The sequence below is a fragment of the Trachypithecus francoisi genome, unplaced genomic scaffold (genome assembly GCF_009764315.1).
Source record: "Trachypithecus francoisi isolate TF-2019V2 unplaced genomic scaffold, Tfra_2.0 Lachesis_group20, whole genome shotgun sequence".
Classification (NCBI taxonomy): Eukaryota; Metazoa; Chordata; class Mammalia; order Primates; family Cercopithecidae; genus Trachypithecus; species Trachypithecus francoisi.
Window position 1 is genome coordinate 51,766,149 of NW_022681466.1, and position 130,125 is coordinate 51,896,273.

General features: G+C 50.8%; 3 protein-coding genes, 1 long non-coding RNA gene, 3 other non-coding genes and 2 pseudogenes across 16 annotated transcripts; 2 read left to right on the forward strand and 7 right to left on the reverse strand.

Moving 5' to 3' along the window:
- Positions 1–1,684: 1,684 nt before the first annotated feature.
- LOC117066409 lies at positions 1,685–4,726 on the reverse strand (annotated as a pseudogene). The gene has a single exon (XR_004430326.1). The product of XR_004430326.1 is annotated as a coatomer subunit gamma-1-like (transcript).
- Positions 4,727–44,809: 40,083 nt separating this feature from the next.
- LRRC75A (leucine rich repeat containing 75A) lies at positions 44,810–94,415 on the forward strand. 2 transcript variants are annotated; one of them, XM_033181753.1, is made up of 4 exons: positions 44,811–45,282; positions 75,337–75,465; positions 89,297–89,412; positions 93,498–94,415. In XM_033181753.1, the coding sequence occupies exons 1-4, from the start codon at positions 45,037–45,039 to the stop codon at positions 94,039–94,041; spliced, it is 1,035 nt and encodes a 344-aa protein (XP_033037644.1). In that variant the 5' UTR covers positions 44,811–45,036; the 3' UTR covers positions 94,042–94,415. The 2 variants fall into 2 exon arrangements, with proteins under 2 accessions (XP_033037645.1, XP_033037644.1); XM_033181754.1 differs by lacking the exon at positions 75,337–75,465 and having other exon boundaries at positions 44,810–45,282.
- Positions 74,925–98,819, reverse strand: LOC117066412 (putative uncharacterized protein LRRC75A-AS1, mitochondrial). Its single transcript, XM_033181755.1, is given in 5 exon segments — positions 74,925–76,805; positions 97,648–97,716; positions 98,183–98,226; positions 98,472–98,498; positions 98,500–98,819. Coding segments are annotated over 5 exon segments (549 nt in total). The 5' UTR covers positions 98,746–98,819; the 3' UTR covers positions 74,925–76,642.
- On the reverse strand, positions 96,639–96,711 carry LOC117068105. The gene has a single exon (XR_004430968.1). It is a non-coding gene; the product is annotated as a small nucleolar RNA SNORD65 (small nucleolar RNA).
- LOC117068088 lies at positions 97,795–97,865 on the reverse strand. Its single transcript, XR_004430955.1, has one exon. It is a non-coding gene; the product is annotated as a small nucleolar RNA SNORD49 (small nucleolar RNA).
- LOC117068090 lies at positions 98,310–98,381 on the reverse strand. The gene has a single exon (XR_004430957.1). It is a non-coding gene; the product is annotated as a small nucleolar RNA SNORD49 (small nucleolar RNA).
- A 2,240-nt stretch (positions 98,820–101,059) lies between the features above and the next one.
- TRPV2 (transient receptor potential cation channel subfamily V member 2) lies at positions 101,060–121,558 on the reverse strand. Of its 8 annotated transcripts, XM_033181751.1 has the most exons (16): positions 121,244–121,530; positions 119,225–119,531; positions 116,856–116,989; positions 114,120–114,131; positions 113,841–114,018; positions 112,969–113,267; positions 110,500–110,670; positions 109,892–110,047; positions 108,910–109,008; positions 108,073–108,143; positions 107,478–107,643; positions 105,897–105,963; positions 105,447–105,781; positions 104,066–104,193; positions 103,098–103,177; positions 101,060–101,272 (listed from the first exon to the last, which is right to left on the reverse strand). In XM_033181751.1, the coding sequence occupies exons 2-16, from the start codon at positions 119,244–119,246 to the stop codon at positions 101,175–101,177; spliced, it is 2,016 nt and encodes a 671-aa protein (XP_033037642.1). In that variant the 5' UTR covers positions 119,247–119,531; positions 121,244–121,530; the 3' UTR covers positions 101,060–101,174. The 8 variants fall into 8 exon arrangements, 7 of the variants coding, with proteins under 7 accessions (XP_033037642.1, XP_033037641.1, XP_033037639.1 ...); XM_033181750.1 differs by lacking the exon at positions 114,120–114,131 and having other exon boundaries at positions 113,841–114,045; XM_033181748.1 differs by having other exon boundaries at positions 113,841–114,131.
- On the forward strand, positions 107,641–112,970 carry LOC117066413. Its single transcript, XR_004430330.1, has 4 exons — positions 107,641–108,784; positions 109,060–109,170; positions 111,269–111,340; positions 112,843–112,970. It is a non-coding gene; the product is annotated as an uncharacterized LOC117066413 (long non-coding RNA).
- Positions 121,559–125,824: 4,266 nt separating the features above from the next.
- Positions 125,825–125,943, reverse strand: LOC117068138 (annotated as a pseudogene).
- Positions 125,944–130,125: the final 4,182 nt, after the last annotated feature.

A 130,125-nucleotide genomic window follows, 5' to 3' on the forward strand; every position in this document is an offset into this window, starting at 1 on the left:
AGTGAGCCGAGATAGCACCACTGCACTCCAGCCTGGGCAACAGAGCAAGACTCCATCTCAAAAAAAAAAAAAAAATACAATTTTCATATTTTTCAATGGCTTCATGCTGGAGAATTGAAATAAAATGGAGTAGTACACTGTTTTTCCCATCTCATTTCATCTAAGAGAAAAGCACATCTGTAAGTCAGTACAAATCTTTTGATCAAGTATAAGGCGTTCTGAGAAAATGTCTTGTTATGACCAGAAAAAGTAAAAGCAAATAAAAATCAGCAATGTTCAAAAAGAGCAGCTTTGTTGGTCTTTTCCATCAAGTGGGTAAAGATTTGACAGCTCTAATGCTTGCTGCTGATAAATTGTAAAAGAGAATAGGGAGTACAATTAACTTGATTTGGATGGGGAAATTTGATTCAGTCTCATTTCCAGTGTTTGTGAATATTAACTCCAGTAGAAAAGTCCAGCCCCAGGAACAAAGCACCTTCTAGTTTCTCTCACATCCCTGGTGGCAATTCCAGCCTGCCCTCAGAGCTGCGGAAATTGCAATGAGACCGTAATGCAGTCACATTTGGCCTATGTGAGCAGGAATGTTGTAGCTTTGGCCAGGCTGTCAGCCAGATGTAACAAGACAAATTTAAACATAGTGTGCCTCTGCACAGCCCCACACCTGCCCAGACGCATCTAAACCTGGACCTGTCACATTTGGTTAATTCCAGAAGTCAGCTCTTCTCTCTTCTGTTACAGCTGAAGGTGCCCAAGAACAGAAAAAATGCAATTTCCCCTTTTTTTTTTTTTTTTGAGATAGGATCTCGCTCTTTTGCCCAGGCTGGAGTTCAGTGGCACAATCACAATCACAGCTCACTGCAGCCTCAAACTCCCCAGGCTCAAGTGATCCTCCCACCTCAGCCTCCCAAGCAGCCGAGATTACAAACACACACGACCATGCCTGGCTAATTTTGGTATTTTTTGTAGATACTGGGTCTTGCCATGTTGCCCAAGCTGGTCTCGAACTCCTGGGCTCAAGCGATTCTCCTGCCTTGGTCTCCCAAAGTGCTAGGATTACAGGTGCGAGTCACTGCGCCTGGCCTAATTTTCACTTTTAAACTCAAAATCATGGCTTTATTAACAAAATGAAAACTTTTTTGTTAATTTCAATGTATATGGCAGGGGGCAGGGTGGTGAAGCACATGTGATGACCTTGGACTGACTCTAAGAAACACCAAGAAATGGGATTGCAAGTATTTGGATTTCCTGGCAGGGCTGAGAGGTAGCCTCTCACCAGCCCTGCTTTAACAGTTTTATGCCTGTAAGAACGGGAATTTTTTTTCTTTTTCTTTTTTCTTGAGACAGAGTCACGCTCTGTCGCCCAGGCTGTAGTGCAGTGGCGTGATCTCGGCTCACTGTAGATATTTGCAGCTTTTCATGTTTCAGATATTTAAACTTGTAAGAACTGCACCCCCCGCGCCCCACCCCCCCACCCGGGTTCACACCATTCTCCTGCCTCAGCCTCCCGAGTAGCTGGGACCACAGGCGCCCGCCACCACACCTGGCTAATTTTTTGTGTTTTTAGTAGAGACGGGGTTTCAACGTGTTAGCCAGGATGGTCTTGATCTCCTGACCTTGTGATCCGCCTGCCTCAGCCTCCCAAAGTGCTGGGATTACAGGCGTGAGCCACCGCACCCGGCCAGGATTTTTTTTTTTTTCAATAAATACATGTTGATTTATTACAGGGATAAGATGGCTTCTTGGGGGATAAATTCAAGAGGAGTTGAGAATGTTTTATTCATTTACGATGTCCCTTTCCTGGAAGGGAGGATAGCAAGATGTAGGACAAGCTAAAATCACCCCCTATTTAAAAAAGAAAAAAATTCACCCCCAAGTAGTCCCGGGTAGGGGACAGAATAAAATATATATATATATCTGCAATGATTCCTAACTATTTTTGAATACAGAAACTTGGGAAGGGGTTTCTGTCGGTTTCATGAGAAAGGCACAACTTTCAGATAGTGTTGGGGAAGGGTATAAGGTCCTATGCAGGCTGGCCCCTTAGCCCACAGATGCCAAGATGATGTCTACTGGCAGCTCCTCCAAACTTCTGGATGTCAACTGCATTGTCACTGTGTCCAAAAGCAGCAGCCGAGAGTGCACTGGGATGTCATGACCACCCCAGAACACACCAGCCAGGAGCAACATGTGGATGTTCTTGTTATCCGGCACTTTGACCTCTCACAAGGGTTCATCCCCAAGAACTTCACAATATTACCCACAGCCTCTTCAAGTGTCTTGATGGCAGACAAGCTGAACGTTTCCTCCTTCTTAAATTCATCCCCTACCCCATCCCAGGCTGCTTCGAAGTTCAGTTTCTTGACTTCTGAATGTGATCAGCTACAGTAACTTCCAGATCTTCCAGCACATACTCATCCTCATAGCCTTCGTCATCCATCTCCCCAGTGGTGGGATCACAGTCCTTGACAGTGAGCTTCATCATGCAACTGAATGTGCAGGTTGTGGCATCTTCTTTGGGCAGTGCCACCAGTGTGTAGCAGGTCCCAGGCTGGTTGTAGGGCAGGCTCTGGGTAGGCACGTAACAGAGCACCTCATAGGCCTCAGTGGGCTCCATCTGCACTGTGACATTCTCCAAGGTCTGGTCATTGACTGTGTTTGTGCAGTCAAACTGAAACACCATGTGGTTGGTGAAGGTGTGTTTGGTGCAGCAGATGACATACCCCCGTCTCTGACTCGGTGAGGGCCATGGGCTCAGGCGAGGACTTGAAGAAGGGCCCAAGTCCCCGGAACTCTGGCATCACCGCCAACTGCTCCTGAAAGATCTCCTGCCTGGTAGCTGCCACTTTCTCGGGCTGTTTGACAGTTGTGATGGGAGTACTTTCTGTTCTCTGCTCTGCTGTGGGTGCCATGAGGCAGAGGTCATGACTTGAGGTCAAAAGGTTTTTCTGATGGTTCTAGAGTGTACTGCTGCAGAGCCCTCTCCAGACCAGGATGGACACAGTTAGACCATTTAGGATATAGCCTGCATTGAGGGCCTTCTGCTTCTGCTCCAGGACATTTAGGTAGAAGGTGGCTCGGTCCCTTACTTCATTGCCATCATCCATCACACAGCTCTTCAGCAACACCAAGATCCTGGGTAACATCTCTTCATTCTGGGCTCCAATCTTGGCCAGAGCACTCACAACACCTGCCCGGACCTCCTCATGCTCCAAGACCACTCAGTTATAGATGAAGTGGATGTACTTTGAGGGATTGGTGGTCTTGGACGCCTCCTGGCCCAGGAGATGTAGAATACGGGTGGCCAGCACTGTGAACTCACAGTCCTCGATGAACTCGCACAAATGTGACAGCCCTGTCTCCTTGCTCTCTCAGTTCTCCTCAATGATGCTGATGATGCAGTCCACGGTGGTGCACTCGTACTCAAAACCACCCTCTTCCCACAGCATGTTGAACAGGAAGTTCATGAGGATGGCATGTTTGTGAGGATACTTCTGACACAGGTCACTGATAGCCTGGACAACCACCACCTTGAATTCATCTAAGATCTCTGACATGAAGGAGAACTGCTTCATGAGGTGGTCAATGCTGCTTTCACTGCCCCTCTTAAGGAGGGTGATCATGGCCAGCATGGCACTGCTGCGGTTTGAGTCTGTGACCAGGTTCTCCAGATCCAGATTACAAGCTGTCACAGCTGACAGATGCTTCATGGCAACCTTACTGAGGGTGAGAACAGCAGCATAGTGGAGAGCAGCCTTGGGTGAGCTGCAGAAAAACTGGAGCACTGACACAGCAAGGGGCAGCTCTTTGGCACTGCAGCCTGGCAGATTGACAATGACCAAGGCGGCTTTGTACACCACCATCTTGTGCTTGTTTCTCAAGCAGCTGCCAATGAAGTCAAACAGTGGGCTGTCATGGCTGCCATCCTCCTCTTCCAGCTGCTTGTTGGCCACCCAGATCATCATGCAGTAGGCAAAGGGAGACTTAAGGCCGTGCCAGGTGACCTTGCTGATCATCTTATTGATGGCCAGGTGGTCATTCTTACACACATGGTACAGTAGCCCTAGTGCATAGTACTGGACCATGATCTTATCACTGGATGCCGCCTCCTGAGCCTCATTCACCCAGTGCTTGACCACGTCAAAGCTGCACTTCAGCAGGTGCAAGGAAGACATGAGGGCAGAGTTGGAGACACTGGGCACCTTGTCCACAATGGCTTGTTTCATGTAGCACTCAATAGCCTACAGCATGGTGCTATCAGTTATCTGGCAGAGGGCTCGCACGGCCAGGCCCTGGTCGTTGTCCTCTTTCCCAGTCATGTATTTTGTTAGGCTGCTGGTGACAATGATGACATCCTCTGCGATGCAAGACATCTCCTTGATGGTCAAGTAGCACATCCGATGGAATGTGGGATCATTGGACTGAAAGAGCTTGGTCATGGCAAAGAAGGCCTTGGTTGCTTCCGTGGTCCCAGGTGCTCCCCCTGGTTTATAGGATAAAGAATCTTGGTGAGGATGTGGACACATTTCCAAGGGTTGATGGGAGTTTCATTAAATACACTGGCCACCTGGAGTACGGCACTCTTCTCAAGGTGCTGGAATGGGTTGGAGCCTCCACCTGACTCCTCGTCCTTCTTGTCGAATTTCTTCAACATAGTGGAGTCGGTGGGGTGCAATGCAGCAACACAATGCTCAAGGGGCACGGCACAGAGTTTTTTTATTTGTTTGTTTGTTTGTTGTTTGAGACAGAGTCTTGCTCTGCTGCCCAGGCTGAAGTGCAGGGGTGCAATCAGCTCACTGCAACCTCCGCCACCCAGGTTCAAATGATTCTTGTCCCTCAGCCTTCCAAGTAGCTGGGATTTACAGGCATGCACCACCATGCCCGGCTGCCTGGCTAATTTTTGCATTTTTAGTAGAGACAGGGTTTCATCATGTTGGCCAGGCTGGTCTCAAACTCCTGGCCTCAAGTGATCAGCACGCCGCCTCCCAAAGTGCTGGGATTATAGGCATGAGCCACCGTGCCTGACCAAGAAGGAGATTTTCATTAGATACCAACAATAGGAGGCTGGCTTATTTTATGATGTCTAATATCCTTAATAAAATGTCAAATGTTTTTGAAACATGGTAGATACAATTAAAATCCCCTGTGAACCTCTCCTGAATCTCATTCCCTTGTCTTTTTCTGTATGTGTAACCATTTTTTAAATGTATTTATTCTTTTACTACATCTGTATGTATATACAAATAATATGTGAAATTTCACCTGTTAAGTAAAAAATGAAAATTAAAACATTTGAAGTACCAGATTGTGCAGTTCTTTCTGCAATTTGTCCTATCTTGTCTTTTTCAGATTTATCCATGTGGATTCCTATAGCTCCTGTTTATTCACTGTAAATTCTGTAAAGAAGTCTATTGTAGGTGTTGTTTTATATACTTTGCCCATCTTTCTATTGAGTCGTCTTTTTCATATTGAATTTGTTAAGGAAAAATAATTCAATGACACTTGTTAACACACAGTAAGGAAGACTTTATTCAGGACCACCTGGATGGGCATAGGGACCACTCGATGGGGTCTTGGAGTGGGTGAGAGAGAGAGATTGGGCTCAACTCTGAATACTGCCTGGGCAAGCGAGAGTTTATAACCAAGGAGCAGGGTGGCAGTCAGTGGGTGGAAAATTACTAAAAGGAAATATTACAGGTAATGAGAATTCTGGTTAACCGCACCTAACGGGACTCTTGCTAAAGACAGGCCAAGGTGACCCAACATTACCTGGGAGATGGTGCAGAGTGAGGAATGTGATCAGACATCCAGGTGATCAGAGCATAGAGGCCAGCAGCACTGGCTAAACTGACTTGACCGGGTTCTTTGCTAAAACTAGATTTACAAGGAAGCGCACAGATGAGCCCGGGACAAGGTTCAGGAGCCTGACTAAAGTTTGGTCAAGCGGAGAGCCTTTATCAAATTATAGGAGTTCTTTCTACTTTTCAACACTAATTCCTTCAGTCCACCAAAGTACTCTCTTCTAATCAACACCAACTTCCCAGATGAACCCAGTGGCATTTTAGGGTCTTTGCCTCCTCACCTCCCCCTCTGACTTTGTTGACATCGTGTGTGTAGGATGTGATGTGGACCTCCCTTCCCCTGACACTCCTGCCTTCACTCACTTTGATCCCCACCCCCTTATGGCATCTTCACGTCAGTTCTTCCCTGTTCCCCTTTCCGAGGTTCTCCCGAGGATTTCGTGGTCCACCCTCTGCCCTTTTCACTCTGTGGTCGCTCCCTTGCAGAACTCAGCGTTTATGGCTGCTTCAGTCCTCAGTTCTCCGTGGGCAGCTCCCAGTGTTTGTCCTGTGGCCTCTTCTAGGATCTACTCCGGTCCTTCCCACCTGCCTAGGGGATGACGTCGCTTGATAGTCCACCCAATGTAGAGAGAACTGTCTCACCTTTAATATATTGTCCCCTCCCCTTTCTCATTTCCCATAGCTCCTCTCCTCCCAGTGTTTTAAGTACAAGAGACTTTCCAGCAAGGAAGGACTAGTTTGAGAAACTTTAAATGGCACATATCAGTTTAACAGAAAAAAAAAATTTGCGGGAAAATCTACCCTGTGATCATGGCATTCCTGGATAATCAAGGAGCTGGATTCAGGAAGAATGGTACCTACTGGAGCAGGATTTTAGTGTCCAGAATGTGCCTTGTTTTTTAAATTTTTTTAATTTTAAAATATTTAATTGTCAAATGAAGATTGCATATATTCAAGGTGTACAACGTGATGATCAATATACATTGTATCATGATTACCAGAATCCAATTAAGGAACACACCCCTCACTTCCTTTGCTGCACCTGAGATCCAGAGCTGGTTCCTTTTGACTCAGTTTGCACCCTGTGACCGACATCTCCCCATTGCATCTCCTCTCCGTTTTTATTTCTTCCTTTGAATTGGCTTTGCTTGCATTCTCTTTTCTCTCTATTTTGTAATGACTTTTTTACCATTTAATCCGCAGAAGTATCTTTATTGTTTCTGTTTGTACCTGATTGCTGTGGGTTGAATTGTGTCCTCCCAAAAAGATACATGATGTTGCAGTCCTGATCCCCGTACCTATGAATCAGATCTTACTTGGAAATCAGGTCTTTGAGATGTAATCTAGTTAAGATGAGGTCTTGCTGAATTAATGTGGGCTCTAATCCAATGGCTAGTGTCCTTGTAAGATGAGGGGAACTTGGACAGAGACGCACAGAGATGAGAACACCCTATGAAGACATGCAGAAAGAAGGCCAGGCAAGGATGGAAGCAGAGATCAAAGACCAGGGAGCAAGCCTGGGCACACCAAGGGTTGCTAGCAGCCCAAGAAGCTGGAAGGGAGGCATGGAGCAGCCTCTCCCTTGGAGCCTCCAGAAGAACCAATCCTGCCGATGCCTTGATTTCAGACTTCTGGCTTCCAAACGGTGGGAGAAGAAATTTCTATTGTTTTAAGTCACCCAGTTTATGGGACTTTGTTGCTGCAGCCCTAGAAAACCAACGCAAGTGGGAGTTTATAGTCAAGGATGATCATTGAAATTGTTAAAGCAAAACAGTGACAGGCCGCGTGTGGCGGCTCACGCCTATAATCCCAGGACTTTGGGAGGCCGAGGCAGGCAGATTACCAAAGGTCAGGAGTTCGAGACCAGCCTGGACAACATGGTGAAACCCCATCTCTACTAAAAATACAAAAAATTAGCCAGGAGTGGTGGCATGCACCTGTAATCCCAGCTACTCAGGAGGCTGAGGCAGGAGAATCGCTTGAAACCAAGAGGTAGAGGTTGCAGTGAGCCGAGATCACACCACTGCACTCCAGCCTGGGTGACAGAGTGAGACTCTGAACAAACAAACAAACAAACAAACAAACCAGAGATAAAAGTCCCTCGGTGATTTTACCATCACAGCTTCTTGTCACCCCCACTTAAGGAAACCTCTTTAATAACTTGGATCACAGATTCCCGTCTCCTACCAGTGGTTGCTTAGCTTAAACTGTTTAGTTTACTATGATAAATAATGCTGTTAGCATCTGTTATATGTGTGTGTATCTGTGTCAGGTTAAACTTGTATTTGTAATGCTCGATTTTTTTAACCAAAAACAAATCTGACAAAATGTTAACCTCTGCTACATCTATGTGACAGATGTGTGGGTGTCTTATTTTCTGTAGGTTTCAGTATGTTTGAAATGTTTTGTAATCAAAACTGTGCTCAGAAATCAATCAACCAGAATAGGAAACTGTCCCAGTTTCCATCATACTGTGATGTTAATTTCTTCTGATATCATCTATCAGGTGACAACTGCCCAAAAAAACCTGTTATGACTATTTCTTTGTGTGTGTGTGTGTGTGTGTGTGTGTTTATATACATCTACCATAAAATGCACCACTTTAACCATTTTAATGGCATACCATGAAGTGGTTTTTGGTGTTGTCACAATAGTGAGCAACCACTGCCACTACCTAGTTCCACAGCATTTTCATTACCCCATAAAGAAGCTTTATACACACTACAGAGTCACTCCCTAGTCTCCCCTCCCCCAGACCCTGGCAACCACTAATCTGCTTTCTGTCGCTATGGATTTACCTATTCTGGGAATCTCATATAAATGGAATCATATTATATGTGGCTTTTTGTGACCAACTTAATTCTCTTAGCACATTTTTTAGCTTCATCCATGTTGTGGCATATATCAGCACTTCGTTCCTTTTTACTGTTGAGTAATATTCCATTGTATGAACACACCTTGTTTTACTTATATCTATCCATCGGTTCATGAGCATTTGGGTTTTTCCACCTTTTGGCTATCATGAAAAATGTGGCTATGAAATTTCACATGGAAATTTTTGTTCAGGCTGGGCATGGTGGCTCATGTCTGTAATCTCAGTACTCTGGGAGGCTGAGGCAGGAGGATTGCTTGAGCCCAGGAGTTTGAGACCAGTCCTGGCAATATAGCAAGATTTGTATCTACAAAAAAAAAAAAATTAATTGGCCAAGCATAGTGGCATCTGTCTGTAGTCCCAAGTACTTGGGAGACTGAGATGGAAGGATAGCTTAAGACTAGGAGGTCCCACCTGTAATCCCTGCACTTTGGGAGGCCAAGGTGGGCAGATCACCTGAGGTCGGGAGTTGGAGACCAACCTGACCAACATGGAGAAACCCCATCTCTACTAAAAACACAAAATTAGCCAGGAGTGGTGGTGCATGCCTGTAAACCCAAGCTACTTGGGGGCTGAGGCAGGAGAATCGCTTGAACCCGGGAAACAGAGGTTGTATCAAGCTGAGATTGAGCCATTGCACTCCAGCCTGGGCAACAAGAGCAAAACCCCATCTCAAAAAAAAAAAAAGAGAACACTAGAAGGTCAACGCTGCAGTGAACAGTGATCATGCCACTGTACTCCAGCCTGGTGGACAGAGCGAGATCCTATCTAAAAAAAAAAAAAATTAGTTTGGATACCTGTTTTCAATTCTCTTGGGTACATACCTACAAGTAGAATTGCTGGGACGTGTAACTATGCTTAACTTACTGGGGAAATGCCAAATCGATTTCCACAGTGGCTGCACCATTTTACATTCTCACCAGCAATGCATGAGAGTTCCAATTTCTCAACAACCTTGCCAACACTTGTTATTTCGCACTGTTTCAAAAAAATTATTATAGCCATCCTCGTGGGTGTGAAATGGTTCCTCATTGTGGTTTTGATTTGCATTTTCTCTAATGACTAATGATGTTGGGCATCTTTTCATGTGTTTCTTGGCCATTTGTATGCCTTGGAGAGATGTCTATTCAAGTATTATGACTCTTTCTTTCTTTTTTCTTTTTTTTTTTTTTGATGGAGTCTCACTCTGTTGCCCAGGCTGGAATGCAGTGGTGCAATCTTGGCTCACTGCAAACCCCGCCTCTCGGGTTCAAGTGATTCTCCTGCCTCAGCCTCCTGAGTAGCTGGGACTACAGGAGTGTGCCACCATGCCTGGCTAATTTTTGTATTTTTTAGTAGAGACGAGGTTTCACCATGTTGGCCAGGATGGTCTCAAGCTCCTAACCTCAGGTGATCCACTTGCCTCGGCCTCCCAAAATGCTGGGATTACAGGCATGAGCCACTGCGCCCAGCCATGACTGTTTCTTTGTGCAACATATAGTACTCTTTATCCTAAAAATATTTAAGTTTTAACTAAAGACATGGAAACTTTTTTTTTCACTTTTTTTTTTTTTTTTAAGACAGAGTCTCACTATGTTACCAACACTGGTCTTTAACCCCTGGCCTCAAACGATCCTCCTGCCTCAGCCTCCCAAGTAGCTGGGATTACAGGCATGATCCCCTGTGCCTGGGAATGAAATTGGTACTCTAGAAAGAATAGTTATATAGCAGTGTGCAAGGCACAGATGAATCGGGAAAGCAACTGAAAGGCAAGATGTTCATTAAGGTTTCAAACAAAAACTGCAGAACTCCCAGCATATAATGGTTCCATCCTAACTTCTACACTAATAGACGACTGAACTCTAGCATGGTTTCTAGAAGCATAAGGCCCTGTCTCTAGGATGACCCTAACCCCACTAATCAAAGCTTAGAGTGATGAGAGTTTGTTCTCTGCTCTAATTCTGTACCTTTTCCTACTCTGTTATTCTACCTAGTCTATATTTCCTTATAACACTGTCCCTCTGCTCATTACCTTATTGGCCATTTTTATCATCTAATCTTCCTGTGTGGATTCCCTGCAGTCTTGAGATCGGTTCTCTACAACCAGTCACTTTGGTGAATCATCCCAACATGGTCAAATTTGAAACTGTCACATCTCCTTGCAGTGGCACAATCTCCGCCTTCCGGGTTCAAGCAATTCTCCTGCCTCAGCCTCCTGAGTAGCTGAGCCTACAGGCACCTGCCACCACATCTGGCTAATTTTTGTGTTTTTAATAGAGATGGGGTTTCACCATGTTGGCCAGGTTGGTCTCAAACTCCTGACCACAGGCAGTTCGCCCACCTCAGCCTCCCAAAGTGCTGGGATTACAGGCCTGAGCCCGGCCCATACAGTGGAATCTTAGCCTACTGAAGAAAGTGCTACAAGGATGAAACTTGAGGACATTATGCTGAGTTCAATAAACCAGTTGCAAAAGGATAAATATTGTATAATTCCACTTAGACAAGGTAGATAGAGGAATGAAATTCATAAAAACAGAAAATAAAATGTTGTTTACTCGGGGCTGGCAGGAGAGAGGAATGGGGAGTTATTATTTGAGAGGTAGTTTCAGTTGGAGAAGATGAAAACATTCTGAAGGTGGAGGATGGTGTTGGTTGCCCAACAATGTGAATGCACTTAATGCCACTGAACTGTGCATTTAAAAATGGTTAAAATGATAAATTTTATGACATGTATATTTTGTAACAATTTTAAAAAGTTTTCCCTGAAACAAACAAAAGCTGCGGAACTCCCAGCATATAATGGCTCCATCCTAACTTCTGCACTAATAGACGACTGAACTCTAGCATGACTTCTAGAAGCATAAGGCCCTGTCTCTAGGATGACCCTAATCCCAGCTAAAGGCCTGCCTATGGCCGGGCATGGTGGCTCACACCTCTAATTCCAACACTTTGTGAGGCCGAGATGGGAGGAGCCATTGAGCCCAGGAGTTCAAGACCAGCCTGGGCAACCTAGGGAGAGCCTATCTCTACAAAAATAAATGTAATTAGATGGATATGGTGATGCACACTTTTAGTCTCAGCTACTTGGGAGACTGAGGAGGGAGGATCACTTGAGCCCAGGAGATCGAGGCTTCAGTGAGCTATGATCATGCCACTGCACTTCAGGCTGGGTAACAGAGAAAAATTTTTTTTAATTAAAATAAAGGCCTTCCCAAGAAAGCTCAAGGCTACCAGGAGAATTGACTATTTGATCCAGCCAGTACCAAGAAATAGGCAAATAGAGCTCTGCACCACCATCCCTCAACTGCCTGTAGAGCCGTCACTCTAGAAAGCTTGCAATTATAAAGCCTTTCTCTGCTCTTTGGGATGTAAAACTACCACCCAAAACTGTTTCCTCCAGGACCTGAGAGTCTTCTCTTTAAAATGCAAGGCTTCAGGGAGACAATTCTGTCTCTCCTAGTCTCTAGGGGAGGCTGAGGTCCTAACTGTGGGCACCTCGCTCCAACCTGCACCACTGCCCCAGTCACAAAGACATGAGAAGTGTGTGTGTCCTTCAGATAGACAGCAGCCAACAAACCCAGGTGGCCTGACATGGCCTAACCCCATTCACACCTTTAGTGCCTTTCCCTGAGCACACTCCACCATTAAAAGTTTCCAGCCTTTTGTTTTGGAGAAGTTGAGTTCAATCCATACTGGTCTGTCTTCCTTGCTGAATAAAACCTGTCCTCACCACTTTGACTAGTGTCGGTCAGCATTGTTTATCTTGGATAGCGTCATAACAAAACGTAACCTCTCCTGACTGATAGTTAGCTGTCATTCTTACTGTTTTTATTATCATCGCTGAAGGTGATGATTTCTGGAGGAGCCTGAGCTCTTTCTCTTTCCTCCTCTCCCAGCTTCCCTTCTCCACTACATCTCCGTATTGCATCAGTTTCAGGAATACAGCTCCCAATAAATGGAAACAGTAGGACAATCTCAGTAATCATTTTCGGAATTTCTAGAGTCCTCACTGTAACTGTTTTTTAGTTTCAGAGCTACTTGTTTCTGCCAAATCAGAGAAAGCACATCTCTTGAATTAATTTTTTTATGTTTTTTTATTTATTTATTTTTTTATTATTATACTTTAAGTTCTAGGGTACATGTGCATAACGTGCAGGTTTGTTACATATGTATACTTTTTTTTTAAGACGGGGGTCTCTCACTGTCGCCCCAGCTGGAGTGCAGTGGTGCAATCACTGCTCACCGCAGCCTTGAACTCCTGGGCTCAAGCACCCAGGCTTCTGAGTAGCTGGGACTACAGGTGCATGCCACCACGTCAAGCTAATTTTATTTAATAGTACAGAGGAGGTCTCACTGTGTTGCTCAGGCTGGTCTCAAACTCCCGGGCTCACGTTATCCTCCCACTTTGGCCTCCCAGACTGCTAGGATTACAGATGTGAATTACCACGCCTGGCCTAGAGTGAATCATTAGAATCCACCTCTACTGTGATGCGTCAACATAAGTTAGCAAGAACCAGTGACTTATGAGTATATGAATTCCAAACTTCATCATTTCCAAAGTCCCGCTTCTTTTTTTTTTTTTTTTTTTTGAGACAGAGTCTCGCTCTGTCACCCAGGCTAGAGCGCAGTGGCCGGATCTCAGCTCACTGCAAGCTCTGCCTCCCGGGTTTACGCCATTCTCCTGCCTCAGCCTCCCGAGTAGCTGGGACTACAGGTGCCCGCCACTTCGCCCAGCTTGTTTTTTGTATTTTTTTAGTAGAGACGAGGTTTCACCGTGTTAGCCAGGATAGTCTCGATCTCCTGACCTCGTGATCCGCCCGTCTCGGCCTCCCAAAGTACTGGGATCACAGGCTTGAGCCACCGCGCCCGGCCCCAAAGTCCCGCTTCTGATGGCATTTGAAGGAGACCCCTTAGAGAAAACTTACAGCGTTCTCACAGGTGCCAACATTTATACTGCTTTTTGCCCAACAATTGGTTAAATATCTCAAGCAACTGACTGCGTACTGCCATGCATTCTGCCTTAAAAAAATGACGGTGCATTTACCAAACCAATCTTCCCTCTTTTATCCTCCAAAAACTTGCTGTTCGCTCCAGGGCAGCCACAGCTGAAGGGGACGCCAGCTAATCCTCTTATCCCACCACTAGATGGCAGGACAGTCAAGTCTGGCAAATCTCTCTGCCCTCCCTGAACTTCGATGTCCACATCTTCAGTGAAGTAAAGAGTCTTCCTAACTGAAATGTACTTCCTGGTTAAACATTAGTTTGGACTCAGAGTTTGGACTCAGAGAGCAGACAGGCTCAGATTCAGGTTGAGCCTCCTCCAAGGCAGACAGGTGTTCTCCTGAGATGCGATAAGGGTTGTACTCAGGTGGAGTGAGACGGGGCAAAGCGGAGAGGGATCCAGGGAAGGGAAAGAATTGGTGCTAATCAGATGTCCTGGAGCTTAACTTGCCTGCAGTCTCATGGGTTACCCTGGCAACGTGGGGCCTGGAAGCATCAACTCCCTATATCCACATAACCCCTCCACCCCATCCCTCTGCCTCCTGAAGACCCCTGAACAGTCCCAACAAGGAGGCCAGCAACGGGCTCCCCATCCTCTCTGCTCCACCCTGTGGGTGTTTGACACACCAGAAAACAAGACTTCGGCCAGCCAGGACCCTCTGTCAGCCCCTAGCCAGGAGACAGCCTCTGGGTTCTGAGATGGGGGAAGATGCAGGCATGATGTATGCACCAGCCTTGGGACTCCTAGCAGTACTTCCTTTCTGACACACTAATTTTTCAAAACATCTTCCCATCCCTTGACTCAATGCTGTCACTAAGGCCAAGCGCCACGAGGCGACTATGCCAGAAGCTCCCCAGCTAGTCGGAGCAGCACTGAGATCAGCAGATCCCAGGATCCTACCCTCCAACCTGTTGTCTTCCCAGCACACTGGATTGTAGAGAAGAGAATCTTGTGGCTTGCCACAGGGCCCTGCCCCAGCCTCCCTATCAACGTGCACAGTAGTGAGATAAGGTGACGGCTTCTACATTATGATCCAGGCTAGGATCAGATAGGTCTGATCTGATGACCCTCTTGGACACTTACTAGCTATGTGACCTTGGGCATGTAGTTTAACCTATCTGTGCTTTGATACCTCATCTGTAAAATGTGAATTCTTATTGTATCTATGTTTCAAGGCTGTTGTAAGGATAAAATGAGATTGTGTGTGTTAAGGGCTTCCCACAATACCTGAGGTACAGTGCTCTGTAAATGGCAGAATCGAAAGCCAGATAGAAAATTTAATAGCCACAAAAACAAACAACCCAACTTAAAAATGAAGAGAGACCTGGCCGGGTGCGGTGGCTCACGCCTAGAATCCCAGCACTTTGGGAGGCCGAGGCGGGCCGATCACGAGGTCAGGAGATCAAGACCATCCTGGCCAACATGGTGAAACCCAGTCTCCACTAAAATACAAAAAAATTAGCCAGGCGTGGTGGCACGTACCTGTAGTCCCAGCTACTCAGGAGACTGAGGCAGAGGAATTGCTTGAACCTGGGAGGTGGGGCTTGCAGTGAGCTGAGATCGCGCAACTGCACTCAGCCTGGGCAACAAGAGTGAAATTTCATCTCAAAAAAAAAAAAAAAGAGGAAAGACCTTTAACAGACATTTCTCCAAAGAAGATATACAAGTGGCCAAAAAGCACATGAAAAGGTACGCAACATCACTAATCACCAGGGAGATGCAAATCAAGACGACAATGAGAAATCACCTCATACCTGTTAGGATAGCCATTATCGAAAAACAAAACAAAAATCATAAAACGAGTGTTGATGAGGATGTGGAGAAATCGAAGCTATAAAAATAGTATGGGCTGGGCATGATGGCTTAGTCTATAATCCCAGCACTTTGGGAGGCTAAAGTGGGAGGATTGCTTGAGCCCAGGAGTTCAGGACCAGCTTGGACAACACAGTGAGACTCTATCTTTACAAAAAATAAAAAATTAGCCAGTTGTAGTGGCACACACCTGTAGTCCCAGCTACTTGGGGATCTGAGGTAGGAGGATGGCTTGAGCCTGGGAATTTAAGGCTACATTGAGCTATGATCGTATTAGGTGATCGTAGTAGGTGATCGTTCTGTGTGTCTTTTTGTTCTTTAAAAAGGGCTTTATGCTTTGTACTTTATCCCACAAAGCTTTGTGCTTTGTACCCATTGGGCAACAGAGTGAGACCTTGTCTCATAAATAAGCGGAGGTTCTTCAAAAAATTAAAAATAGAATTATCAAATGATCTAGCATTCCCACTTCTGAGTATATACCCAAAAAAATAGAAAGCAAAGTCTCATGAAACATTTGTATATCCACGTTCATAATAGGATCATTCACAGTAGACAAAAGCCTAGAAGCAACCGACGTGTCCATTAATAGATGAATGGGCAAAGAAAGTATGGTTCATGCCTTCAAAGGAATATAATTCAGCCTTAAAAAGGAAATAAATTCTGACACATACTATAGCATGGATGGACCTTGAAGACATTATGTTGTCAAATAAGCCAGTCACAAAGGACAAATACTGCGTGATTCCATTTATATGAGTATCTAAAGCAAAACAAACAAACAAACAAAAACTCATAGAAGCTGAAAGCTGAATAGTGGTTACCAGGGCTTGGGGAGGAGAGATGGGGAGCTGCTGCTCAATGCATGTGGAGTTTCAGTCACACAAGATAAGAAAGTTCTAAAGTTAACAAGCCTGTACTCTACACTTACAAGTTTGTTAAGAGGGTAGATTTTATCTTACATGTTTTTCACCACAATAAAAAAAAGACTCAGGCCAGGCACAGTGGCTCACACCTGTAATCCTAGCACTTTGGGAGGCCAAGGCGGGCAGATCACCTGAGGTCAGGAGTTCAAGACCAGCCTGACCAACATGAAGAAACCCCGTCTCTACTAAAAATACAAAATTAGCTGAGTGTGGTGGTTCATGCCTGTAATCCCAGCGACTCGGGAGGCTAAGGCAGGAGAATCGCTTGAACCCGGGAGGCGGAGGTTGTGGTGAGCCGAGATCATGCCATTGTACTCCAACCTGGGTGACAGAGCAAGACTCTGTCTCCAAAAAAAAAAAAAAACACCGAGAGAGAGCTGTCCCCTTGCAAGTCTTAAGGAAACTACACTCTTCCCATCTAAGCCCAACTTCCCTCCCCTGCCATCTGTGGCAACTGCAGCTTCCATTAGGCATCCCTGATAACCAAGAAACTGTTAATTTTTCTTCCCGCCCCCTTCCCCAAAGGACAGCCAGCCTAAACTGGCCGTTCTTACAGGATTCAAGAATGGAGGAAAGGGCTTTTTCCTTCTTTCAAGTTGCCTCTAGTTCATGGTTTATTTTTTCAGGAAGTGTTTGTTGAGTGTCTACTATATGCCAAGCACTGTGGTAGACTTTGGAAACACAATATTGGATAGGACCAGCAGGACCCTGCTCTCGGGGAATTTACTTTCTTTTTTTTTTTTTTTTTTTTTTTTTTTTTTTTTTTTTTTTGAGACGGAGTCTCGCTCTGCCGCCCAGGCTGGAGTGCAGTGGCCGGTCTCAGCTCACTGCAAGCTCCGCCTCCTGGGTTTACGCCATTCTCCTGCCTCAGCCTCCCAAGCAGCTGGGACTACAGGCGCCCGCCATGTCGCCCGGCTAGTTTTTTGTATTTTTTAGTAGAGACGGGGTTTCACCATGTTAGCCAGGATGGTCTCGATCTCCTGACCTCGTGATCCGCCCGTCTCGGCCTCCCAAAGTGCTGGGATTACAGGCTTGAGCCACCGCGCCCGGCCGGGGAATTTACTTTCTAATAAACAAACAAGGTGGCCGGGCGCGGTGGCTCACGCCTGTAATCCTAACACTTTGGGAGGCGAGCGGATTGCCTGAGCTCAGGAGTTTGAGACCAGCCTGGGCAACATGGTGAAACCTCGTCTCTACTAAAATACAAGAAAATAAAAATTAGCCAGGCATAGAGGCGTGTGCCTGTAGTCTCAGCTGCTAGGGAGGCTGAGGCAGGAGAACTGCTTGAACCTGGGAGGCAGAGGTTGCAGTGAGCCGAGATTGCGCCACTGCACTCCAGCCTGGGCAACAGAGTGAGACTGTCTCCAAAAATAGAGTAAAATAAAATAAACAAGTTAACTTTGGGAGGTGTCGAGTACTATGATGCGACTAAGGCATGTCCTAAAGTTCTCTCTGGAGAGGGGATGACTGCCTTGAGACTTAAAGTGAGAAGAATCAAGCCAGCAGGGATAAGGTCCTGACAGAAAAGGGCATGCCGTGTCTAAAGAACACAGAGAAGGCCAGTGTGGCCCCAGCACAGTGAGCGGGAGGGAAACTGGAGATGCAGCCAGCACCGGACCGTGCAGGGCTTCATAAACTGAAGTAGAAGCAAAAGCAAAACGTAAATTAATATTGCAATAGGTTGTGCTGAGAGATATTGTCAGCTACTAACATGCAAGTTAGTAGTAACTTGCTGAAGGATAGTACCCAAGGATGTCCTTGGGTTCTCACCCAGGATCTGTAACTTGCTGCCTGTGTGACTCTAAGCCGGGGGTTCTCAAACTCAGATATGCATTTGAATCACCTGGAGGTCTTGTACAAGGGGCTCCTGGGCCCCACCCGAGTTTCTAATCTGGAAAGGGCCCAGAGTTTGCGTGTCTACCAAGTTCACAGGTGGTGGTGACACTGCTGGTCCTTGGACCACATGTTGAGAACCATGCTCTAACGATCCTCTCCAGCAAGTCAGTGATTCTCTCCGAGGCTTTTTCTTCTGTGAAAGTGCCCTTCTGACCTGACTGATGTCATCGTCAGATGAGATAAAGTACAAAGCATAAAGCCCTTTTTAAAGAACAAAAAAGACACACAGAGCGATCACCTTAACGGTGCTCACTAAGCCCCCTTCCTGTGTATTTCCTTCACAGCTGGTACAGAATTTCACACATGACACGAGCCGCTGACTGCTTGGGAGCAATGCCTGTTTTATTCCATTCACTCTACGTTTGTCTAATTCTCTAAACACATAGGAGAACCTCCGGTGCTGGAGAATAGAGAGCTGCCCGCCCTGCCTGGGAGAAGCCTTCAGATGCGCCCCCGTTGTTCCCCCGCCGACAGAGGCTTGATGCCGCTTCAAGTGCCCGCAGTTATTTTTGTCAGCCATCCTCTCCTCCCACTCCTCCCAAAGAAAGCACTCGGTGAGTCATCGGGAGACCCGGAGACATCTGACGGTTGCTCAGCTGGTATCCGGCCATTGAGGGGAAGGAGGAGTGTGTTGGTGTCCCCTTGGACTCTCCTTGAAGAAACTGCATAGATTCACAGACTCCTGGAAAATCAGAATCCAGAATGTGTGCATGATACACATTTGGTGTGTGTGTTTATTTGTATTCACTCACCGATTCAACAAATATTTGTTGAATACCTGCCATCTACCAGACTTGTTTTAGACTCTGAGGACACAGCATGTACAAAACAACAAAGCCCCTGTCATGGGGTTTATGTGCGTAATAGTCACTCGTGGAGCGTGTACTGAAAGTCGTGAGGTGTGTAGTCTGGCAGGGAAGAGAGTCAGCCATCAAATGGATGCGGTGAGTGTTATGGCGCTGACATGGAGAGATATATTGGGTGGCGTACGTAGGAGCACAGGGGAGGAGGAGGCTCCCAAATGGGCAGCCTGATAAGTGGACATTAAATGGTGAGTGGCGTCTTCCAGGTTCACTCAAGGGAGACTATTCTCCATTGAGTTAACCCAAAAAATGCATACATTGAAGTATCCTAACATATGACCCCTTTCTCCTTTCCAATTTCTTTCTATGCTGGCCCTACCCCTAGGTCTTGGAGGTACGTAGCTTGTTGTCTGGTTTCAGTTTCACAGCTAGAGAGAAACTTTGCCTCAGGAAGTATACTTGGAGTCTCACCCATACTGGGTTGAGATGAGCTTTAGATGAGATTTTGAACTTAAAAGTTGGTGCTGCAAAGAGTTACGATTTGGATACTATTGGGATGGGGTGAGTGTATTTTGCATGTGAGGATGACATTCATTTTTAGCCAGAGGGAGAAGCGTTATGGGCTGACTTATGGTCCCCCCAATATTATTAATTGAAATCTAATACCCACAACCTCAGAATAGGACCGTATTTGGAGATAGGTCTTTAAAGAACTAATTAAGTCAAAATGAGGTCATTAGGGTGGGCCCTAGTCCAGTAGGACTGGTGTCCTTATAAGACGCGACTAGGACACAGACACCCACAGAGACACCCCCAAAGGGATGACCGTGCGAAGACGCAGGGAGAAGATGCCATCCACAAGCAAGGAGAGAGGCCTCTGAAGGAACCAACCCTGCCAACACCTTGATCTTGAACTTCTAGCCTCTGGAATTGGGAAGAAAAAACTTTCTATTGTTTAAACCACCCGGGCTGTGGTACTTTGTTATGACAGTTCTAGCAAATGAATACAGAGGTGTTTGTGAAAAGGAAGCAGCACAGTGTGGTAGGGTAGAGTAGTGCACACTGAGCACATTCAAACAGTTCTACAGACTTGGAGTATAGGGTGCAAGGGATAGAGGGGAGGCTGGAGAGACGGGCAGCAGCCCAGCATGAAGGGCCTCTGGTAACAAGGATTTTGGACTTAATCCAGCGTTCAAGGTATTGAGGTATTGAAAGAATGAAGTCAGGCTGGGCGCGTCGGCTCATACCTATAATCCCAGCACTTTGGGAAGCCGAGGCAGGCAGATCACGAGGTCAGGAGTTCGAGACCAGCCTGGCCAACATGGCGAAACCCCATCTCTACTAAAAATATGAAAATTAGGCCGGGCGCGGTGGCTCAAGCCTGTAATCCCAGCACTTTGGGAGGCCGAGGCAGGCGGATCACAAGGTCAGGAGATCGAGACCATCCTGGCTAACACAGTGAAACCCCGTCTCTACTAAAAAAAGTACAAAAAACTAGCCGGGCGAGGTGGCGGGCGCCTATAGTCCCAGCTACTCGGGAGGCTGAGGCAGGAGAATGGCGTGAATCCGGGAGGCGGAGATTGCAGTGAGCTGAGATCCGGCCACTGCACTCCAGTCCGGGCGACAGAGCGAGACTCTGTCTCAAAAAAAAAAAAAAAAAAAAAGCCTGGGGTGGTGGCAGGCACCTGTAATCCCAGCCATCGGGAGACTGAGGGAGGAGAATCACTTGAACTAGGGAGGCAGAGGTTGCAGTGAGCCGAGAGTATGCCATTGCACTCCAGCCTGGGCAACAAAAGCAAGACTCCATCTCAAAAAATAAATAAATAAATAAAGGATGAAGTCAGATACAATGCTGTATTGCAGATGTAATACAATGCTGTATTATAGGGAGATCATTTAAAGGAGGCAAGGAGGAGCTAAAACGAGAGAAGAACTGGAGGCAAGAAGATAGGGGTCACACTAACAGACATAAAACATGGGTCAGACACGGTGGCTCATGCCCGTAATCCCAACACTAATGGGAGGCCGAGGTGGGTGGATTACGAGGTCAGGAGTTCAAGACCAGCCTGGCCAACATGATGAAACCCTGTCTCTACTAAAAATACAAAAATTAGCCAGGCATGGTGGCACGTGCCTGTAATCCCAGCTACTCGGGAGGCTGGGGCAGGAGAATCGCCTGAACCCAGGAGGCGGAAGTTGTAGTGAGCCAAGATCGCGCCACTGCATTCCAGCCTGGGTGACAGAGCAGGACTTTGTCTTGGGAGAAAAAAAAAAAACATGATTCTGACTGGGACTAAGGCAACAGTAGCCGGGATGGAGAGGTAGGGTCCCACAGAGATGCTGAGAATGTGGAATCCACAAGAGTTGGCTGCAAGTTGGATAAGGAGCAGGGAAATGGTGAGGAAAAGAGAAGCGAGAGGAGCAAGGGTGTGGGGAGGAAGCAACCTCCACTCTGCACTGCACGTGTTGAGTTTGAGGTGTGATTGCTAAAGCATAGGGGTGTGCTCTGACTCCACACGCACAATTGAGAACCAGGCCCTGCAGAAGGGAACTGAACCAAAGGCCTTGGAGGAGACCACCTGGGACGAGAAGCTGGACAAGGGCAGATCAGTGGGCCAATGTGCCATGTGGTATACTGAAGGAAGGCGGGGAATCTCTGAGGAAGATGGAGAGGTGATGTCAAACAGGAAGAAGGCAAACCAGGAAGGGACAGGGTCTTGACCCCTACTGCATTGAGAAACAAGAGGGTGGAGAAAACCCCAGACAGGAAAGAGCAGTCGCAATGGCAAATGCGGCAGACAGGTCAACATGAGGACTTGGAACTTGCCCAAGAGAGTGGCTCAGGAGAGTGAACTGAGCCCCTGCCAATAAATAAATATTTGTAGAATGAATGAAACACCCCTGGAAGGTGAGACTATGAGCACCATCTCCAAAGAGCGATCACTGCTGTATCATTTTATGCCTTTCCAATATTGTACCAGGAATCCCCTCTTCCAAGTTGTCACTGAAATGACTAAAAGAGTATGAAAGTAGAGGACGATTACACTAGACATAAGAAGAAAACAGCTGCTCAGGCCTCAGAGACCTCAAGGAACTTCTGCAAGGCATGGCGGAAGTAAGAGTAGATTCCAAGAAGTGCCTGCAGACCTTTAAGTCACCATGCGCAGAGAAAAGTGAAAAACCTCAGCAAAACCCCAGCAACATCCCGAGCATTGGCAAAAGGCATATTCTGTTGCACACATCACAAGTAGGGGTACGCCAACCACTGTGCCAGGTGTGGAAACACTGCAAGAACCAAGACAGATGGAACCTGGCCCTCAGGGAGCTTAATTCTGGTAGGAGAGGTGGACAGTAAACAAGTAAACACACCAAGCAAGGAATCACAGAATATGATAAGTATGATGAATGAAATAAACTAGTATGGGCCGGGCACAGTGGCTCACGCCTGTAATCCCAACACTTTGGGAGGCTGAGGCAGGTGGATGACCTGAGGTCAGGAGTTCAAGACCAGCCTGGCCAACATGGTGAAACCCCGTCTCTACTAAAAATATACAAAAATTAGCTGGACATGGTGGCACACACCTGTAATCCCAGCTACTCGGGAGGCTGAGGGAGCAGGACCCCTTGAACCCATGAGGTGGGGGTTGCAATGAACTGAGATTGTGCCACTGCACTCCAGCCTGGGTGACAGAGTGAGACTCCGTCTCAAAAACATAAAAGAAATAAACTAGCAGTAGCCAATAGAAACTGGACAGGGACTAGTTAAGATGTATGGCAGTCAGTTTATCTTCTGAAATTTTCCAGCCTGAGTTAAATGACAGATCTCATGTATCATTGTGTTGTAGGATCTGTCACATCTTGCACAGTTAGAATTTTCTCCTGTCACGTTTTGTATAGCCACCACTGCCACCGTAGGAGTGGTGGGGGTGGGGTTGTTGGGAAAAAATTCTGCGATTTGCTCCCTGAGGCTACACTTTGAGTCCCTGGGTAAAAGTACCAGGGATGGGAGGCAAAGATGAGCCAGCAGAAGTGGAAGGGGACAGTGACCATATCCCAATGTCACAGAGTACACGCAAGAAACAATGTACAGCCGTTGTTTATGCCCATTCCTTATTTCTCCTGATAACACAGCCTGCTCCAGCCACAGCAGGGATGCTCAACCCAAGTCCCTCCCAGGATTTTCAGACGGGAGATAGGGAAGACGCTTCCTCTTTGACCCAGCAGCTGTGAGGATACGAGCTCAGAGATGATGATGCTTTTTCCCTGCTGTGTGAACAGGCTTAACTGCAGAAAGAGAGAATGAAGCCAACACACCCAAAGCAGTAGGGATCAGAGGTGGAGAAAATGCGCCCTGCTGGTCCGGCTGTCCCTGCGGCCAGCTGCACCCCATCACTTCCTACGCTTTGGTTCTCTGAGCCTCTTCCTTTTCTGCCTAAACTGCTTTCAGGTGAGTTTCTGCAATTTGCAACTATATTAGGGTTCTCCAGAGGAAAAGAACCAACAGGGTACGTGTGTGTGTGTGTGTGTGTGTGTGTGTGTGTGTGTAGAGAAAGAAAGAGCTAGAGACAGAGAGATTTATTATAAGGAATTTGCCTGTGCAATTATGGAGGCTGAAACTTCCCCACATCTGCAGTCAGCAAGTTGAAGACCCAGGAGTGTACATTCCAGTCTGAAAGCCACAGGCTCAAAACCCAAGAAGAGCCGATGTTTCTGTTTGAGACCAAAGACAGAAAAAGACCAATGTCCTGGTCCCCACAGTCAGGCAGGAAAGGGTTTCCTATTACTCAGCCTTTATGTGCTACCCAAGCCTTCAACTGATGGGATGCAGCCCACCCACATCAGAGAGAACAATTGGCCTCACTCAGTCTACAGATTCAAATTCTAACCTCATCCAGAAACACCTTCACAGACACAGCAAAATAATGTTTGACCAGATATCTGGGCCTCCCGTGGCCCAGCTGAGCTGACACATAAAATGGACCATCAGAGTAGCCTAAGTGTCTAATCGTGATGATGTAGCTGAAATCACACAGAGTGGGGATCACATCACCACCTACTCCTGCAGTCAAGGCTGTACTAAATAAAGCAAGATCCCCTTGATGGCAGGCTTGAGCTTACACTGCTCCTACCAGTTAGCAGAGGGGACCCAAGCTAACCTCAGGGGCAAAGATCCCTGCCATGTTTGCCTCATTCAGAGCTCTCTCTGCTTCCTAAGGCTCCTAGCATCAAAATAGGTTTTGGGGATTGGCTGTTTACTGGCTAGGGTGAGCTAAGCTGCTGTGACAAGTAGACCTAAAGATGTATATTGGCTCAAACACGGGAGTTTACTTCTCACTCACATAAGAGACTGCAGTATGTGTTTTCAGCTGGTGGGCAGCTCTCTCCATAAGGTGATGCAGGGATCCAGGCTCCCATCATGGCTCTCCCATAAAGCCTAGTTGTCATCTACATCTTGCCAGCAGAAGGAGAAAGGGAATTTTCAGAAGCCTTAGCCAGAGTGTCACACATCACTTTAGGTCTTGTTCCATTTGTGGAAACTACTGATATGGCCATACTAAACTGCAAAGAAGGCTGGAAAATGTAATCTGGTCTTGCATCTTGTTGTAACTTCCATCACTACAAAAGGAAAACATGATTGGGGTGGGCAGAAAAGTCTGCTTTCTGAGAGAACTAAATGGCCGGCACTGGGGCATTTGGATTCTAGTTCTAGACGAGGATTTCTTAATCTTCACACCACTGGCATTTTAGACTGGAAAATTCTCTGTTGCAGAAAGGAGGCTGTCCGGGCATTGTAGGATGTTTAGCAACATCCCTGGCCTCTACTCACCTGATGCCAGTAGCTCCCTCAACCCCAGTCATGACAATGGAAAATGTCTCCAAACATTGCCACAAAATCACCCTCCAGTGTTCTATACAACAAGAGGAATGGTCAGAATCTTCTGTCAACCGGAGACGAAATGTAATGAAGTGGCATGCTCACACTTCCTCTCTGTCACTTGGAAAGTGTGGCTACTAGTTTTTGCTCACAATATTGACAGAATAGCTGAGATGCTGACTTGAAGTTTCAGGGAGAACTGAGTGATAATGACTTCGAACCCTCAGGCTCTTTAGTGAGAGAGTAACGCCATGAGAATAATGCCCAGGGATTCTGCAAATGCTCATCACAGCCAGAGCAGCACGAAAGGAAATGCCCTGTTAAGCTTTTTCACTTCACGCCACACAAAAGTCAGAACAGGCCAGGTGCAGTGGCTTATACCTGTAATCACAACACTTTGGGAAGCCAAGACAGGGGGATGGCTTGAGTGCAGGAGTTCGAGACCAGCCTGGGCAACGTGGTGAGACCCTGTCTCTACAAAAAATTTTAAAAATTAGCTGGGTATTCACCAGGCGCGATGTCTCACACCTGTAATCCCAACATTTTGGGAGGCCGAGGCAGGTGAATCACCTGAGGTCAGGAGTTCGAGACTAGCCTGGCCAACATGGTGAAACCTCGTCTCTACTAAAAATACAAAGATTAGCTGGGCGTGGTGGCGTGTGCCTGTAGTCCCAGCTACTCGAGAGGCTGAGGCAGGAGAATTGCTTGAACCCAGGAGGCAAAGGTTGCAGTGGGCTGAGATCACACCACTGAACTCCAGCCTGGGCAACAGAGCGAGACTCTATCTCAAAAAAAAAATAAGAATAAAAATAAATTTTAAAAAATTATCTGGATGTGGTGGCATGTCCCTGTAGTCTCAGCTATTCAGGAGGCTGAGGAGGGAGAATCACTTGAGCCCAGGAATTTGAGGCTGCAGTGAGCCGTGATCACGCCATTGCACTCCAGCCCCAGCCTGGATGACAGAGCAAGACCTTGTCTCAAAAAAAAAAAAGGCAAACTCATACTGGCTTTTCTGCAATGAACAGACTTTCTGAGTTATTTGTGTGGATTCCTTGAAATGTCTGTGAGAGACAAGATTTTTTGATACTTGCCTAACACAAGACGATGTTTGTAAACACTTGTAAAGGTCTTGTTCTTTCTGAACGTGGTGAGCTAGAGAGTAGACAGACCCCTAGGAAAGATATTTCTTTGCAGGAAATGGACTTCTCTATTATAACAAGTGAAAATTCATTGCAGCCTGATGAAAACCAGAAATAATACCATCCAGCAAAGCTGTAGGATGCTTTACCTCCTGGAACCCAGTCATATTGTTCTAACTTCATAGGAAACTGATTTTCTGGTTGTAGCTGATGGGGATTATTTCGTGTTCCATGGGGATCTTTGGGACAAGCTGTGGTCTCAGACAATGAACTCTAGCTTTCTGCGTCACTGCCAGCATAAAATATTAGTCTCCTGATTCACAGAGAATATGCTAGACTCTTGAACATTAAGTAAAGACAGTTACATAAGTATTTTTTATTAGAAAGCTACTTGTGAGAGATAAACTACAAGGTCATAATCAATAAGGCTCAATTTGAAACACTGCTAAGAAAAGAGAATAGGCTGGGCACGATGGCTCATGCCTGTAATCTCAGCACTTTGGGAGGCCGAGGTGGGTGGATCACGAGGTCAGGAGTTCGAGACCAGCCTGACCAACATGGTGAAACCCCGTCTTTACTAAAAATACAAAAATTAACTGGGAGTGGTGGTGCATACCTGTAATCCCAGCTACTCAGGAGCCTGAGGCAGGAGAACTGCTTGAACCCAGGAGGTGGAGGTTGCAGTGAGCCAAAAGTACGCCACTGCACTCCACCCTGGGTGATAGAGCGAGACTCCGTCTCAAAAAAAAAAAAAAGAAAAGAAAAGAAAAGAGAATAGAGACCTTTTTTTTGCTGCTGGAGTTACAGACTTGTGTCAGACTTAGATTTGTGTGCAAATATCTAAGTACTCATACTCCTCTGACTGAGTGCAGTGGCTGGTGCCTATAATCCTAACACACTGGGAGGCCAAGGTGGGAGGATCCTTTGGGACAGGGAGTTCAAGACCAGCCTGGGTAATGTAGCGAGACTCTCTGTCTACTAAAAAATACAAAATTAGCCAAGTGTGGTGGCATGCAGTGTAGTCCCCGCTGCTCAGTAGGCTGAGTTGGGAGGATCCCTTGAATCCAGGAGTTCAAGGCTGCAGTGAGCTATGATCATGCCACTGCACTCCAGCCTGGGCAACAGAGTAAGACCCTATCGCAAAACAAAAAATAAATAAATAAAAAAGTACTCCTTCTGATTATGAGCAATTTGGGTCAGAACAAGCATTTGATATTTCACAAACCCATGTCCATCATTCTCTCCAAACAGGCCTGAAAACAGTAGACTTTTAGGCTTTTTGCTAGTTTCTACATAGTCTAGAAGCAAGAATGAATAAATCGGATAAGTAATCTTGCATTGCCGATTGATGGTTCTAACTTCAAGGCAATCCTGTCACCCTCCTGCTTAGAATCTGTCCTACAGGCCATTCCCATTGCCTACAGGGAGTGTCCAGCACCTCATCCAGCCAGAGACGCCTGTGGTCTGGCCTCTGCTTCCTTCTCTACCCTATCCGCTGCTGGCCCAGGCTTCCTCTGTCACCTCGAGCCCCAAAGAACCAAGTGCAGAGCCATGAACACACCACAACATGTCAGACCCCTGCATTGCTCAAATTTCTCCCTCCCCAACCCCCAAAGCTTGGTGACTACTTGTTCAGGCTTGAGAAATCACATGTTACACTTTCCAGAAAGGCTTCCTGACTTGCCCTATGGCCTGCTAGAAGAACCAGCCACTCCCTCCCTTATATTCCTTGGGTCACCTATAGGCTTTTATCACCCAGAATACTCTAGAGCACTCTGTTGCATACGTTGTTTAGCTGTGTGCCTCGTCCCTCTGAAACCATGACCTCTGAGGACAGAGACAGTGTCTTATTCTTCTTGGGAGCCCCAGTGCCTGACACAGGATCTGGAGAATGTTTATTCACTAATAAGAGTTTATTGAGGCCAGGCATGGTAGCTCACGCCTGTAATCTCAGCACTCTGGGAGGCTGAGGTGGGACGATTGCTTCAGCCCCAGAGTTTGTAGACCACCTTGGGCAACATAGTGAGTCTCTGTCTCTACTGAAAAATGAAAAATTTGCTGAGCATGGTGGCACACCTGTTGTAGTCCTAGCTACTTGAGAGGTTGAAGCAGGAGAATCACTTGAGTCCAGGAGTTTTAGACTAGCATGAACTATGATCATGCCACTGCACTGCAGCCTGGGCCGCAAAGCCAGACCCCAGCTCTTAAAAAATGATAGTAAATAAATAATTGTTTTTAAAAAAGAGTTTATTGAACAAAAAAAATGAACAATACTGCACATGCAAATGCTGACATGTCACTCTTCATTTTTTAATTGCGGTAAAAAATAAACATAACATAAAATTTACTATCTCAACCACTTTTGAGTGTACAGTTCAGGAGCATTAAGTACATTCACTTTTTTTTTTTTTTTGACACAGAGTCTCACTCTGTCGCCCAGGCTGGAGTGCAGTGATGTGATCTTGGCTCACTGCAACCTCCACCTCCTGGGTTCAAGCGATTCTCCTGCCTCAGCCTCGTGAATAGCTGGGATTACAGGCATGTGCCACCATGCCTGGCTAATTTTTGTATTTTTAGTAGACACGGGGTTTCTCCATGTTGGTCTCAAACCCTTGACCTCAGGTGATCCACCTGCCTCGGCCTCCCAAAGTGCTGGGATTACAGACATAAGCCACCACGCCTGACCACGTTCACATTACTATGCAACCATCACCACTATCTATCTACAGAACTCTCTCCATCTTAGGAAACCCAGACTCTCCATCTGTCTACAGAACTGCACCTCCATCTTAGGAAACAAAAACTGTACGCATTAAACAGTAACTCCCTGTTCTCCTCTTACCCTAGCCTCTGGCAACCACCATTCTACTTTTTTTTTTTAATTTAATTTATTTTTTGTAGAGAGAAGTTCTCACTATGTTGCCCAGGCTGGCCTCAAACTCTCAGCCTCAAGCAATCCTCCTCCCTTGGCCTCTCAAAGTGCTGAGATTATAGGCACAAGCCACTGCACTAGGCCCACCATTCTACTTTCTGTCTCTATGAAATTAACTGCTCTAAGAATCTCATATAAGTAGAATCTTACAATAGCTCTTCTTTTGTGTCTGCCTTATTTCATTCAGCATAATGTCCTCAAGGTTTAGCCATGTTGCAGCATTTGTCAGGATTTTCTTCTTTTCAAGCATTCCACTGTCTGTGTATTCCACATTTGTTTATCCATCATCTGCTGATAGACACTTGGGTTGATTCCTCCTTTCAGCTATGGTGAAGAATGCTGCTGTGAACATGGGGTTACAAGTAATCTGACTGAGTCCCTGCTTTCGTCTCATTTGGGTGTATACCCAGAGGTGGAATTGCTGGATCATATGGAAATCCTATCTTTAATTTTTTGAGGCACTACCGTATTGTTTTCCATAGCTGCCGTGCCATTCTACATTCCCACCAGCAGGGCACAAAGGTTCTAATTTCTCCACATCCTGGCTAACACTTTTTATTTTCTGTTAGGAGGCTCCTCTTATACTGACCCATGAAAAAAGGCAAGAGCACAACTATGGTAGGCAGAACAATGCCCCTCTCCCCAAGGAGACTGACAACCGTATCCCCCAAACCACTGAATATGTTACCCTACATGGCAAGAGGGACATTGCAGATATGATTGTATTAAGGATCTTGAGATGGGAACATTGTACAAGAATATCTGCATGGGCCTACTGGAATCACAAAGGTCCTTATAAGACGGGGACAGGAGGATCAGGGAGAGAAAGATAAGAACAAAAACAGGCTGGCCGGGCGCGGTGGCTCAAGCCTGTAATCCCAGCACTTTGGGAGGCCAAGACAGGCGGATCACGAGGTCAGGAGATCGAGACCATCCTGGCTAACATGGTGAAACCCCGTCTCTACTAAAAATACAAAAAACTAGCTGGACGAGGTGGCGGGCGCCTGTAGTCCCAGCTACTCGGCAGGCTGAGGCAGGAGAATGGCGTAAACCCGGGAGGCAGAGCTTGCAGTGAGCTGAGATCCAGCCACTGCACTCCAGCCTGGGTGACAGAGCGAGACTCCGTCTCAAAAAAAAAAAACAACAACAAAAACAGGCCAGAGTGATATGATTGCTGGAAGGGGCCATGAGCCATGGAATTCAGGCAACTCCTAGAAGCTGGGACAGGTGAGGAAACAAATTCTCTTGAGAGCCTCTGGAAGGCGGGCAGCTCTGCATACCTTAACTGTAGCCTTGCGAGACCCACTTCAGACTTCTGACTTCCAGATCTGTGAGATAATAGAACTGTGTTGTTTTAAGCTGCCAAGTTTGTGGTAACTGGTTACAGCAGCTCTCAGTATCTAACAGAACCACCTAATTGAAAAACAGACAAAAGATGTGATCAGGCATTTAACGGTAAAGGAAACAGATGGACCAGTAAACAGATGAAGAGATGGTCGACAGCACCAGCTGTCTTAGTCAGCTCTGGCTGCCATGACAAAATAGCATAGGCTGGGGGGCTTACACCGCAGCCATTTATTTTCTCACAGTCCTGGAGACTGGAAATTGCTGGGAACCAAGTCAGGTTCCTGCAAGGGCGCTGTTCTTGGCTTGTATGCAGCCATCTTCACGCTGTGTTCTTACATGGCCTTTTTGGTGGATTGGGTGGCACTCTCCATGATCTTCTTACAAGGGCATTAATCCTATACTCAGGACTTCAACTAAATCTAATTACTTCCCAAAGTCCCCATCTCCAAATATCTTCACCTTGGGGATTAAGATTTCAATATACAAATTTTGGGGGACATAATTCAGTCCATAGCATTTCACCCCAGTGCCTCCCCCAAAATTCGTATCCTTAAAGCATACAAAATACATTAATTCCATCCCAACATAACCAAAAGTCTTAACTCATTCCAGCATCAACCCTAAAGTCTGAAGTCCAAAGTCTGATCTAAATGTTATCTAAATCAGATATGGGTGAGACTCAAGGTATGATTTATCCCAGGAAAACATTCCTCTCCAGCTGTGAACTTGCGAAGCCAGAGAAGTAAGCACTGTATTATGTGCTTACAAAATGCAGTAGTGGGACAGGCATAGGATAAACATTCCCATTTCAAAAAGGAGAAATAAAAAGGAAGGAAGGAGTGACAAGTTCCAAGTAAGCAAAAACCCAGCCTACGGTATTTATGTAAATGAAGGCTCAAATTGGATTCCATTTTAGTTGGCCAGGTAATCAGAAAAAATTAATAAGCTTATCAATAAAAACATTGGAGAGAAGCAGAGGATATGGATGAGGGGAATCCAATGCTAGGGGCAGTAATTTGCTGTAACCACTTTGGAAAACAATCCAGCATTAATCTTAAAATTAAATAATTCCACCCCTAGGACTACACCAGGTGTAGGGGGAGAACGTATAAGAATATTTTGAGGCCAGGCGTGGTGGCTCACACCTGTAATCCCAGCACTTTGGGAGGCCAAGGCAAGCGGAGCACGAGGTCAAGAGATCGAGACCATCCTGGCCAACATGGTGAAACCCCGTCTCTACCAAAAATACAAAAATTAGCCAGGCATGGTGGTGTGTGCCTGTAGTCCCAGCTACTCGAGAGGCTGAGGCAAGAGAACCGCTTGAACCCAGGAGATGGAGGTTGCAGAGAGCCAAGATTGTGCCACTGCACTCCTGCCTGGGTGACAGAGTGAGACACCGTCTCAAAAAAAAAGAATATTTACAGCAGCGCCCTTCACAATAGCAAAAACCTACAACTTGAATAGCCATCTAGAGGAGGGTGGAGGAATAAATCAAGATACAAAGGACACAGAATGAATGAACTCCAGTGACAGGCAGCAATGAGGATGATTCTTACCAATACGATAGTACGTGGGGAAAAAAATCTCTTCAAAAAAAAAAATACTGCAGAATGTATTTTTATCAAGTTAGAAACAACCAAAATAGAAATAGACACCCTTTAGGAACACATATAGATAAAATACAACAGCCTAAAAAATGTGGAACCAGAGAAAATGTGGGGTGGGGGTAGGATGAAGCAAGGCTGGGTATGATTTGAAGTTAAAATGTGGACAACAGGTACATGTAGATTCAATAGACTAGTCTCTAGTTTTGTGTATTTTTGAAATTTTCCATTATAAAAAAGAAAGTTTAAAATAATATGAAGAGAAAAGGAAGGAATGATGAACATCAGATTCAGGATGCAGGTATTGACGTGGGGGGAGACAGCGCAATGGGATGGCAGCGAACTCTACGAGTCAGTGTCACTTCTTGTCAAGGATCTGGCTTGGTTCTGTTTTGTTTTGCATGGTGAGTTCATGGACACCTCTTATGTAACGGATTAAATAACCAAATTAAAGCAAGCCATGCACAGAGCAATGAAGAAATAATTAGAGAATAGAGGGGAAAAGCATGAAGGCAGCTCGCCCACAGTTCTCAGTGGCACTCAGTGGATGGGTCCCAGGATGCGTCCTTCTGGTGCTCTGTTTGCAAGGAGAGAGCTTACACCTCATGGAGACCTGGATGCCAGTTCTCCTGCCCTCCACTGGCTCTCTCTCCTGCAGAGGACATTTCTCTCGTCAGTGTTTCTGAACATCTGACAGTATGCTGTCTGCCAAAGGCCTGGGCCAAGTATCCTAGGGCTTCTAGGTTCCCGATTAAAGGCTGGGCTGGATGTTTGGGATGTCACACAGGCGTTTTCTTGTACTGTCCGGTTTTTTGGATGAAAATGTAGGGGTTTGCGTTCATCCCTGGCATATGTCATTATTTAGGGACTCAGAAACATTTTATCTGGTCACCAAAATAAGTCACCAGGGTTGGGGCCACGCACGGTGGCTCACACCTGTAATCCCAGCACTTGGAGAGACCAAGGCAGGCAGATCACCTGAAGTCATGAGTTCGAGACCAGGCATGGCCAACATGATGAAACCCCATCTCTACTAAAAATACAAAAATTAGCCAGGCTTGGTGGCAAACGCCTGTAATCCCAGCTACTCAGGAGGCTGAGGCATGAAAATCAGCTGAACCTGGGAAACGGAGGTTGCAGGGAGCTGAGATCATGCCACTGCACTCCAGCCTGGGTGACAGAGGGAGACTCTGTCTCAAAAAAAAAAAAAGAAAGAAAGAAGAAAAAAAGAAGTCACCAGGTTTGGAAGAGCTGCCAAAAGAGAAGTGGGCTCACCCGGGCACCCTAGAAAAGGGGTGGGGTGTGTCTTCTTTGAGAAGAAAATAAACTTATATAAAAAAAGTTATTCAATTATACATAGTGCTATAGTTTGGACGTTTGTTCCCAAAAACCTCATGTCAAAATGTATCCCCAGTTTGGGGCGTGGGGCCTAAGGGGAGGTGTTTGGGTCATGAGCACAGATCTCTCATGAATAGAGTAATTCCCTGGGGTAGTTGGGGGTGAATGAGCTCTCGCTCTATTAGTCGCTGCCAGAGCTGGTTGTTGAAAAGACCCCGCACCCGCTCCCTCTCTCTCACCTCCTCTCTTGCCATGTGATCTGCACACACCAGGTCCCTCTCACCCTCTGCCATGAGTGGAAGCACCCTGAGGCCCTCACCAGATGCCTAGTCTTGAACTTTTCCAGACATCAAAATCATGAGTCAAAAAAACCTTTTTTCTTTATAAGTTACCCAGTCTCAGCTGTTCCTTAAAGGAACACAAAACAGACTACAACACTTGGTAAATCATGGTAAGGAATACTTTATTTGGGACCATTGCAATAGGCGTAGGGACCATTGCAATAGACGTAGGGACCACTGCAACAGGGTCTTGCAGTAGGGGGAGAGACTGGGCTCAACTCTGAATACAGCTGGTGCAAGTGGGAGTTTATAGCCAAGAAGCAGGGTGAGGGTCAGTGGATGGAAAAGTACTAAGAGGAAACATCAGAGGTAAGGGGGATTCTGGCTAAATCCACCTAACAGGATTCTTGCTGAAGACAGGCCAGGGTAAACCAGATGTCACCTGTGGGATGGTGGAGGCTGAGGAACCTGATCAGATATTAAGGATGAAGGGATTCGTGCTAAACTAACTTAGCAGGGTTCTTTGTTGTACTGGATTTTACATGGAAGTGCACAGATGGGCCTAGGAAAAGGCTCAGGAGCCTGACTAAAGTTTGGTCAAGCAGAGAACCTTTGTCAACTAATGGACAAGGATCTCTTTGTTGTGTGAGTGTGTGTGTGAGAGTGTATGTGTGTGTGTGAGTGTGAATGTGTGAGAGAGTGTGACTGTGTGTGCGTGCGTGTGTGTGTGTATTTGGTGTCCCCTCACAGTCAGTACTTGCAGTGACACCCTAAATTCCTCTGAGTCTAAAATGGTTCTGTCCTCTTGGAGATCTTAATGAGACCTCAGCAGAGAAAAACCCTCACTTACCTCTTCCCCACACCCCAGCTCTTCCGGCTCTTCTCAAAGCTTGGTCCCCAACCTTAACAGCAGCATCTGCAGCCCTGGAAACTCCTTGGAAATGCACATGCCCTGCCCTGCTGAATCTGACACTCTGGGAGTGGTGCTCAGCAGTCTGTGCCTTAACAAGCCCTCCAGGGGATTCCGATGCACGCTGAAGTTTGAGCACCACCTAAACCAGTGCTGCATTGTATCCCATCCCTGGATTCCTTCTTGCTTCATCACCTTTCCAGACAATATTTCACAGGTCATTGTGTCTGGGACCTGCTACCACCCATCTTGCCCCTACCCTTCTATCACAAATGAATGCCTTAGGAAACCTCAGCAGGATATCAACCTCATCCCCCATTTCTTGAGATGTCAGGAACAGCCAGAGCAAACCTCATAGCCACAGGATGCCACTCTGAGCTCCTGTCTCCTGCCTCTGCAGAAGCTTCCCAGCTGTGGTCCATTGGCCAGCTCTCTCCACACGCCCATAGCCTGCTTTTCTCCGCTGCATTTTAGCAGGTAGCTTTTGATGTCACTGGAAAAAGAAAATAAGACCATAAGGCCAAAACTCCTCCAATTTCTCTTCCATCTACAAACTTGTTTGCATGTCTCCTTCTCCTTTTGTTTTTTTGTTTTTGTTTTTGTTTTTGTTTTTCTTTGAGACGGAGTCTCACTTTGTCACCCAGGCTGGAGTGCAGTGGCGCGATCTCAGCTCACTGCAAGCTCTGCCTCCTGGGTTCATGCCATTCTCCTGCCTCAGCCTCCCAAGTAGCTGCAACTACAGGCGTCCCCCACGAAACCTGGCTAATTTTTTGTATTTTTAATAGAGACGGGGTTTCACCATGTTAGCCAGGATGGTCTCGATCTCCTGACTTTGTGATCCGCCAGCCTCAGCCTTCCAAAGTGCTGGGATTAAAGGCGTGAGCCACCACGCCCGGCCGAGGCATTTTCTTCTGAATCAGTGTGAGTCTACCTGGCGCACATCAAAGGCTCATCCCTCCAGCTATACCAGGTCATCTCCCACCATGGGCCCAGGAGACTCAGGCCTCACCTGTGCTTCCTCCCTGCCCAGATTCTCTTCTAATGCTTAAAAACAAACAGCAACTATGTGACAACATTTTCAAACACATTATTTTTAGAGACAGGGTCTTGCTCTGTCACCCAGGCTGGAGCGCAATGGCGCGATCATAGCTCATCGCAGCCTTGAACTCCTAGGCTCATGAAATCCTCCAGCTTCAGCCTCCCAAGTAGGTGGGACTACAGGTGCATGCCACCACACCCGGGAAATTTGTCTTCTTATTTTTTGTAGAGGTGAGGTCTTGCTATGTTGCACAGGCTGGTCTTGAACCCCTGGGCTCAAGTGATCCTCCTGCCTTGGCCTCCCAAAGTGCTGGGAATACAGGTGTGAGCCACTATGCCTGGTCCAAAATTTTTAAAAATATAAACTGAGAATCTATATTCTCTAACATCGTGCAGGCATAGTTTTGAATTCCAGCTCTCCAATGACTATCAAGGAGGTATTGGTCAAATTATTTACTTTTTCTATATTCCAGCTTCTGCCGCTATAAAAAGAGGTATCATAACACCTTTTGCATGATTATTAAGAAAAGGGTGAAATATTACAAATGTAAACTTTTGTGTGTGTGTGTTTTGTTTGTTTGTTTATTTTTGAGACAGACTCTCACTCCGTCACTCAGGCTGGAGTGCAGTGGCACCATTTCGGCTCACGTCAACCTCTACCTCCCGGGTTCAAGCGATTCTCCTGCCTCAGTCTCCTGAGTAGCCGGGACTACAGGTGTGCGCTACCATGCCCAACTAATTTTTGTATTTTTAGTAGAGTTGGGGTTTCACTCTGTTAGCCAGGATGGTCTCGATCTCCTGACCTCATGATCCACCCACCTTGACCTCCCAAAGTGCTGGGATTACAGATGTGAGCCATCGTGCCTAGCCCAAATACACATTTTTGGGGGCATTAGAGGAACAGAGTTTCACTTTTGTTGCCCAGGCTAGAGTGCAGTGGCGCGATCTCAGCTCACTGCAACCTCAAGTCAACCTTCCGGTTTCAAGCAATTCTCCTGCCTCAGCCTCCTGAGTAGCTGGGATTATAGGCACCCACCACCATGCCTGGCTAATTTTTGTAATTTTAGAAGAGACAGGGTTTCACCACGTTGGCCACGCAGGTCTCAATCTCCTGACCTCATGATCCGCCTGCCTCAGACTCCCAAAGTGCTGGGATTACAGGTGTGAGCCACCGCGCCCAGCCCAAATACAAAATGTTTTATCAAAGTGATAAGAGCTTGACATGTCCAATAAAAATATTTACTGCTTGGTCCATATGTTAGATTTTTTTATTTAAACATTTATATAATATGAATGCCTAAATTTCATTAGGCATCTTACGGTTCAAATCCTCACAACATGATCAGAAACTGAAGTGAATGTTCCAAGTAAAGTCATGATGAGAATTTTTTAATTCCAGATTTGATGGTGAGAAAAGTCCAATGTTTCCATATTACAGAAATTACTTGCTTATAAGAGAATGATTATTGACAGGATAAATTCCATGATTATCTCTTGAATAAGGTGATCTCCCTTGTTAAAAAAATGAAAAACAGGCCGGGCGCGGTGGCTCAAGCCTGTAATCCCAGCACTTTGGGAGGCCGAGACGGGCGGATCACGAGGTCAGAAGATCGAGACCATCCTGGCTAACACGGTGAAACCCCGTCTCTACTAAAAAATACAAAAAACTAGCCGGGCGAGGTGGCGGGCGCCTGTAGTCCCAGCTACTCGGAAGGCTGAGGCAGGAGAATGGCGTAAACCCAGGAGGCGGAGCTTGCAGTGAGCTGAGATTGCGCCACTGCACTCCAGTCCAGGCGACAGAGCGAGACTCCATCTCAAAAAAAAAAAAAAAAAAAAAAAGAAAAACAGCAGCAACATCAGCATCCTTCTGTGCCCTGTGCCCCTCTGGTTATCATCCTATTCCCAATTGAGTTTCTTGACAGAACAAGCTACAATCGTGCTCTCAACTTCCTCTTTTTTTTTAAATTTTTTTTATTTTTTTAATTTTCTTGAGACGGAGTCTCGCTCTGTCACCCAGGCTGGAGTGCAGTGGTGCGATCTCGGCTCACTGCAAGCTCCACCTCCCGGGTTCACGCCATTCTCCTGCCTCAGCCTCCCGAGAAGCTGGGACTACAGGCGCCCGCCACCTTGCCCGGCTAATTTTTTGTATTTTTTAGTAGAGACGGGGTTTCACTGTGTTAGCCATGATGGTCTCGATCTCCTGACCTCGTGATCCGCCCACCTCGGCCTCCCAAAGTGCTGGGATTACAGGCGTGAGCCACCATGCCTGGCCTCAACTTCTTTACCTGCCTCCCGGTCACTCTCTCATTCCCTGGAAACTGATTTCCTGGAGTTCATCAATCAGTAGCTTCCATGTCAACCAATCCAATTGGCATTTCAGCGCTGTGTTTCATTCCATCCCTTTCACTGAGCACCTGCCCTATACTGAGTCCCTGGCATGAAGCCATTGGAGGTGGCCGTGGAGTTGCTTCATTCAGCAAGTATTTATGGGACCCTTCCAGTGTGCCTGGCTGTGCTGTGTCAGCACTGATGGACAACAGCTCCCACTAATAACAACCTGGCCTTGAGAAACTTATAGCCCTTACTGCAGAGTCTGGTGCAGGCAATGAGACTCAAAGAACACACCAGAGGGACTCCTGACTTTAGCCGGTGAGAGCCAAGGGAATCCTAGAAACCATCCCTGAGGAGGAAACACGGGTTTAGTCTAAAGGTCAAGGAGGGATTAACCAATGAGGGGAAGAAGAAGGATGCCCGGGGCAGAAGCGCAGCCCATGCAAACAAGCAGGAGAAGCACAGTACAGGATGTGCTTTCCTATTCACAGAGCCTTAGAGTCACATAAGGGGATGTGGGAGCATTGGGGGAGGCTTCCTGAGGGAGGTGACATCTACACTGAGCCTTAAGGGATGGCCAGGTATCTATTAAGGAGGTGAAGGACACCCTAGGAAGGTAATGCCACATGTGCAAAGGCACAAAATGTGGTGTCTTGGGAGAGTGGTAGGGAATGTGGAATGATGACTGATATGAAGGACATGAGGACATGGTAGCACCTTGGGACAGCAATGCCATGGTATGCAGCTTGGACTGAAAGTGACAGAAATCGCTGAAGTGGAGAGAGAGATTCCCTTCTATGATGATCACTACAACTATTTCGTGGAAAATGCATCAGAGGAGGCAAGGCTGGAGGTGGGGAGACAAGTTAAAAATAAGGCTGCGGTGAAAATGACAGATCCTCAACCAAGGCAGTGGCAGTAGGAAGGGGAAGTATTTTAAACATAGGACAGCAGGGCACGGTGGCTCACGCCTGTAATCTCAGCACTTTGGGAGGCCAAGTCGGGCGGATCATGAGGTCAAGAGATCGAGACCATCCTGGCCAACATGGTGAAACCCCGTCTCTACTTAAAAATACAAAAATTAGCTGGGCATGGTAGCATGTGCCTGTAGTTCCAGCTACTCGGGAGGCTGAGGCTGGAGAATCATTTGAACCCAGGAGGCAGAGGTTGCAGTGAGCCGAAATGGTGCCACTGCACTCCAGCCTGGGTGACAGAGCAAGACTCCATCTCAAAAAAAAAAAAGCAGGACCAAGGCTAGGGACAGTAGCTTATGCCTATAATTCCAACACTTTTGGAGGCTGAGGCTGGTGAACCTCGTGAGCTTAGGAGTTCGACACCAGCCTGGGCAACATAGTGGAACCCTGTGTATACACGTCATGGTAGTGCACGCCTATAGTCCCAGCAACTCCGGAGGCTGAGGTCGGAAGATCACCTGAGTCTGGGAGGTCAAGGCTGCAGTGAGCCATGATCACGTCACTGCATTCCAGCCCGAGAAACGGGAGTGAGACCTTGTCTGAAAAAAAAAAAAAAATGTAGGACCTTAACAATGCTAGCAGACCTAAGTGTGAATCTCAACACTGCCCTTTACTACCTGTGCGACCTCGGGCAAGTCATTTAACCTCTCTAGGATTCCATTTCCTCACCTGGGAAATCAGGACAATAACAAAACCTACCTTGCAGCTGCGGAAAGGATGAATTGCCTAATATATGCAAAGAACACAACCCAAGACCGAGCACACAGGAAATGCGCAGCAAATGAGAGCTCCCATCCTTGGCATCATTAACTATCCTCGGTTAACCAGACACAGGTTAAACAAAGAGTGCACAGTGACTCCCGGGTTTCTGGCCTGCTGTTACTAAAAGCAGAGACAGGAGTGGGTAGATTGGGAGGGAGGCCTGGAAGAGGATGAGCTCATTTGTTGAGCATGAAGTGCCCACTATTGGAAGAGATGATCCTCCATGGGTCCCTTGCACTCTCACACATCTTGCTGTGTATGCCAAGATTGCAAGACCCTGACCATTTTTAAGCTGGGCCACTTCTCAGTGCTGTGTTTATAGCGAGCTGCCTTGAGGGACGAGGTACCATCTCCCTGGAGGAGGAAGAGCAGGTTTGCTTACTCCTCCCTGCATAAGCAGCTCCAGGCTCAGTGTTCCTCAGCTATGATGCTAACCACCCGCCTGTGGAGCAACCATCTGGGGCCCCCCACATTGCCCCTGTGAGACTTGGAGGCAAATATGCTGATGCACACGCTTCTTGCTGTGCTCTGAGTAACAAAGCCCTATGTTTCTGACCCCGGAGTGTCATGTCTTCTGTCAGCATCCGTGAATCAATGACAGGTTAATTTATTAGCTTATAAGTTGGAAAGAGTCATCAGTGTGTACTGGCAAGTAAAGCCAGGATTACAAATAATATCGCCCAGCAGAGCATGTTGGTACGTGCCTATAGTGCCAGAAACACGGGTGGCTGAAACAGGAGTGTCCTTGAGCCCAGGAGTTCAAGGCTACAGTGAGCTATGATTGTACCACTGCACTCCAGCCTGGGTGACAGAGTGAGACCCTGTCTTAAATAGATAGATAGATAGATAGATAGATAGATTATTAGATAGATAGATAGATAGATAGATAGATAGATAGATAGATAGAATTGCCTAGGAAGAGATATGGGGTAGTACCCTGGGCAATGGCAACAAGTAAAGAATGAGGGTAAGAAAAGGAGCTCCCAGGAGAACTCAAGAAGGAAACCTAGAGGAGAGTAGTTCCTTGCAAGCCAAGGGAGTAGAGTTTCAATCAAAAGAGTAGGCAACAGCATCAGATGCTGCTTAACAGTCAAGTAAGACGAAGACTGAATGTGGCCACTGAGTTTAGCAACTAGGTCATTTATTTAGCCGTTGCTAAAGGCTAAAGGCAAGAGACATTTTAGTGACATGGTGTGGCCAGAAGCCAAACTGAAGTGGGTGAGGAATGAATGGAGGTAAAGAAAGAATGACAATAGGCTGGGCGTGGTGACTCACACCTGTAATCCCAACACTTTAGGGGGCCAAGGCCACAGGATTGCTTGAGGCCAGGAGTTCAAGACCAGCCTGGGCAACATGGTAAAACCGTCTCCATAAAAAAATTACGAAAGTTAGCCAGCCATGGTGGCATGCACCTGTGATCCTAGCTCTTGGGAGGCTGAAGTGGGAGGCTAGCTTGAGCCCAGGAGGTCAAGGTTGCAGTGAACCATGATGGTGCCACTGCACTCCAGCCTGGACATCAGGGCAAGACCCTGTCTCAAAAAAAAGAAAGAAGGGAGGGAGGAAGACAGAGAGAGATAAAAGCGAGGAAGGAAGGAAGGAAAGAAGGAAGAAAAATGGAAGGTAGGAAGGAAGGAAAGGAGGGAGGGAGGGAGGGAGGGAGGGAGGGAAGGAAGGACAGAGGGAGGGACGGAGGAAGGAATGATAATAATTAAAAACCTTAGCTGAAAAGGAAGGCTTTTTAAAGGTAGGGCACTGGTGACTGAAGCAGGCAGAGGCAAATGAAATGTTTCAAATAGATGGAAGAGACTTGAGCAGAGCATATCTTGAGGAGAACAAGCCAGAAAAGAGGAAAGGTCACAGTAAAACAATTAAGAGCAAGGGGAGGAGGATAGAATCAGGTCTCTGAAAAAGAGGAGAGGGCTAACATTCAGATCCCAAGTGAGGGGCTGGTCTGGGCCCTCTCCCACTGAAATGGCATTTGCCCCAACTACACACCCTCAAGCAGGCCAACAGGCTATCTAGCTTGTGTGGTCCGTCTCCAGGTGGGTAGAGCTCACTGTCTGCAGGGAGGGGCCTGGTCAGTAGGTTTCCTTGGTGGTCACTCTTTCTGGCGGTCCTGCAGACCAGAGATGAGAGACACCTAAGTATTTTTCAAGCTGGGTTATCTGAAGATGCCAGCAGGTGTGTTCTGTATACAAAGGGTTCAGGTAAATTTGGAAAGTGCTAAGCCCTGCAAAGCCAGCTTGTAGGAAGGCTGAGTGTTCTCTGCTGACAGAGATGGACATTTGGGAGTGGGGTGGCCAAAGGGAAGAGAAAGCTTGCAGGAGAGACGCCAGGATTCATACTCAAGGTACTCAGGGATAATGGAGAAGATACCTATGGAAAACCCGTGATCACAGAGCAGGAAGAGGAACTCTCATTTGCAGAACACCTCTACTCTGCTTGAAGTTTATATATTGACAAAGACTCTTTGCTTGGCCAAACTTTAGTCAGGCTCCCAAACCTTCTCCTAGACCCTCTGTGCACTCCCATGTAAAATCCAGTTTTAGCAAAGAACCCTGTTAAGCCACTTTAGCAAGAACCCTCCATCTTGTATATCTGATCATCTTCAATATCTGATTAGGTTTATCATCCCCCACCCTCTCCCAGGTGATGTCTGGTCACCTGGCCTGCCTAAAGCAAGAATTCTGCTAGGTTGGTGTTGTGAGTGCCACAAGGTCAGAAATAATCAGGTTCATGCACATGTATGTCTTTCTACAACGTCAGGCTTTTATTGATGCTATTTCAGTCATAAAAGCCACAAGCTACCCGGAGTTCTCAAGGAGGCAAATTCTCCTTAGTATTCCCCCATTCACTTGGTAATGAGAGCTGCAGGCACACAGGCTCAAGTCATTCCACAAGTCAGTCAATACTGCAAAGCATACATGGTAGTATACTTAATCAATATATCAATGTTATAGATTACACATTCCACATCAAAGTAACATTTCACACCAAAGAAAAGGGGATAGGGAAGAAGGAGTTAACCATACAGTCCAAGGAGAGTGACTTGGACAAGAAGAGTCTCCTGGCCTGATCCAAACAGTCCTCAATGTCTTGCAAAGAAGAGTCTTTGATGTCGACAGAGTGTGGGCAAGATGGGGTCTAGCCAGATGGTCATCTCCAGTTGCTGAAGTGCTGCTCTTTTTATGGCGAGAGTCCTCTGGTGAGAACTGATAGTAAAGAGTGTGCCTGTTTATGTCCTTATCTGGTGGGGTGTAGTCTTTATTGATTAGGCGAACATCTGGTTCCTGTTGGCATGGGGCTTTTTCAAATGTAAAACGAACCCTTTTTCTAAGATGAAGTTACTTATGTTAAGGGTGCTCTATACACCCTGTTTAGCCAGAATCCCCCTCAGTCCTGATGTTTCCCTTAGCAAATTTCTATCCACCAACCCTCATCCTGCTCCTTGTCAATGAATTCCCACTTGCCCATGCTATAATTGGAGTTGAGCTCAATCTCTCTTTCCCCGCAACTGCAAAATCTCATTGCAGAGGTCCCTACACCTATGGTAATGGTCCTGAATAAAGTCTTCCCTACAATACTTTAACTCATGTCATTAAAGAATTTTTTCCTCTAGCAGTGTCCACCGATTTTACTCTCCCAATTCTTGGCAGTGTTATTATCCCAGCCTGACAGAGAAAGAAGCAGGACTCAAGAAGCTGAAGCCGGCCAGGCGCGGTAGCTCACGCCTGTAATCCCAGCACTTTGGGAGGCCGAGGCCGGCGGATCACCGGAGGTCAGGAGTTCAAGACCAGCCTCAACATGGAGGAACACCGTCTCTATTAAAAATACAAAATTAGCCGGGCGTAGTGGTGCATGCCTGTAATTCCAGTTACTCGGGAGGCTGAGGCAGGAGAAGTGCTTGAACCTGGGAGACAGAGGTTGTGGTGAGCCGAGATCGTGCCACTGCACTCCAGCTTGGGCAACAAGAGCAAAACTCCGTCTCAAGAAAAAAAAAAAAAAGAATAAGCTGAAGACTCGCCTTATACTCAAGGCTAAGTAGTGGGGCTCAGCTTCCTGTGATTTGGGATCCAGCCTCCTGCCCCTACAGCCCACGTGCCCTTACACCCTCAAGCAACACCCAGGGCTGGGGTCAGAGGCGACCTTGCACAATTGCTCTGCCCTGCGCAGGGACCAGGGCGGCCTGTGGTCTCCAACAGAGAAGCTCTCCCACGTGCCTTCGCCTTCACTCTGGCATGCCCTGGCAACACCATGAGATCCCAGGGCTCTGGTCCCTTACAGGCTGGGCCTGGCAGAGGCACGGGGAGGAAGGTGGGCCAGCAGGGGTGTGCCGCTGGTCCAACTCGCAGACGTGCGTTTGCTTTGTTGTACCAGGACTACCCCAGGGCCCCTTCTCCAGGGCTGTGAGAGTGAGAACAAGAGAACACAAGAGTTCACACCTCTCCGGTCCAGATGCTTTGAGAGCATGATGGAAGCAACACGCCCTCTCCATGAAAGGGCACGCACACAACACATAAGTTCGCACACAGTTTCCAGGTTCGCGCACCAACCATCACCACTACAGCGCCCTGCAAGCAGGCCGGGTCTCAAAGGAGCGTGCATGGGAAATCACCCAAGATGCTGGCTAAAAAGGCGGATCCCAGGCCCCACCGAGGAGATTATCATTCAGTAGGTCTCGGGGGAGGCCTGGGAGCCTGTGTTTTTAAACAGCGCCTCCGACGATTTGGGCGTTAAGGCTCAGCGGAACCCACCTTGAGAACCCCGACTCGGCCTGAGAGAGCCCCCCAACACACACACCCCTATGCGCCAAACTTTCCCCATCTCGCCCGACGCACCGGACGCCTCCCGCGGGCCTCACTCGGGCTCGCGGTGGTGGAAGCGTCGGGGGAGCCCTGTGGGGACCAAAAGCGACGACCCATGGGGCCTGCCCGTTCCCCTCGCCCCCATGCCACGGCCCCGGGAAGCGCAGCGCTGCCGCCGGCAGGAGGCGCGACGGCCGGGAGGACGCAGGCAGGGAGCGCCTGGCGGTCCCCCGCCCGGAGCCGCGGGGCGGGAAGGAGCCGGAGCGCGGCGGGGAGGGAGGCGCGCGGCGCCGCGGAGCTCGGGCGCGGAGGCGGGGGGCGGGGGCCGGGGCGGGGCGGGCCGGGCCGGGGCCGGGCCGGGGCGGGCCGGGCCGGGGCGGGGCCGGCGGGCGGGCAGGCAGCTAGCGCCCGGGGAGCGCGCCCGGGGAGCCAAGAGGGAGGAGCGCGGGGAGCGCCGACAGCCGCCCGCCCGCCCCCGCGCCGCCCGCGCGCAACAGTTCCCCCAAAGTTGCAGCCCGGGAGGCGGGCGCGCACGGGCGGCCGAGGGGCGGGCGGTTGGCGGGGACGCGGCCTCGCGGCCCAGCGCGGAGAGTCCCGGCGGGCGGCGGCGGCGGCATGGGCACCCGGCAGACCAAGGGCAGCCTGGCGGAGAGAGCCAGCCCCGGCGCTGCGCCGGGCCCCCGCCGCGAACGGCCCGACTTCTGGGCGTCGCTGCTGCTGCGCGCCGGGGACAAGGCGGGGCGCGCGGGCGCGGGGCTGCCCCCCTACCACCGGCGCGTCGGCATGGTCCAGGAGCTGCTGCGGATGGTGCGCCAAGGCCGGCGGGAGGAGGCGGGGACACTGCTGCAGCACCTGCGCCAGGTGAGCACGGGGAGGGGGCGCGGGGGGCGCGCCGGGCAAGGGGGCGCGCTGGGCCGGGGGGCGCCCCACCCCTAACCGAGGAAGCCGGGGGCACCGAGGGGCACCGCCCAAGGCCCCCTTCCGCGGAGATGGAGCCCTGTCTGGCAGCAGGTGCCTCGGCGCTCCCCCTGAATTTGGGGCCTCAGGGCAGGGTGGAGGAAGGCTGGCCAGTGAGGCCCGCCAAAGGGGACCTGTTGGCATAATGTCCCCACTGCTCTCCTCCGCAGGAAGAGAAGAAGGCTGGTCTCCGGGGATAGTCGGTGGGCGGGGAAGCAGGGATGCCTGCCTGATCTGGGCCAGGGCTCTTTTCTTCCTGTCTGCCCACTGGCAGTCACTCCCTACCGAGGGTCCTCAAGGAATGCAGTTATCAGTTGGACCTGGCTTGGCTTCCCGAGAGCCAGTCCAGGTACACAGCCCTGGGGCCAATGAGATTCCAGTCCCTAGGTCCTTCAGTCTCCTGGGAGGCATCCTGGATTGTAGTTCAAGGAGACTGTTTCCTCTCCCCTGACTAACTTTGGCAGATCCTCAACCATGAGCCCCTGCGGAAAGCTGTAGAGACAGGAGAGCTGGATTTGGTGTCCTGCGTGACCACCTAGCCAGCAAGAACTTCAGGAGGCTGCCAGGACTCTGTCCTTAGCCTGTGCCTGCCCCACTGGCTAGGACAAATGTTGCGGAATTGGCCAGTGCTTTGGGGCTGCCCTGGGGCTAATGCTGTCACTCATTTCTCTGTGGCTTGTTTTCCGTTCTCACTTTCTTTGGTGGGGAGAGGAGCATGGCCCATGCCATGCATTTTGTTGAGTATAAGTCAGGCAGGGGAGTGCAAAGCTGCTCTCCTGCATCACCAAACAGGTTGTCTTGGCCTGGCTTTGAGGGGTAGACAATTCCGGCCCCATATTCTTGCTAGACTAACCCCATTAAAGGTGGAGTCTACCGTGGATGGCAGAGGGAAAATCTCAGGTGACCTTTCTGAGGTTTTCTAGTCACCGATGAAAGAGGCTGTAGGAGCACCTTCCTGGGAGGAGCTTCCAAAATCTAATCAGACCGACATCCTTCCTGGGTTCTGCAGCTCTCTCCCCCACCTTTGTATCTGGTGCGCTCTTACCCTAAAGTATGTGTCCCCAAGCTGCACACTGCACAGGGAGAGGCAAGCAGAGACGTGGAGACTTGGGAAGACGGGAGACTTCTGCTCCTGCCTCTGCTTTTCCCAACAACCTCCAGAATGATGCCCAAGATACTGCCAGATCCCCATGTGCCTTCTCTGAGTTCAGTCATCAAAGAAAGATGACATTATGCACCACTTAACTTTAGCAGTGTGTATTTCTTTGTCTTTTGCAAATTGGAAACTGACATAGGGCCTTTATAGTAACTCTTTCACTTTTAAACAGAAGAATGGGTTTTCCAGACCATGGTATCCCATTTACACACCATACAGTAAGATTTTCCTGATCACATGCTGTTTCCCCCATCCTGCAGTGGGTGCTTTGGGGGATACAGAAGAGCAGAGGGAGCTGGCAAGCACTTCTTGGAGGGTGAAAGACCAGAGTGAAGCTCGCATGATGGAGGGTCGCTTGGAGGCCCATGGGAGGAGACTGGACCCAAAGTGGTCAGATACTTTGGGCTCCCCAGTCCCTGTATGGCTGAGTATGATTCCACATCCTGGGAACATTGAGCTTCTGCCTGCCTTGCAGGGGAGTAGATAAGCCCCTGCAGCCCCACTGTGGGATCCTTGAAGCAAGAAGCATTTCCTCAGACATCTGCACATGGGTTTTATTGGTGTCCTGATACTCGCCTCAGCTGCAGGACTGGGAGGACTGGGAGGACTGATGGGTGGTGGGAGGGGGCTTATCAGACTTCCCCCTTTTCTGTGAAAGCAGCAGGTCCTCAGGCTCTGGGCTTGGGTTGGGCTCCTTTAACCGCTGGCTGGGGATGTGAGGGCCGTGGGCCTGAAGCTGCCCTGTGTGTCCTGGAATGGATGAAGCAGGACCCCTCCAGGAAGTGGTCATGGGCCTTGAGCAGTGTGGGAGTGGAGCACAGGAGTGTTCACATGCCTGTGACAAAGTGGTGGCTTTCTAGGACCCTGAGGCCATTTGGAGGAATGTCCAGCTGGATTTGTGCTGTGCACTGAAGTGGCTCTTTCTCCCAAATTGCATTTTCCTTTCCATTCCAGTTTTCTCCTCTAGTCTGGAGGTGGTGATGTTCGGAAAGGGGATGAGCAGCCAGTGAGAGCCATGAGAACACCCAGGCCTCACTGGGGTCAGACCAGCAAGACAGCCAGTAAAGACAGGGGTCTGCAAAGCGTGGGACACTGAGTTCTGCAGGAATGTCCCACAGGCCTCTGGGGTGAGTGTCAGTGAGCAGGCACAGAACCAGGGAGAGGCAGCAGCGAGGACAGTAGCCCTCACCTCCATTCACACAGCATGTTCTCCTGCGTTTGATAACGTGGATTTCGCTGCTGGATTTGTGTATGCCCAGAGCCATATGGCTGGTGGGGCCTCCGGAGCCTTTGTTCCTGTGCTGCTTAGCCTCTTCGAGTCCTTGATCTTTTTGAGGCTCTGAAAGAGCTACACACAATCTTCCCAGACAAATGCACTGACTCACGCGATCTCACAGGCAATTTCGGAGGGTTCACGAAGCCCCTGAAACCTAGCTACAGACTCCAAGTTCAGAATCTCTGCTCCAGTCCGATACCACTGTTCTGCCTGCTGTGACTTGCTCCAGGCTGGGGATCTGGAAAGAGGGACCCAACCCGGGTGCATGTGTGGCAGTTCACGGTGGGCTGAAGGATTGTGGCTGCTGGTGCCACTTCTTCTGAATGCCCCTCTTCAGCATCTAAGATTTGGAGGGTGTCCCTCCAGCTTGTCACTTGCTGGAGAGGTATCAGGAAGCCTCATTCAGCACAGACGACCCTGAGCTGTGGCCAGGGGTGCAGGCAGGATGCCAGGCATCTACCTTGAAGGAACAGAAAGTAATCCCCTTCCCTTTAAGATAAGTGTAATCTGAGAAGAGTCCAGAACCAAGGATCAAGTAGGCAGCTCTCCTTCCAGTCCTCAGTCAGCTGTGACCTTGAGCCCAGCAGATAACCTCTCTGAGTTGTGTTTCTTTGTTCCTCAAAGAGGGATCTGGGGTACGGAGCAGAGCAAATGCTACAAAGTGTGTGAAATGGTGTTGGTGCTGCCATTCAAGACACATTCTCTTGGTGACTATGATAAGAAACAGGAGAATCTGGCTTACTTTGGGTCTGGCCAGACTAGGTGCAGGGTTGTGGCATCCTTTCTCAGGCCTGGCCCAAGGATTTTTTGGATTCTATCTACCTGGCCAGGGTTCAGTCTGGATCATAAACTCACTGCACATTTAGAAGCATCTGGAGCGAGTGCTCGTGGCGATAAAAGAAGCCAGCTTTGGATGGGAGAGGCCGTTCCTCTGCCCTTTTCTGGCCGCCATCCTTCCAGGCCTTCCCCTTCCGCAGATGTCCTTCCCCAAGTCTTGGGCTCAGGCCTGATGTCTTTTTTTTTTTTTTTTTTTTGAGATGGAGTCTCGCTCTGTCACCCAGGCTGGAGTGCAGTGGCGTGATCTTGGCTCACTGCAAACTCCGCCTCCTGGGTCCAGGCCATTCTCCTGCCTCAGGCTCCTGAGTAACTGGGACTACAGGTGCCCACCACCACTCCTGGCTAATTTTTTTGTATTTTTAGTAGAGACGAGGTTTCACCACGTTAGCCAGGATGATCTCGATCTCCTGATCTCGTGATCCGCCCGCCTCAGCCTCCCAAAGTGCTGGGATTACAGGCATGAGCCACCGCTCCCAGCCAGGCCTGCTGTCTTTAAGGAGGCCTGGAGAAGAAGTAACCTTCCGTCACTGAGAGCGGGCAAGTGCTAGGCCACCTGGAAGGTGAACTGTCATCTCTTCAGCCCAGCAGTTTCCCTGAGTCCTCAAAATTTTGGACTGAGCTGTCAGCCTGTGTCATGGAGCAGCAGAAAAAGACATCTGTTTCCCTGGGACACACCCAGCTGAGGTAGCCCCTGTCTTCATGTTCACCAGCACCCCAGCTTTCCATGAGAAGAGGCTGATGGGGTTGGTTTACTCGAAATATGGCGCGTGCCCCTTAAGCAGGGCTGTTCCTATATTAACCTGTTTGGGCCCCCCATTGGTATGGTTAGGGCCTGGAATCCTGGTTCCCTCTGCTGTCTGGGGTGGTGGGGTTGGCTTCACTCTGCACCTGGGAATAGGAGCCACATCAGCTAATGCCAACAAGAACCACTGAGGCCAGGCGCAATGGCTCACACCTGTAATCCCAGCACTTTAGGAGGCTGAGGCAGGCGGATGACTTGAGCTCACGAGTTCAAGACCAACCTGAGCAACATGGCTGTCGCTACAAATGCAAATACAAAAATTAGCCAGGTGTGGTGGTGTGCACTTGTAGTCCCAGCTACTTGGGAGACTGACGTAGGAGGATGGCTTGAGCTTGGGAAGCAGAGGTTGCAGTGAGCCAAGATCAAGCCACTGCACTCCAGCCTGGGCCACAGAGCCAGGACCTAAGAGTTTAACTCAAGAGGAGCTGATTAATGGACAGGCACCTGGAGACTCCCTGGAGATGTGGAGACTGGACAGGTCATTACTACCTGGAAGCAGAAAGATGAGCATAATGACCTCTGAAGGTCACCTTTTTCCTCCCACCCCCACCTAAGAACACCTCTTTAGGTGAGCAGGTTGGCAGTCTACCAGACACCAAGCAGGGGGCCCCTACGCTGGGCCTGCTCTTCTTCCTCCACCTGGAATGCTTTTCTTGTTTCCACTGAATGCACCTTACCTTTCCAGGGCCACCTTCCTGGGCATGTCAGCCTAAGCTCAGAAATCCATGTGCCTCTGAGGGCCAACCACACTGGGAGGCATTCAGTCCATGCACAGTTTTTCCCTGATCTTCCTTTTGTTTGTCAGATAAGGTCTAGTGCTTCCTGAGGGTGGAGACCCACCACCACCACTATTATCCACTGTATGGTATTGAAAGCCTGCAAGCTTGTGGCATACCTTAGTGAGTCTGTGTGCCGTGAAGATGTGTGTACGTGTGTGTGTCTCTGCTGCTGTCGTCAGTGTGTCCTCAGAAAGCATTTGGATTCCCCAGCTACGGCTGTGCAACTGTGGGCTGATTTACCAAGCTTGTTAGTACTGTCATGAGACACAGCACGTTTGTTTTCCGTGTGGTTGGATTTCTGGGAGTGATGTCCACAGGGCTTGGCTGTTCCTGGCAGCCTGCCAGGTGGTGGTGTTCTTGGAGAGAAGAGTGGCATAGTGCCCAGGCTCCGTGGCACCACGGGATCCCATCCGGCAGGTGCAGTCTGGGGCCTCTGCCGAGGTGGCGGGAGGGGAGTGGAGCCTGATGGGAGAGCCTGGCCTCCACATTCCTGATCGGCTCTTGTGCTGAATCATGTTCATTTCCTCCACAAAGAGAAACCTCCCTTTTTAAAATCCACCGCTCTCTGCCTGGGCTGGATGGAGGCTTTTCCAGTGATAAAGATGCAGAGGGATTCCTGTCTCAGAGCCTGCTTCATTGGTTTCCAAGGCTGCCAGGGACAGTGACTGGGGAAATAGCAGCCTCTGTAGTGGCTAAGCATGACTGCAGGGGCTGTAGCTGGGCCGGTTATTCTGACTTTAGGGTCTGGTGAGGTGGTGGGATGGGGTTGCGGGGTCCTTTTTTCTGGAACAAATGCCACCTCCTCAGAGATGACCAGAAACTGCTTTGCTATCTTCAGAAGTCCTAAAGTACCCTGGCCTCTATCCATGGACCATCAGGGTGGGTGCACCCTCCCCTCCCCCAGTGTCATTTCATTGCCATGTGTGCTTTTCTGGGGCAGAAGCCATAAAAACTGGCACACAATCTGTTTTCAGGAAATTCTTACAGAATGGATTGAAACTTCCCATCAGGCACACACTTCCTCCAGCCTCTGTCCCTGGCGTTCTCTCGCAGGAGACAGTGGGGTTTGGCTCAGACTTCTAAAGTGTTTCTACTGTGAGCATGGGCCGGGATATTCCCCCATCCCCCTGTAACCTGTGGGGTGGAAGCCATGATTCCTCCCTGCATCCCCACACCCTGTCTGCAGGGGAGAGGCTCCTTGAAGAAGGGTTATCCAGTGACCAGGGTCTTCTCCAACTCCCCCATCAGGATGCAGAGGGGGTGGGGTCAGCATTGGAGATTCTCCCCACAGCGTGGGGATCCTCAGCCAGCCATCTGGCTCCCCTTCCTCACCAAGAGAAGGGCCGCTGGTGCCCTGCGAGAAAACCACACATGCGTGTGCGCTCTCTCTCGCTCGCTCTCTCTCTCTCTCTCTCTCTCTCTCTCTCTCTCTGCTGGTCCTGGCTGCTCCTGGCTGTTCTCGCCGACTGTCTTAATCCTTTCAGGCTGCTATAACAAAATACCATAAACTGGGTGGCTTATAAGCAGCAGATATTTATTTCTTACAGTCTGGAGTCTGGAAAGTTCAAGATGAAGGTGCTGGCAGATTCACTGTCTGGCGAGGCTGCTTTCTGGTGATGGTGCCCTCTCGCTGCATTCTCGCATGGTGGAAGGGATGAAGGGTCTGTCTGGGGTCTCTTTTATATGGGCACTAATCCCATTCATGAGGGCTTCAGCCTCATGACTGAATCACCTCCCCTAGGCCCCACCTCCCAATACCATCACCTTGGGGGTTAGGATTTCAACATATACATTTGGGAGTGGAGAGGAGGGGACGCAAACATTCAGCACTGACTGTCATGTCCTCTCCCATTAAGAGAAACTGGAATGGAGGTAGGAGAGGGCCCAGGCATCTAAAACAGCAGATTTGGTTTCTGCATCTTGGACTCACCATTACTAGAAGGGCTGGGTGTTCTAAACGAGAACAGAGACTTTGGCACGCCAAGCAGGGGCGGGGACCCCCTCCTGTGGTGCCTGCTCTCCTCCCCACCCCCACCCGGCCCTGAGCAGTGCCCACGTGGCTCTCCAGGAGCATTTATTTCCCAGCTTTTTTTTTTTTTTTTTTAACTTTTATTAGCTCAGACTCCTGGCTGCTGCAGCCATATGGAGCTCTGCCGGCGGCTGCTGCTCAAAGAGATGTGGCATTTTGATGTTTCTAACTTTATCTTAACCAGGAGAGATACGGGATCGCGGCTGAGTGTGGGGAGTGCCCTTGTGTGTGAGTGTATGCCGGGGCCACCTTCAGAGCTGTCCCTTGCCCCTGCTTGGCCCTCAGTGTCCGGACGGTGTCCGCGTGTCTTTCTGCCTCTCTGCCTCCCACTCCTTGCGGCTTTTCTTGGTGTCTCTGTTTCTTTCATTGTTTCTTCCCTGCTGTGTGTTTTCCGCTTCCCTGGGTGAGAAGCAGACTCTTGTTCCTCTGCCGGATCTTGGTCAGCTCCCCTCTGCAGCCTCCCATCCTCTGCCAGCAGGAAGTTTGGGGAGTGGGGCTGTGAGAACTGGAAGCGGTTGGTGGCGGTCAAGAAGGGCGCCCAGCTCAATTTGATTGTCTGAGTGTCAGCCGCCGTGCCTTGGGCAGGAGAGCAGGCATTAGGGACACCTCCCCCATCTGCACATGGCTTTCTAGTCCATAAAGCATTTTCTCATTTATTTTGCTCCTTAGGTGGTGGGGTTTTTTGTTTTTTGTTTGTTTGTTTGTTTGTTTTTGAAATGGGGTCTTGCTGTGTCGCCAGGCTGGAGTGCAGTGGTGCCATCTCGACTCACTACAACCTCTGCCTCCCAGGTTCAAGCGATTCTCCTGCCTCAGCCTCCTGAGTAGCTGGGATTACAGGTACACACCACCATGCCCAGCTAATTTTTGTATTTTTAGTAGAGACAGGGTTTCACCATGTTGGCCAGGATGGTCTTGATCTCTTGACCTCGTGATCTGCCCACCTCGGCCTCCCAAAGTGCTGGGATTACAGGCGTGAGCCACTGCGCTCGGCCTCATTAAGTGGTTTTGTGAAGCTGACAGAATATTGCTTAAAGTAAAATTGGTGGTTTTTAAAATATTATAAAAGCAATATACAATTATAGAAAAATGAGAAAATTAGATGAGCAGAAAAGAAAAAAAACCCGTATGCATTAAATCATTTATTCAACAATCGAGTTCCTGCTCCTCCCAGCACCCGTCTAGGCACTGGGGATACAACAGGCAACTCACCAGGAGAAAACCATGGCAGCAACTGTTTCCCTCCAGGAGGGATGGCAAAGATCCCAGAAGCCAGCACCAGTACAGGTGCACAGCCTGGCACAGAAGGGAGGCTGGCTTCACTGGGAGCCAGGAGCCCTCAGTTCTGGCCCCAGTGGAAACCATAACTTGCCCAGCCCTTTCCCTTCTCTGGCCTCAGTTTCCCCATCTCCAGAATGAAGGCGTGGTGGGTGAAATGACCCCTGAGGTTCCCTACCACCGCTGAGATTGCACCGGGTGCCTGTGGTTTTGGAAAGACCCCTTCATTCCCATGTGTGGTCAGTTATTTCTTCTAGGCCCTGAGCCAGATTCACATTCAAGCCCTAAGTTCACCCACCTTGGCCTCAGCTGGTGCAAGAGCTGGGATGAAGCGGTCCCAGGACAGAGGGGACACAGATACCTCCCCACCAGGTACTGGGGCCGACCCCCATACAGCTGAGGCCAACCTGTCTGTGCCGACCGCAGTCCTAGCTGATGGAGGGTGAAAGGCCTCATCACATGGTGCCAGGAGCAGAGGCCAGAACCAGGGAACCTGCAGACTTTCACACATGAGCAAAGCCCAGCACTCACAGAGGCCTGAGCTGCCCTGTGTGCCGTAAGCCATTCATCTCAGAGCGTTGGGGAGGGGAATGAGGCTGGGGCAGGCTCTGCTGGGACCCGCTGCCTACGTAACTCAGTGCCTGGCTCCCTTGCCACCTTTCTGCCTACTGTGGGGGCTGCTCTGGCCCCTCGCACATCCTCCCTCTACTTTCCGCTCTGCCTTTTCTGAGGGGCTACTCTCCATGCTCATCTGGATGGAGCCTGTCCCCATTCCGGCCTCTGTCCTGTCCACAGAGACCCAGACCTGCCAGCCCCAGCCAAGCTTCAGGGCCTTTGCCTTCAGAGGGCAAGAACCCTGCCTGGCACCTGACTGTGCACTAGTACTTGGTTCTTTCACTCAGCAGACGTCCCTGGGCACCTAAGCAGAGCTGGCACCAATTGGAACAAGTAGGGAAGGCAGGGTTGGCCAAGGTGCTCATTTCTAGAAGGGCTCAGAGCATGTTCCGATGCCAAGGCCGGGCGCGGTGGCTCAAGCCTGTAATCCCAGCACTGTGGGAGGCCGAGACGGGCGAATCACGAGGTCAGGAGATCGAGACCATCCTGGCTAACACGGTGAAACCCCGTCTCTACTAAAAAATACAAAAAACTAGCCGGGCGAGGTGGTGGGCGCCTATAGTCCCAGCTACTCGGGAGGCTGAGGCAGGAGAATGGCGGGAACCCGGGAGGCGGAGCTTGCAGTGAGCTGAGATCCGGCCACTGCACTCCAGCCCGGGCGACAGAGCAAGACTCCGTCTCAAAAAAAAAAAAAAAAAAAAAAAATCAGAGCATGTTCCGATGCCATAGAGGACTGGCAAGTGATTGCAGGGCTGGCCATGGTCAGATTCCAGCTCTGCCCTTGTCTCTGGCCATGGGGGCCTACACAGGTGCAGGGCACACACACACTGACTGCTGGGCAAACCCCTTTCCTCAATGGGGCTCATGAGTGGACACAGGCACTAGGCCCAGGAGCTGTGGGTAGCCCCATCTCCCCCACTTCCTAGGTGGGCTTTGCCTGACCTGCTCTGCCAGTGCCTCCCAGCGGCCCTGGTCCTCAAGCCTGTCCCTCTCCTACCCACTTGGCCTTCCCACGGCCCTCAGCCCAGGTCTCTCCCAGAGCATGCCAGGGACCTGTAGGAAGTGCCCCCAGCTGTCTCAGGACCCCGTGCAGTGCACATTCCTACCCTGCAGTCACTGTCCCCATGGAGCCTCCGCCCACAGATACAGGTGCCAAGGAGGCTTGCAGGACAGCCCTCATCCACCAAGGGACACCCAACACCACAGGGAGCCAGCACTTGCAGCCTGGGAAGTTGGCAACCTGTGCTGCCCCCCGTCCCACCCCACTGCCCTTAGTTTCTGCCTATGCAGTCACAGCCTCCTGGAGCCCCAGGTTCAGGCCCTGCCCGATAGAAAGGGACAGGAGTGGGGCAGGTTTCTCTCCCTTGGTGCCAGGGGCAGGTAAGGGCCCAGGAGAGGCTGCCCCGCACCAAGCATAACGGTCAGAATTCCTGCCCTGGACCTAGACCGCCCAGCACACACCGCGCACCTGGCAGTCCTCCAACACCCCTTTCCCCATAGAGACCTGGGGAGTCCCCTGTGGGTGCAGACTGTGGAAAGGGCTGTGTTGTAGATGATGGAGGAGTCAGAGGAACAGGAGCTGCAGGTGCTCCTGGGGAGGCAGAGCTCTGTGGTGGGCTGGGCGGCTGAAAACAAAACCTCTGTTTCTGATTCCCTCCTGGTAAATGGTCAGCCTGGAGCTGCCTGCCCCACTGTCTGGAGGGCCCGTAGCTCAGATGCAGGATGAGGACAAGCACAGACAGGGCTCAGGGAGGAGACATGTCTCCCCTCCTCTGCTGAATGCCAGGACCATCTCGCCCACCCACAGACACCTGCTTCTGCCAGGCCATCATGGGGGATGGCAGGGGGTAGCCAGCAGTCCTCCTGTACTGCACCTGCCGGGGCCCAGGTGTTGAAGATTGTTGAAGATTGAAGCTCTGCGTTCCTATGGCAGGGCCTACAGTGGACTCAGCATGACAGTGAGATGCTCCTGAGATTGGTTCCTAATTTCCTACTTAAGGCTCTTAATGTCTTCCCATGGGGATGTTACTTCCTGTATTATAAGCCAGGCTTCTCCAGAGAAACAGAATCAAAAGGAGATTTACATGTATAAACACATACAGTTGCCGGGCGCGGTGGCTCAAGCCTGTAATCCCAGCACTTTGGGAGGCCAAGACGGGCGGATCATGAGGTCAGGAGATCGAGACCATCCTGGCTAACATGGTGAAACCCCGTCTCTACTAAAAATACAAAAAACTAGCCGGGCGAGGTGGCGGGCGCCTGTAGTCCCAGCTACTCAGGAGGCTGAGACAGGAGAATGGCGTGAACCCGGGGGGCGGAGCTTGCAGTGAGCTGAGATCCGGCCACTGCACTCTCAGCCCGGGCGACAGAGCGAGACTCCGTCTCAAAAAAATAAAAAATAAAAAAATAAACACATACAGTTGACTATCACACTTCCTATGAGTGAGCAGGAGGAGCCACAGAGAGGGAAGCATGGAGGGGCTCTCATCTCACCTGGCACTAGGTAGGTGCTGGTACCCGGTGCAGTCCTGTGGCCTTGTAACAGGCTACCTGGCTGCCTTGCACATTGTGGTCTCACCGGCTCTCTCCTGGCAGTGGTCCTGGCTCGCTGCCGTCAGAGGACAGGCAGCGCTGAGGTTCTAATGTCCTTAGAGGGCCAAGTGGCCTGGAACTGCCTCTGCCCCTTTCCCTCCCTGGAGGAAATGGCAGAAGGAGGGGTTCCATGGCTCCTTTGGTGAGAAGACCTGCTGTAGTCAGAGCTGAGATGTTCGACAGAGGCGCACACAGCCCAGAGACAAGGAGTGGCCTTTGCAGGGTCACGTAGGACTGGAACCAGGTCTCTGATTCCCAAGACCCTGCCCTGCCCAGTGGTCCCTGGAGAGGTACTGGAAGTGATGCCTAGGTCTGTCCCAGTGAAAAACTCGGTGTTTTCTGAGCTTCCTCGGGTTGGGACAGGTGGCCTGGGTTCCCTGATCATAGGCAGGATGGAAGAGGGGGCTCTGGGACACAGAGGACCTGTGCTGTCCCTTCACTGTGGCAGGAGAAGGAGATGGGGAGGGACAGCCTCAGGAGAGAGGAAGAATGGGGAGCATAGTTACCTTGAGTGTATTCCTAAGTCAGTGGTCTCCAATCTTTTTGGCACCAGGGACCAGTTTCCTGGAAGACAGTTTTTCCATGGCCAGGGGTGGGGGATGGTTTTGAGATGATTCAAACACATTATACTTATTATGTACTTTATTTCCATTATTATCACGTTGTCATATAATGAAATAATTATACAACTCACCATAATGTAGAATCAGTGAGGGCACTGAGCTGCTTTTCCTGCAACTAGACGGTCCCATCTGGGAGTGACGGGAGACAGTGAGAAATCGTCAGGCATTAGATTCTCATAAGTGTGCAACCTAGATCCCTCACGTGTGCAGTTTACAGTAGGGTTTGTGCTCCTATGAGAGCCTAATGCTGCCACTAATCTGACAGGAGGTGGAGCTCAGGCAGGAACATTGGCCCACTGTTCACCTCCTGCTGTGCAGCCTGCTTCCTAACAGGTCACAGACTGGTACTGGTCTGTGGCCTGGGGGTTCGGGACCTGTGCTCCAAGTGACACTTTTTCAACTGTTTATTTCTTTTTTATTTTTATTTATTTTATTTGTTTTTTTTTTTTTTGAGACAGAGTCTCACTCTGCCCCCCAGGCTGGAGGTGCAGTGGTGCAATCTCAGCTCACTGCAGGCTCCGCCTCCCGAGTTCATGCCGTTCTCCTGCCTCAGCCTCCCCAGTAGCTGGGACTATAGGCGTCCGCCACCACGCTCGGCTAATTTTTTTTTTTTTTTGTATTTTTTAGTAGAGACGGGGTTTCACCATGTTAGCCAGGATGGTCTCGATCTCCTGACCTCATGATCCACCCGCCTCGGCCTCCCGAAGTGCTGGGACCACACGAACAGTTTATTTCTTAAAGTAAGATGTTGAGATGGTGGTGGCTATGACAATGATGACCTAGTGTTGGAGGAAGCAGAGAGCAGGACCATGACCTGAAGAGGTATTCCTAGCGAGGGGCAAGCTTCATGAGCTCGCTGCCTCCATGTTAGAATTTGGCTACAGCTCTGCTGCTGGCAGCCCAGGAAAACCAAGAACTTGGGGGTGTAGAGGCCCTTCAGTGACTGAGTCAGGTCACTCAAGGATGCCTATCACCTTGATTTCCTTCACTGAGGGGGAATGTGGCTTCTAGCCCATAGAGTGCCTTTATGAGAAGTGGAAGAAGGTGCCTGTCTGGTTGGGCACAGTCAGAGTCAAGGCTTGGTGAGTTCAGCCCCACCCAGACACCCTTGTGCAGTACATGCCTTGCACAGCTGTACTTGGCAGCATTGGTGAGACTGCACGGAAGTTTAGAGTCTTTATCAGCCGAGGCCTTTAAGGAGCCTTAGCCCTTCTCCTATGCATCTCCTCGGGCACAGCCTTCTTAAATCACCTGAGGCGATGAACTGCGGAACACCTGCCAGAACTTGGCTTCTGCCTCTCAGCTGGGTACTTGCCCTCTTTCTCTTGAATCGAGGAGCTGCAGGAATTGGGAATCTTCTAGAAAGTTCCAATTCAACACCCTGGCTCTCAAAGAGGATCAGACAGAATCTAAGACAACCTGAGTGGATCTGGACTCACCCAGTCAGGGGCACCAAGGGCACCAGCAGAGACATCAGGGTGTCCTTGTTGGGCTCCCTTGAGCCCCAGACCCTGCAGTATTGCAGGGGTCCAGGACTCCCCTCAAGCTTCTCCGACAGTTCACATCCTCACCTCTGGCAGTTCTGGGGGAATGAGGTCTGGGTGCTCCTACCCCGGTAAGTAACTTCCACTTCTTCAGGCTTAGTCACTCCAGTGGGTTTAGTTTTTCCTAGGATGTGCCAGTCTTCTGAACTTTTTATGATTCTCAGCTGCAGACTTATGTTTTCCACAGCCTTCTGGAGTTGTGGCGTTTCGGGGTAAAAACAGTCTTAGGCAGGATTGTCACTGGTGGGGTTTCCAGACAGCTGTCGGCCCAAGACAGACCAGCAGGAACTCAGAGGGGTTGGTTTGGGATATGGAAACTCAGACACATGAGAATAAGTTACCTGTTCCAAGAATTCCCATCTCTCCAGAAAAGGTCCAGCAGGGCGAGGTGAATGGAAATGGCTTTGGTGTCACTTGTCTTAGGGAGAGGCCGGTCCATGAGCCAGGACCAGAAGAGGGCTCTCTGAGGATAATGGGGACATGGAGCAGGGAGGGACTTTGGGCTGGAATTAGACTCTTTTAGAAAATGGGAGGCCAGGGGCAGTGGCTCACTCCTGTAATCCCAGCGCGTTGGGAGGCTGAGGCAGGCAGATAACCTGCAGTCAGGAGTTCACAATCAGCCTGGCCAACATGGTGAAACCCCATCTCTACTAAAAATACGAAAATTAGCTGAGCATGGTGGTGCGTGCCTAACCCCAACTACTTGGGAGGCTGAGGCAGGAGAATCTCTTGAACTTGGGAGGCAGAGGTTGCAGTGAGCTGAGATGATGCCACTGCACTCCAACCTAGGTGACAAAATGAGACTCCATCTCAAAAAAAAAAAAAAAGAAGAAGAAGAAGAAAAGAAAATGGGCAAGAGGTGAAGTGTGGGCAGCTGGTTGGGGACCTGAGAGCAGGTATGCAGCAAAATGCTCCAAGTCTCTACCTGGGCCATGCTCTGAGGGAGGGAGTCCAGCGAGAGAGACCCTCAGGGTGGGATCAGGGACGCTGGATGGAGAGAGAGCCCTGAGATGCCGCAGGAAGCTCAGGGCCTTTGCCTGGCCCATGGCATTGGCCGTCTTGCTTCACCCACCTCCACTCCCACAGCTCCTACCCGCTCCCTCCCAGTATCTTGAAGCTGTAGACAAACTCACTGACTCCTGAGAAACCAGGCATAGGCCCCTCCCAGCCCTGAGGACACCACCCCCACCCTGTCCCCTCCTCTGCAGCCCAGAAGGCTCGCTGATTTTCCACCTTGGGGAGGGGAATCAGGCCCTGAGAAGCAGGGTCCTAAGATGGGAACGACTTTGCCTGGCTGCGGGGTCTGGCAGCCCCTTGGTGTTCCTTCTGTCTCCTGCTAGGAAGGCCCCTGGAAGGGCATCTGTGGCTCCCTTCCTGGACCGGCTCCTGCCCTCCCCACTGCCCAGAGCGCATTTTGAAAGGTCTTAGGGAAAGTGGCCAAGCGTAGAGAGGTGGAAGAGCACAAGCAGGGCCTCACCCCTGGCCACAGACGTGGGTCCTGGGGCCCTCCTCCTCTATCCCGCCCGCTCTCCCCTTCCTGCCTGAAGTTGAAAGCTAGCTGGATTGGAGCTGGATTCCTCATCCAGCATGACTCATCTCTGCTCACCCAGAGGGAGGGCAGCAAGAGGTCTGAATCTAGATTCTTGGAGGTCTGGCCTTGGCCTTGGCCTTGCCTCTGACCTAGAGATTTAAAGTGGTAAAGACCTTTAGTTTGTGATAGTTAACTTTATGTGTCAGTCTAGCTAGGTTGTGGTGCCCAATTTTGGGTCAAATACTAGTCCAGATGCTGCTATGAAGGTATTTTTCAGATGTGATTAACATCTGAGGCTAGGCATGGTGGCTCACGCCTGTAATCCCAGCACTTTGGGAGGCCCAGGTGGGTAGATCACTTGAGCTCAGGAGTTTGAAACCAGCCTGGCCAACATGGTGAAACCGGTCTCTACAAAAACTACAAAAATCAGCCAGGCATGGCCGGGCACAGTGGTTCACACCTTTAATCCCAGCACTTTGGGAGGCCAAGGCGGACGGATCACAAGGTCAGTAGATCGAGACCATCCTGGCTAAGACGGTGAAACCCTGTCTCTACTAAAAATACAAAAAATTAGCCAGGCGTGGTAGCGGGCGCCTGTGGTCCCAGCTACTCGGGAGGCTGAGGCAGGAGAAAGGCGTGAACCCGGGAGGCGGAGCTTGCAGGGAGCCGAGATCGCGCCACTGCACTCCGGCATGGGCCACAGAGTGAGACTCCATCTCAAAAAGAAAAAAATCAGCCAGGCGTAGTGACGGGCACCTATAATCTCAGGTACTCGGAAAACTGAGGTAGGAGAATCGCTTGAACTTGGGGAGGCAGAGGTTGCAGTGAGCTGAGGTTGCGCCACTGCACTCCAGCCTGGGTGACAAAGTGAAATTCAGCCTAAAAAAAGAAAGAAATCTGAAATACCTACATGTGAAATCACTAGCCTTTGAGTAAAAACAAAAGCCAAATAAAACCAAGTGCAGTGGCTCACTCCTGTAATCTCAGCCCTTTGGGAGGCCACAGTGGGAGGATTGCTTGATGCCAGGAGTTCAAGACCAGCCTGGGCAAACAAAGCAAGACTCCATTTCTACAAAAAAAAAAAAAAAAAAATTTGAGACAGAGTCTCACTCCATCACCCAGGCTGGAGTGCAGTGGTGCAATCTCGGCTCACTGCAACCTCCTCTTCCTGGGTTCAAGTGATTCTTCTGCCTCAGCCTCCCGAGTAGCTGGAATTACAGGCAAGTGCCACCACGCCCAGCTAATTTTTATTATTATTATTATTATTTTGAGACAGAGTCTTGCTCTGTTGCCCAGGCTGGAGTGCAGTGGCACAGTCTCGGCTCACTGCAAGCTCCACCTCCCGGGTTCACGCCATTCTCCTGCCTCAGCCTCCCAAGCAGCTGAGACTACAGGCGCCCACCACCATACCCAGCTAATTTTATTTTATTTTATTTTTTAGTAGAGACAGGGTATCACCCTGTTAGCCAGGATGGTCTCGATTTCCTGACCTCATGATCCACCCACCTCGGCCTCCCAAAGTGCTGGGATTACAGGCATAAGCTACTATGCCCAGCCAACACCCAGCTAATTTTTATATTTTTAGTAGAGACAGGGTATCACCCTGTTAGCCAGGATGGTCTCGATTTCCTGACCTCATGATCCACCCACCTCGGCCTCCCAAAGTGCTGGGATTACAGGCATAAGCTACTATGCCCAGCCAACACCCAGCTAATTTTTATATTTTTAGTAGAGAGGGAGTTTCACCATGTTGACCAGACCAGTCTCGAACTCTGGACCTCAGGTGATCCACCCTCCTCAGCCTCCCAAAGTGCTGGGATTACAGTCATGAACCACCATGCTCAGCCCATTTCTACAAAAAAATTTTTTTTAATTAGGCGTGATAGCATGCACCTGTCGTCTCAGCTATTCAGGAGGCTGAGGCAGGAGGATCAGCCTCCTGAATAGCTGGGACTACGGGAGTACAGAAGTTCTAGTCTGCAGTGAGCTAGGATCACACCACTGCACTCCAGCCTGGGTGACAGAGAGACTCCATCTCAAAAGCATAAATGGATAAAAGCTGATTACCTTCCATAATATGGGTGAGCCTCATTCAATCAGTTGAAGGCTCCAAGAGAAAAGAGAGGTCCCCGAGGAAGAAGGAATTCTGCTTCCAGACTCCAGACAGCACTGCCAGCTCCTCCCTGGGTCCCCAGCTTCCTAGCCTGCCCTGCAGATTTCAGACTTGCCAGGCCCCACAATCATGTGAGCCAATTCCTTAAAATAAATCAATCCCTTCCTCTCTCTCCACACACACACACACATCTTATTGGTTCTGTTTCTCGGGAGAACCCTGGCTAATACTTAACTTCCAAGGGCTCATAGAGGCAGAGTCAGAAATTTCCAGGGGCTCTGGAGCCCTCAATCACTGCCACTGGCTAACTGTATGAGACAACCTTCCAGCCCCCAGCTTTTCACTCTGAGAAATGGGCTGTTCCCATGAAGACTCTCCTGCTTGGAACACAGGTTGTTAGGGAGCCAGAAGGATCTTCTAAGTCATTCCTCTACCTCTTTGCCATTTTACCTGCAAATCATTTGAGGATGAACCAAATGTTTCATTTCACTTGGGCAAAATTTACTGCAGAGAGGGACAAATGGACTTAAATGCGTTTGCCAGAAGGTATAAACAACCGATTCAGATAATTTCCCAAGCAGAGAGATTAGGAGGGCGCTGGGATGGATGACAAAGTGCCGAGAATTCATGGAATGTAGGGGACTGCAGACCTCAGAGACCATCTGGCCCCAGACATACTGCAGAATCCGAGTCCACAAGAGGTCACGGGGAAGCAGGGGAGGGGCTTGGGAAATAAATCTGGGAAATATTGCAAATGCCACCACTCTTTCGGAGTCATAAAACAGTAGCTGAAATGTCCCGCACGAAAAGGAAAATGGTTATTTGTTGAATTATTTGTGTTCCAAACGTATTTGGTCCAAGTCCCTCTTCTGCTGCCCTCTCCAACTCTTTGGAAGAATGAGCTGGTGCAACCTTCTCATTTGTAGGTGGGGAAGCTGTGGTGTAGGAGGGTGGCCTGCCCAGGGCCACACAGTGAGTTAGGGTCTAACCCAGGTCTTTGTCCCTCACCCTCAGCCACGTGTGGGCAGAGCCATGACCATGGAGGAGCAGACAAAATCCTCCGTATGGCTTGATGCGCCTCTCAGCTTACTTTATATTTTTCTGAAGAGAAGGCATCCTTTAGATATTTATTTGTTGCTAAAGCCGTTTCTTGGATTTTAATTAAGTTACACTTGGCAACGGCTGGGCATCTGTTTCCAGAGGCCTGTTTCACACAGAGGGTGTCATTTTTTAAGACTTCAAAGTTAAAACACAAACAACACGCAGTCATGAAGCCCCTCACTGAGCAAAGCTGCCAAACATTGCCGCCCAGGCAACTGACTCCTGCTGGGCAAGGCAGACCTGGTGGCAACGCTCGTCACTGTTGAGGAGGGCCAGCCTGCTGGGGTGCCTGGCTTCAAAAACCTGCAGGGGCCATATGGCCTTGGATGGGTGGGAGAGTCATGACTTGGAACCCCCTGGGCCCTGAGGTGGAACCAGAGAACCACAGTCTTTACCTCTCATCCTTCAGACAGGCTGGGCAAGTCTGGTGGAGCGGGGAGTGGGTACCAGTGACCCCCCAGCAGCAGTTTCTTGGCTCAGACCTCCGCAGAGCAGCCCTCCCTGGCAGCATCTGGCTGACTTCGGTCAGCTGGGTATTAATGGGCACCTCCTTGGGTACCAAACTCACAGGCCTGTGGGGGTGGCGGACACCAAGCCAGGGTGCCCTTGAGAGGCAACCCCCAAGACTGGGACCAGGAGCCAGGCAATGCCCACCTTAGACATCAGCAGGAGTGTGAGGACGCCTCACCTTCGAACAGGGTTCCCACGCTATCCAGTGGTTTTGTTAGGGGGAGGGGATGTAGCAGTTGCTTTCATTACTTTTGCTAGTCTGCTTTGCTTTGGTGTCTTCCAAGCCTGAGCAGTGCGCCTCAGGCTCTTAACTGCATAGCCCTCCCTCTCTAGCTGTGCTGATGCTCTTGCCCCGGATTCTGCAGGGTGCCCACCTCGTCTGCATTATCTCTCATGTTATTCTTGGGGTACACACACACACAAAGACTACTTACAACTACTTGAATTTTCTCAATTAATATTCAATATATATTGAAGTGGAAATTTTTAAACCTAGTGTTTCCTGAAGCATTTAACATACCAATTTCATTATTCACCTCATGAATCTAGTTCATTTAAATGACCATGTTCAAGGGTAGGGGGTTTATAACTTAAGTAATTAAATTTCTTTAAATATCTTGATGCGATTTGATAAATTTAACATAACCAGTGTTCTTAAGTTTATAAATACTCATCCTAAAAAGCAGGACTTTCCCGGGTTCCTAAACCGTTCTTAAAATTTAATAAGCTGATAAATACGATGACTATTAGTTCTCTGAAACATTTCAAAACTTACAAACTTGGCTGAATTCACTTCCGGTGTTCTGCTTAAAACCATAAGCTTAAAATCAGCTACTCAATTACCCGTTTTAAATGGGGATTGGAAGGCCAATCTGTTAGATACTCTGATATGCCTAATTCTCTTGAACATGACAAATGTGTGAAATACCAGATTTCCATATGCCTCAGTGCATTAGCACTCACTTTGCTCCAGGGCCGCCCTGTGTGACAGTGGCACTTTCCGGGCTAAAGGCGCCTTGTCACTGCACTGAGGAGCAATGCCCCTCTCTGGAGCAGTCAAGCCCACTGGTGCCACTTCTGCTTTTGCACCCCACATACCCCTCCATTGGGGATCTCAGTCCTGGTCTTCAAACTCCATCACCAAGCTCCTCCTCCCCTTCTGCCATCCACGCAACATCGTCACTGGCTTTTTGTTGCTTCTTTTTTTTTCTGAGTTCTTTCCTGGTTCCTCTCACCAGGCCCCACGTCTTGTAGCTACTTAGTGGCACCTCCTTGGAGGCCAGGATCCTGCATCCTGGGCCATGCTGATGAGAAGAGTCATGGGGGGCCGGAGGGCAACCCTTAGTGGCCACCTTCCTTGTGGTCCAGAAATCCTGCCTCAGCAGTGCTGGCTGATGAGTGTCTCTCCTCTGCTTGTATCCTTCCAGTGACGGTGAGCTCACCACTATTTTTTTATTATGATAAAATATACCAGTATAAAATGCCGTTTTAACCATTTTAGGTGCACAGTTCAGTGGCATTAAGCACATTCATATTGCTGTGCAACCATCACCACCTTCCATCTCCAGAACTTTTTCATCATCCCCAAACTGAAACCCTGTCCCCACCCAACACGAATTCCCTCTTCCCCGGTCCCAGCAACCACCATTCTACTCTCTGTCTCTGTGAATTTGAGTACTTTGAATGATGAGATACTCTTGGTCCCTCATGTAAGTGGCCTCGTGCAGTATTCGTCCTCTCGTGCCTAGCTTATTTCTCTTAGTGGAGTGTCTTCAAGCCTCGCCCTTGTCATGAGTGGTGTCGGCATTTCCTTCATCACCTGTTTTTAAAGATTGTTTCCCCTGTTGAGCTGAGAACCACCTTGGGGGTCCTATAGGAAACATTTCTGACTAGTATAGCCCTGCCTCTGCGAGCAGACAGCCAAGGAGAGTGTGTCAGGGGTACATGTACCCACAGAGGCTCCCGGGCTGGTGGAGACAGCAAGTTGATTTCTGGCAGTAATGTCCTTGGTTGCCCACAGCTGTGCTCTTGGCTGAGGTCCACAGCAGTGGAAGAAGGGAGGAGTCCCGGCCACTTGCCTTGATCTCTTCTCCCTTTTGCCTGGTGTGCCCCTGGGGAAAATGCCACCTCTGTCCTGATCCAATCTGGTGCATTCATTTCCTGGGGCTGCCGTAACCAATGACCACCGGCTGAGTGACTCGGAACAATAGAAACATACTCTCTCATGGTTCGGAGGCTAGAAGTCTGAGGTAAGAGTGTCGGCAGGGCCGTGTTCCGTCCAGAGATTCCAGGGGAGATTTCACTCTTTCACCCTTCCAGCTTCTGGTGGTCGCGGCTGCGTCACCCCCTTCTCTGCCTCCACCTTCACATTGCTGCCTTCTCTGTGTCTCTTGTAAGAACACTTGTTTTGGATTCAGGGCCCTCCCAGCTGGTTAAACCAGGATCATCTCATCTCAGGGTCCTGAAGGTAATGTGTGTGTGAAGACCCTTTTTCCAAATAAGGTCATATTCACAGTTTCTGGGCACAAGCGCGTGGGCATGTCTTTTGGGGGCCACCATTCATCCCACTGCACCCTGTATCTGTCTCTCTCATTTGGTGCATAGGTCTGTGCCTGGCGTCTCTCCCTTCCCTGTCACACATGGGGGAAGAATGAAGTCTCCCCTAGAATCCCTAGAGGGAGTGCAGCTCTGCTAACACCCTGATTTCAGATTTCTGGTCTCCAAAACTTTGAGAGAATACATTTCTGTTGTTTATGACTCCGTCCTCCTTCTTATGAGGCCATTGTCTTCCTAGAGAAGCAAGCCTTCTCTGTGCCCAGCTCCTTAACTCTGGGATGTCCCAGCTTCTCTCCCTGGGGGCTTCCTCAGGCTGTGTTTCCCTAACAGAACCTGACATTTCCCTTCCCTCCCCTGGGTGTCCCCCAAAGGCAAGCCAGAATGTCATGGGGAAGAGGACAGGAGCCTTGGCACCCAGCTGAGGCCTGGCATCCCCCAGGCTTGTCCCTCCCTTAGCAGTGGTTGCCAGTGATGTTCTGGAGCCAGGAGGGGGAGCAGCCTGGTTCTGCTTCCTGCTTGCCCTCTGGACTCTAATTAATTTCCTTCTGGTGGACTGTGTTTGATTACACCCTCATTAAGTAGCTTTGCACATGCGGGCCCTGGTGGTTTCGATATTGAAGCATCTACCTTTGCTGGTTAATATTCAGCGCTTGATGCGTCCTCCTTTCCTCGGCTGTGTTGTTTCAGAAACTGTGGAGTCATGCCTGGAGGAGACAGACAAATGAAAGCTAATTTCCTGTGGGGCCTTCCTTCTGGGAGTGGGGTTAAAAATGACTTTAAGAGGGAAGAGGGGAGTTGAGGTTTAAAATAGAGTATGGCTGGCGGCCTCCTCTGTGGCTTCTCCTAGCTTTCCCCTAAGACACCTAAGATGACACACCAAAAACACACAAATGCTCAGCACACTGGAAACAAAGACAGGTGGGCAGTCTGAGAGGAGCCTCCTCACTGCTAGACACATGGAGCAAGGCCAAGAAAGACACCATCCAGCCTTCCTCCCAGGAATCTGAGACCTCCGGAAGGAAGGGAGGAAGCCACTTTCTCCCTTAGTCTGAGGACTGTGCCAATCAGAAAGCCAGGCAACTGGTCCTGTACCATGGAAGTGACGATTTGGAGGTAGAAGGAGGGCTCTTCCACTCCCCTCTCCCTTCATCCTCTCCGATGCCTCTTGTCTGCATCCGTTCAGAGACAGCAACTCCCAAGGCGGGAAGAGAGGGCATCTGAGAAGTCCAGTGCAGCCAGTGGGCTTGTCCAAGGACAGGAAGTGTCCTGAACATGCAGACATTGTTATAGATTTCCGTGGACTTCACTGTTGTGAGAGTTGGAGATTCAGGCCATGAAGTGGGTGAAGATGTCCCTTCTCAAGGTCAGAGTCACATAAGCACAGTGCCTGAGTCTCATCCTGGGGCTAGTGTCTTATGCAAGCCGGAGTCCTGAGAGGTGGACTCAGCCCCAACGCAAGGAGGCTGTCATGGGGACAAGGATGCGCTGATGGACTAGATCTCTTCGAGAGTGCACAAGCTGGGGACGGGGGAAGCCTGAGCTTCCTGGAACCTGAACCCCGACCTCTGAAAATGATCTACAGCAGGATCCAGAAGAAATGAACTTTGCGGGAAAAGAATAAAAGGCCACCCAAAGAGGCCAAGCTGAGATGGAAAAGAAAACCAACAGGATGAGATGAAAGGAGAGATGAACAAGCAAAATAAGAATTGCAAGGAAATGAAATGCTAGCCGACTTGCAATCCTTCTTGGGGGCAGTGACAGCGGTAATGATGGATGTGAAATCAGTGTCATGGAAGGCAAACTGGAAACCCTGGATGAAAGTGTATCATGCACAGAATACCAAAAAAGACAAATACAGAAGACACAGAGCCAGCGTTGGTTTTCCTGAGGAAGCGCCAGCCTGAGAAAAGGTCTATGTTCCGCAGACCAATACCTGAAAGGAAATTCAAAGAAAATAGATCCACCACTAGACACATGGTGGCAAAGATGTGTAATAACCAAGTGTCAGGGCCAGAAAAAGAACAGCCAGGTAGAATGTGCACTTTCCCCTGCTCCCTCCTATCCCAAGAACGTGTCTATGTTTGCCTTCTTGGGGGTCTGGCTGTCACCCAGGTTGGAGTGCAGTGGCACTGTCATAGCTCACTTCAGCCTCAACCTCCCTGGCTCAAGCTGTCCTCCTGCTTCAGCCTCTGAAAGTGCTGGGATTACAGGCATGAGCCACCGGGCCTGGCCCTTTTTAAAATTTGTGGTAAAACACGATAACATAAAATGTACTATCTCAACCATTTTTAAGCATACAGCTCAGTTGTGTTAAGTGCATTCACACTGTTGCACAACTGATCTCCAGAACTCTTATCTTGCAAAACGGACACTGTGTCCTCATTAAACAGTAACTCCTCCTTCCCCTCCCGCCAGCCCCTGGTACCCACCATTCTACTTTCTGTCTCTATGAATTAACTAGTCTACGTACCTCATATAAGTAAAATCAGACAGTATTTGTCCTTTTGTGTCTGGCTTATTTCAATTATTTGTCCCTGTGTCCTCAAGGTTCACCATGCTGTAGCATGTGTTGGAATCCCCTTCCTTTTTAAGGCTGAATAATATTCCGTTGCATGGCTAGACCACACTCCGTGTACCCATTCATCTGTTGATGGCCACTCTGATTGTTTCCACCTTTTGTCTACTGTGAATGATGCTGCTGGAGACATAGCTGCTGTTTGAGTGCCTGCTTTCAGTTCTTTGGGGTATATATTCCCAAGAGTAGAATTGCTGGATCATATGGCAATTCTGTGTTTAATTTGTTTAAGGAACTGCCACACCAATTTCCATGGTGGCTGCACCATTTTGCATTCCTACCAGCAGCACACAAAGGTTTCAGTTTCTTCACATTCTTGCCAACCCTTGTTATTTTCTGGGATTTTACGGGGCTTTTTGGATCTGAGAACTGGATTGGCCAGAGAAGTGAAGTTTATTTGTATTAGAAAGATTTGGGCTGGGTTTTCAGGGTGGAAATGAGAAAGCGAGGGATGGTTGGAGTAGCAGGAAAGATACAGGGAAGGGATTTTTGGAGTTTGGACGATGTCATGAATGAGATGCCCCTTTGGTGAATTGGAGAAGTTGCTGTAGAGATACCAGTTGCTTCAGAGGTCTCCTGTATGCTGAACTGATATTCCTAGGAAGAGGACAGTCTGCTGGGGCTGTCCAGGAGACACAGTGGGGTTTTGTGGCAAAGACAGCCCTATAGGTGCCAGGGCTGAACAAGCAGCTAAAGAAACAAAAATCAGATAGCCTCATTCTCATCTGCAGGACTGAAAGTCAGAGGGTAACCAAGCCTGTCTGCGATATTTTGCAGGGAGTTTCTGTTGAGCCGGGTTGTCTTTAGGTGTGTCATCAACATGAAGGAATTCTCGGGGAGGCCAGAGCTCAGAAGAGAAAGCACCTGTGTATTCCACTTTGGGGGAAACACGTACTGGGTGACTTCCCTACGGCACAGGAATCAGAGTGAAGGTGCGAGTCCAACTGTGGGGAGGCATCGAGTGAGTGGCAGTGAGCGTGTACACTCCGTGCCATTGCCTTGCACACACGCGTGCAAACGTGAATGCAAAATGCCAGCTGTTACCATTCATAGGGTTGTTTTCACATCTAAAAAAGTAACAGCAGCTCCTTACAGTGCCTCATACTTGTAGTCCCAGCTACCCTGGAGGCTGAGGCAGGAGGATCGCTTGAGCCCAGGAGTTCCACGTTGCAGCAAGCTATGATCGCACCGCTGCAACCCAGCCCGGATGAGAGAGCAAGACCCTGTCTCAGAATAAAAAAGAATAAGTTCACAAGTGAAGAAATAAATTTTTATGAAAATAACTATATTTTCCAAAGGAAAAGAAAAACCACGTGAGGAGAGTGGTGTTGCTCCCCATTTTTGTGACTCTCTTGCATGTCTCACTTTCTAGAAGACAGCTATCAGACTTGCGCTTTTGCATTGGGTCTTGCGACAGGTTGTTTTAATTGACATCTATGAAGAAAATCTGGCATCACATAGATATGTCATTGGAAAAGAGGTCCCCACAGCACCCCTAAAATGGTCTTAAGGGTGCTTCTCCAAAGTCTACAGACCACACTTTGAGAAACGCCATTCTGACTGCCTTGTATGAATCTCTATTCACTTGTTGGAAACATGCACCCCTATTCCCAAGCCCATCATCTCTCTCCATTGCGATGAGTCCCCAGACCTGTTTATTCATGCTCCAATCAGGTAGGGCCCCCTTCTTTGAGATACCATGTACTGCTGTGTGTTGGGTCCAGCAGCTCAGTAAGGGAGCCAAGGGTGACTTGGTGTCAGGCCAGCCACACTCTCCAAGTGTCACTCCCCACCAGCAGTGACTCAGGCGTACCTGCTGGTGTTCCCAGACATCCTGATGAGGAACCGTCCACAAACGGTGCTAGAGGTGGTACCGTTTAGACCTATCATGAGGAAAATGGGATTGTCCTCAATGCCTCATGCTTTTTAAGACAAACCAGCCTCTCCAAGACTAGTACAGTGCACAGGAGGGGCTGCAGGGACCATACCTGGATCTGATGCTTCCACTTCCTTTGCACATGCAGCAGGCCTTGTGTGCCTACCCCCATTCTGTGTCTTCCTGAGAACGAGGGCAGGCCATGGGTGCAGAGTCAGAAAGGAGCCTGTTCCCAGGGCTGTGGCCCAGGCTGCAGCCTCCTGAGACACCTGAGGATCTGGTGACCTCTTCTCCCTCACACCCAGCCCCATGGGTAGTCCCGGCAGCTGGTGACACCATCATCTCCAATAGCCTGGCTTAGGGGAGGGGGAATGGAGAGGACATCACAGAGGCAGGAAGTAGCCCAAGGTCTTCAGGACTATGAAGTGCCCTCAATTAGCACAAGCATCCTGTGGACCTAGGTGGGGTCGAAATAAAGCAATAAAGCAATAATGTGTGCTATGGCCTTTGTCCAGCCTCTATCTGGCTTTCCCTGTTGTAGCCCTGGGACCTCAGGGAGCCCCACCCCAGCTGGAATTCACAGGGCGGGCCGGCGTTGGTTGGCCATGACTCATAGTGACCCTGAGCTGCCTTTCTAGAAGACCCTCCTCCTTCCCTCCCATCCTGCCTCTACACTCATTTTCCCCTCCCAAGCAACAACCACATGAAACCAGACAGTGCTCCAGAGAGGTGGAGCCACAGTCAGCAGCTGGGCAACCAGGGGGACGGCGCGGGGAGATGGCGGGGGAGTGGGCTCCAGAACGGACACTTGGCATCTTCACAGACCTGCCCAACCTCCTGGGTTGGCAACTGGGATTTTCTTGGTCCTTCCAGGGATGGCCTAGACTGGCTTGGAGATGTAGGGGGCCCAGGAAGATGAGGCAGGCCTGGTAGGAACACAAGAAGCCCAGGCAGTCATCTGGTCCAGGGCTGTCACGCTTTTCTTTGGAACAGAACTGCATTCGTTTGTAACCAGGAGCTGCTTTGTGAGAGCCGCAGCCTACAGCCCTGCTGGTTCCTCTCACCTCCCTCTTGTCTACCAGAGCCCCCGACCATCAGCCCCAAGATGTTGGAACACAGTTTAATAACCATTAGTGCGGTTCATCTGCCCGTTTCACAGATGGGAAAATGGATCCCAAGAGGGAAGTCCCTTACCACGGACTTACAGCGAGTTGGGGCTGGCCAGGACCTAAAACCCAGTGCTATTTCCCAGGGTCATTCAGGGACAGACTGCAGGGACAGTTGGAAGGAGGACACCACTAGGTGCCAGGAGTGCTGACAGAGGAGAGGGGTGCCCAGGGGTGAAGCAGAGGAGGGATAGAGGCTGGCATTAAGTGACCAACCACAGAGGAGCAGCCCAGCCTGCTCAACAGACTGTAAAAGAAAAATAACTGCATGCCTCTGGCCTCCTCCCCGTGGCCGTGGCCACCAGGGCAGCCTCTGACCATGGAAATAACCACCCTTCTGTTTCCACCTCAACTGCCCTCCTTCCCCAGCTCCCTGTCCCCAGGAAGGGGAGCCTCAAGCTGTAGGCAGGGTCTGGCTGGCAAGCCGGGCACTGGGCCACAGCCCATTTGACCACACAGGCCCTCTGAGATCGTAGAACACAAGCACTTTGACTTTCGGCCTTCCTGTGTCCCCAGCCTCCTCCCGGCCCAGGGAGGGCAGGGCTGTGATTTTGCACATTAGTGGGTGACAGTTTGTATCCTGGTGTCCCTCGTGTCCACACGGCTCCGACACACCCTCCTGACCATGAGGCCAGCGTGGACTCTATGTGCCCAGGTCCCCGCCCAGCCCTGACTCCTGCATTTTTCTAGGGAGAGAGCTCATAGCTTTTGACACATTCTCAAATGGGTCTGTGGTCCCAGAGATGGAGAATCCCTGCAGAAGGGGAGGACGGGCCTCCCAGGGAGGAGGGGGCAGAAATGAAGTAGAAAGGGCACTGCTGCTTTCTCTTCCCTGCCAGAGGCTTTACATGTAGCACTTGGTCTTGTTCCCCTTACCTCCTTGTGATGCTGGGGTCACTGTCCCCATTTTACAGATGAGGAAACAGGCTCAGCAGTGGCAGGTTGCTTGCTTCAGGACGCAGCCCTGGCTGAGGGATTGAAAAAGCCAGGGCAGGGCCAGAGGTTGAAGGCGGGCATTGCACCTGCTTCTACAAGGGAGTGCAGCTCTGGAGCCTGTGCCAGCCAGTGCTTCAGAAGCCTCCCCCGACTGCATCCACACCAGACCTTGAGCCCCCAGGTCCTGGTTCCCAGCAAATTTTTTCAGCAGCCAGAGAGCCTGGCACAGGGCCTGGCAGTTCGCCTCCGAGGTTCATTCCTGCCACGTGGAAAACAGAGTCCTCACAATTGGCCTCTTGTGTCCTCATTGAGGCATGAATGAAGCCTTAATGAGGGTGGGGGCAGAGTGCCCCCTAACCATGGCAGGTAGGACCTGGCTGGCAGGTGGGCTCCAAGGGGGTCCCCCCAGGAGGCTCCTCCCACCCCCAGGCATGACACCCAGGCCCTCCAGAGCCCCCAGCAAAGACTCTTTATTTGCTTGTAGCAATGTCAGCTGCCAGACCACAGAGCCCATCCCTGCCCTCCATCTGTCCAGCTCAGCCACCCTCTCACCACCCTGTGGCAGATAAGAGCAATGAGATATGCAGAACAGGCCCAGGGCTGAGGCCGCGCCCCACCCCCATCCTTCCTGAAATTCCAACAGCACAGAAGGCGTGGGCCTTGGTGTCTCCATCTGTAGACAGTGTATAATGATGTCCAGCCTGTTTGCCTTCCAGGGATTTCTAAGAATCATGTGGGGAAGGTATTTTAAAAATTGAGAATACAAACAAAATGACAAGGAGCAAACTCAGCTGGTCACCCACACATTCCCTGCCCAGACTTCCCGTCCCCAGGGCACAGGACCCCAGCCACCTGGGCTGGGAGCCTTTCTTCTCTGGGCTGTGCTGGGGAAGCTGTGGGAGCCCCCAGAATGAGGACAGCCCTCAGTGGGTGGGCCTGCTTTGCCCCCCTACCCAGGGATGCCTCTTGTTCCCCAGGATGGCGTGAGGACAGTCTCCGGATGGGAATGTCAGCATTTCCTGGTCTGTGTAAGGCACCAAACTAGGGTCAGGGACTGCAGTGTAGCTCATACCCAAGGATGGCAGAAATTGGGCGGGGGGGGCGGGGGGGCTTGAGGAAAGGGAGCAGGCGTAACTACCCCTTTCACATGGAGTGGCGCAAAGTTTAGTCCCCACCCCGGGGCAGGCATGTCATGTTTCCTTACTTCTCCAAAGCCCATCACTCCGTTTTAAGCTCAGGGTCTCATGACCTACTTTAGAGGAAGGTCACAGGATTCTTCAGGGCCTGCTTCAGGGGAGAACGGCAGTCAGAGAGACCTTCCTGCGTCGGCTGCCTCCTCAGATGCCAGGGTACCATATTCTGGGGTGGTGTGTCCTGAGCCCCCAAACCCAATTCCTCCCTCAGACCCAGGGAAGCTCTGCTCCAGCGGTTTCTGCCGCGGCCCCACCACACTTAGTGTCACTCGCCTCCAAGCTACTCCCCTCCCATCGGGAAGATTCCACTCAGAACCTTTCTGAGGGAGTCCTGGTGAGGTTTCCTTCTGGGTGCCTGGCAGGCTGTCCTTACAACCCCACCACTCAGAAACCCCCAAGGCAAAGGAACACTCAGGCTGCATCAGCTACAGAAGGAGGAGTAAAAACGTCGGAAGCAGGAAGAAAACACAAACAAATATCAATAAACCATCCTGTCACAAGGCAGTTTTGTCAATTCCAAATTTTGCCACGATGGAGAAGCAGCTGCTTGCACCGAGGCGGGCCACCCTTGGCTTCCTCCTCTGGAAAACCAGAGAGACAAAGGTCAGAGGCTGTCCTAGGAGAGGGCCACAAGCCAGGACCCACACAAACTGCGGAGCCTGCAGAGGCCAGTCCCCACTCTTCTCAACTTGGAGGTAAAGACAAACAGGAGGGGCCTGCCCCAGCCCCTGAGGGAAGTTCTGCAGACGCTCCCCACTGGGGCTCTGGGAGGCAGAGTTGCCTCCAGGGGCCTGTGCCTACTTCTCCTGGGGATGATGGGTGAGCTGGGTGGGGCAGCCAGCCCTGACCTCTGGGCATCCTTTGCTCTTGCAGGACCTGGGCATGGAGTCGACCTCACTAGATGACGTTCTGTATCGCTACGCCAGCTTCCGGAACCTGGTGGACCCTATCACACATGACCTCATCATCAGCCTGGCACGCTACATCCACTGTCCCAAGCCGGTAGGGTGGCTGTGGTCTGAGCCAGCCAGGTCCCAGGGTGTGCGGTGGGTGCCTTTCAGGGCAGAGCAGCTCTGTGCCCAAGGAGGACAAGCCCGTCCTGCAGGCACCAAGAGCCTGAGGTGCTCTCCCTTGGCACCACCAGCACAGATTGGTTTTGTTTGGCCCAGGGGGTGAATTCACTGCCAACATTTAAAAACCAGAATTTTTCACAGGATCCCTATATTCGGCTGCCCTTGAAAAACTGGAAGCTCCAGCAACATGAAGCCCTCATTTCTGCAGGGCTGGAGCTAAGTAGCCATCCCTGTTATACGGGGCCAAGGCCACCACATACAGTTGTACAGGTTGTGCCTTGCACAAAAGCATGCATACAGAGGGGTGGCGGGGTAGGGGAGGAAGGGGAAAGTTCAAATCCAGCCCTCTCTCTACCCACCAAGCCACGAGCCCTGGTGCAAGTCTGTGTCCCCCTGGAGGTGAACTTTTTCTTATTTGCACAAAGGTGTCCTAGAAAGCTGGCCGGGGCCCTGCATGGGGCTGTCCACTTTGCCTCAGTCCCGCCACTCCCAGATGTGTTCACCTCTGAGGCTAAGTGTCCTTTCACACCCATCCCTTCACTCATGTCCTCTTCCTGCTGGCCCTGGGAGCTCGGAAGGGAAAGCTCCATGGCTCTCCAGGCTCCACATCTGCCGCTCAGCCCCTCCTGGATGGGAGGTTCTGTCCTGTTCCTGCACTTCCAGGTCTAGGCTTCCCCGGGGCTATGCAGCTGGACCCGGTGGGAAGGGGAGGGCTGGGCGGGGACATTTCCACGCTTGAGCGCTTCTCTGTTGCTTTGGTTTTTTCTGTCTCATCCCTCAATTTCCAGTGGCTTCCAAAAGAAGTGCTTCCCCTCTGGCAGTCAGGAAACCAGAGCAGGATGAAGAGGTGCGGGAGGGAAGTTTTTCCTTTTGGTGTAGGATCTAGGCCAGGAGTGAGATGGTTCCCAAGCCCACCCCTCGCTCGGCCTGGACACAGACTTGACCGTGGTCCTACAGTGAGCTGGAGCCTTGCTCTGGAAAGGCGTTTCCTGGGGCTGAGCTCCATCTGCGGCTTTGTCGGGGGCCTTCTCTCTGACTCTGGGGCTATCTGATACGAAGGCTCTGAGGTGGGGGCCCAGCTGTGGAGGGCTGGGAGCTGGCCAGGGTCAGGAGCACAATGTTGCAGAAGGTCGGGATACAGGGCCCAACGGGAGGGGAAGGAAAGCTGGTGTTGAGGAGGCCTTGAGGCCTGATTGGTGCCAGGATCCCCGGGGCGCTGGCTGGGGCTGGCGCTTCTGCCGCTTCTCATGCAGTTCCACCTGGTTCTGCCTGGGGAGGTGGGAAGGGACGGGAGTCAGGCCTGTGAGGAGGCCTTGCCGGGTGCCAGACCCTGCCTTTCCTAGAGCAGGAATGGAGTTGCTCAGAGATGAGACAGCGAAAGGCAATGGGGCTCTCAAAAAAGCAAAAAGGAAACCGGAGGGCTATGTGTACGCCCATCTTTGAGTTGGGGAAAACAAAATTCAGTCAAGTGATCTGAGCAAGGTTACACCTCCGAGGAGAACCATGGGTGTGATTTGGGCCTATGCAGTGACTCAGAGCTGGGCAGGACACAGGCCGGGGGTCCCTGGGCGGTCAGTGCCCAAGGGGCAGGAGGAGGGGCCTGGTGGGAGCAGCCGAGCTCCCCTCCCTCCCCAACCTGCCCCTCACAGGTTGCCTCACGGACGGCCTGTGTGGGGAGAGGGACCCACCCTCTCAGAGAGAGAGGCAGGCCAGGGAGTGTGTAAGGGCCATCGGGAGACCCTGTGAGACAGGGCCAGGCGAGGCCAGGCGGAGGGACGGGAACTCCTGCCCTCTGATCTTCCCTTTCCATCTGGGTAGGGCGGGGCCGGGGGGTGCCTACCTGGGTTGTTGTGGTCCATTCAGGTAGCTGTAACAAATTATTGTAACCGGGTGGCTTACAAAAGTAGAAATTTATCTCTCACACTTCTGAAGGCTGGAAGTCTGAGATCTGGGTGCCAGCCTGGTTGGTGACTGGCAAGGACCTTTTTCTGGGTTACAGACGGTCACCTTCTTGTGTCCTCACATGGCAGGAAATGGGCAAAGGAGCACGAATCCCTTTGTGAGAGCTCCACCCCCCTGGCCTAATCACCTCCCAAAGGCCCTACCTCTGAATACCATCACCCTGGGAATTAGGTTTCAACATGTGAATTTTGGGGACATACCAACATTCAGTCCATTGCATGGTGTAACCTTCCTCAAACCACTTCATTACCTGGACTTTGTTTTCTTCAAAACAAAGTCAGAGCCAGCCAGAGTGAGTGAGCCCTGGTGAAGCCCAGAGACCTGGCGGGCCCCTTTTGTGCCCATGTGGCAAGCGAGGCTCTCTGGATGAGGCAGGGGTGGGAGGTCCCCAGGCTGGTGGTAGGAGCAGCCCCTCCATCCACCCCAGAGGGCTGACCGGGATGTCCTGGTCAGAGCAATTTGCATCTGAGTTCATGTCTGCCCACGTTATGGGTCGAGATATTGTGGACAGAGGTGTCAAGACCGGAGGGCTCATTCCAAAGGTAAATTGGATACTACACGGACCCTCACTGAAAATCCTTCAGTGAGGGGCCGTGCTGTAGTTCAAATAAAACCCAAACTCCTCATCTGGCTTTGCCTGAGTCTCTGAGCTCCCCTCTCCTACTTGCTGGCCTGCGAGCTCTGCTCTAGCAGGTGGGCCTTCCTCCTCTGCCCCTGACACCTCCACACCCTCTCCTACCTTAAGGACATCACTGCTCCCTCTGCTCCAGCCTCCTCTGTCTGAGCTTCCTTCTCCTGAGTTCAGATTGAGCCTCCGGCCTCTAAGAGGGCTTCGTTGACAAGCCTGCCTTATGGAGGCTCCTGATCAGCCTGTCTCGAGCCCAATTTATTTTTCCATTCATTTCTCTGTTTTACTTACTTGTCTCTGAAATTACCTTGCTTATTTACTTGTTGGCTAATTTATGGTCTGTTTTCCCCACTAGAATATAAACTCTGAAGGGAAGGGTGTCTGTCTTGTTCACAGTTCTATCCTGCACCAGGCGGGAAGGAGGCAACATATTCCATTGTGAAGTTTGAAGAGAGTTTAGTAAAGGGTTGAGGACAGGATAAAGGAAGTCAACAGGGGATGTTGAGACATCCAGAGACAGCAGCGGTAGGAAGTTGTTTCACAGGAGGACGAGCTGTATTGCCAGAGGCAGGGTGAGAACACCTGGTTCGGAGCCATGCTGCATTATCCATTGCCATATAGCAAACTACCCCAAAACAACAGACATTTATTGTTATAGTCTCTGCAGGTCAGGATTGCAGGGGCAGCTTAACTAGGTAGTTTAGCTTTGGGTCTCTCAAGACATTGGTCAGGGCTGCAGGTGTCAGAAGACTTTGCAGAAGTTGGCAGGTCTGCCAGACTCCGTGGCTCACGCCTGTAATCCCAGCAGTTTGAGAGACCGAGGCGGGCAGATCACCTGAGACTGGGAGTTGGAGACCAGCCTGACCAACATGGAGAAATCCCATGTCTACTAAAAATACAAAATTAGCCAGGAGTGGTGGCACATGCCTGTAATCCCAGCTACTTGGGAGGCTGAGGCAGGAGAATCACTAGAACCCGGCAGGCAGAGGTTGCGGTGAGCCGAGATCGCACCATTGCTCTCCAGCCTGGGCAACAAGAGTGAAATTCCATCTCAGAAAAAAAAAAGAAAGAAGAAGAAGTTGGCAGGTCCACTTCCAGGGCGGCACACTCGCCCTGTAGCCTCTCCATAGGACTGTTTGAGTGTCCTCACATGATGGCAGCTGGCTTATCCCACAACAGGTGATAATATAGAAGCCATAATGCCTTTTTTTGTTTGTTTTTGTTTTGAGACAGAGTCTCACTCTATCACCTAGGCTGGAGTGAAGTGGCATAATCTCGACTCACTGCAACCTCTGCCTCCCGGATTTAAGCAGTTCTCCTGCCTCAGCCTCTCAAGTAGCTTGGGATTACAGGCACCTGCCACCACACTCAGCTAATTTTTGGTATTTTTAGTAGAGACGGGGTTTCGCCATGTTGGCCAGCCTGGTCTCAAACTCCTGACCTCAGGTAATCCACCACGGTCTTCCAAAGTGCTGGGATTACAGGCGTGAGCCACTATGCCTGGCTTTTTTTTGTTTGTTTGTTTTGTGTGTTTGTTTGTTTGTTTTGAGAAAGGGTCTCACTCTGATGCCCAGGCTGGAGTGCAGTGGTGTGATCATAACTTACTGCAGCCTGGAACTACCAGGCTCAAGTGATCCTCCCACCTCACCCTCCTGAGTAGCTGAGACTAGAGGCAGGCACCACCATGCCTAGCTAGTTTTGGGGGTTTTTTTCTTATAGACATGGGGGCCTCACTATGTTGCCAAGGCTGGGTCTCAAACTCCTGGCCTCAAGCAATCCCCCTGCCTTGGCCTCCCAAAGCACTAGGATTGCAGGTGTGAGCCCAACCCCCACAATACCTTTTAAGACCCAGTCTCAGAAGTCACAAACCATCATTGCTGCCATTCTATTGATTCTGATGATTCTGTTGCTCACCCAGACCAGCCCTGCTACAGTGTGGAAGGACGCTACATAGGGGCACAGATGCCAGGAGCCAAGAGCAGCAAGGCTGTCTTAGAGGCTGGCTGCTGCACATGCCGAAGTGTGGGAATCAGAATAAACCCCATCTGTCTCTCCTCCTGCCCTCTGGTCTTGCTGCCACTGCTCCCATTAGCTGAACCCAAGAGGAAGCCAGGGGGAAGAGAGCCCAGTGACGTGGTCTCTAGAGCCCAGCCTTCTGAGCAGAGAAGGGCAGAGTGGACTGTGGGGCGAGAGGAAACAGAAAAGCTGGCACACAGTCTCTGCATCTGGAATGGTGTCCAGCATAATGAGCGGGACAGTCAACATTTGATGAATGTATGAATGAATTTATGAATGAGGGAGGGATACCCTTGAATGGCGGGCAGTGGAGGGCTGTGCTTGTCGGGGTCCTGGAACAGTTACAGAGGTGCCTGGGGAGTGAAGATGGCAGATGGTATCATTGCCTAATGGCTGACAGCCAGAGCAGTGTTGGGTGCTGGGACCCCTTCCAGGTCAGCCTGCAGGTCGGCATGTCATCTTTCCTGACAGATTAATGCGAAGCCCCTCAAACATGCTCTGCCCCAGGACCTGGGCAGCCTTACTGGGAAGGTCTGGAGAGGCTGCTGCCCTGACCTGCACTCACAGTCACCTTGACTGTGCCACATTCCACTCCTGCCTTCTTCAGGGATTGGGGGAGGACTGCAGAGAGTTGACTCTGCACACAGCCATTGTGCCTCCTGGGTGGATTAGGATTCTGCTGCACATAACAGAAGCCCAGGCAGGCTGGCTCCAGCAAGGAAGAAAATGTGTCCCTCAGATACCAAGGTGTCTTGTGGTGCCCACAGGCAGCCAAGTTAGACCAAGGTGCTAAAACTGTAGATAAGCACAGTGCAGAGGTCCCTCCTTCCTCCTCCCTGCTCTACCCTGCCTCCCTCTGCATTCCCTCTGCACAGACTGATCTTCCCCTGCCGCATGGTAGGGAATGTGGCTGCCTATGGCTCCCAGGTTACTTCTCAGGGTTACAGTCACTGGAGGAGTTAAGGTATGTGTGTCTCAGTGTCAAGTCCAGCTTCCTCCTCTCCTTCCTCTTCCTCTTCTTTCTCCTTCTCCTCTTCCTCCTTCTCCTCCTCTTCCTCCTCCTCCTCTTCCTCATTCTGCTTGTCTTCCTCCTCCTCCTCCTCTTCCTCCTTCTGCTTCTCTTCCTCCTCCTCCTCTTCCTTCTTCTCCTCCTCTTCCTCTTCCTCCTCCTCTTCCTTCTTCTCCTCCTCCTCTTCTTCTACTCCTCTTCCCCCCCTTCCTCCTCCTCCTCTTCCTCCTCCTCCTCTTTCTCCTCCTCTCCCTCCTCCTCTTCTTCCTCCTCCTCCTCTTCCTCCTCCTCTTCCTCTTCCTCCTCCTCTTCCTCTTCCTCCTCCTCCCCTTCTCCTTCTCTTCCTCCTCCTCCCCTTCTCCTCCTCTTCCTCCTCTTCCTCTTCCTCCTCCTCCTTCTGTTCCCCTTCCTCCTCCTCTTCTTCCTTCTCCCCTTCCTCCTCCTCCTCTTTCTCCTCCTCTCCCTCCTCCTCTTCCTACTTCTCCTCTCCCTCCTGCCATTCCCCGCCTTCTTAATCCTCCACTTCTGGGCCAGTCCTGCCTAGTCCTGTTCTCTGCAGGAGGGAGCCCTAAAGGGTTCTTGAAAAGTGGAAGAGTTGGGAAAAAATGAGACAGTCTCACTGAAGGCATTTCTGGTTGTAAATGATAGAAACACTTTGAGCTGACCTAAGCCAAAGACAGGATTTCTCACAAGGAGGGCAGCAGATCACGGTTAGGAGCATCAGCCTCAGAGCTAGCTGACTTTAGAGCTGGGCGGCCTTGCCCATCTATTTAAGTTCTTTTTGCCTCAGTTCCCTCATTTGTAAAGCAGGGATATTAATAATACCTGTCTCATAGGGTTGTAGTGAGGTATGGGACTATAAAGAGTTCATAGGGCACTTTGGGAGGTCGAGGCAGGTGGACCACTTGAGGTCAGGAGTTCGAGACTAGCCTGACCAACATGGTAAAACCTCGTCTCTAATAAAAATACAAAAAAAAAATTAGCCAGGCATGGATGGCAGGTGCCTGTAGTCCCAGCTACTGGGGAGGCTGAAGCAAGAGAATCGCTTGAATCTGGGAGGTGGAGGTTGCATTGAGCTGAGATTGCACCACTGCACTCCAGCCTGGTGACAGAGCAAGACTCCGTCTAAAAACAAAAAGACTTTGTAGGGCAGAGTGGTGTGGTACCTTTCCTCACTCATTATAAGGGTCATGGCTGACACTCCTATAACCAGATACAGGGTAATAGGAAAAAAGCATAACAAATTTATTTAATCAAAGTTTTACACAACATGGGAGTTTTCAGAAATGGAGACACTTAGGTGAGGCACAGTGGCTCACGCCTGTAATACCAGTACTTTGGGAGGCCAAGGCAGGCAGATCACCTGAGGTCAGAAGTTCAAGACCAACCTGGCCAACATGGTGAAACCCTGTCTCTACTAAAAATACAAAAATTAGTTGGGCGTGGTGGCATGCGCCTGTAATCCCAGCTACTCAGGATGCTAAGTCAGGAGAATCACTTGAACGTGGGAGGCAGAGGTTGCAGTGAACTGAGATGGTGCCACTGCACTCCAGCCTGGGCGACAGAGCAAGACTCCGTTACTGAAAAAAAAAAGAAAAAAGAAATGAAGACCCTTAGTCCCAACTACTTGGGAGGCTGATGCAGGAGGATTACATGAGGCCAGGAATTCAGTACCAGCAAGGGCAATATAGTGAGACTCCCATCTCTTTAAAAAAAGAGAGAAAGAAATGACCCCAAAACCTAGGGAAAGATGTCTTTTTTTGTTTTGTTTGGTTTGGTTTTTTGTTTGTTTGTATTTTTTAATTTTATTTATTTATTTATTTATTTTTGGACGGAATTTCCCTCTTGTTGCCCAGGCTGGAGTGCAATGGCGCGATCTTGGCTTACCTCAACCTCCACCTCCTGGGTTCATGCGATTCTCTTGCCTCAGCCTCCTGAGCAGCTGGGATTACAGGCATGCACCACCATGCCCAGCTAATTCTGTATTTTCAGTAGAGATAGGGTTTCTCCATGTTGGTCAGGCTAGTCTCGGGCCCACTCTGCCTCCCAAAGTGTTGGGATTACAGGTGTGAGCTACCACGCTCAGCCTGTTTGTTTGTTTTTGACAGAGTCTCACTCTGTCGCCCAGGCCGGAGTGCAATGGTGTGATCTCAGCTCACTGGAACCTCCACCTCCTGGGTTCAAGCAATTCTCCTGCCTCAGCCTCCCAAGTAGCTGGGCCTACGGGTGCCCGCCACCACGCCTAGCTAATTTTTTGTATTTTTAGTAGAGATGGGGTTTTGCCATGGTGGCCAGGCTGATCTCGAACTGCTGACCTTAGGTGATCTACCCACCTTGGCCTCCCAAAGTGCTAGGATTACAGGCGTGAGCCACTGTGCCCAGCCAGCTATCTATTTTTATATTCAGGTTTGGTAAAGAGTGCACAGCTTGTAGCAATGCGATTGGACAAAGGGTGTGATCCGATGGTGATAGGCTGAGGGGACCCAGGAAGGCTGTCTGTGCAGATTCTTCTTGGCCTCTCTGTGCAGTGTTCCTTCCTACCCCTCTGGAATGGTCTTCAATCAGAAGGGAGAGAGTGACCTACCTAGTTTTATGGCTTGCTTTGGGGTAGAGGGGTTCTAGTTTCTGTGACCTGCTTTGGGGAAGAAGAATTCTGGTTTCTCTGACTCACTCTAGGGGAGAAGGGCTAGAGACAGGAGGGCAGCAGAAGGGCAGAAAAACTTTGCTTCTGAGGCTTTCCAATTTCCTTTAGTTCAAAGCTCTCTGCTGGCCCCGGTGCCATGCTTTGGAATTGTGTTCTGAGCTCCAAAAAGTTCATGCAAACACTGCTCAGAGGAGATGCCCAACGCATCACAGCTGCTCAGTACATGTTAGCTGTTGTCAGCTTAGTTCAGACAAGCAGAAGGGAACTCTCACTCCAGAGAGAACATCAGCTCACTTGTGGTCTCAAGGCAACTCTATGAGGTGTCCATATCTATTGTTCCTGTCTAGCCAGTGAGGAGACCAAGGCTCCTCAGTTCTCCCTGATAGTGGCAGATGTGCACGTCCATCCGGAGCCTGGCCCTGTGCGTGGCTGCCCCCTTGTGGCAGTGGCAGTGCAGTGATGCCCCCTTGTCCTCTGCTGTGTGTGTGTGTGTGTATGTGTGTGTGTGTGTGCGTGTGGCGGAGTCTTGCTCTGTCTCCCAGGCCAGAGCACAGTGGCATGATCTCAACTCACTGCAACCTCCACCTCCTGGGTTCAAGTGATTCTCCTGCCCCAGCCTCCCGAGTAGGGACTACAGGCGCCCACAACCATGTCTGGCTAATTTTTGTATTTTTAGTAGAGACAGGGTTTCACCATATTGGCCAGGCTGGTGTTGAACTCCTGACCTCATGATCCGCCCGCCTTGGCCCCCCAAAGTGCCGAGATTATAGGCGTGAACTACCGCGTCCGTCCTCTGTTCTCTTCTTTTAAGGCTCAGCTGCCCAGGCTGAGAGGGTGGACAGAGATTTCAGCCCCAGATTTTGGAAACCCTGGGAAGTGATTGAAGGAGGAGCTGCAGCTGAGGAGCTCAGTTCTAAGCTTTGGAGACTGGCAACATTCTGTCCTGGGGTGGTTCCAGGAGCAATGCTGGGCAGACCACCTGATCCCACCCATGGTCTTTGAACTGGTGCTTCTCCACCTCGGCTGCACTAGGGAATCACCTGGGAAACCTGAGGTCAGGAGTTCGAGACCAGCCTGGCCAACATGGCAAAACCCTGTCTCTACTAAAAATACAAAAATTAGCTGGGCGTGGTGGCAGGTGCCTGTGATCCCAGCTACTCTGCAAGCTGAGGCTTCCCCGTGTGGCCAGGTGGAGTGGCTCACACCTGTAATCCTAGCACTTTAGGAGGCCGAGGCGGGCAGATCACCTGAGGTCAGGAGTTCGAGACCAGCCTGGCCAACATGGTGAAACCCTGTCTCTATTAAAATACAAAAAATTAGCCGGGCTTGGTGGCAGGCGCCTGTAAATCCCATCTACTTGGGAGGCTGAAGCAGGAGAATTGTTTGAACCTGGGAGATGGAGGTTGCAGTGAGCCAAGACCACGCCACTGCATTCCAGCCTGGGCAACAGGGTGAGGCTCCATCTCAAAAAAAAAAGAAAAAAATCCCTGTTCCTGAGCCACCCACCCATCACTGGGGTGGCTCAGGCATCAGTGTTATTTTGTTGTTGTTTGGTTTGGTTTGGTTTGGTTTTTTGAGACTAGGTCTCACTCTGTCTGGAGTGCAGAGGTGTGATCACGGCTCACTGCAGCCTTCACTTTTGGGGCTCAACAGCCTCCTACCTCAGCCTCCCGGATAGCTGGGACTGCAGGCACAAGCCACCATGCTGGGCTTCGTTTTTTTGTTTTGTTTTGTTTGTTTGTTTGTTTGTTTGTAGAGAGCAGGTCTCACTATATTGCCCAGGGTAGTCTTGAACTCCTGGGCTCAAGTGATCCTCCTGCCTCAGCCTCCCAAAGTGCTGGGATTACAAGAGTGAGCCACAGCACCTGGCCCATCAGTGAACTTCAAAGCTCCCCTGAGATTCCAGTGTGCAAGATTCCAAGGTAAAGAAGCACAGCTCTAGATGGGCCATCTCCAGTGTCACATCCTATTCTCCCTTTGTTTTTATTTATGTATTATTTTATTTATTTATTTATTTTGAGACGGAGTCTCACTCTGTCACCTAGGCTGGAGTGCAGTGGCACAATCTCGGCTCACTGCAACCTCTGTCTCCTGGATTCAAGCAGTTCTCGTGCCTCAGCTTGCGGAGTAGCTGGGATCACAGGCGCCCGCCACCACACCCAGCTAATTTTTGTATTTTTAGTAGAGACGGGGTTTTGCCATGTTGGCCAGGCTGGTCTCGAACTCCTGACCTCAGGTGATCTGCCCACTTTGGCCTCCCAACGTGCTGGGATTACAGGTGTGAGCCACCATGCCCAGCCCCTATTCTCCCTTTGAGCTCCAAGGTCAGCTCCCACCACGGCCCCTCTCCCTGAACCTGTGCTGGCCATGGCCTCCTTGTTGGAGACCCAGTGGCCTCTGGGTGGGGGTCTAACCCCATTAGCCACTCTTCTCCTTGGTGTCCGGACTCCGCTCCTCCTGCTGCTCTGACGGAGTCTTCTCTGACCGCTGTGTGTCCAGTGTCCTCTCTCCCTTCTGCTCGGTTCATTCTCTGGCCAGGAGTTTAATCTTACTAATGAATATGTCCAGCCTGGACCTGTCTTGAGCCCCAGCCCTGTAAGTCCAGTGGCATCCACAGCTGGAGGTCTTGTGAGCCCCTCAAACTTACTGTGGCCCCACGTGGGCTCACCCTCCTGCCTTCTCACCCTCTTCTTGTCCTAAGCCCCTTGACTTCTACTCAGGTCCCAAGCCCAAAACCTAGACCTTCCTCACCCTCCCTGCACACACCTTCTCCATTCAGCATATCGGTCAGCTGCGTGGCCTCTGTCCCTTCAGCCTCTTCCAATAGCCTGGCCCTGAGTCACCCTCTCCATCTCCTGTCCACCCCTCTCTCCATCTCCCAGTCCAAGGAACAGTCCCCTTCAGGGACTCCCCTGCAGCCCCTGTGACCAGCTCCTCCTGCTTCACCCACCTTGCTTCCCCCCAGACAGTAGTGTGCCCAGGCTCAGCAAGAAGCCAAGTCTAGGAACCAAAAGGTGTCAGCTCCAGGGGTGGGGAATGAAGCTGTAAAGGCAGATGCTCACCTGCCTCCACATCTGCAACACACAAGAGTGACACACAGGTGTAGCACACAAGTGTGATACAGGCACAAGTGGCAGGTGATACAAGCTTATTCATCAGACGGCCAGGCACCAGGAAGCTGGGGGCAGGGGTAGGGATGGGCTGTGAACTGGCGCCCAGGGGGCTCCTCCAAATCTGCTTAGTTCAGTCTCGGACCCTCCTTTGCCTCCTGGGTCCCTCCACAGATGCCTCTCTCCTTTGGAAATTCAACTCCCATCTTCCCACCTCCTCTCTCTCGTCCACCTTCCTCAGAGTCTCCTTCTCTTGCCTTCCCATCAGCCCCAGGCCCATGCCCAGCCCTCTGGGCCTCAATTTCCCCCACTGCATAATGGGGATAACGAAAGTATCTACTGCCCTAGGGTGCTGTGGGAATTCCATAACCTTCTTGCATGATGTCTGGTGTGCAGGGCTGACAGTGGCTTGAACCATGGAGGGACCAGATGTGATCAGGCCCCAGGCCTTCACATGCCCTTATGTCAGTAACACACCCTATGACTGCCACATCCCCAAGCCCTGCTGCAGACTGTTTCCTCCTCACTCAGGGATGCCTCACGTTTTCTTTCTCCATCTGAAATCACAAACCCATTGCTCTTAAAAGCTGAGCTCAGCCTGGGCGTGGAGGCTGACACCTGTAATCCCAGCACTTTGGGAGGCCGAGGCAGGTGGATCACTTGAAGTCAGGAGTTCAAGACCAGCCTGGCCAAATGGTGAAACCCCATCTCTACTAAAAATATAAAAATTAGCTGAGCATGATGGCGGGTGCCTGTAATCCCAGCTACTCGGGAGGCTGAGGCAGGAGAATCGCTGTAACCCAGGAGGCGGAGGTTGCAGTGAGCCGAGATCGCCCCATTGCACTCCAGCCTGAGCAACAGAGCAAGACTCCGTCTCAAAAAAATAAATAAAATTAAAACAAAGCTGAGCTCAAATCTAAGCCTGGGCAGAAGTAGTCTTCCCTCCTTGCCCTGCCAGAGTTCCCTATGCAGGTGCCGGTATTCACTTAGAGAGCATGCCTGGAGAGGTCACTGTGGGTTGGCCTCTATTCAAAGCACTGTACTAGTAGTGACTCATTTAATCCTCACAGAAACTCTTGGGAGGTCTGTACTGTAATCCCTTCACAGTTGTGGCTTGGAGGCACAGAGAAGTCAAGCAATTGTCCAGGGCCACACAGAACGGGACAAAGCCAGGACTTGAATCCCTGCAGTTTGGCCCCAGGTCTTTGCTCTTCACTACTCAATATGCTGTTTTCGGCTAGCAGAGGGGTGTGGGAATTGTAATGACAAAGCAGCCTACTGAGCACCCATTCTGTGCCAGGCGCCATGCTGACCACTACGCGTGGTTAACGCGCCGGACCTCCCCACACCGAGTCGTTGGCCACACGACTTGGATGGACTTTCCTAGGGATGTAGTCGGAGTCTGTAGCATCTTTCAGCTGCATCATTTAACCCAGTGTCTGCCATAACAAAAAATCACAGACTGGTGGTCTAAACAGCAGACAGTTCGTTTCTCACCGCTCTGAAGGCCAGAAATCCAAGGCTGGCTGGGGTTTCCTTCTGAGGCTGTCTCCTAGGTCTGTCGGTCCCTCCTCCTCCTATGTCCTCCAGTGGTCATTCCTCTGCATGTCTGTGTCCTCATTTCTTCTTCTTAGGACACCAGTCATATAGGATTAGGGCCTGCTCCTCTGACCTCATTTTACCTTAGTCACCTCTTTAAAGACATTGTCTCCAAATACAGCTGCATTCCAAGGTACTAGGGGTTAGGACATCAACACGTGATTGTCAGTGGGTACAGTTCGGCCTATGACACCCAGCGTTTCAAACTCCAGTGCCGACGGGCCAGACAGGAATGCCTGTGAATGAATTGGGCTGGGAAAGACTTGGCCTCCTCATTCATTTGTTCTCACTTCTGAGGGAGACACTGGTAAAAATATCTCACTTTCCTCTTTACTATGTGAAATACAAGGACATGAACATTTGTTCTTGGCCGTATCCTAGCTTCCTAGAACAAGTGCCTGGCTCCCAGTAAGTGCTCAATAAATCTGCTGAGCAAGAGAATGCACAGAGCAGCCCTGGACATTGGGGAGTGGCGGGGACCATGATGAGTCCCAGCCAGGGGGTCAGCAGGCACTTGGCTCCAGCCAACTGTTGTCCAATCTCCTGGAATCCAGACTTACATACATCTGTTTTTCAGTGCTAGCAACTAATTCACAAAAACTAAAACCATCCTGCAGACCTGTTGGTAGCCACTACCGTCTGCCTAGGGTGCCCACCCTAGGCCAGCAGAGCAGGGCCTCCCCCAGCTCAGCCTGGGGGAGCTGGGCTCTTACCCGGGAGACAGGAAGCCTGGGGGCTGAGACTGGTGCACCCAGCCACTCAGGGCCCCATCACCCCTGGTTGCCTCTGCAGGAAGGCGATGCACTGGGCGCCATGGAGAAGCTGTGCCGGCAGCTGACATACCACCTCAGCCCCCACTCCCAGTGGAGGCGGCACCGGGGGCTGGTGAAAAGGAAGCCACAGGCTTGGTGAGTTACAGTCCCCCAGGTGGGTCTATCTATGCCAGGCTGAGTGTGTGATACAGGGCGCCCCTCTCAGGGATGTAGGGAAGGGAAGGGCGGGAGTCATGGGGGGTGGTCATAGAAGCTGCCCGAAGGAGGTAAGATGGAAGGAGGATTCCAGGATGGGGAAACAGCTAGAGGAGGACCCTGGTCTGGTGGGTGGGAGCTGGGGAGTATGAGCCCACTGAGATGGGATGGGCGGGAGAAAGATTTGAGAAATTTCTAATTCCTGGTGTGCTAAAGTGGGCAGTCCCTGCCAAGCACAGTGTTTGGCTCATGCCTGTAATCCCAGCACTTTGGGAGGCTGAGGCAGGTGGATCACTTGAGGTCAGGAGTTCGAGATCAGCCTGACCAACATGGTGAAACCCTGTAAAAATTCAAAAAGTAGCCAGGCGTGGTGGCACACACCTGTAATCCCAGTCTCTTAGGAGGCTGAAGCAGGAGAATCACTTGAACCAAGGAGGCGGAGGTTGCAGTGAGCAGAGATGGTGCCACTGCACTACAGCCTGGGCAACAGAGCACTCCCTACTGAACTCCTCAGTTATCTCGGATGTCCTCAGAGGGACACAGACCCCAGCCATGTCCCTGGTCCATACAGCAACAAGGGGGTTCAGAGTCCCTTGAAAATTGGTAGGGGTTGAGGGGCATATAGGACACAGAACCTGTGGGCTGTGATAACACTGTAGGAAGCAAGTAGGGGGAACCTGGAAGGAAGGCTTCCTGGAGGAGGAAGCACACCTGTCTTTTTGCAAATGGTAGCCCAGTGGTGTGCCTTCACAAAGACTCTGGCAAGGCCTTGGTGCTGCTGCTAGCTCATCCCTGCAGGTCTCTGCAGGCTGGGGAGGGAGGGGCTGTCCCCCTCCCTCATGGAGAAGAAAGAACTCTGGTGCCTCCTTCTGTTCTGGAACTCCCCCCCACCCCCACCCCGCCCACAACCAGGAGATGGATCCTGGAGAGGCACCTTCCCAGGTGGATGAAGAGTGTAAGGCTGTCATGGTGTTGGCCACAGGAAGGGCTCCACCTGGGTAGAGGGGACATATATGGGAATACAGCAAGACAGGGGGCCCTTGGAACCTGGAATGCCATGAGGAGACTGAGCTGGTTCTTTAGCATTGGAAAGCTGGAAGTTTGAGCTCTGCTGGAACCTAAGGGCCTCTCCTGGTTCCCCACACACACGCATGCTCAGTCCGTTCTTCATTCGGAAGCCATGTCATGAGGTCTCATTCCCCTCGGGTGGAATCTCATGGCACCTGAATGAAATCCAAGCATGGGCCTCTGATTTGCCCTCCTCGCCCCCGGTCTCACCTCTCCTGCTCTCCCATCCCAGCCACACTGGCCTTCCTGCTGGTTCACAGACACACCAGGCCCTTTCCAGCCTCGGGGCCTTTGTGCCCTCTGCTGGAACCTTCACCAAACTCTTCTGATGGCCCCTGCTTGCTTTTTCATGTGTCAGTTCACACATTACCTTCTCCTGAGTAGCCACAGCCCCACACTATGTCGCCCCTCACATGGTTTTGTGTGTGGTCTGTCTCCCCCTGGTAGAGGAAGAACAGGGATTTTGTCCATCCTGTTCACCACTGTGACCCTAGTGTCTAGGATACTGCCTGGCACACAGGGGAGTTTAACAAATGTTTGTTAAAAGAACAAATGGGCCGGGCATGGTGGCTCATGCCTGTAATCCCAGCACTTTGGGAGGCCGAGATGGGCGGATCACCTGAAGTAGAAAGTTCAAGACCAGGCTGGCCAACATAGTGAAACCCTATCTCTACTAAAAATAAAAAAAATTAGCTGGGCATGATGGTGCACACCTGTAATCCCACCTATTCAGGAGGCTGAGGCAGGAGAAACACTTGAACCTGGGAGGCAGAGGTTGCAGCAAGCCAAGATCGCGCCATTGCACTCCCCTCTGGGCAACAGAGTGAGACTCTGTCTCCAAAAAACAAAAAGCAACAAATTGGGGAGGAGATATCACTGTTGTCAATTGACTGGTTAGGATCACCCAGCTGGTAAGCGGTGGGGCTGAATTCAAACCCAGCTCAGGCTGTTCACTACCACACTGCTTCCCTGGTGGAATGGCATCGATAATAGCACCAACACTTAAATCAAGCTGCATAGATGGCTGGCAGCATTCCAAGCATTTAAATGTCACGCCTTGAGAGCTTTACCTTCCAGCTCCCTGGGGCTGGACCCCAGTCAGAATCAAAATGAACAAACTGTGGACAGCCTCCCAGCTTAGATCTCAAGGACAAATGTGCCCTGTGTTGCCAGGAAGTACAGGCCATGACCCTTGAGCTGCTGACAGTAGCATATGCTCTTGGAGCAGGCTGGGAGCCCCCTCCACCTCCCTCTCCTTCCCAGCACACTTAGAAATGCAGAAAATGGGGCCAGGCACCGTGGCTCACGCCTGTAATCCCAGCACTTTGGGAGGCCGAGGTGGGCTGATCACAAGGTCAGGAGATCGAGACCATCCTGGCTAACACAGTGAAACCCCGTGTCTACTAAAAATACAAAAAAATTAGCCGGCCGTGGTGGCACACGCCTGTAGTCCCAGCTACTTGGGAGGCTGAGGCAGGAGAATCGCTTGAACCCGAGAGGTGGAGGTTGCAGTGAGCCAAAATGGTGCCACTGCACTCCAGCCTGGGTGACAGAATAAAACTCCATCTCAAAAAAAAAAGAAAAAAGAAGAAGAAATGCAGAAAATGGCCAGGCGTGTTGGCTCATGCCTGTAATCCCAACACTTTGGGAGGCCAAGATGGGTGGATTACCTGAGGTCAGGAGTTCCAGACTAGCCTGGCCAACATGGTGAAACCCCATCTCTACTAAAAACATAAAAATTAGCCAGGCGTGTTGGCAGACGCCTGTAATCCTAGCTACTCAGGAAGCTGAGGCAGGAGAATCGCTTGAGTCCAGGAGGCAGAGGGTGCAGTGAACCAAGATCGTGCCATTGTATTCCAGCCTGGGCAACAGTGAGACTGTCTCCAGAAAAAAAAAGAAAAGAAAAAAATGCGGAAAATGAACATCTCACCTCTGCACCTGGGCCTGCAGCCAGCAGACAGACAGCGGGGGTGGGGTGGGGTGGGGAGTGGGGGGTGTGCCGGGAAAGGCACACTTGCGTTCAGCTTGAACTGCTTGGGCTCTGTCCCAAGAGCAAGCAGGAGAAGCAAGGAGCAAGGCACTCAGCCTCCAGGAGTCAGCAGCTGCCACCAGGCTCAGAGCCCCTGAGCCCTGCCCTGCCTGCTGTCTTACCGGCTCCCCCTAGGATATTCTTCTCTGGTGGGGAAGATGGTCTTGAAAGAGGGGACTCAGATATCCTTTGTGCCATTCATGGGAGCTGAGCTGCCACCCAAGGGTGGTAGAAGTGGGAAGCTGAGTCGAAGTGATGAATACAGCTGCAAATGTTTATTCATCACTCACCTATACAAGGCACTATTTTGCACTTATGAACTTATTTTTTTTTTTTTTTTTTTTTGAGATAGAGTCTCGCTCTGCCGCCCGGGCTGGAGTGCAGTGGCCAGATCTCAGCTCACTTCAGCTCACTGCAAGCTCCGCCTCCCGGGTTCATGCCATTCTCCTGCCTCAGCCTCCCGAGTAGCTGGGACTACAGGCGCCCGCCACCTCGCCCGGCTAGATTTTGTCTTTTTTAGTAGAGACGGGGTTTCACCGTGTTAGCCAGGATGGTCTCGATCTCCTGACCTCGTGATCCACCCGTCTCGGCCTCCCAAAGTGCTGGGATTACAGGCTTGAGCCACCGCGCCCGGCCGAACTTATTTCATTTAACAGCCCAATGGTACTCTTAACTCAATTTTCTGGCAAATGAGGGCAGCCACATACCTCAGGCTATGGCCAGCTCGGCCCTGACAGCTGAGATGTGCAGCAATGTCAGGGGACAGGTCCCTGGTTGCGTCCACCTCTGCACTTGTGGCATCCGACCTCCAAGCGTTTCATAAAAGCGGTCCCTAGTGTCAGAGAGCCGAGCAGAGGCTGGCACTGCAGCTTCTGGGGGAAAGGCCTGCCCCACGTGCCTGAGCCTTGCTTGTCCCTTTTCCCTTCAGCCTCAAGGCTGTCCTGGCCGGGAGCCCCCCAGACAACACAGTGGACCTGTCGGGCATCCCACTGACCTCCAGAGACCTGGAGCGGGTGACCAGCTACCTACAGCGCTGTGGGGAGCAGGTGGACAGCGTGGAGCTGGGCTTCACAGGCCTCACGGATGACATGGTCCTGCAGCTGCTGCCGGCGCTCAGCACCCTGCCCCGCCTCACCACACTGGCACTCAATGGCAACCGGCTGACCCGGGCTGTGCTGCGCGACCTCACTGACATCCTTAAGGATCCCAGCAAGTTCCCCAATGTCACGTGGATTGACCTGGGCAACAACGTGGACATCTTCTCCTTGCCCCAGCCCTTCCTGCTCAGCCTGCGCAAGCGCTCCCCAAAGCAGGGCCACCTACCCACCATCCTGGAGCTGGGTGAGGGCCCGGGCAGTGGGGAGGAGGTCCGGGAAGGGACAGTAAGCCAGGAAGACCCTGGAGGGGGCCCTGTGGCACCTGCCGAAGACGACCATGAGGGCAAGGAGACTGTAGCTGCAGCTCAGACGTGACATGGAAGTGAAGGGCCTCACCAGGGAGTCCTTGTTGGGTGGAATGCGCAAGGGGAGGGAGCTTCTATCAGGTGGGTTAAGGATATTGCCAAAAATTGGCCTGGGCCACCCACCTACAGAAAGGCAAACCATAGCATCTGGGGAAGGGGATGTGTTAAAATTTCCCATTGGTCCTCTCCATCTGCCCCCAATCCCATTATCTGCCATTTGGCTCTTAAGTCATCCCAGGCCCCAGAGAACTCTCTCAGCTCAGCCCATGGCCTTCCCCAAAGACTTGTGGAAATGGGCACATGGCTGGAGGTCCTGGAAGCCTGAGCCATTGTGAACACCAAGAACTTTCCCCCAGAAAAATTATACAGTAGGGCCGCTACCTGCATTGCATTACATTTTTCATTTAGGGGAACAAGCTCCAACCAGATGAATGTGTTGGAATCTAGCAAAACTCGTGTAACTCAAGAACCTGGGGGGGAAGGGGTTGGTTGCCAGAGACCCCAGTTCCATCTGTGCTACGGGTGGACTGAACGTGGTCTACCTCCTTATGGAGACTCAGCTCCATTTCTGAGGCCCACCTTGTGATTCTAGGTGTCTACCCATAGGACCAGCTATCACTATGCCCTTTAACAATTAAAGCAGCCTACGATGCCCTGTGGCAGTGCTCAGGACAGACATGGTGCCCATGCCTACAGTCATAAAGTCCTGTTCAGAAATCCCTTATCGGCCAGGCGCGGTGGCTCAAGCCTGTAATCCCAGCACTTTGGGAGGCCGAGACGGGCGGATCACGAGGTCAGGAGATCGAGACCATCCTGGCTAACACGGTGAAACCCCGTCTCTACTAAAAAATACAAAAAACTAGCTGGGCGCGGTGGCGGGCGCCTGTAGTCCCAGCTACTCGGGAGGCTGAGGCAGGAGAATGGCGTGAACCTGGGAGGCGAAGCTTGCAGTGAGCTGAGATCCAGCCACTGCACTCCAGCCTGGGTGACAGAGCAAGACTCCATCTCAAAAAAAAAAAAAAAAGAAATCCCTTATCAACTTTCCGTACCCACTGCTGGCTGAAAAACTACCAGACTTCTGTGTGGGCTCTGATGTCCTTAGCATGCAGTCCAAGTGACAGGCCTGGCTTCCTTCTCGTCACTTGCCAGTATGACTTCACTGACCTAGGCAGGCCACAGGAACTCTTTTCCCATAACTCTTAAGTAATCCACTAACACATTCCAGAAAACCTACTGCAGAAGATGGGCTTTAAAACCTTAAAAACCTAGGACCATGAAGGAGTCCAATCCCTTGGCAGATCCAGCAAGATGCCTGAGGAGAGGGAGAAACAAGCTGGGGGCTCCCAAAGGAGCCTAACTTAGCAAAGGTTCTCATCTTACCCACTCCCCTTACCCAAATGCTCTCCTAGTGAAAGGGCCCTACCAGTTAAGGAATCTCTTCTAAGTAACAGGCAACCCCTAGATCTAAGATCCAAGGGATTCTCCTGGCTCAGCCCCGCAAGCAGCTGGGAGATTGGGAGCCAATCACTCTTGAACTCTGTGGGCAAACAGTATGGGGAGTACACTCTGACAGGCCTTGGTAGGCAAGATTCCAACACAGGAAGACAGCAAGATGGGGCCTAGAGTATGGGCCCTGCGTGCTGTTAAGGTTGTGGTTAGGAATGGTGCAGTGCTGCAGGAGCTGGAAGAAAGCTACACCAAGGAACAGCACAGAGCAGCAGGGGCCGAAATGCTTTGAATTTCTGCCTTCAGTCTAAAGCTGTAGAATAGGGGGTTGAGCTTAGGCAGACCACAGGGACGTTTACAAGCTAGAGCAAATATGTGGACTGCTAATATCTGACAATAGTAGGCGAAATTTACTTTTTCTTCAAATACACATCTTTAAGAATCGATACCCAAGACCATCCTTTATTGTAGTATTAGTTCATGTTAACTGCATGAAAAAGCATTTCAGGAAGAATTTACAATTTCCAGCTTAAAGAACTTGCCCACCAACATAACCAATTTATGAAAGTCAATTCATTAAAAGGTACAGCACCTCCTGTTGGGCAGGATGGCAAGGGACAAAGCTACAACGTGGCCTGTGCCTTTGGAAGCTGAGGCAGGAGGACCATCTGAGCCCAGGAGCTTGAGACCAGCCTGGGCAACAGTGAATCCGTCTCAACAACAAAAAAAATGTTAGCCAGGTGTGCTGTGAGCTGTAGTCCCAGCTACAAGGCGGGAGGATTGCTTAGGCCTGAGTGATTGAGGCTGCCATGAGCTGTGATTGTGCCACCACGTTCCAGCCTAGGAAACACAGCAAGACTGTCCAAAAAAAAAAAGAAAAACCCAAAAAAACTCAAGAATGTAATGAATGATACCCAGTGTGCCTTTTCTAGAAAAAGTTGCCAAATATATCTCTTGGATCTGCTGAGCATGTCCTCTGATACACAAAGCAAGCATGTTTCTACACCCAATGTTGATGCCGGTTAAAGTTTTCATAATCCAAACTGACGGCAGCTACTGGTCCTTGGGATTGACATCCTCTGGGAATATAACCTGCAAAGAAACTACATTTCAATCTCACTTTCTGCACCAACTGACAGTCAATCACAGGGTAAGAGATATCTTCAGAAAACCGTAGGTTCACCACTACACAATCTGCCGGTAATTCCAGCTATTTTGGGTGATTTCATCATTTGATATCTTTTTTTTCAAGCGTTTTAAGATCAGCTGTTTATTCGTTCCACTATCAGGTTGGGGGGGTCATTGGCCAGCTCAAGGCTTACCTTCTCTTGGGCTAAGATGCTGCCGCCAGCTCTAAAACGGCACTCTGTTCTCAAAACCTGGGGGAATGGAGAAGGTGCATACATCTTAGAGACTGCAGAGCAGGAGAGGCATTTCTGATGACAGCGTCAATTAATGACTTTACAAATTTAAGTCTATCCTAACAAAAACCCTTAAGACCTTATTAGAGGTAATTTTTGTAAATTATTGAGGACTACAAATCTTAATTAGCTTCTCAGGGAGTTGTAATTTTTTTTTTTTGTTTGGGATGGAGTCTCGCTGTTGCCCAGGCTGGAGTGCAGTAGCACAATCTCAACTCACTAAAACCTCCGCCTTCCGCGATTCTCCTGGTTCAGCCCCCCAAACAGCTGGGATTACAAGTACACACCACCACACCCGGTTAATTTTTGTATTTTTGGTAGAGACGGGGTTTCACCATGTTGGCCAGCCAGGCTGGTCTTGAATTCCTGACCTCAGGTGATCCACCCACCTCAGCCTCCCAAAGTGATGGGATTATAGGCCGCCGTTCCCAGCCAGCCTCAGGGGAGTTGCAATCTACATTTCAGTCACATCACTTTAAACTTCACAGAGCTTACTTTTCCTTTTCATATCTGAGGAAAACTACATCTCAGCAGACAGGTAATTTGCCCAAGACTAAACAGCCAAAAGGTAAATAGCCCCTCTTTCAAGCTATTCCACCCTGGCTCCAATGCCACCGGAAAGCAAAATCAGTATCTCTGGGATAGGCTACACTGTTACAAGGTATCAGGTTAACCAAATCTAATTGCAAACATTCCACCTGACAGCTAGGTATGGTCAGCCACTAGCCTCCCCATAGAGCAAGGCTTACCTCGTGGCAGGCTCCTTGCTCCAATACTCAGCTGCCAAACATGCTGCTGATTCTTCACGAATTTGCAACCTAGGTGAATATAGCAATTAGGTCACCGTTCAGACAAGTTTACTCCTGGGGACCAGCAAGTGGTGAAGACTTAACTGCAATCAGACAGGAGTAGTTTTTGTCAGTTATCGCTTCTGACGGTACTTCCTATTGGTGATTTCATCAGAGCAGTCAAGTACCTCACAACTCTCCAGTACTGCTCGAGATCTAGACCCTACCTGAAAAAGCTAACACTGCCACTGGAGACATTTCTTAACGAAGGAGTTTGCTTCTGCCTGTCACCTTGCTTTAAATGCAGTTCTAGGTTAGGAATGTGGGCAGCCATCTCCAGTTTCTATTTAAGTTCCATCAGATGCAATGACTTGACACATTACCCTAAAGTGTATAAAACACCTAAACGTAGAAAACTGTCAAAACGCCAATTTCCGTGCATTCAAGATGACAAAACGACGTTCCATGTTAAACCCTACCCCGGAGGGCCTCTTACCTCATGGCTACCCCGTCTTCAGCACTCTGCGGTGGGTAGGCAATCTGAAAGAGGGAGTGAAGGACAGGAATTCAGGGCTGGTTCTGGCAGTTATGGTCAACTAAGTTGTAGAGGTTTCAGCGACTGCGGTCAGATAGACGTTAAACGTCGTCAGTTATCGCTTCGGACGGCACTTCCTATTACAAGTATCATCAGGACAGTCGAGTAGGTCTTCCGGTAATCCCGTTACAATCTTATCGACGTACACCGCCCTCGGGGTACCCCAAACTGCAAGTCGACCCCAACTTACCCAGCTCTCTCGGGTTTGCACACTCCCCACGGCGGGCCGGAGAACCGGGTCCCGGCCTTCGCAGACTCCAGGCTCTGGCAGATGTGGCCCTACCACAAAAGGGCGATCCATGAGCCTCATCCACGGCAGCCGGATTCAGCCCCCCGCTGCCCTGCCAGGCTGTCCAACACCGGGCCGCAGCGCCCGCCGCGAAAGCCACGCGAGCGCAGGAGCCGGGGAGCCACGCCATCTCAACAGCTGCCCTCCGCCCTCTAGCCAGGCTTCCCGGGAACATCTCCCCAAAGACCACAGAAGCTCGAGCTCTTTATTTGCTCTTGCCCCCAGCTACCACTCCCAGATTCGCGGAGACCCTACCTCCATAACAACGGGAATGAAAAGGTCACAACTTATGCGCTCCAGGCCCTTAAGGAGTCGGGATATCCTATTCCTCACAAAAGGAGGGGGACGCTGGCAAAGACTCATGGGAACTTTCCGCCAAGTAGCTATGCAGACCGGCGCGCAACCCAGGGCTCCCCCTCCTGTTGAGCCTATGGTCTCTTCCACAGCCCCAGGAATTCTGGGTCACAACACGCGGGCGAGTTCCAGGGCGCCTGCGCAAGGGCTGGAGCGCGCGTTTGGGCCCCGCCTCTGCCACGCCTTAGCTGGGTGGTTTAGGGCCAATTACTCATTCTCTGTGAGCTTCCGATTGGTCACCAGAAGACGGAGACACCGGCGCCCCGGAAGATCACGTAAGATAACACACGTGAAACCCTATAGAACCGTGGCACACAGCAACCATTCATCCTAGTATCTTCTCCTGAACTTTTTTTTTTTTTTTTTTTTTTTTTTTTTTGAGACGGAGTCTCGCTCTGTCGCCCGGGCTGGAGTGCAGTGGCCGGATCTCAGCTCACTGCAAGCTCCGCCTCCCGGGTTTAGGCCATTCTCCTGCCTCAGCCTCCGGAGTAGCTGGGAGTACAGGCGCCCGCCACCTCGCCCGGGTAGTTTTTTGTCTTTTTTAGTAGAGACGGGGTTTCACTGTGTTAGCCAGGATGGTCTTGATCTCCTGACCTCGTGATCCGCCCGTCTCGGCCTCCCAAAGTGCTGGGATTACAGGCTTGAGCCACCGCGCCCGGCCTCTCCTGAACTATTGAGCATCGCCAAATACTCTCCCCACAGCTATTTCACCATATCCACGGGGCCTCTCAAACCCCTGCGCACTGGCCACCCTCATTACTCCTTCAGCACGACCTTTAGGGAACGAGCTGACGTCTTATCTGGATCCACGTCCATCCTCTGTTCGCCTCTGGGGTAAAGCTCTGCCCACCTCCTTTCCTCTCATTCCTTGGGGCCTCATCCACCTATGCCCCTGTCTCACTTTCCATGGAAAACTCTCTCTCTACTGAAGCTTTCCTTTCAGCCTATGAACATACTCAGCTCTCTCCTTGAAAAATAATGCATGCAACCACGTTTTGCACACACACGTTATACCAAGGGAGCCAAATTCATTTTGACGGCAAAAAACTGGGAAGGCAATCATAACACCTTTTGAGCTGGCCTCAGAAATACGTGTAGGGTTTTGTTGTTGTTGTTGTTGTTGTTGTTAGTTTTTGTGTTTTTGTGGGGTTTTGTTTTTGTTTTTGTTTTTGTTTTTGAGACGGAATTTCGCTCCTGTTGCCCAGGCTGGAGTGCAATGGCGCGATCTCCGCTCACCGCAACCTCTGCCTCCCGGGTTCAAGTGATTCTCCTGCCTCAGCCTCCCGAGTAGCTGGAATTACAGGCATGTGCCACCACGGCCGGCTAGTTTTGTATATTTAGTAGAGACGTAGGTTCTCCATGTTGGTCAGGCTGGTCTCGAACTCCTGACCTCAGGTGATCTGCCCGCCTCGGCCTCCCAAAGTGCTGGGATTACAGGTGCCTGGCAAGAATAGGGTTTTAATGGAGGAGGGGGGCTTCCAGCAAGAGCTGGGTCAAGGGATCAAGCACGAGGTCCCTCGGCCTGCCTGTATTTGGGGAGAGTGCTAAGGAGAGAGGGACAACAGAGGTAGAGGGGAGGAGGTGTCTGGAAATGCTTGGGCAAAACCGTGGGGGTCTCGGGATGCCAGCTAGGGCATTCTGTGGGTACTGGGGAGCCTCTCAGGCCTTCAGAGCACAAAAAGGACATGTTTGTCTTGTATCTTAGGAAGGCCTCTCTGGCTGCCCTGCAGAGAATGGCCTGGGAGGGGTGGGAATTGAGCAAGAAGCCCAGTAGGAAGAGAAAGCAAGAGAGGTGGGTTTAACGGATTTTCCCAGGTGCCTGCCCAAAAGCAGGGTGGGTGTGGAAAGCAAAGGGTGTCGTGGTGGAGAGAGAGGAGAGGTGGCTGCCCATGTCCACCACCATATATCTGCCACAACAATGGGCACGGTACCTCAGCCAGCTGCCTGTACCCAGGAAGAGGGCAGTCTCCAGACTTGGGGACGTGGGGGTGAGGGTGGGGACACAGCAGCTGAGGGTCTCTGCCCAGGCAAGGGCAGGAGCAATCTAGTCTCATACACAGACCTGTGTACACAGAGACATGCAGACATTACCAGCTCTACGGGTCCCAGCAACTCTGCTCAAATAATGTTTCCAGAAGAGTTAGTGAAAATATATATTTGCCACCAGAATTCACTGGGACCCCAGAGCCAGCAGATGTGGCTGGAAATATCCCCTGCTCTGTCCTCTGGCCTCCTGCTGCATCTGGGCCATCAGTTGGACTGGAGAGGCTGGAGGGGCACATGGTCTTCCTCAGAGGCACCATCTTCATCCTTGGGTGGGGAAGCCAGGACAGGGTTCTTGAGAGTTCCTGTTAACAGATGGCAAGCACTGTGGCTTAACCCTTGAGTGTGTCCCCAGGAAGCAGGCACCAGGGAAACAAGGGGCCACAGTCATGAAAACACGTCATGCTGTGGAGACAGCCTCAGCAGTTCTGGAGGCCAGCAGTCCCTCTCCCTGCTTCCCTCACTCCACAAGCATTTCCCAATCCCTTGCCATGTCAGGGGCTTCCCAACACCCCCAGGAGCTTAAAGTGCCTGGAGGTGACAGACTTGTGTGTCAGAGATCAGAACACCTGAGACATGCTGGGGGGAGCTCAGAGGAGACAGGGGACCCATCCCGCAGGGGAGGTGGCAGATTTGGACACCCAGAGGGGAGGAAGAGCGCTTCTGACAGAGACAAATCCAGAGATGAACCAAAGAAAGCAAAGAACAAGGGGCACTGCAGACGCCACCTTGGATGGAGGTGTGGGGAGTGGGTTAGATAGCTTTGGGCCCTGACCTCCGCTCTGAGGAGTGCGGCCTTCCAGGCAGCGGGAGGCATTGTGTAGTGTGGGCTGCATGTAGTTTTTGTCCATATTAGCAGGACTGGAATGGGATAAGGGTGCAGGCTGGGCCGCCCTGCAGTGGTGCAGAAGCAGAAGTGAGAGGCAGGGCAGAGGGATGAGTGGCCACCTGAGAGGTCAAGGACACTCAGCTCCAGGTGGGAGAGCCGGTATAGTGGGGGGAATAGGCTAAGACTCAAGGCCTTCTACCTGGGTAAGCAGGGGGTGGGGTGACATACATGTGACCTGCTGGGGCAACCCCAAGGCTGCTCCTGTTGGGAATGTCACATTGGAGGCCTCAGCAGGCAGTGGGGTGTGGAGTGCTTGGGCAAGATGAGGGAGGGACAAGGTGACTTTCAGAGGTGACTTTCCTGGCATTCTAGTGAAGGGAGGGAGATGTAAAGACAGGGTGAAGGGAAACCTGTTTGTATGTGAGGCCATGGTCACGGCCCAGGAGCCTGGGAAACCAGCAGGCTGTGGGGCAGAAGAGGCCAGAGTAGCCTCCCTACAACAGGGGCCATGGGTGACTCAGGAGGCTGTTGTGGGGGGCAACAGGCACAAGCAAGTGAAATTTGTCAGGAAAGAGATGGAGAAAGGAGAGGAGGTGAACCAGTGGAAGGTGGGAGCTATTGAAGATTCTAGAAAGAAAGGGTATGCAGGGGAGACAGCTAATCCTCAGGCCTCTGAGGGTGGGAGGAAGGAACCGATCTTGGTGGAGGCAGCAGGGTGGGGACAGGAGGGGCCATCACTACACTAGAATGGAGAGGACACAGGCCACAGACATGGGGGAGGCATGGGAAGTGGTTTCTCAGAGGTGGGAGACTTAGGGTGTGAAGGGGCTGAGGGCCTATGCAGGGCAGTCCCTCTGAGGGTCCAGGGAGATGCTGCCTCTCTTGTGGGCTACGCTGTGACACAGCCCTTCCTAACTTATTCCCCTGCTGTGTCCCCAGGCTCAGCCCAGGCCTGGCTGGGGACAGACCCTTGATAATCAATTGAATGAGCAAAGGGTGTGACTGACTGGCATTGGAGAGATGGCAGCCAGAGGCTGGGCTGGTGGAAGCGCTAACAGCCTCAGAGGTTTTCCCTGGTTCCTGCCTGAAAGCAAGGTGTGGGTGGAAAGGAAAGGAGGAAACCACTGTTTTAAGGAGGCAATCCCTGTAAGAGGAGCTGGTGTGCGGGGATCTGCAAAGACAGATGGGGAGGTCTCTGGGTCTATGAGGAGGTCTCTGGGTCCTGCCCCAGAGAAGGCTTTGTGGCCAAGCAGCAGAGACACACACCCCAGGGCAGAGGCTCCAGTCACCAGGCTACTCACGAGGGACGGCTGCCCCTGACGGGTCCTCACACAGCGTAGGCAGCATCTGCTCCCACGAAGCCCAGTTCACCTCCTCCACCCTGAGGGCAACAGAGGAGCTCTGAGGTTTGCCTGCTTTGACCGTGTCCCCCCACCCCAGAGAGGAGCCTGGCCCCCCAAATTGGGAGACTACGAAGAGATGCTCTGGTGCACACAGAGGCCCTGAGGAGGACAAGCTTTCTCTCTGCAGGGTTCTGGGCCACCCACTTGGAGCCCTGTCCTGTGAGGCAGGTGCCCACTTGCAGGAATCAGTATCCATCGCTTCCGGCTGCTCACAGCAGCCTGGGTTGCCCAGAGCAACTAGAAAAGAGGAATTCAGATCAGGTGTATCTGTGCTCCAGGTTCTGGGGACTTTCACGGCTGTTCCTCATGCCTGAGACTCTGCTCTCTCTGCTCATCTGCTCTCTCTGCTCTCTGCTCTCTGCTCATCTGCTGCCTCACAACAGTATCTGTTTTTAGCTGTGCGTTTGTCACTAGGTTCCCTCTCCCAGTGTCCCAGCCTTTCCTGGACACAGAAGGGCACGTTCTGCATGGAAGGGGTTGTAGCTCCGAGATCAGGCTGGCAGAATTGGGGGTGGGGGGACACAGAGCAGCCAAGGCAAGGCTAGAGTGCTGGGAACCCAAGGGTCCTTCTGACTTCTTGGCCTCCTTACTATACCACATTTCAGGCTACAAGGAGGAGTCTGAGATCACCAGGAGGGGATCTTCAGTTTAAGCCCCTGGGTCAGGCAGATGGCCAGTCATGTGGCAGCCATGGCTTGTGAGATCCAGACCCCTGACCTCATCTGCTCAGGCTCAGTCCCTGGTGCTCTTTATACCTGCCCTTCCCACCAGACCTGGCTCCTGGCAGCTGTGCCCTGCACTGCAGGGGGGGCCCCAGGGATTGCTGAACAGCAAGGCCCCAGGAGACCCTCCCGCCACTCACTCACCTGAAGCACCAGCGCTCATCAGCACTGCCATCTGGCTTAGTGCCGACGGTCAGCATCACGCCTGCCCGCTGCTGCTTCTTCCTGCACCACCAATAGCCGTTCTCCATCTCTAGGACAGAGATGGCTTTCTGGGGACAGAATGTCCTGGGACCCTGCCTGGGAGCAAAGGCACACAAGGCAAGCGGAGCAGGAAAGTGCCCCACAGACTTCACAGTATAACCCAAAGTCAACTAAACATGCGGATTCGAATTCGGCTCCAACATCCGATTACCTGTGTGGGGTTGGGCCCTCAGCCTCTCTGCATCTTGGTTTCCCCATTTGTAGACTGAGGACAAAGTGCCTCAGACAGCTGATGGGAAGTCTGTACATTATAAGTACTTGACAGCTACTTGTTCTTACATCGTTCAGGCTCCAGATGGCCACACCACCAGGAACAGAACTTCATTTGCTCACCCCACACATGTGCCTGCCCAGAGGCATACCAGTGAGTCAGGTGGGGCACAGAACCTTGCAGAGGAGGGCACCAAGGCTCAGAGGAGATAAATGACTTCCCCAAGATCAACAATGAATTAGCAGCAGGGTGGGGCATGGTGACTCACACCTGTAATCTCGGCAGTTTGGGAGGCCAAGGCAGGTGGATCACCAGAGGTCAGGACTTCAAAACCAGCTTGACCAACATGGTGAAACCTTGTCTCTACTAAATACAAAAAGTTAGTGGGGGTGTGGTAGCACATGCCTATAATCCTAGCTACTTGGGAGGCTGAGGTGGGAGAATTGCTTGAACCCAGGAGACAAAGGTTGCAGTGAGCCAAGATTGCACCATTGCACTCCAGCCTGTTAAAACTCTGACTCAAAAAAAAAAAAGAAGAAACTGAAGAAACTGGACAACAATGATGATAATAGTAGCTGGTGGCACATTGAGCACCTACTTGGTGCTGGACACTGTCCTGAGTACATCTATGAGCTTCTTAAAGGAGGAGGGAGTAATCCCAGCACTTGGGGAGGCAAAGGTAGGAGGATCACCTGAAGCCGAGCAACATAGTGAGACCTTCTTCTCTACAAAAAATAAAAATATTAGCCGGATGTGGTGTCAACTGCCTGTAACCCCAGCTACTCAGGAGGCTGAGGAAGGAGGATCACTTGAGCTCAGGAGGCCGAGGCTGCAATGAGCTGTGATTGTGCCACTGCACTCTAGCCTGGGTGACAGAGCAAGACCTTGTCTCCAGGGGGAAAAAAAAAGGAGGAAGACTCTGACAAGGTAGAGCTGCCCAACCCGGCACCCCCTGGCTAGGGAAGGCCCAACTCCGCGGGGTCCAGAGCACTCCCCACCCCTGAGTGTGGGGTGGGGTGGGGCAGGGACAGGGAGCCTCTCTGGTGGCACCTGCAGCTTCCAGATGCTCCAGCTGTCAGTGGCGACACTGTTGACGGTCTCGCTCATGAGGGCGATGAGCATGTTGAGCAGCAGGATGTAGGTGAGCAGCACGTAGGCCAGCAGCAGCAGCAGCACCATGCCACGGAAGTGCAGCTGTTCCTGGAAGGCCAGTTCGCCCATGCCGATGGTGAATTTGAAGAGCTCCAAGGAGGCTTCCAGGATACCCCTGTACGGAGCCCTGTTGCCCTCATCCTCCTGTCCCTCCATGGGCTGCACCGACTCTGTGGCATTGGGGCCTGTAGGAGCTTCAGAACGCCAAGCCTCCTGGCTCAGGCTCACCAGGGCTATGGGATGAAGGGAGAGGGGCCCTCAGCCCAGGAGACCGGCAGGCAGCCTTGAGAGTATACAGGGTGGACAAGGAACGTGGGGAAGGGGAAGGGGTCTGGAGGGGGTCTTTACCTACAGCGAAGCCGAAAAGGAAGACTAAGTAGATCAGAAGGAAGCGTAGCAGGTCCCGCAGGATGACCTGGAACACATGTGCCCAGGGGTCAAAGTGGGTAGCTGGGCCGCCAGTCACGGCCCCAGACCCCTGCCTCACCCACAGCAGCGTGTTTCCCGTGTACACTCCACGTACACACACATACTTACGCATGCGTGGGCCCTATGGAGCCACACTGAGCAGAGGAGTCTTTTAAAAATATATCTCAGATCTGGCTGGGTGCGGTGGCTCATGCCTGTAATCCTAGCACTTTGGGAGGCTGAGGCGGGCAGATTGCCTGAGGTTGGGAGTTCAAGACCAGGCTGGCCAACATGGTGAAACCGTTTCTACTAAAAATACAAAAAATTAGGCCGGGCGCGGTGGCTCAAGCCTGTAATCCCAGCACTTTGGGAGGCCGAGACGGGCGGATCACGAGGTCAGGAGATCGAGACCATCCTGGCTAACACGGTGAAACCCCGTCTCTACTAAAAATACAAAAATTAGCCAGGCATGGTGGTGGGTGCCTGTAATCCCAGCTATTCGGGAGGCTGAGGCAGGAGAATCGCTTGAACCCAGGAATAGGGGTTTGCAGTGAGCCGAGATCATGCCATCACACTCTAGCCTAGGCAACAAGAGCAAGACTCATCTCAAAAAACAAAAAAAAAGCAGTTAATTTCTATGTTAGATGTATTTTTCTACAATTAAAAAAAAAAAAAAGCCTCTGGGGGCCTCCAAATTCCTCCCCGTGGAAGGGGCCCCTGGCCCTTCCCTTCCTCCCAACCTCCTCACCTCCACCCTCCTGCCATCTCCTGAGCCACCCAGCCTCCTCGCCCTGTCCCAAGCACCCCAAGCTGCTTCTGGCTCACGGCAGCCATTGCTGTGCCCTCTGCTGAGAATATCTCCTCCTCACCCTGCGGTGGCTGAATCATTCTTTCAGGTCTCAACTTAAACATCCCCTCTTTAGAGAGGCTTCCCAGACCATCCCATCTAAAGGGTGCTTGATCCCAGCCATTCCCCATCACATTGTCCTGTGCGATTTTTTTCCTTCATAGAATTTAGCAGTGTGGAATGTTCTCAGTTGTTTTCTTAAGGTTTTCATTTCCTCCCACCAGAACATCAGCTTCAGGGGAACAAGGACTTTTGTTTTGCTCTCTGCTATATTCCCAACACCTACCTAGAACAGGGCCCGACCCACAGTAGGCACTCCCTAAACATGTGCTGAATACATAAATGAACGCAGTTACATGCCCGTGCCCACACATCCCAGGACACAGACATGCAGATGAGCTTATGCACATATTCTTTGCTCCTTGCATGTGGAAGGATGCACATGCTCCCGTGTGGACACCTACAAACACACATACGTGCATGTGTTTGCATGTGCGTGCAGAACCCTGAGAGAGGTATATGCATGCCTGTACTTAAGCTTCCATCCAGCAAGTATCTGGGTGCTGGCACGCAGGCAGATGTACACATGCCCTCCTCTGCCTAGGATAGCTGTGGAGGAAGGCTCTTGCCTGATGAGGCCAAAAGAGTCCCTCTGGACCACCCCCTTCTCTCACCTTCTGGATCATGACACTGTAGATGCCTGTGTGCTGGAAGCCACGTGTATAGTAAAGCAGGTTCAGCCAGCCCAGCACCAGTGCAGACACAAGCAGGGGCAGGTACCACTCCATGGCCAGGAAACACAGCACCTGGGACAGCACTGTGAGCAGGGACTGGAACAGGCTGTATGGGAGCAGGATCCAGGTGGGCTTGCTGGCCACTTGGCTCCCTGAGCCCCCACTGGCCCGCGCTGACCAAGGTCCTGACCTCCATCTTAGGCAAGACATTTAACCTCTGCGGGCCTCAGTTCCCTCCCACTGTAAAATGGGCATCATAATAATGATGCCTGACACATAGAGTGTTTTCAAGGACTAAGTGAAACAGGTGTGTGCTGAGGCCTAGTAAATGTCACTATCACCATCTACAGTGATAGGAGCACAAAGGGGCCCCAGGCTAGACAGCAGTCGAGACTCCTGGGTCTGGCCTGTACACAGGTCCCGACTTCCTGGGCCCCGTGTCCTCGCCTCTAAAGTCAACCTGGTGCCTTCTGCCACACTGCCTCTTCCAGGCCTCAGAGACAGTTGAGGGGAGGAGGAGTGAGAATCCACTTACAAGAGGATTTCAAAGTAGCTGTCTATGAACGACATCCAGATGAACAGGTGGCGCCGCCAGAAGTACTGCAACTGCGGAGAAAGAGAGGACAGAGGGCTGTGAAACCTGCTCTCCCGAATGCCCCCTGCTGGCCTGGCTGAGCAGGAGCCTGCACCCCAGCTAGGGCTAAGTCAGCAGCTTTGGTTTTGGGGGACTCATGAATACTTCTGATAGCTGAGATAGCTTGGGACTCTTTTTCTGGAAAGAACAGCCACCAGGCAAGGCTTGGGGGTGCAGATGAAGGACCTATGCACTGCATGCAGGAAGGGGAAGGGTGCCTTTCCCTTCCCTTCTCCCTGGCCTCACAGGGAGCACCCATACCCCAGCCAACCTGGGTTTGATGCCCAAGTTCTGCCCACTCTAAGGAGGTCCCAATGTCTTGGTGTCCAGCCTGTGTCCTGCAGGCTTACAGCATTTCCCACTGAAGAGGCCCTACTGGGTGAATTGGCCTGAACCCCACCTACCCCCGGTCTCTGTGCTCCCCAAGAAGGGAACTTCCCAGCCGAGGGGCCTGGCTGGGGGCAGGGGCTTCCAGCTCCATTCCTGGGGGAGCAGAGCCTGTACTGCCAAGGAATCAGAGAAGTTATCTGCTACCCCGAGGAACCCCAAAAGCACAGCAGAGGGTTGCCGGGGACTCAGAAAGCAAGGCCAGAACCTCTGGCCCTCAGCTTCGGTGAGGTTGGTTGTTCTGGGTGGGACCGGGTATTGTCAGTGAGGGGATGCAGCTAACTTGCTCTAAGCCCCCTGAAGCAGAATTCTAGGTTTACTTCTGGGTGGGAGAAGGGGAGGGGCACTCACCTGGCCCACGAGGAGGTAGATCCCCCCTAGCAGGATAAAGATGTGGCCTGCCAGCAGCATGGAGTTTCCAACCTCCGCTTTCATGTGGGGGGCGGCCTGCTGAAGACACACTCAGATGAGACCTAGGGCTTTGGGTCCTCTCTCGAGCAGCTCACCCTTGAGAGCTGAAGCTGAGGGCCCGCTCTGAGCCTTAGCTGTGGAGAACCCTTCAGAACAGCAGGGGAACATGGGCTCCAGGGAAGGACCACCAGATCCTGAGAGGTACATTGTGTAGCATTTCAGTGTGGGGTCTGAAGCCAGACTGCCTGGATTCAGATTCCCTCTCCACACCACTTTCAGCCTATGTGACCCTGGACAAGTTACTTAACCTCTCTGTGCCTCCCTTCCCTCTACTATAAACTGAGGGTGATTATAATTCACCATCTCGGCCGGGCGTGGTGGCTAAAGCCTGTAATCCCCCCACTTTGGGGGCCAAGGCGGGTGGATCACGAGGTCAGGTGATCGAGACCATCCTGGCTAACACAGTGACACCCTGTCTCTACTAAAAAATACAAAAAACTAGCCGGGCGAGGTGGCGGGTGCCTGTAGTCCCAGCTGCTCAGGAGGCTGAGGCAGAAGAATGGCGTGAACTCGGGAGGCGGAGCGTGCAGTGAGCTGAGATCCGGCCACTGCATTCCAGCCTGGGCGACAGAGCGAGACTCCATCTCAAAAAATAATAATAATAATAATAATTCACCATCTCAGGGGTTTTGGGGAACATTAGTCAACACATGTCCATCACCTAGAATCCTTTTTCACATACAGTGAGCACTCAGCAAATCTTCACTGTATCACTGTTAGCACTGGGGTGCTGGCTCCCATAAGCTTGGGCATGTCACTCCAGCAGCCCATGCCTCGGCACTATTACTGCCCCATCTTCCCCCAGGGTTCTTTCAAGCAGGCCTCCCCCAGTATGTGCCCCCCTCCCACCTCCCGCCCTTGCCTTCTTCAGGGCAGGCTGATGGTAGGCAACAGCGGTGAAGATGAACATGTAGATCAGATTACACAGGAAGTTTAAGAAGAACCTGGGGATAAGCAGATCCCATTTCGCCTGCAGCAGTTTGTTCAGGGGCTCCAAAACGACCATTCGGTGTCGGTGCTAGGATGGGGAGGGGAGAGCCATGGGTACACTCAACAAGTGCAAACAGTCTGCCCACTCCATGTCAGGATCAAAGCAAGGGCCCAGGAAATGAGGAGAGAGGACAGGGAGCAGGCTTCCACACCCCAGGAGCTCCAAAGGACCTCACCCCAACCCTCCCAGCTACAGTGTGACCAAGGGGCTTGCCCTCCAAATGAGATGCTGGTTAACAGAGAGGACCTGGATGGTTGCCACAAGGCCCTAGGCATGATCCCCGTGTTGGATGGGACTGGAGTATGGATTGAGTATGGGCCCAGTGGCCATGGTCAGGGTCATGCCTGCTGGGACATGCAGCCACACCCCCACTGGCACAGGAATGGGGCAGATATGGTCCAGCAGGCAGCCCCAATTTGTGGACTTTGCTGGGAGCTCTGCTGGGTCCTCTATGTGCACCCATGCCCCTGTGGGCTCACCGGACTCTTGCAATGAAAGGCGATGATCTCTAGCACCGAGTTCTCCTCACAGCTGTCCACAGAAGCCAGGTCATACAGCGACACCCGGACAGGCCCATAGCACCACTCGGTGAACTTTCGGGAAAGGTGGCTCAGTCCTGAAAACTCCCGCTGCAGGATGTGCCTGAAAATCTGCAGGGTGACCATACGAGCTTGCCTTTACGGTCCCCTCCTGGCACTGATCCTGGGCCAAGGCTGGGAAACACCCAGGACCCTGCAGCTGCCCACGGTCTGCAGAGCTGCAGCTGACACGTGCACATGCCCCCGTACATGCAGGTCCTTGTGTGTCTAAACTCTTAAACACACACACACCCAGCTACATCTGCCCCAGCCTGCCAACCAGCCTGGCTCTTCCTTCCCCTCCCAACCCTGTGGCCTTCCTTGAACTCCTCAAATGGCAGAGAGATCCTTAGCCCTGGGGTCTTTGAGGCCCCTGAGATCAGAGTCTACTAGCTATATCTGTGTGTGCAATTTCACGGTCAGAATCCAGAGTTTTCAGCAGACTAGAAAGTGCTCCCTAATCCAAACAGGTTAGGAAGCATTCTGGTTTCACACGTGAGGAATGGGAAAGGAGGAATAGATCAGGGCACTGATTTCATAGGCCACACAGCAGTGCCTCTAGACAACAAAGTGAGGTTCGCCCACCCCAGGGAGCACTCCAAGAAACTTGGGAGGGCAGCAAAAAAGGTTAAAACTTCTATTTATGTTTATCGTTTCCTTAACCTTTCAGAAATCTCCGCCGTAAGCCCATGAGGCCAGCCCTGGTGAGCTATTGGTAAAAACTATTTGGAACAGGCCATTGGTAAGCTATTGGAACAAAGTGGGGGCCGCCTCATGTTTACTTTTCCTACCAGAAAAACTTCCAGCTAGTCAAAACCTTAGGCATTAAAAATGCAGCTGCAGGCTGGGCGTGGTGGTTCACGCCTGTAATCTCAGCACTTTGGGAGGCTGAGGCAGGCGGATTACCTGAGGTCGGGAGTTTGCGACCAGCCTGACCAACATGGAGGAACCCCGTCTCTACTAAAAATACAAAATTAGCCAGGCGTGGTGGCGCATGCCTGTAATCCCAGTTACTCGGGAGGCTGAGGCAGGAGAATCGCTTGAACCCGGGAGGCGGAGGTTGCGGTGAGCCAAGATTGCACCACTGCCCTCCAGCCTGGGCAACAAGAGTGAAACTCTGTCTCAAAAAATAAAAATGCAGCTGCAAAAGTTTGGAAGAGAATATGGGTATGAAGATTATATATATACTATATATAATTATAATCTATAATATAATGTATAATAGTTATATATTATGTACATATATATTATATATATAATCTTGTAGCAGGTTAAAGGAAAAGATAATTACACTTGCAGAGTATAAAAATTTTTAAATTCTGTATGGCAAAAAAAAATCATAAAATTCAAAAAACAAATGATGAACTAGGAAAAATTTTACAAGTGCTATAGTAGACAAAATACTAAATTCATTATAAAGTTATCAATAAATATGCAGAAACAGAATAGCAAAATAGACAAAAGATATAAAAAGGCAATCTCTTAATAAAGAAACCCAAACGACTTTTTAAAATTCCCAATGTTTGGCTGGGCGCCGTGGCTCACGCCTGTAATCCCAACACTGGGAGGCTGAGGTGGGCGGATCACCTGAGGTCGGGAGTTCGAGACCAGCCTGACCAATATGGTGAAACCCGGTCTCTACTTAAAATACAAAAAATTAGCTGGGTGCAGTGGTGCGTGCCTGTAATCCCAGCACTTTGGGAGGTTGACGTGGGTGGATCATGAGGTCAGGAGTTCAAGACCAGCCTGACCAACATAGTGAAACCCGTCTCTACTGAAAATACAAAAAAAATTAGCTGGGCGTGGTGGTGGGTGCCTGTAATCCCAGCTACTCAGGGGCTGAGGCAGGAGAATTGCTTGAACTAGGGAGGCGGAGGTTGCAGTGAGCTGAGATCGTGTCACTGCACTCCAGCCTGGGTGACATAGCGAGACTCCGTCTCAAAAAAACAAAAACAAAACAAAACAAAAACAAACTTAGCTGGGTGTGGTGGCACATGCCTGTAATCCCAGCTACTTGAGAGGCTGAGGCAGGAGAACTGCTTGAACCTGGGAAGTAGAGGTTGTGATGAGCCGCGCCATTGTACTCCAGCCTGGGCAAGAAGAGTGAAACTCAGTCTCAAAAAAAAAAAAAAAAAAACAAAAATCCCAATGTTTTATAATGTAATATATTCAATAGTTCATATACAATTTATAAATAAACACACATATATTAGAGGTACATACTGAAAATTTTCTTACTAACAGGAGTATTCCATTGAAAAGTGGAGAAGCCACTGCTCTTCACCACCCCTTGGGCTCTTTCTGCAGAAATTTTGGGGTGAGACCTACTGCTTCCTGGAGAGGGAAAGTGGGAAGGGGACAGCCACTCACCTCGATCTTGCCCTCCTTGGCGGCCAGCTTCAGAGGCGTGAGATCCTGCCGGTTGCGGATGTCCTCAAGCTGCACAGTGGGGCAGAGGCGGGCCCCAGCTTGGAGGAGCCCATCGTACATGCTGGTCACCAGTGCAATGTTCTCAGCTGAGTTGTCCGAGATCATCACTAGGGCATGCAGGACTGTGTTGCCCTGGGAGTCAGTGGCCTGCAGGCTGGCAGGCTGGTGTGGGTTCTCCAGGAGGTAGCTTACCACATCCCATTGCTTGGTGCAAGCGGCCAAAGAGAGGGGTAGCTCACCTGCAGGCCAAGAGAGCAGCTTGGGCCCCAGGCCTCCTGCTTTCCATCTGCCTACTCCTCATGCTCCTTGGACAAAAGGCCAGCACTCCTTGAAGCAGATCAGGCTTCTTTACCACTGAAGGGAGCAGAACAGGGGCCAGCCAACCTGCTGCCTTTTGCTGTCTCCCTTGCCAGAGCCCAGACACGCTGCCTCTTTGTTCAGGCTCTGCCTGGTCAAGTCACATGCCAGTGCTAGCAGCCCACTACTCCCTTCCCTGGGTCTGGGTGCATGCCCATCTTGTGGCCAGACGAGGATGAAACATCTCTTATGACAAATTAGTGCTGGATGTAGTGGTGCAACTGGTAGTCCCAGCTCGAGAGGCTGAGGCAGGAGAATTGTTAGAGCCCAGGAGTTTGAGACTGGCCTGGGCAAAAAACAAACTGCTTTCGCAGGCAGCCTAGTGGTTAGAAGCAGGGTGTCGGGGTCAGACAGACCTAGGTTTAACTGCCAGCTCTGTCATACACTAACCATATGACCTTGAACAAGGCCTTACCCGCTCTTTGCCTCAATTTATCCAAGAAAGGCTCACTCACCGAAATAAAAGCAAGTCCCTTGGCCCTTCTGGAAGAAGCGGCCACAGGCCTGGGCATGCACGTTGGCCCCATTCTCCACCAGGAGCTTCACACACTGCAGACTCCTCTTCTCAATGGCGATGTGCAGAGCGCTGTGGCCTCGGTAATAGTCATCCGTACACTGGGCATTTACCAGGGGCTGAGGATTGCCAGAGTCCCGGTCGATCTGCAGCAGTGGCAGAATGCAGGCATTGACCCCATCCTTAAGATTCAGCACAGCCTTCATCAGGCACGTCTTACCTGTGGAACCCTCTGTGGGAAGAAGGGAAGGTAAGGGGCATAGTGGTGCCGAGACCTGGAGCGGCTGGACTGCCCTATAGCTGGTATAGCAAGCCTAGCTCAAAGTACCCCTTGGGAAGATTAAAAGAGGTGCTACACACAACTGTTGGGAGCACAACCATGTTATAGGGTATTAAGGCTCCAAGTAACAGATAAGAAATACCAACAGGTATGACTACAATTTCTGCCCTACAAACTAAATTTCTTTGTTCTTTCTTTCTTTTTTTTTTTTTTTGAGACAGTCTTTCTCTGTCACCCAGGTGGAGTGCAGTGCCACAATCTCAGCTCACTGCAAGCTCTGCCTCCCAGGTTCATGCCATTCTCCTGCCTCAACCTCCCCAGCAGCTGGGACTACAGGCGCACGCCGCTATGCCCAGCTATTATTATTATTATTTTGTTTTTGTATTTTTAGTACAGATGGGGTCTCACTGGTTAGCCAGGATGGTCTCGATCTCCTGACATCGTGATCTGCTCACCTCGGCCTCCCAAAGTGCTGGGATTACAGGTGTGAGCCACCATGCCCGGCTTAGAAACTAAATTTCTAAGACATAAGTCATCATTCGTGAAATGCTGTCTACACGAGAATATTCAGAGCAGTATTTGTACATGACTCCACCACTTAATGTCTCTCTCCCTTCTGGCAAGTCACGTGGCCTCTCTTAACCTCAGTTTTCCTTACTGTAAAATGGGAATGTTCCAGGGTTATTGTAAGGTTCAAAGGGAATATAAGGCCAGGCACGGTGGCTCATGCCTGTAATCCCAACACTTTGGGAGGCCAAGGCGGGCGTATCACGAGGTGGAGTTCGAGACCAGCCTGACCAACATAGTGAAATCCCATCTCTACTGAAAATACAAACATTAGCCAGGCAAAGTGGTGGGTGCCTGTAATCCCAGCTACTCAGGAGGTGAGGCAGGAGAATTGCTTGAACCTGGGAGGCGGAGGTTGCAATGAGCTAAGATCACGCCACTGCGCTCCAACCTGGGTGACAGAGTAAGACTCCATCTCAGGGAAAAAAAAAAAAAAGAAAAAAGAAAAAAGGCCGGGCACGGTGGCTCATGCCTGTAATCCCACAACTCTGGGAGACCGAGGCGGGTGGATCACAGGGTTAGGAGATTGAGACCATCTGGCTAACACAGTGAAACCCTGTCTCTACTAAAAAAAACAAAGATTTAGCTGAGCGTGGTGGCGGGCGCCTGTAGTCCCAGCTATTCAGGAGGCTGAGGCAGGAGAATGGCGTGAGCCCGGGAGGTGGAGTTTCGCAGATCATGCCACTGCACTCCAGCCTGGGCGACAGAGCAAGACTCCGTCTCCCAAAAAAAAAAAAAAAAAAAAAAGGAATAATATAAACAAAGTGGATAGCACACAGAGGGCCTGGCACACAACTAGTTGAAGCCAAAATCTATGAACAACCTAAATGACCATCGATAAGTAAGGAATTGGTTAACTAAATTATGATGAGGGACACAATGGAAAACTCACTCTGCGGTTGTCAAAGTGACTAAGACATGCAGTGAAATGGAAAGTGCTGCAAGATGTATTAAGTGGAGGAAAAGCACATTACAAATTAGTATATATGTCACCTCATTTATGTAAATATATACTGATGTATTAAGAAAGTCTGAACAGGATGGGTGCGGTGGCTCACGCCTGTAATCCCAGCACTTTGGGAGGCTGAAGTAGGCGGATCACGAGGTCTGGAGATTGAGACCATCCTGGCTAACACAGTGAAACCCCATCTCTATTAAAAAAAAAAGAAAAAAATTAGCTGGGCATGGTGGTCAGTACCTGCAGTCCCAGCTACTCGGGAGACTGAGGCAGGAGAATAGTGTGAACCCGGGAGGCGGAGCTTGCAGTGAGCTGGGATCGCGCCACTGCACTCCAGTGTGGGCGACAGAGCAAGACTCTCTCAAGAAGGAAGGAAGGAAGGAAGGAAGGGAGAAAAGGAAAGAAAGAGAAAGAAGGAAAGAAAGAAGGAAGGAAAGAAGAAAAGGAAGGAAGGAAAGGGAAGGAAGGAAGAGAAAGAGAAAGTCTGAACAGGTGCTGCGCGGAGGCTTCATAATCCCACTACTTTGGGGGGCCAAGGTGAGAGGATCGCTGGAGCCCAGGAGTTTGAGACCAGCCTAGGCAACATGGCAAAACCCTATCTCTCCAAAAATAAAAAAGAAAGAAACTCCAAACAGATGCATTCTCGAACCATTAGTAGGGGCCCAGGATGAGAGACTGTGTTTAACGTTGGCTCTATATGTTTCCTTACTGTTGAATCTTCTAGAGTACTTATGTTATTTTTCTGATCAGCCCAAAGAATACAGATACTTAGATTTTCAGCAAAGAGTGCTTTGAGATGGATTAAGTATATAGTATGCCCGTTATATATTATATCTCAACAACACTGTTATTTAATTTAAAAAAAAGATTGTTTTGGGTTTACATTCAGCCACTGCAATGGGCTAATGGGCTAGGGGTGACAGAGGTAGTCAGGAGCTCTGAGGGGTGGGTGGAAGTGGGAGGCACAACCAAGACTGACAGGAGGCCATCCTTGATTAGCTCTGTCCACAGGGCTCCCCAGCAATCATTCTAGTGGGAGGGCTGCTGAGAACACTCACTCCTCGGCTCCTGACCAGGGATCACGCCCACCCAGCCCACCTAACTATCAGCTCACACGATGCCTAGCCTTGGATGCACAGGGCAGGGTCTACCTGTGTATTCCAAGTCGGTGAGGTACTTGCTGGTCTTGCACAGGTACTCTGGAAGTCCAGCCAGATCCTCGGGGACACCCCGGGAGACCGCATTGAAGAGCCGATCTCGGTCAAATCGGTTTGGATCCGGCTGACTGGAGGATGTGGTTTGTGACTCATGCTGGACAAGGACCACAGGCCCCCCCAAAAGCCCTCCATCCCAGGGAGCCCTTTCAGGGAGTCCTGTACACACTGCTCACCCCTCAGGCCTAAGAGCCCAGTGAGAGCCCTTCTGAGGGCCTCTATCCACCTACAGCCAACCAAGGAGAACCCGGGAGGAGGAAAAGGGGCCTGTCCAGGCATTAAGCTGCTTCATCCCCATGACACCAGTCATCACAGACACTTTTCAGCATCAGGTGCTTGTCATGTGCCAGGTGCCTTGATGTACCATCTCTCAACGGCCTCGATATCCCACTGGGTCTCCTTCAGCACACACAACTTGTGGTGGCTCTTGAGCTTGGGCTTGGGTCTGGATAGGGCTGTGGGAGGTCCCCGCAGACTCACAGTGGCTGCATGCATCACTGCCCTCAAAGAAAGAATGGAGAAAAGCTCCCTTCTCCTGTCAGAAACCATCTATTAGCTACAGAATATTCTGTGTCTTTCATCTTCACTTCAGCCCTGCTGGTCGGAAACCACTCATTTCTCCTTTAGATAAACAAGGAGGTCATGTAGCTTGCCAAAGTCACACAGTGCCAAACTGGGAATCTCAGCAGGGCTGTTTAACTTTAGACCCCGGCTCTGAACCCCCAGAGAGATTCTAGGCTTGGCAGCAAGAAATTTCCCGGAAACAGAGCATTACCTGGGCTTAACGCCGGGCCCAGTGTGGAAACATATCAGACACCATGGAGAAGGCACACTTAAGGAGAAATCTCTCCCACAGACCCCACAAGGGGTCTGGTAGCTTATCAGAATCTAGCAGCGTCTGGTGACTGAAAGTGGGAAGGGCATGAGTCATTCCCTCCTGGGCTGTGTTACTATTCACAGGGGCCAACTTGCCTCTGGGGCTTCTGGCACCACCACCAGCAGATATGCAAAGACAAATAACGGGGTGCTATTTAATGCTTTGTGTACCCTCAGATCCCAGCTTAACTTCTCTTGTGGAATGGGTCGACCAAATAAAAGTTGGTGACAAGGTGACTGTTGGGATCAGTCACTTTTTTTTTTTTTTTTGGAGACAGAGTCTCACACCCAGGCTGGAGTATGCTGGCACAATCTGCTTACTGCAGCCTCTGCCTCCTTGACTCTGGTGGGGATTTCAAGGGTTGACTTTTTAAGCCAACAGCTATGACTGTAATTACAGTCAGGCTTCCCTCGTCAGCACCAGGAAGCCACACATGGCCATGAGGGCTCTATCTGCTGCTGACAGGAGCCCTGTGGACAGTCTGGCTCACAGAAGTAGCCATTTGGACAAATAACTTTGTCACCAGGGTGGCATCATGGTCCTGGGGTAGAGAAGCCCAACGAGAGCACAGATTGAGGCACTGAAGGTATCGAGGGCCCGTCCTGCCTGTGTCGGGAAGGCTTCACAGCTCCCAGAAGCTCCTCACGCAACCTCCCCTATCCTGGTGCTGAATCTGACCACAATCCTCCAGCACAAACAGGAAGCGGCTCTAGCCTGGGAGGCCAAAGCTGGTGGCTGTATCTCAAGCACCTCAAGCATCAAGGGAAGAAGGGGCTTCTGTGGCAGAGTCTAGCCTGGCCCATGAGGATTCTCCAGTCTCACTGGGCAGGCCCCCACCCCAGGCAGGGAGGTAAGGGGTGCCAGGTGCAGCAGGACTGGAAGCGGGACTCTCAGGAATATGGGGCTCACACAATCTGAATTGGTGGAAAGACCACAGGAAAATCAAAGTGCAGATGACTCCAAGCAGAAGCCCATTATCCTCAATCCCACAGTTCACGTCCCCTGAGTGACAGGCTCAGCCTTGCAGAACTGAGGAGAGCCTGGGACATTTCCAGATGTCCTTGATTCTCACGGGATGGAGTGTGGATCCTGCTGCCTCCCCAGCAGGGACCATGACAGGGGTGGGAGTTGGCATGAATGGTGGATTTGAGGGTCAGTTGAGGACTTAAGAGCTTGAGAATGTATCTCACAAAGAACATGACCTCAGAAGGCAGAAGGCCAAGAATGGGGAAGCCTCTGGAAAGAGCAATGCCAGATAGCAGAGCAGAGATCAGCCGGTTGGGCCCAGGAGCCATCAGAGGCAGACTGAGGACACCACAGGCTGTGGGAAGGGGCACTGGTGCTGGGCTGGTCAATGAGTCTCACTCCGGGTTCTCTGCTGGAGCTGGCCAAGGGGCCCCCTTTTCCCTGACCCCACTTGCTGCCTCACCTGGCACCTGTTCCCTTTCCATACTTGAGGTTCACTTTTATCTGAGGGGCGAATTTCCGGTCCTCGCCCTGGAACGGTGACTCCGTGGGAGTCAGCCCGCTCCCCAAAGCCGGCTTTACTTCGTCCACCTCAGCGCCATCTTCTCGGCCTCCGTCTAATGTCTCCAGCCTGAGAACTGGAGAGCTGGGGGGTACGGTCATCCTAGGAGGAGGAGGCTGCTCAGTCCAGCCAGGACCTCTGTGGAGATGGAGATGTCAAGGGTCCCGTCTTCCTCCCAGCTGCAGGTCGGTGTTGGCCTGACTGGAGCCTGAAAAAGGAGGTATTAGGTTGATGCAAAAGGCTGGGCGTGGTGGCTTCCACGTGTAATCCCAGCACTTTGGGAGGCTGAGGCAGGCTGGTCAGGAGTTCGAGACCAGCCTGACCAACATGGTGAAACCCTATCTCTGCTAAAAAAAATACAAAAATTAGCCAGGCACGGTGGCTTGTGCCTGTAATCCCAGCTACTTGGGAGACTAATGCAGGAGAATTGCTAAACGCAGGAGCTAAGATGGCACCACTGCACTCCAACGCGGGAAACAGAGCAAGACTCTGTCTCAAAAAAAAAAAAAAAAGGAATTGCGGTTTTTGCCATTACTTCTCATTACTTCTAATGGCAAAAAAGCCAAGTGCAAGTAGGTCCACCCGCTGTGTGGGAGCCCAGCCCCAATACAGAGGAAGTTTGCCAGGAGGGATGAGGAGCAGGGATGAGAAGAGGGAGGGAAGCCTGTGGTGTGAGGAACAGGGAACCAGCAGGGCCACCCCTTTGATGTCCCCCAGGAGAGCCATGACTGTCCCCGACTTTTCCTCTGGGACTTCCTGGTATTTGAGGGGTCGCAACCCTTGTTCCCGTTTGCATTAACAGCACAACCCTTTCTTCACACAACATCTTGCCTGGCGGCCAATATTTCAACAGAGAAAAGTGCGATGGCTGGGATGGGGCCAGTCACTCAACCCCTCACCACAGAAGGGGAGCTCTAAGGAGAAATAATTGGGAAAACCACTAGACTATCAAGCCCTTCATTTTGCTGCCAAGACTACTAAGGCTTAGAAAGGGGAAGTGGCTTTCCCAAGGTCACCAGTTGGCAGAGCTGGATCTGACACCATGCATCTACCATGAGGTTCCTCTTCCGTTCTCAAAGTCTTTCAGGGTCTGTCTATATTTTCAGTCTGATTCAGCTCTGAAGGCATTGAATGCCACCTCTGTGCCTCAGGGCCTCTGGGGGCTTCACGAGGGGAGGGAGGCCCCTAGCCTGTGGCCCAGGCTATCTCCACCACCCTTGGGCCCTAGGCTGGCCTAGGAAGCTCAGCAAACAACACAATCTCACCCTCACAGGAAAACTGAAACCACAGCCTCCATCACTTGGCAAGGGTGGGGCCTCGGTCAGGGATGGGCAACCCCGTGGCCCCAGTCAGCAGGATCAGAAAGAAGAAAAACAAGTCAGAGAGTGGTAAAGAGACAGAAGGGTGGAGAACGAGGGCAGGGGGCAGAGAGCAGAGAGGAGCAGCAGCAGCAGAGGGAAGTGGAGAGGGTAGGCTGGGATCAGGCCCTTGGGACTCGGGTGGGGCATTCTCCCATGGAAATGTGTGGGGTGGGGAGCTGCCTGGCTACCTCAGTTTGCAGATGTGACCCACCACCCTTTCTATGCACACTGGGGCAGGAGGGCATCCTTTCTGTTTCGTACCATTTAGCCCATCTGTGTCCCCAACCAAACCCTGGCCCATTCCTCCAGCCCAAGACTCCCAAGTCTCAGCAGCAACAGCTGTCTGTCCAGCCCCTACACCACCTCCTGGGACCCCCACCCACCCTGGCAGCAGAGGAAGGGGTGTGGAGGTCCAGGGAGAGGGAGCCAGAGCCCCACACAGACCCTGACTCCAGGCTGTAGAAGCCAGGAGCCCACTAGCCTTCCCCGCCCCATCATTCGCTGTCAGGGTTGGGGACCCGGCCCCCTCCAACGTCACCAGCATTGCCCACCGACTTACTGAGCAGGCTGAAGCCAGGGTGTGGCGGCTGCTGGGATCCTGGAGCTTCTTGGTGGCAGGGGCTGCGGGAGGAGGTGAAGCGGGGAGGGGCTGCAGGCGCTGACAGCGGAGGAGCCGCAGAACCTCCCTCCCCAGCTCTGAGCACTGAGCTCCAGCAAGCAGGTTCTGGTCTCTCGGTCACCCTTAGCCCACCTGGCCAGCCGGCACGGTGGAGAGTGGGAGCTTAACTCTCCCCTGTCAGGACAGGCTAGCCACCAGAGACTGACCATCTGGACACACCCTGCTGCGAATCAGGCCCCGCCCCCCCTCATCTAACCACTAAGGTCTCAGGTGGGGGTGGGTGACAATCAGAGGCAGCCCTTGGATGCCGGGGCCTTGCCTCCCATGGAAGCTGCCATGGATGGGGGATTCTTCCCCAAGTACACTGACAGCTATCCCCTCCCATTCACCACCACATGCCTTCCAGCAGCAGCCGTATGGCCCATAAATGGGCCTGAGTTGACCCACAGCAGGGGAGAGAGCTGATGTGGACAGCCTCCAGGGAGCGACTCAGCCCAGTAGATGCCTCTGGGAACGCAGCTCAGTAGATGCCCCTGGGAACCCAGCAGCTGGGGGACTTTCCCACCTCCCAGGACCTTCCCCCAGCCTCCTGACCCCAAGACTCTGATGGCTAAAGTTCCCCTAAAGGTGCTCCCAGCACCAGCCAGCAGGTGGAGACAAGGAGGTGGGCACGCACTGCTAAAATCAGACCTCACCACCGACTGGGCCCTGGTCTGGACTCGGTCTTGGAGCTTGGGGACCCAGCCGCCACCGAAGTAGCCCTAGGACTCCCTCTCCCTCACTCCCAAAACCTGGCATCAGCTCTGCCTCCAAAATTTGTCTTTCTGCTTGATCCAAGTCACTATCATGGCTCCCCTGGGCAACTGCAGCCACCTCCAAACTGGTCTCCCTGCTTCATTCTTGCCCCACACTCATAATCCATTTCTCCTTATAGCAACTGAAGTGACCTTTTAAAAATGGGAACCAAGGCCGGGCATGGTGGCTCACACTTGCAATCCCAGCACTTTGGGAGGCCGAGGTGCATGGATCACTTGAGGTCAGGAATTCAAGACCAGCCTGGCTAACATGGCAAAACTCCATCTCTACTAAAAATACAAATATTAGCTGGTGTGGTGGTAGGCACCTGTAATCTCAGCTACTTAAGAGGCTGAGGTAGGAGAATCACTTGAACCTGGGAGGCGGAAGTTGCAGTGAGCCAAGATTGTGCCACTGCACTCCAGCCTGGACGACAGAGTGAGACTCCGTCTCAAAAAGAAAGAAAGAAAAAAAAAGGAAACCAGGTCACCTAACTCCTTGACTTAATCACAAAACCTCACCCATGGTGCTTGGAATAAAATGCAAACTCCATACCATGAGCCCTCAAAGTCCAGATGCCCTTCTCCATTGCTATCTGTCACTCATGGCAACCCTGTCATGCACGTTACACTCTAGGCCTGCGCCATCCAATAAGATAGTCACTAGCCACAGTGGCTGTTTAGATTTAAATCAATTATAATAGGCCTCACTCTTGTAATCCCGGCACTTTGGGAGGCTGAGGTGGGTGGATCACCTGAGATCAGGAGTTCAAGACCAGCCTGACCAACATAGTGAAACCCCATCTCTACTAAAAATACAAAATTAGGCCAGGCGCAGTGGTTCACGCCTGTAATCCCAGCACTTTGGGAGGCGGAGGTAGGTAGATCACTTGAGGTGAGGACTTCAAGACCAGCCTGGCCAATATGGTAAAACCCAGTCTCTACTAAAAATTAAAAAATTAGCCAGTCGAAGAGGTGCACACCTGTAATCCCAGCTACTTGGGAGGCTGAGGCAGGAGAATCGCTTGAACCTGGGAGGCAGAGGTTGCAGTGAGCCAAGATTGTGCCATCGCACTCCAGTCTGGGCAACAAGAGCAAAACTCTGTCTCAAAAATAAATAGATAATAAAATAACAGTAAACATTCAGTTCTACTGTCCCATTAGCCACATTTCAAATGCTCAATCAGCACATGTGGCTAGTGGCTACCATATCGGGCATCACCCAGATAGATAAATTTTTCTTTTTTTCTTTCTCTTTTCTTTTTTTTTTTTTTTGAGACAGAGTTTCATTCTTGTTGCCCAGGCTGGAGTGTAACGGTGCAATCTCAGCTCACCGCAACCTCCGCCTCTTGGGTTCAAGCGCTTCTCCTGCCTCAGTCTCCTGAGTAGCTGGGATTACAGGCATGCACCACCAGGCCTGGCTAATTTTGTATTTTTAGTAGATACGGGGTTTCTCCATATTGGTCAGGCTGGTCTCAAACTCTCGACCTCAGGAGATCCTCCCGCCTCAGCCTCCCAAATTGCTGGGATTACAGGCATAAGCCACCATGCGTGGCCTGAGAAATTTTTCATAAACATAGAGTTCTATTGGACAGCACTGCTCTAGACATTCTGAACACATTTCAGTCTCCCCAGTATACCATGCCTCTTCTGTTCCACCTGCCAGGAACACACACACACTGCTCTTGATCTGATCTAGCCAATTCCTGCTTATCCATCACCTCTCAATTTAAGCATCACTTCCTTTGGATAGCCTTTCCTAGACCCTGAACTGGGCTGGGGATGGCCATTCTGTGCTCCCATGACACTCTGTACTTCCCCTATCACATCTCATTATCTGTTACTGTAATATTCATTATATTGTCTGGCTTCACTTTTTTTTTTTTTTTTTTTTGAGACGGAGTCTCATTCTGTTGCCCAGCCTGGAGCACAGTGGCATGATCTCAGCTCACTGCAACTCTGCCTCCCTGATTCGAGTGATTCTCCTGCTTCAGCCTCCCCAGTAGCTAGGATTACAGGCACACACCACCACACCCGGCTAATTTTTGTATTTTTAGTAGAGACAGGGCTTCACCATGTTGGCCAGGCTGGTCTCGAACTCCTGACCTCAAGTGATCCGGCCACCTGCTGAAATTACAGGCAGGAGCCACCATGCCTGCCTTCACTTTTAACAATAAAAAATACTTAGTGCGCACTCACTATGTACCAGACACTGTGCTAAGTGCTCAATGTGTAACTCCCAGAGCAACCTTATTTCACAGACAACAAAACTGAGCATGGGAAAGGCCAAGGCCACAAGGCTAGGAGGTGAGAAAGCAGGGATTCAAGTCCAGGGCCACATGCTTACCACCATACTTTCCAAGGGGTGAGATCTTGCTTTTTTGCTGTCTCCCCAAAACCAGCACAGTGCCTGGCATGCAAGTGGTGCTCAAGAAGGCTTTGAGTGACAGGGTGGCTAATTATAATCACAGTGCAAAGGGCACTGCTGTGCTGCTGAAAACAAAGTGAAAAGTGGACAACCTGAAGTCCTCCAGAGCCATCACCACATCTGGTGAAAATGACAATTGGGTAGACAAACAACCTTAACTGCAAATTCTGGTTACAAAAAGGCCTTGGATCACAGCCATCGGGGAAATGCCAATCAAAAGCACAGTGTGGTCCCACTTCACACTACTAGCATGGCTATTATAAAAAGACATGTAACAACAAAGTGTTGGCAAGGGAGTGGAGAAACTAGACCTGTCCTACACTCCTGGGAGACTGTAAAATGGTGCAACTACTTTGGAAAACAGTCCGGCTGCTCCTCAAAAGATTAAACATAGAGGGCTGGGCGTGGTGGTTCACTCCCATAATCCCAGCATGTTGGGAGGCTGAGGTGGGCGGATCATCTGAGGTCAGGCATTTGAGACCAGCCTGGACAACATGGCGAAAACCCTCCTCTATTAAAAATACAAAAATCAGGCTGGGCACGGTGACTCACGCCTGTAATCCCAGCACTTTGGGCGGCCAAGGAGGGTGCATCACCTGAGGTCAGGAGTTCGAGAGCAGCCTGGCCAACATGGCAAAACCCTGTTTGTACTAAAATTGCAAAAATTAGCCGGGCATGGTGGCGGATGCCTGTAATCTCAGCTACTCCGGAAGCTGAGGAAGAAGAATCACTTGAACCCAGGAGGCGGAGGTTGCAGTGAGCCAAGATCGCCCCATTGCACTCCAGCCTGCACAACAGAGCAAGACTGTCTCAAAAAAAAAAAAAAAAGAAAGAAAAAAATTAGAGGGGCATGGTGGCACGTGCCTATAATCCCAGCTACTGGGGAGGCTGAGGCAGGAGAATTGCTTAAACCCAGATGAAGGATGGCGGAGGTTTCAGTGAACTGAGATCCTGCCATTGCACTGCAGCCTGGGCAACAGAGCAAGCCTGTCTCAAAAAAAAAAAAAAAAAATTAAACATAGTTACCATATGACCCAGCAATTCCACTCCTAGTTATGTACTCAAATAAATGGAAACATATGTCCACACCAATTGTACATGAATGTCTACAGCAGCATTATTCATAATAACCAAATAGAAACAGCCCAAATCATGATTAACTGAGGAATGCATAAATAAAATGTGGCATATCCATTTAATGGAATATTATTTGACCACAAAAAGAGAAATTAAGTACTGATATACACTACAGCATGGAAGAAACTTGAAAAATTAGGCTAAATGAAAGAAGTCAGTCACAAAAATTGCATGATTACATTTATTTATGTTTATTTTTATTCCATCCTCAGATAGGGGACACATCAAACTGATAAGAACAGATACTACACTTGATTTTAGCTGAAAGGTCAATAAGTAATTTGCATGATTCCATTTATATGAAACATCCAAAGCAGGGAACTGTAGGTGGTTCTCTAGGGCAAGGAGATGTTGGGGGGTGAGTGTAGAAAGAAGGACTGACTGCTAAAATGTATGAGATTTCTTTTTTTATCTTTTTGAGACAGGGTCTCATTCCATCGCCCAGGATGGAATGCTGTGGCACGTGATTACGGCTCACTGCAGTCTCGACTTCTCCAGGCTCGGGGGATCCTTCTGCCTTGACCTCCCACGTAGTTACAGGCACATGCCACCATACCTGGGTCATTTTTTATTTTTATTTTTTGTATAGGCAGGTTTTGCCATGTATAGCTTTTTTGTATAGGCAGGTTTTTGCCACGTTGCCCAGGCTGGTCTCAGACTTCTAGACTCAAACCATCCACCTCAGCCTCCAAAAGTGCTGGGATTACAGGCGTGAGCCAATGCACCCAGCTCAGGTATGAAGCTTCTTTTGCGGGTGATAAAATGTTCTAAAGTTGATTGTGATGACAGCTGTGTAACTTTTGTGAATTATACTAAAAGACCTATGAAATGTATACTTTATATTTGTGAATTGTATGTGAATTATATCTTTGTTTTAAAAAGTCCTCTGTGTAGGGAAGAATGCCTGTGTTTTTAGTGGGAAGTGAATCAAGCAGGGAAGCAAGACTTCCTCCATCTCAACACCACTGGATTCATATTTCAAGAAGTCTCACAAATTAGCCGGGCATGGCGGCACGCACCTGTAGTCCCAGCTACTCCGGAAGCTGAGGTAATGAAGAAAGAAAAAGACCCCCTCACATTGTTTTATGTTGTTTTATACTCAGTACCTGTTTTAAGAAAAAAAAACAAGGAAGTAAAACCAAAGACAGGCAGCCCGGCGCCAGGCCCAAAACCAGGCCTGGGTCTGCCTGGCCTAAACCCAGTAGTTAAAAATCAACTTATAGCTTAGAAACCGATGTTATTCATAGATTTCAGACATTGTGTAGAAGAACACTGTGAAACTCCCTGCCCTGTTCTGTTTCTATCAGTGCATTAAACCGCTGTCACGTATCCCCTAGATTGCTCAATCAATCACAACCCTTTCATGTGAAATCTTTAGTGTTGTGAGCCCTTAAAAGGGACAGAAATTGTGCACTCGGGGAGCTTGGATTTTGAGACGGTAGCTTGCCGATGCTCCCAGCTGAATAAAGCCCTTCCTTCTACAACTTGGTGTCTGAGAGGTTTTGTCTATGGCCTGTCCTGCTGCAGTAAGAGAACTGCTTGAACCTGGGAGGCAGAAGTTGCAGTGAGCCGAGAGTGTGCCATTGCACTCCAGCCTGGGAGATGGAGTGCAAGATTCCGACTCCATTAAAAGAAACAACAACAAAAAAAGAAGCCTCACTCAGTCCAGTGTCCGCCTAAGGAAAATCTACCCCAAGCAGGCTTTGTACCCTATCTTTCCTATTATGCTTCATTTCATTTGGTAACTTTTGTAAATGTTTCTTTTATTTGAATTTCCTTTCAGATAGATTTTTAATAAGAGCAAAGAGAGATCACAAAAATATGCAGCAGATGTTTCCTCTGGAACAGGGAACTAGAGGTCAGGGACGGGAAGGCACATAAGATGCATCCTTTGTATATTTGAAATTTTTTATTTTTTATTTTTATTTTTATTTTTTGAGATGGAGTTTCGCTCATCGCCCAGCTAGATAGAGTGCAGTGGTGCGATCTTGGCTCACTGCAACCTCCGCCTCCCAGGTTCAAACGATTCTCCTGCCTCAGCCTCCTGAGTAGCTGGGATTACAGGTTCTCGCCACCCCGCTCGGCTAATTTTTTGTATTTTCAGTAGAGACAGGATTTCGTCATGTTGGGCAGGCTGGTCTGGAACTCCTGCCCTCAGGTGATCCACCCTCCTCGACCTCCCAAAGTGCTAGGATTACAGGCGTAAGTCACGGCGCCCGGTTTCTTTGTTTGTTTGTTTTGGGTTTTTTTTTTTTTTTTTTTTTTTTTTGAGATGGAGTTTCACTCTTGTTGCTCAGGCTGGAGTGCAATAGCAGGATCTCAGCTCACCGCAACCTCTGCCTCAGCCTACTGAGTAGCTGGGATTACAGGCATGCGCCACCATGCCCGGCTAATTTTGTATTTTTAGTAGAAATGGGGTTTCTCCATGTTGGTCAGATTGGTCTCAAACTCTCGACCTCAGGTGATCTGCCTGCCTGAGCCTCCCAAAGTGCTGAGATTACAGGTGTGAGCCACTGCGCCCCGCCTGTTTGAAATTTTTGCCACTGGCTTTAAAAAATAAAATTGGCATCTCATTTAGATGTAAAAAAAAATTCAACTCAAATGTGCAAGAGATGTCTAAAGCCTGTGCATAATATACATTCAAAAAAGAGGTGGGAGAGAGGATTTCAGGGTCTGGAAGGTGGAAACTGCCCTGGCCTTAAAAGGAAAAAATGATGGGACACTTGAGGGTGCTGGGGGTAGGGACTGGAGCGGTGTAGACAAGCCAGGGCCTAGACCTGCAGACTTTGCTTCTGTTTGTACTAATTCTGAAACTTGGCCCCGAGCCAGGGCTGGGGCTATGTCTAATTGGCCAGATGTAGCTTCGCTGAGCAGATTGTGTCTTCAGTTTGACAGGAAAGAAATAAGAATAAGGCAGTTTAGTAGGCAGCACAGGCTTCCTGGAGCAAGGAAGACTGAGGCGGCGAAGGAAAAAAAAATGCTAGCTGGTCCTCAAACAGGGCCAGAGGGGACCAAAGGGGACCAGCTGGCTGGGTACAGCCGGCCCGGCCTGAGAGAATTTCCGCTCTCACACAAAGCGTGGCCCCTTCCCACACCGCCCCAGGGAGCCCCAGAGGCCACAGCTCGGCCAGGCCCGGACGTTCAGTGTCTCCCAAGACCAAGAATAGCCACAGTCAGGTCCTGGCCCAAATCTAGGAGCCCAGCCCCAAGCCCCTACCCCTCTGGGGAATTTCCCCAATTTCCGCAGGCACAGGATGCATTCCCAACCGCCTCCGCCTCCCCACCGCTCACTCTTCCACCTGCCTCCCACCGCGCCTCCTCCTCCCCCACCCCTGACCCATCCAGCCTCCAACTGCTCCACCCCTCACCCTCCCACCTGCCTCCCACCCCACATCCGTCTCTCCTACCTCTCACCCCCACCTGCCTCCCACCCTACCTCTGCCACTTCCACCCCTCACCCCCACCTCCCTCCCACCCTCGCCTCTGCTTCCTCCACCTCTCACCACCCACCCCCACCCCCACCTGCCTCCCACCCCACCTCTGCCTCCTCCACCCTTCACCCCCTACCCCTCACCCCCACCTCTCTCCCACCCTCGCCTCTGCCTCCCCTACCCCTCACCCCGCTACTTTCCTCTCACCCCACCTCAGCCACGCCTCCCACCCTCGCCTCTCCACGCCCTCCCATCCCACTTCAGCCGCGCCTCCCACCCCTCACACCCCGACCTGCCTCAGCCGCGCCCCCCACCCCGTCTCTCGGGTAGTCGGCTCCACCGCGGTTCTGCTAAGACCCCCACCGCGACCCCAGTTCCTCTAGCTACTGAGCTTCAAGCGCGTCCCCCCAACTAACTACCCAGAATCCTGGGCCGCCTCCCACTGCGCCTGGGCAGCGTCCCCCGCGCACGTTCCCTGCTCTTTCCCCTCACACCTCCCAAGGAATCCCGCGAGTCTCCCGCCCTCTTGTCTGACGTAGGCATCGGTCCCCCTCCCGGACACGCCCTCCTGGGACAGGCGTGGGAACCGCGTCCGCAGTCGCTTCGGCGGATCCCGGGTCGGGGGCCGGGATGGAAGGACCTTCCTTTGGACTCCGGCTTCGCGCTCCTCATGCGCCACTCCCTTCCCCAAGTCACTGAGCTGGACTGTAAGGGTGTCAGGGACTGTGGGCTCCACTCCCCTTCCCTCCAAAGGAACCTGAGGATGCAGGCGGAGGGCGGGACCACAGCATCTCCCTCTGGCTTGGAGGGCGGGGGCTGACCCGGGAGCGCGCTCTGGAGCGGTGAGCCAGGCGCCTTGGGACGCTTTCTTTCCAGGCAGGGTCTTGCTCTGTCGCCCAGGCTGGAGTGCAGCAGCCCCATCACGGCTCTCTGCAGCCTCGATCTCCCGGGCTCAAGCGATTCTCCTCCCTCATCCTCCGGATAGCTGGGACCACAGGCGCGTGCTACTACGTCTAGCTAATGTTTATTTAT

What these genes read in the sequence shown, in the direction of transcription:
- LRRC75A (XM_033181753.1), top strand. Translation starts at nt 45,037, where the DNA reads ATGGGCACCCGGCAGACCAAGGGCAGCCTGGCGGAGAGAGCCAGCCCC. An exon ending in TGCTGCAGCACCTGCGCCAG is followed by an intron (nt 45,283 to 75,336) that starts GTGAGCACGGGG and finishes TTGCTCTTGCAG; the next exon opens with GACCTGGGCATGGAGTCGAC. An exon ending in ACATCCACTGTCCCAAGCCG is followed by an intron (nt 75,466 to 89,296) that starts GTAGGGTGGCTG and finishes TTGCCTCTGCAG; the next exon opens with GAAGGCGATGCACTGGGCGC.
- TRPV2 (XM_033181746.1), bottom strand. Translation starts at nt 121,512, where the DNA reads ATGGTCAGTCTCTGGTGGCTAGCCTGTCCTGACAGGGGAGAGTTAAGC. An exon ending in AGGGACTTGCTTTTATTTCG is followed by an intron (nt 113,268 to 113,840) that starts GTGAGTGAGCCT and finishes CTTGGCCTGCAG; the next exon opens with GTGAGCTACCCCTCTCTTTG. An exon ending in ATCAGCCTGCCCTGAAGAAG is followed by an intron (nt 109,009 to 109,891) that starts GCAAGGGCGGGA and finishes GTGTGTCTTCAG; the next exon opens with CAGGCCGCCCCCCACATGAA.